General features: G+C 40.7%; 3 protein-coding genes and 1 long non-coding RNA gene across 6 annotated transcripts; 1 reads left to right on the plus strand and 3 right to left on the minus strand.

Moving 5' to 3' along the window:
• The first annotated feature begins 2135 nt into the window (after nt 1-2135).
• Nucleotides 2136-3101, plus strand: LOC124161462. Its single transcript, XM_046537784.1, has one exon. It carries the CDS (start codon nt 2136-2138, stop codon nt 3099-3101), a length of 966 nt encoding a protein of 321 aa, XP_046393740.1.
• Nucleotides 3102-5746: 2645 nt separating this feature from the next.
• LOC124161587 lies at nt 5747-78714 on the minus strand. 3 transcript variants are annotated; one of them, XM_046537968.1, is made up of 7 exons: nt 78499-78714; nt 65895-66412; nt 21020-21229; nt 11317-11546; nt 9006-9228; nt 8140-8346; nt 5747-6245 (listed from the first exon to the last, which is right to left on the minus strand). In XM_046537968.1, the coding sequence occupies exons 2-7, from the start codon at nt 66408-66410 to the stop codon at nt 6048-6050; spliced, it is 1584 nt and encodes a 527-aa protein (XP_046393924.1). In that variant the 5' UTR covers nt 66411-66412; nt 78499-78714; the 3' UTR covers nt 5747-6047. The 3 variants fall into 3 exon arrangements, with proteins under 3 accessions (XP_046393924.1, XP_046393923.1, XP_046393925.1); XM_046537967.1 differs by lacking the exon at nt 21020-21229 and adding an exon at nt 52441-52650; XM_046537969.1 differs by lacking the exons at nt 65895-66412; nt 78499-78714 and adding exons at nt 31511-32027; nt 37631-37824.
• Nucleotides 43445-45675, minus strand: LOC124161589. The gene is made up of 2 exons (XR_006865385.1): nt 45473-45675; nt 43445-43597 (listed from the first exon to the last, which is right to left on the minus strand). It is a non-coding gene; the product is annotated as an uncharacterized LOC124161589 (long non-coding RNA).
• A 6404-nt stretch (nt 78715-85118) lies between the features above and the next one.
• On the minus strand, nt 85119-135552 carry LOC124161586. The gene is made up of 7 exons (XM_046537966.1): nt 135333-135552; nt 108572-109089; nt 98294-98503; nt 91576-91805; nt 88534-88756; nt 87668-87874; nt 85119-85822 (listed from the first exon to the last, which is right to left on the minus strand). Exons 2-7 carry the CDS (start codon nt 109085-109087, stop codon nt 85625-85627), a joined length of 1584 nt encoding a protein of 527 aa, XP_046393922.1. The 5' UTR covers nt 109088-109089; nt 135333-135552; the 3' UTR covers nt 85119-85624.
• Between the last annotated feature and the right edge of the window lie 8627 nt (nt 135553-144179).

Here is a 144179-nt window from a genome sequence, read left to right on the forward strand (position 1 = left end):
GATATATTAACTTCTCGTGTGAAGTTAACACATCCATTTTCCAGCTGATGGAATTCCATAAGCTGTAAAAATGGCCCCTTTTGCCGCGAACGGTTGATAGATAATCGGAAATAGACCAAGACAGACGTCTACTTAAAAGAGGAAAATACTCCACATGAGTGCACTATGGGTCGTCTTTCAATGAAATTTCAGTTTTGACAATTGAACGCGAAATTAAACGGAATGGTGTCATTTCGCGTCCGCAGTGGTTCTAGCTTTCAATACAAATTTTTTACATTATGCTATAAAACGCAGTCTTGGGAGCCAAGTCGAGCAAAGAACTTATCATAACAATTGGGAATTTTTCTCCATTTAATCAAAACAGAAATAGGAGACGTTTTGTCGGTGAACTCATCTCGGGAATCCCACCGGGTTAAATTATCCATATTAGCAGCCCTGAAGATGAGCCCTGAGTAGGAGCGCGCAACGTTGACTAATACGGTTAAATAAACCCGATGGGAATCCCGAGAAATGTTTTCCCAAATCATTTGCCGGGAAAGCATCAAATCGTATTTCATGGGAAACTTTTTTATTGTTTTTTATAATAAAGCGATGGTTAGCTCTAAAAATGGACTTCCCTCTTGTTATTTCTATTTGGATGCCATACGAGCGCGAAAGCGCTTATTCAAATGGTATACATTCCGATGGCAGAGTTAAATGCGCTTATTCCGAGTTGTGAGATTCAACAATGATCTAACGCGTAATACACATATTCGGAAAATAACAGGTCAAGCTAATCGAAAAATGGGTTTTGTTAAAAGAATGTTAGGAAAGTGCGACGACAAAGTGAGAAAAATTAGCTACTTTTCCCTCGTTAGACCACATTAAGAATACGCTGCCAGTGTTTGGGTCCCTCATGAAAAAGGCTTAATGACAGAGTTAGAACGCGTGAAAAGAAGAGCTGCCGGGTATGTGAAAGGTCGTTACGATAGTCTTGTTAGTGTAATTGACCTCTTAGATAAACTCGGATGGTAATCTCTTTCGGGCCGTAGATTGAAAAGTAGACTAAACCTTTTCGACAAATTCAAGAGCAGTGTCTTTTCTAACGAAGTTAGCCATATCTTACGGACGCATACTACGGAAGAGCAGATCATATAAATGAAGTAAGATATATAAATTGTATAACAGACAGATTCAGAATGTATTTTTTCCACGATCAATAAGAGATTATAACGGCAGCGTTAAAACTCACAAATATATTAGATGACTTGTAGTGTAACCTACTAACCTATGTAAAACTTAATACATGTTTCTTAATTTTATTATTATTCCCAACAGCATATGGTAGTAATATTTTGTTAGTAAGCGTGACGTTTTTTGGACCGTGTGGTGTTCATGTTGGAGTCCAATTGCATGCTGGAGATTGATCATCCCCTGCCAAGCACCCTAGTGGTGGCTCGCAGGGTATTATGTAGATGTAGATGAAATGAAGTTAGGCAATAGGAGCGGGAGTGACTGGGTGGAAGTCCTTTCTCGAAGGAGTCAAATGGGAGACAAACAGTGCCCACCTGTGTGCTATTCACCCAGTTTGACCTTGTTGGGCTAACGCAATAGAAATATAAGGTCCCTCGTGGAGAGGAACAATGAGCAACTTGTTGAAGTTTATTAGGGATTGCCACAGGATAAGGTTCTCCATCTCTGCCGACGTTTCGATGGCCGAGTCGTCCATCGTCATCAGGGCTTGACAACAGGATACCCTTCCTTGACATACTCATCTATCGGAAGGGAAATGGAAGATTAGGACATAGCGTCTATCGGAAGCCGACCCACACTTTTTTATAGCCCTGATGACGATGGACGACTCGGCCTACGAAACGTCGGCAGAGATGGAGAACCTTATCCGGTGGCAATCCCGAATAAACTTCAACAACATCATACGCCGGGAAAACCTCAGATCTTTCTTCACAAGCCTCTACGGGGAGGAGATTCACCGAAGTATCCGCCAATTAGAAGAACTAGGAAAGGAGAAGGCTAGTCTCTTAAGTTCTCTTGCCTTCCTCCTCCGTTGTCGGGATGAAAAGGCAATACCAACATTTGCGGTGGTACGTTCGTCAGTCAATTCACCGGCTGTTGAACGGATCCTAAAACGCGCTAGTATGGCCATTGTTCGTGAACGCATCCGTGACAAGAGAAAGCGCCTGGACCAATGCGCTAAAACCCTGAAGGCCCTCCACCTTCGCCTGGCAACTACGCTCTCACCGTTGGATTGGGAGTATATTGACCGAGCTACGACAGCCATGGGGGAGTTACTCCTCCTCAAAGACACGGAGAGACATAAAAAGAAATTTAACAACCTGACGACCTCCAAGACGACGACTCCGCCTCCTGACCCTAAACGGCTGGTGATCAACCTCAGCAACCAGAGTATTGACGAGCCCACCATCTCAGTCATATCCAAGGGACTCAACTTTGCTCCAGCTCCGAGATACATACCATATTGTGATATTATTGCGGGTGTCGAACCTGCCGTAAGAAAACTTCCCGTTGACCTAGCGGAAGAGGTGAGGGCGGAAATTTCCATGGCCCTGAAGAGGGCCAAATTACCGAAAGCAAACATCAGCAGAAGCGAGCAAGCCGCCATTCGTGCGCTGCAGAGGAACAAGGCGATTAAAGTTTTGCCAGCTGACAAGGGAAACGCTACCGTCCTGATGAACTCTGAAGATTACCACCAAAAGATACTGGATATTCTACGGGACCAGGCATACAGGAAAATTAACCGCGATCCCACAGACTCCGTTACCCGGAAAACGATCGCATTGATCAAGAGTTGCGGCCTCCCCACGGACACCGCCAAGAATCTACATCCTCCAGCACCCGATCTACATCCTCCAGCACCCGTACCTCCAAGACTTTACGGCCTACCAAAGATCCACAAGGATGGCGCGCCTCTGAGGCCAATCGTGAGCGCCATTGGATCACCCACCTATAACCTGGCGAAATTTCTCACGAACATCTTATCACCGCATGTAGGCAACTGTGATCACCACATCAAGAATTCATCAGAGTTCGTGAAGACCCTTGCAGATTTTCAACTTGGTGAAGACGACATAATAATGTCTTGACGTAGTGTCTCTGTTTACCCGAGTGCTTCTACGGGATACGCTGAGTCTGCTGGAGTCCAAGTTTGAAAGTGACACGATGAAACTTTTTCATCACGCATTAACGACTACATATTTCAAGTACGACGGAGAATTCTACGAGCAAGCCGATGGAGTCGCCATGGGATCACCACTCTCCCCGCTAATTGCAAACTTCTTCATTGAGGACTTTGAGGAAAAGGCTCTCGCCACCGCCCCCCTGCGGCCGAAATGTTTTTTCCGGTACGTTGATGATACCTTCATCGTTTGGCCACACGGACCGGAGACGCTTGTGCCATAATGGGCCCTTTCTCAATCCCTCTGAGTCTCAATCCCTCTGAGTCTCAATCCCTCTGAGCCTCAATCCCTCTGAGCCTCATTCCCACTGAGCCTCAATCCCTCTGAGCCTCAATCCCTCTGAGCCTCAATCCCTCTGAGCCTCAATCCCTCGGAGCCTTTATCCCTCGGAGACTTTATCCCTCGGAGACTTCATCACGAGGAGACGATTCGCGAGCTCCTGAGTACCAATCTCGCGAAGCGCCAGAGTACGTCGTGCCTGCCTGATCCACGCGTGCCGCTGATCCTCGCGTCTTGTGAAATGCTCACAATTTATAGTGAATTCACCAACGGTGTCGGCCTCTTTATGCCATGTGTGAACTTTCGTTACCTTCCGCCACCACTCACCCAATTGTAAGGTGAAACGTCAGTGTGAAACCTGTTTCCACTCCTCTACCTACACCTCTCCTCTCACGCCTGCTTCGAGCGCGGCCGCTATCCTCTAAGCCGCCTGGCTCGCTCTCTCTGCTACTGACCTCAGACAAGGAAGGAACTCTCTCTCGTGCCCGGCTTCTTCCCAACGGTAAGAGTACATTATCCTCAGGCAATTTAGTATTTTATGTATTGTGCTCCTAAAGCTTACTTTGGTTATTAAATGTATTAATACTGTTCGAAATCTACCATATTGTTTGTTAATTTTTTACTCCTAACCACCTATCTCTCGTCAATTCATTCTCGCGACGAGTGTGCGTTGCAAAATGGTGCCGTGACCAGGATTTTGGTCGAATTGACAGGTGGTTTAACTAATGGAGTGTCATTTCTTGTATTCTTTAAGTTGTCTGGGCACTGATTTCCACTATATTCTCTTAAATGGTTTACTTGTCTTTCACTGCACCTTGATCGAGGTATTTTCTGCTATTGCTATCGTATGTATTACTGATTTGCTTAGTTTATTCACTGTGTTCTCTGGTGTGCATATTCTTAAGTCACTTGTTTTCGAATTTACTGTGTTTTCTGAGAGTGTCGTGACATCGACTCAGGCCTTGTGGTGTGACTTATTTAGGGTCTCTTGCTCTAATAATTATTTCCTCGCATCAGTGTTTGTGTGCTCTGTAGATTACTGCGTTTATGTCTCAAAATCCAGAAAACCCCTACGCAGTATAGTATCTCACCACGTCGTCAGACCGGCGTGATCGTCTTAATGCTCGCCAAACTTCCTTGAATGCTGTAGAGTCAAACGTAGGCTCGACTACATCTCTCGAGCAACACGAATCCATAGTCAACATGGATAACGCGGACGGTCTGCGTGTGGTACGTCAATGGATTGATTAAATTCCTACTTCGTCAAGTTCGTCTTCTAGTGTATGGTTTAGTTTTATTTGTAAAACCTCAGAGTTGCTAGATTTGGCCCTGACCTCTCAAACTCACTTATTTACTCTTTTACTATGTAAGCTGCCACCAAATTGTCGACCCTTGCATGCATGCATGAGGCGCAGAGTTCAGGGAAAATTCTCTTTATAATCACCTATTAATACTGCCTATGGTTGGAAAGTTTTCTTCGTTTAATAAGGTATTAATAATCCTTATTTAAGCCAAGCTTACCAGTCAGCATTTACTCAGATGCCCGCTAGCAGCCTGCGTCGTATCAGCGCTAAGCATCGCCTCAAGGTCACCGCACAGGGCGGCAGCGGTAACGAGAAATACGTCACACGGAGACATTTCCCGGCATTCATGCTTAGACGTCGCGTTTTCGGGCGCTTGAAAATTTTCACTTTTCATTAAATCGCGGTAAATAGATATCGTCATTTAAAAATCTAAATGCGTGAAATATGTACTCCAGGAGTATTATCTTTCGTATTTAATTATCTTTCGATTTAGGCAGTAAAAAAATAATAGGAAACCACCCTATTACAAGATGATTAAAAGTTGAAAATAATTTTTATTATTTCTTATGGTACATTTCAAGGTAGTTGCTGGAGTCAATTTCGAGGAATTCCTGAAATCTGCACATGTATGTAAAAGGCATATTGTGGTGTCCCGACTTCTCGGTGCACACAGCAGAAACGGAGAGATTGACCGAGTGGCTAAGTCGACACTCTGATAAGGGTTCTTTGATACTTAATTACGGATTGAAATCTAAGACATGCTAGTGGGATAGAGTCTTTTATTTGACAAAACCATAGAGTTACCAGTATCCCGAAGATGCGTGGCCTTCAACTGCGAGATAGTCCTCTCCCCCGGCAAGTCCATGGATTAATATTCTGATTCCTCGGAGGGGGGGAGCCAATGTCTCTCACCGAGGGAATGGAAGGGGAGTTCTCCCCCCCAAAACGGACACTTTTTGGGAGCAATAATCAGTAAGGTTGCACATCTCCACTCCAGCGCTCTGCAGCCTTGAGTGCTGAGGAAAGTTTATGAATTGGTGTCCTTCCTGTCAGCCGAAACATGATTCTCTCCACCCTTTCAACGCGTCACACAGTAGGGGCATCTAAAAACAGTGAAAATAGGCAGCTGCCGCCACTAACGCTGCCCTCCCCTCCACCCCCCCGCACTCCCCTTACAAGTGCAATACACTACAATGTGTTCTTTGTATACATATTTGAAATGATTTTGATGGCACATTGAAATGTACCCATCTTATGTGTCTGCTTGGCATTAGCGACATATTTTACGTAAGTAGTTCTCCATTTCCTTTAAAAAAACTTCATCTTCACTTGAATACTTAGATTCTCTTAAAGCATTCCTTATTTCATGCCTCAGGCAGTCGCAAACATTGAAGGTGAACCTTCTGCCAGCAAACCGCATATATGGCTTTTCATACCTTTTTTCCATTAAAAATCTGGTGATGTGATTCTGAAACGATCAGAAAAAATTATAATCAGAAAAAGAGATGAGTGTCACGGTTCCAAAGAAAATTTGGACAAAAACTTACTTGACATTCAGGACGATACATGGAGAAATTAGAAACTTAAGTATCGGTATGGAGCATTTGGCATTAGACTGCAGTGCCGATACTTCAGTAACCACTGCCACAGAAAAAATAGCGTGGATAAAGCAACCTGTTGAAATTAGCTTGAAGGGGTCTGGTCGAAATTGAATCAAAGGGAAATTAAGTGTGAAAGTTGAGTGCGCGATGTGTCGTCGTCATTTATTTTCATGCACTTCGCGTCCACATTTTGTTAGTTCTAACCTTAAATCGTGCAAGAGAACACCTCGAAATGAAAAACAATGTGGATATTATGATATTTAATCAAGAAATAAACTCCGTTAGAGACATCGATGTGACCAAGAAACAATTGGACACCGCATGTACGGATGGGCACGGCTAGACTGCAGAAGAATGATACAGGGCATCCTGTCCATACTTTCTCTTTCAACGAACTGTGAGGCTACTCTCTTCAGAAGCGCTCGTCGTCAGGGCAACACGCCATCGCGGAACAATCGGTAAGTAATGTGGTACCGTGGCGGAATCTTTCCCGTATCGCAGCGGCTGCATTCAGTATGCGTGTGAGCCGATGGGCCGAGCGATACTTCCGCTGAGCAAACTCATCTCGATTTCGTCTCCAGAATGGATGGAAAGGAAAGGGTTTTCTACCTCAAAGCAGCCTCCGGCTATTGACCGAGTGATCATAAGGTCACCGTGGAGCAGCATTGTGCCGGTTACGAACCCGTGACCAAGCAGGTCGCCTACCGTACCTTCCTCTCCCTTCTTCCTGATTTAATGTTGCAGATTTCAATGGATTCCACCCCCAACCCCACCTCTGGTTCCTTCCACCGTGCCAGCCAATAGTAAGAGGCATTCTTACACCAGTACTATAGCGTGAGTGTATAATAACTGCATCAAGGCTGTTTCAATTATTCACTCTTTCTTGACTTACTATGAATCACACCCACAATGTCTTAAACGGCCATCATACGTCTTATGGGACCTAAGACGACCTAAATGCAATCATTCAGTCATTCTCACGTAAGTTAGGAATTACGGAACGCAAAAGAGACAGCCAAATTTTTACGAGCCGGCTACGTCACTATAGATCCGGTTCATTAACTCGTTCATGGTGAACATTTCACTGAAGGAGGAAACTCTCATAAGAGTTAAAACTATAACGCACCACACGCGGACCGTGCACAAGGCCCAGAAGTAGCTGGGAGGCCGTGAACAGAAGCTGTGAGTTCGTGACGTCATCAACTTATCCGAGAAATGACCGTCAATTCTAGACAGCAAATATCTGCAGAAGTGGGCGACGGATAAAAAAACGGCAGAATAGGAGTTTCCATTTTTTCCCAAAATTCAAAAGATAGTAATCGTCAGCAAAAGATATTGGCGACGGGGCCCGTGATGCACTATGGATTGATTCTCTTTTCAAAAAACCTTCTTGATTACAATAATCAGAATCATAGAATAAATAACTGAGTCAGGAAGATTGCAATAATGGAAATAACATAGAACTGAAAGACCTGATTATTATCGGATGACCTGTTTGCCCCCAGAATTCACTCTCGTTTTATTTGCATTAGTAAAGCAATTTCACAAAATGACGCCTCAAACTATTGATAAATGCATGCTTCTCATCATTTAAAAGCTGTAACTTTGACATTTGACAAACGTTTGACATTTGCGTGGAAAAACTTATTTTGTCCGAATGTTAAATGACGGCTCAGCCGAGAATGATTCAGGAATAATTAGATTGTGCAAGGTGCAAGGCTCTGGAATAGGTACATAAAATGAAATTGGCTTGGAACTCACCGTTATGTACTCCGACGTAGGTCCCAAGGACATGGCTTCCTTCCAAAACTTTGCCGCAGAGATAAGGTCATTCCTGTGAAAAAGTGCATACTCTCCTTTGAGAACCAGCAGTTCGCTTCGTAGGGGCATCCCTACTGTACCTAAGTTGCCAATGAACTCGTCAATGTGTGGCAATGGGTCGTAATTCTCCTTTGTCTTCATTTCAGCCTTAAGAGAATACACATAAAGAGTGGAAAATTAGATAAGCAGTTACCTACTGTGGTACATAAACAACATACAGCATATCTAGGAGACCAACGCGTACTAAGGCGACGGGCAAACATAGACTTGTATTATCAATAAATAGCTTTTTTTCAAGCGCATGTTCATAAATTTTGTAATTTTTTTAAATGAATTATTTTATTATAGGCACCTCTTGATTTTTTTTTCTTTCCATTTTACTTTTTTTTCATGGAAAATTATCTTTTTTAAGTCAACGTTTAGCGTACATTCTTTACATAACACTGTAAACAAAAGCTTACTAACGTCAACAAACTTCAGTGAACCTAATGATACCAATAATGGTAAAACGCTGCAGTGTTCTGAAATTAAAACACAAATTGCATAATACTAAATACTTAATTTAATTGAATAATTGAAATCGATTGATCAAATTCGTACCATACTAAGATCAGTGATTTAAACACCGAGTCAAACTAGCGATAACGGTGGTACAGCTGAATGGTTAAAAAGAAGAAATAGCAATATTCGAGTACATTAACGTATATTGCGTAAAACAATTCTCTTAAAAAAGGGCAGAAAACTTCAAAATTAAGATTTCTGCTTTGCGTATACTTGCAAAATGGTAATGAACATAGCTGTCTCACCTCCAGGATAAATAGTGCCGAGATTTGATTTCCATTTTCATAGGATTTCTTATAATATTTTAGGGCTTCTTTTGGATTTTTGTTATATCTATCTTCCAACGTTCCAAGAGCTTGTAAGGCGGAGGCAGAGAGTGGGTATGCTTGGATCGCCTTCTCAAGGCAAGTTTTGGCGAAAGGGATATCTTTATACGCAGAAGGCAATTTCATCAAACCATTCCCGCATCTGAAATAAATAGGCTTCCTTCAAATGGTGGAATAAGATTGTAGAGCTGGTATCAGCTAAAATTCAATGCGAAGAAAACCAATATATAAGTATGCAGCAGAATAGAGTAGGTCAAGACTAACCATTGAATAGGGAAAGGAAAACTGTTGGAGAGGGATGAAGGATGATAGTTTTGAATCTGGGGATCAAAATGACCGGCGACGGAAGAAACAGGAAAGGAGACTGACATGATAATGAGTAAAGTGGAGTCCTCCATGTCTGTGAGTCATTGACGTTGACAGTTTCAGAGAAAATAGCCAAATGTGGATATTCAGAGTTAACTTCCAGATAGCAGCCGGGAATCAGGACGAGGAAAGTTGAAATATTAACAATAAGAGAGTTAAAGTGAAGATTAGTAAGTATGAAAAAAGAGAATCAAAATGTGGAAAAGAAGAAAGAGTTAGATGTTTTTAGAATTAGAATAATAGGATTAGATGGAAGAAGCAAGAAATAAAATAGCAGAAGAGTGGCCTCGGCAGGCAGGACTATCAACGGCAAGATGGATCGAAGTTTAAGCTTTGAACCTTCCATCTGGAATATGTTTCTCTGTTGCAGGGAGCAATGGAAAATGACAGTAATAGAGCAATCAAGGGTTGAGGCATTTTAAATGTGGATGCATAGAGAAATTATGAGGATGACATGGATCGACCGAGTGACAGTGGTGGCTTGCCCATAAGGACTCTCGGACGCCGCCCCAATCAAAGATTTGAAAAAGAAAAAAGGAATAAATGCCCATTCGATTGTAATTATACATATAATTAACCAAAGCGTTTTTTTTCAATCGCATACATCGAAAATGCAGGAAAAGAACACGCAAAGGTAGCGCGAGAAGTTCGCATTTGTAGCCGCGGGGCGCTGGCCAGATCGTCCCAATCCATTAACAAGCAGCTTTACGAAGAGTGGTAGTGGTGAGGGCTGATGTTGCTATGACGCGTCTAAGCTTGTGCCTTATGGAAGTATTGGGACGCCGCCCGAGCATGCGCAGAACGAGTGAGTGAGATGACATCGCCGCTACGGCTCGTGGCATTATAATCTGGCGTCTACTTGGTGCTGAAGTGCCGCAGAATGCCTTGTTATGGTTTCAATTTTATTATTGTAAATATTTGCATTATATTATTTTAAATCAAACAAATTTAATACTTAGTTAGCCTTAAAAAGTTACTAAAATACACAAAACATTCAAACATTTTGACCCTCGTGAACATTTGACTCTCGAACCGTCAATGCCGAGTGACCATTGACGAAGTCAATTGGAGGAATAGGAGATAAGGGAGGCCGCCGGTTGAAAACCCTGATACGAAGAGGATACAACGTAATAGGGTAAATTTTGAGACACGATGGCCTGAGGAAGACAATCGTCAAAGTACAAGTGGATGGCAAGAAGAGAAAATGAAGACCTCGAATTATATATGGCGAAGAGAGGTGTGAAGGAGAAGAAATACGTAAATGAGACAAGGTTAGCTGACAGGGGAATTTAATGGAGAACTGCGTTAAAACAATGAAAGGGCTCTTTATAGCTATTGTTGACCTAGAAAAACGAACGTGTTTGCTATCATTGGATATTTTAAGGCAAAAATTTCTGTATGCAGTTTGAACAGAGAAATAATAATTTTTAAAAATATTATGGCAAAAATAATCAAAATATAAATATACAGGTAAAAAATAAATGGTCAATATGTTACAACAAAGAAGTGTATCGTATTACTAAAAGCCGTTTATTCCATATTTTTCGGCTATGCATTTGTAACCAATGATAGTAATATTTGGATTTGAATTTCCTGCTTACCATACAAACAAAAATTCACCATTAGCGCAAGCGAAATGTACAAAAAATAATTTTCCATCGTTAATCAGGGTGTTCGAGAGCTCACCCTGTACAGCTGAAGAACGCTCCAGCCGCATTGGATGAATCCGCGAATGTTGTCAAGGAAACCCACAGAACAATCGAGTGCCACGAAATATGCTCAAGAAATGGATTTGTTTTTCATGTAATGAGAGCTGTCGTGAGGAAATTTGACCAGAATCATGTTCGGATGTGTCCAAAGTTACCTTCTTAAGACTTGAAGGTCGTCCGAGTCCATTTCGTATGCTTTCTTATAGACGTGCTCGGCTGTGCTAAGCATCTTTGCATATTCTTCCTTAGTTCGTCTCCATGAATTGCTCACTTTCATATGTTCCACATATTCCCTGTATGCATCTGCCAGTGCTGCCAGACTTCTCGGGAGCGGATTCACTTTGGTGGCCCTCTCCAGCATCTCTAGCTCCTCTCTCGATGGCATCTACAAAGACATGCATCATTCATTAGAAACGTTTTAAATCGCTCAAGTGTGGACTTCGCTCATATAAATCATTAATATGAACATCACAAATTTTTCGAGGGATTTTTTTTTCTTTCGTAGAGTTATCTCTCCGTGTACACACTTCCGGCTGCCTCAGCAAAGATTTCCACCGGCTATTCAGCGGCTTTTTTTGAAGATTTATTTTATCAATGCTACTTGAAGTGTTAAACGGAAGATAGACTCTGTTTTTAAAAAATAACATCGTCCACGTATCAATCGAGGCGATGCGAACAGTCCGGCGAGCAATGCATCGTGATAATATCTCCCTTGTCAATTCCTAGAGAGGTTTGACCATTTAAGAATCGGAAACTCTGACGCAGCCTACGAAAGTAAGTCTCCTAGCAGCTGAAATAACTGTCAGAGCCGGCAGCTCCCCCCTTCTCATAAACGCAGTTTAATAGTGGAAAGGTTCCATTGAAGTAGCCTATATTTTCAGTTTTTTTAAGTGAAGAAATGGGGATGACGGTCTGTAGTGCGAGGAAATGCTGGGAGACGATCCATATTGGTGGAAAAGCGAGGGAATGCCACAGAAAAAATTATAAATTAATCAATATTAAATTACTCTACCGGATGAGGTTAGTTTCCTTGGAGTGCTTAAGATGCATTCTGGAAGTCTCCCCTCACACATGGACTTCCTCTTCAACTAGGAATTAGGCCTACTCCCTTCCAATCTACTTGTATAAAAATCCTATTCTTTTCTTTCCCCTCCCTCGTTTACCTAACATTTTACCCTCTAACAACGTTTTCAACACCCCCTCCCCGCTAAGCACTCCTCCCATCCATACCTTCAATCTCCTCCGTATCTCATTTAAAACGGGCCTCTCCTCACCCACCATGTCAAGCACTTCGCCTTCCTTCTCCTCTCCGTCCATTTGACCTTCTCCATTCTTCTCCACACCCACATCTTGAATGCCTCCAATCTTCTCTCTTCCTCCTCCCTAAGTGTCCACATTTCCGCACCGTAAAGAGCTACACTCCAGATCAGACTCTTCACTAACCTTTTCTATAAATTCTTACATAGCGACCCTCTCAGAAGCTCTTTCCTGTTCACGAACAAGCCTTCGCTAATGCAATTCGCTTCCTGATTCCCTAACTAATGTATCCGTTTTCCTCCAACGTAATGCCTAAATATAGTAGATTCCGGTTAATGGGTCCACCGGTTACTTGGGGCAGCCGCTTAATTGGGGCAAATCTTGAAGAACCGAATCCAATTGAAGAATATTCCAGAGTTTTCTCCGCTTAATTGGGACAGCATGCCGCTTTATTGGGCCATGAGTCGGCGATATTGACTCTATGCTCGCGACGAAATTAAAATTTTTTCGTAACAGAATACCGTTTTTTATATTTTCTTTCTTTAATTTAGTTTTATTTTTCTCAAGTGTACCTATTCTTGCCTTAATCTTAAAACTCTTGTTCTTATACCGTCCGTGTAAGGAATAGGATTCCGTTTCCCGACCATGAGACCTCATTCAACGTAGTGATGTGTTCAAGAGGAGAGGACTACTGTGGCAGGCTAAAGGTGATAGAATGAGTCCGGGATAGTTAGAAAGAACTGATGACACCCGTGGTGAGGGTGTTAGAGCGAGTACGGGCTAATTTCTAGCAATTACAGGCTGATTTTGAGCAGAGGAGACAGTTCGAGGCGAACAATTTCGCTTACAAGGAGCTTTTTGTTTGCAGCATCTTGAACAAAATTCAACTTACTCATGAAATCTATCCTTTTAATTCCTTTTCCTCTATGCAACTGAGTAGTCACTATTGAAAAATTACGTTTATTCGTTCCTTTCTCTTTTTCCCATCACTCTCCCAGTAGTCTATGCATGCACAAAAGACATTTTTCTCTTCACTTGCACCTAGTCATCTGTATACTAACAGTCTAAAACCAGTTTCAATGGTGCGCATATTTGGTGGGATTTATCTCGTGCTCTACGATCTAAGTGAACCTAGGATAAGTGGTATTGTTTTAGTTCTGAGAGTTCAGTGACGCTCCATTTCTTGAATTATATGCCACGTTAAGACCTTTTATTCGCTGAAATTTGCTATACTCGACAAAAATAAAGATTATCCTCAATCCAGTCAGCTCCGTTTGGCTGAGATTACCGGGGTGCCGAAATTGATGATAGCTCAGTTATTGAAGCAACTGGATAAACTAAGAGAGGAATGGAGCCACAAAGGAAAGCAAGCATCGTCTATGAAACGCAAGCGTCAACGTAAGGATCCAGATGTTGAGGACGCTTTAAATCAATGGTATTCCATTGTAAGCAATCGAGGGATTTGTGTAAGCGGTCCAATTTTAAATAAGAAGTCAGAGGAACTAGCTTTGAAACTTGGTCATGACCATTTTAAGGTAACAGATGGTTGGCATCTCGATGGAAGACCAGAAACTAAATAAAATTCAAGAGAGCTAACGGAGAAAAAAGTGCTGATGTTGTTAGTGCAGAGGAGTGGAAATTGAACAAACTGCCCAAGTTACTCCTGAATTTTTGCGCTGATGGCATTTACAATGCCAATGAAACGGGACTGTAATACCGAGCAACACCTAATGGCTCTTCTTAATACAGTAATGTAGGACCAACGGGGTTAAAAAAATCGATGGATCGCATCACTGTTTAGTATTGTTTAAATGTTTCGGGAACTGATAAAAAAACTCTTCTGGCAATTCTGGAAAGTGCTAAGCCTCAATGCTTTAAAGGGTTAAGAATAAGCAGTTTACCATTACAGCACCAAGCCGATAGCAAGGAAGCGATGACAGTGAGTCTCTTTACGCAATGATAGACCAGTGGGGATGTAGAATTACCATGGAAATCAAGAAAGGTTCTTCTTGTACTTGACAACTGTACGGCACATGCTAATTGCTAAAATGTGTGTTAAAAAATTATCAGTTGGAATTTCTGCTTGGAAACATAACGTCCTTGGAGCAACCAATGGATATGGGGATCATTAAAAATTTGAGAACACTTTACCGTGGGAAATAAGTATATAATATTCTAGAATCTATAGAAGATAACCTTCGGATATCATCATCCACCGCCAACGCGCTAAGCTCAAAGGTAAACATTCAGCAAGCATTATTGTTTCTGGCTAAAAGCTGGGCCGATGTCAAATAATTCAAAATTATTTTTTCATTGCGATTTCTAAAGTTTCAGTGCAGTGTTCAACATTACAGCAGAATCTGTAAATGTATTCATCTCCAAACTGTGCCACATAACAAGCCATGAAGAGCTAGATAATATTCACTGCAATTTGGACCAATGAAAACTGTGAACTTGATATTGCTGAAACCATATTACACAGGCAACAGTGAAGCTGAAGGTGAGGATGGTGATGGAGAAATCGCACCTGAACGTAGCTAAGTGATAACTCTGGATGCAAGGAGGTTCATTGAGGGTTAACGACTCTTCTTCATGTAAAAGGCAATGAAGATAGCCCAAGGTCGTCATTGAATTTCTGTGCAAACTTGATCCGTACGATTAGGATGACGAGTATGCTGCAGAGAACATTAGACAAATTCCTTGGACGAGGAGATACGATTTGAAATGAAAGTACTTGCATGTTTAGGAATATAAGGAATCACATATTATTAACTAATTAACCGTGAATTTTTCTTCAATAGGCGTTAGTAAATGACATTCATCCAGCATCGCCAGAGACTGAAAAATATTTTCAACTATGATTAATATCATTCTTAAAAATGTTAATAAATTAACTAATCACGCTGATTTATAAGACGAAATAATTGTTTGTTAAAAATGCCCTGTCCTGGATATTTCCCAAGAGGTGTCGTACTTGGGTCTGTATTTATAGAAATACCTTTATGTCAAACTTCCGAAGAATATTGCCGATCTTATCTGTCATTCCTTCCATGTAAGGCTTTCTTTTGTTCGTCTTTCGCTTGGATGTTGGGAAGTGGCGTTTCTCAAAATACGGCGTGTGTCCTGTCGATTTTGAAAAATCTAGTATCATTGCGAAAGTAAAACATTCCAAAACGCGACTCATCCGTGAAGCCATAGAGATAAAGACAAAAACAGTTATAACAGAGATGCCGGATTGAGAATTAGCAATACACCCGTCGGACACGGAATAGCTGTTCCCTGCAGGCAGTGTAATCAAGTGCGGCTAATCTTCTGTGCGCTTCGCGTCAGTATTATTTCTATTGTGCTTCGATTATCACGACAACTGACAACAAGGAGCTCTCCAGTATCTGCGCGCCATTGGGCGGCATGGAGTTCGATTTCCCGCAGTCTCCGGACCGGACGCTGTTTGGGAATTTGGCAAAGCATCCCGCCGGCCACTCCGGTAGCCAACAGTCACCCCCGTTCCTGAGGTATCAACGGCGCCAGCAGCCAACCAGTCCTCGTCGGCCATCCCCGTTCGAGACTCGGTGAGTCATGGCAGTGACCCTTCCCTTAGTGTTAATCATAGTGATGCCAGTGAAACCGATGCTGCATTCGTTAATATTTCTTTGCCTGAAGCCAAGCTTAATCATCCAAATGTTTGCGATTTACTCGGCCTTCCGCCGTTGACGCTTAACGACACTCGATCCAGTGAAAGTGCCTTATCTTTGTAGGGTAAACGACAGCGTATGTCATCTTCGCCTCCGATGTCAACACCTCCAGTCGAAACCAGCAACCGTTTTGCAGCCTTAGTCAGTGTGGGTTCTGAAAACGGCCCTAATAAGGACCATTTTAGCCCTATTAACCCTGCAACCGTACACCTCCATTTCTGTTACACTTACCGTACACTGGGGTACTGAGTGCCCCTAAGAGTTAAAAAACATATAAAATGCAAAAACTTATTTTTATTCACAAAAACATTGAAGACGCGGTATTTTGGCCTTAAATTATTGCAAAAACATAAATTAAATTACTTTACGCTGCATCTTCCGGGTTTCACCGCGTCGTGGTTGTGTTGGTGACAACAGTTTCTCCTGCATTCCAGCAGGCGTCTTCAGGTCGAAGGTCACTTCGACCTGAAGACGCCTGCTGGAATGCAGGAGAAACTGTTGTCACCAACACAACCACGACGCGGTGAAACCCGGAAGATGCAGCCTACAGTACCAGCGCACCGCGGAAGCCTTCGCACCAACTTAATTAAATTACTTGTTTTAATATTTTAACAAATATAATAAGAGAATTAAGAAACCTTACATAAAATTTACGGCAAAGTTAAAATTCCCTGGGGCACTGAGTGCCCCGGTGTACGGTTCCAGGGTTAAGGGCCCTAACCACAGGCACTCTCTTCTTCTTCCTGCTCTGCTTCCAGCAACGGCCCTCTTCAGGACCTTTCTCAAAATACCAGTGCCGCTACGCTTCCTATATCGCAGCCATTGCGCCCCGCGGACGCCGCGTCATCGTGCACGACAGCAGGACCTTCGAACGCTTGAGAAAATCCACCAAGAGTAAAAATTCCACCAATTTTCCTGAAAGATGGTAGCCAATGGTCGACTAAAAACAGAGTCATTACTGCTGCAACTAAAAATCCTCCGGTCTGCAACTCCACTGGATCTACCATCCGCATCCAATGTCACAATTCCGACGATTTTCGCTGTATTGTTCGCCTGTTAAAACGAAGGAATTGGGAATACTTCACGTACCAGCTCCAAGAAGACAAGAATATATTTCTTCTCCTTCACGGTTTGCAGGCGGACACTACCAGTGAGGAAATTCAAGAAAGACTAGAAGCCATTGGACTAAACGTGGACGACATTGTGAAGCTTCGGACAACGCGTCCCTTGAAATCAGAGCGCGAACCCCGAGAGCGCATTCTTGCTGACGATCCAGGTGCACCTCTAGAACCTTTGCCTACGCGTCTGCTACCGCTTTTTCAACTGAAGCTGTCATCAGCCGCGGACAAAGAAAAGTTTGAAAAAGTCACCAATCTCTGCGGACTCGGCGTCACAATAGAACCATTCCGTCCTTCACCAGGGCCACCTCAATGCGTCAAGTGTCAGCGCTTTGGTCACACATACAAATCCTGTGGATTACAAGTAAGATGTGTTCGATGTGGAGGCCAGCATTCTCACACCGATTGCCAAGTATTCCGCCCGGATCCAGCTAAATGCGCTAATTATGATGGACCGCACCCAGCAAACTACAAGCAATGCCCTCATTATAAGTCTTTCGCCGAAAAACTGCGAGCTGGACGAACCGCTACAAGAACCTTCCCTGCAAACAACAACGAGCATTTTCCTCCGCTACAAAACTAACGTACCAATTCCACTGCAGATTCCGCTAGTCAACCATCTCCTGCTTCCGATCTACAATCCTTCCTGTCAACCTTATTCACTTCATCCCTTCGGCAAAAAATCACTTCCTGGATTTCTTGCCTTGTCAGGACTTAATTACTCATTCCACCACTCCCAAATCCAAAATCCTTTTCAATGCAATAATCCAAGGAGCTCTCAGTCTGCTGTCCGATGGCTAATCAGAATATTACCCAGTTACGGATTCTACAGTGGAATATCTGTGGATTGCAACATAAACAAGAAGGACTTCGTCATCTTCTCAATGAACAAATCATTGACATTGCATTAAATCAAGAAACCAAATTAAAGCCAGAAATGAATATCGTCATCCCGGGCTATCAACGCTTCCTCTTAAAAATTTCCTACTTTCCTACTTCCTGGAAGAAAGCCAAAATTATAATGATCCCGAAACCTCACAAACCTCCAACTAAATCCTCTACCTATCGGCCAATCATCCTTCTCAACACTCTTGGCAAACTCTTCGAAATTCTCATTCACCGCCGGCTGAAAGAATTCATCAGAGAAAACGACATTCTGCGACCAGATCAAGCAGGATTCCGACAGAAAATATCTACTACTCATCAAATTGTACGCCTGACTGAAGCTATCACTTCCGGTTTCAACAATAAATGGATCAGTCACTGCGTCTTCTTAGACCTGGAGGCGGCTTTCGACCGAGTCTGGACCCTAGACCTGATCCACAAATTGTCTGCAATTGGAACTCCATTTTACCTACTCGAGATAATCCAATCCTTTGCATCCGATCGAACCTTCTTCGTCCAAGTCAATTCCGCTCAATCCTTTTTCCGCCCAGTAACCTCAGGTGTTCCCAAAGGAGCCATCCTTTCCCCTACCCTATTTAATATCTACGTGAACGACACTCCAATCAATCCCGAAACCCAACTTTTCCTATACGCAGACGACACCACGATTCTTGGTCAGGGTTCACATCCGGACTCCACAGCTGATCGTCTACAAGATCATATCGATGAATATGAAGACTGGTCCCAGGATTGGAAACTGTCAATAAATCCAAGTAAATGCGTACACGTAGTATTATCCAGACGCCCAAGAGCCGGAGAAGGACCACGACTCAATTTCAAAAATTAAACTATTCCGAAGCATGAAGTCACCTAATACCTTAGTGTGGAATTCGACAAACTTCTAACCTGGTCTCACCACATCTCTCCTGCCATCAATAAGGCCGAAGGAGTTGCCGCAGCCCTGAACCCTTTACTTCGGCCATCGGCTCCGCTATCGCTGAAGACTAAAGCCCGTATGACACTTGCCAATTTATTGGCCAATCCATTGGATATTGGATTGTGGACCCACTGACACACACCAATTTCTAGCCCAATCTCCGTTTCACAATATTGGGCACAATTTCTTGGCCAATCTAGATTTTAGAACGGGTTCCATTTTCTCGAGGCCAATCTCCAATCAGAACTCAGTCTTGTCGACTCCTAGTGGCCAAAACTAGAAGCTCTTTGCAAAACATTTCACCTCGGAATTTTAATATCATATATAAAAACTTTAGAAGCATAGCAACCCATGAAATAGCTCAAATAATTAATATGTACTTTGAGAGAATATAAATTCACAAACATCAACTGTCTAAAGTGGGTAATTCGGAAATAACATTTCGGATATTTAATGAATAAAAACGTCGTGTTTCTCCTCGATAGCGTCTATATTTTGTTTATTTTACAATTATTAAACTATTTTTCATGATTTGAGCGCTAAAGTTTCGGGTGAAAGTTCTAATTGATGACACAATCTCTGTTTATTCGATGAACATATTCCAGCCAAAACGAGCCGCTACGTTATCTTGGCTCACCTATGAGATCACAATATTGCCTATCTCTCATCATTCAAGGAACTCACCCGAATGATATTTCAAGCAATTCGAGAATATCTTTGCAGCCCCTCGAAATAGTTATTAAATTTACAATTATTATGCCACCTCCCATTCTGTAGCTCATTGGCAATCAATCTGCGTTTTGAGATGCTCTTTTGTCATTTTGTGTTATGTGGCGTTCTCTAGCGGGACATTAGAACACTACAACGGCCAATAATGGTGTAAATATTGGTACGTGTCGTACGACACGTGAAGCCCAATATTTTAGCCAATATTGCGTGCCGATATATTGGCCAATAAATTGGTAAGTGTCATACGGGCTTAAGCTCCTACTATACAACACTACCGTCAAGCCGCTACTGAGTTATGCATCACCGGCATGGCTTCACGAAGCGCCTAGCAACTTAATAAAGCTACAAACTGCAGAGAACAATATAATCAGACGGATCACCGGAGCCTCGTGGTTTCTAAGCAAAGCCAGTATCCGGAAAAACCTAAAAATCTATCCATTACTAACTGAACTGAAATCGCAAATTATTAAATTTTCATATACGCTTGGCAATACAAATAACGAAATGCTTGTTAACCTCTGGGACTATGATAACACAAGCTTATGCCATAAAAAAACCTAAAACCGCCCTCAATCCCTCCCATATCCCTTCCCCCTGAATTGATACTGTCAGTGCTATGACAATTTAATTACTTCGTAGCAGAAAAAACTTCAGGAAGAAACACCCTGTAGACAGCATGCCAGCTGGGAACCGGGCGTCTTATCCCAAAATGAAACTCGATGCGTGCGTGTGTGAATTAGCAATACATGGAACCCAATCATCCACAACATTTCTTCACCTTCCCCCTCCAGTCCTCACCCCTTCCGCCCACCTGAAATAAAAAATGCAGAAAAAAAACAAATCCCAGGATCATCCCTTTGAAGAAGTGACTAGCAGTCGGCGACTCTCCACTTACACGACACGCGGACTTCACCCGTATGTACCTCTTTGACTTCAATGACCCGCGAAAGCTTCAATCAAGAAAGACTTTGATGACTTTAAACCATTTATTGCAATGGAACTAGTTGTACCGGATAGCTACTAAATGACTACTCCTATTTTTCTTCTGCACGACACAAAATATACGACACTCAACTCCTGTGCTTTCACCTTGTTATCAATGAAAACTTTAACTTATAACTAGGAATGTGCATTATGTTATGAAATATGAGTCGTGTTCTTTAAACATTAGCATTCATGTCTCTTGCGTACTGAAAGCTTGAATGCATGCAATGCAAGGAAGTGGAGTCCATTTTCTCACCCCTGCTCTGTGGTCCATTCTTCTGAGTTCTCCCAGCATTTTCCCCACCTTGTGGTACCAAAGTCCTCTCCGCTTTCCTTGATCGTCTGGGTCCAATTTAATTGCCTTCCGCATCATGTCCAAAGCGACTTCGCGATGAGGACGATTAAAGTCCCCCATCACCGAGGCATGCACGGCAATAAGAGCCGCTATGGAGGGACCATTCATCTCCTGAAAAAAAAAGTGAAATTGTTTGAAGGTTCTCTTTGCCCCAGTTAGTATATCAATCAGAAACATTATCGAACTCACGTGCAAGCGATAAAAAAGTCGCAGTTATTTGTTTTGGCAAATGTCGCTATGGCACCATTAAAGTCATAAGTCCTACGATTGGTTAGACGCAGCCCTCCAATCGGCTTCACTTTCAACGCCTACGTAATTCTTTCTCAATTTACAGCCTTCATAAACGGCTCCATTTATCTAACTCTGCCATTTTTAACTTCCAACCCGTCCTTCATCGAAAATTATCACTTCTCCATCGTGTCTCGCTGTTGTGACACGGGCAGCCAAACAACGGATTATTTTCTCGGCGTGTCACGGCAGAGGGGTCCTTGGTAAGTTGACAGCTGATTAAGCCTAATTACATATCTAATCGTGCTTTCTATGAGCTTTTTTTTGCTATCCTTGGAGTCCTATAAATACACGCAAAGGATTTACGACACTCCTGGCGACTGGACGTCGGAGCGAGAGAGAATAACATGGTTCGCAGAGGGTGCTAAATCTGAGGCTCACCCTTATCACAATGCAAGCAGCATTCGAACCGTGGTTCTGGTGAAGGTGGGTGTTCTACTGGTCGACCTTTTGTAATTGTTCGCAATGACAGATATTAGGAAATTGTTTAGTGGGTTATTAGTCGAAATTAATCGACAAATAGATTTTAGAAATTCGTTTTTGAAGTTTTATTAACCTTCCTGATGGGAAAGTTAAAACTACTTACGAGAGGTGGCTAGTTATTATTAATGTTATTATTTTTTTACCTTTAAATTTTCTTCAGTTGTCAATGAGTAGTTTTAGTGTAAAGAGCACTGGTTCTCACCGAGGTGACTCTTTACTATTAAATTGCGTTGAGAAATTTTCTCGTGATATGACAGGTTTAAATTATTACAGCCTTTTGCAATTTGATGTATGTATTTGGATGAAGGATGACTATTTTGAAACATTTTTGCATATATTTTGGGGTGATAAAGGTAGCTGAGATGAATATTGGAGCTATATCAACCGATTCCATATTCTTTTTATTTCTATTGTCAATTCTTTGTACTTATTTATTTTTCCGGCTATTGTCTTTTCGATGTTATGCGACAATGGCACAGCAATATCAACTATGTAACAAGTTCTATATTTCTTGTCAGTCAACATTATATCTGGTATTTTTTTTAACTAAAGTTTTATCTGTTTTGATAGGAAAATCATAGAGAATTTTAAATGAGCTGTTTCCAAGTACTGTTTCCGGGTGGTTGTCATAGTAATGGCTCTTGATATCTATTAAATTTTGCTGGTAGGCCATTTTTTGGTGGATAATTTTTGCAACTTGATTATGTCTACTTAAATATTTTGCATTAGATAACATCTCACAGCCAGATTTAATGTGTTGGATTGTTTCAGGCACTTGAAAACATATTCTGCATTTGCCATCTGTTTTCTTTTATCACCCAGGATGTACTTTGCATAATTTTCAGTGCGGATAACCTGGTCTTGTATTGCAAGTATGAACCCTTCGGTTTCTCCATAAAGTTCTCCCACTGAAAACCATTTGTTTGATTAGATTTAATCAACATATGGTTGATTGAGGTCATTGATGTGTCGTCCATGTAATTCTTTCTGGGCCCTTAGTTCTACCTTACTATTCAATAGAACGGTTCTTGTGTTGTTTGTTCCATAGGTCGGGCCATTTCTTAAGTTTAATGGTGTTAATTAATAGTCGGCATATGCTATTGATTTGTGCAGCATCGAACAGTTTGATTTATTGTTTTAGTCCATGAATTTGATTTTTGAGGAGCTACTGCATATCAATTAACCCCCTACCTCCCATATAGCGTTATGTAGTAACGTTAGTCTCTCTAATGCAGCCATTGGGTGATGCACATTTAAGTTTGTGAATGATGTACGTATTGATCGTTCTTTGCCTGCTACTTCGGTTTTGGTCCAGTCAATCACTCCAAATGTATACGTCAACACAGGTACCGCAAAAGTATTGATTGCTTTGATCGTAATTCGAACATTTAATTCTGCTTTTACAATGGATCTTAGTCTTTTATTGACGTCAGTCGTTAATTCCTTCTTCATCTGTTTATGTTGTATTGAATGTTCTTGCAACAATCCAAGGCATTTGTAGCTCTCATTTGCTTCCATTGACTGATCTTCTGTAATTTTGAAGTTACTGCTTTAGTTTCCTTTTTCTATGGGAAGCAATCTGCATTTATCCGATCCGAATCGCGTGTTTATATCAGTGGAGAACCTACTTGTGACATCCAAAAGGTACTTGAACTGTATTTCATTTGAGGAATGGATTATATTATTATTAGTATAATGATTTTTATTATTGTTATTATTACATATAGCTGCAAGTAGGGTTTTGTAGGGTAAGTAGTCGAATTAATTCATGCACTGATTTCAAAGGCGTTATTCTCAACCATGGGGTTTCCTGGTGGCAGCATTTGATTTCCACGTATGAATAACAAATGCACCAATATAATTACTAAGTAAGAAACAAAGGACACCTATAATAAAAAATAATACATAACTTTTAATATCATGCAACGACTAACAAATAAATATTCACCCAATTAACCCAATTTCAAACACCCCATAATAAACCACTATGTAATTATAGGATAAATGATGTACACTTAGTTATGCAACTGAAAATGCAAATATTCATTTTATACCCAATACAAAGAGAAGTTCGGCTATAAAATGGGATAAATATGCTAGTGGGTTATGGGCGATTTCACTCTCTCTTTTCCTCTTCTTTTCCTTACCCTTCGACAACATTTTGTCATTTCGGCCCGTCGTATTTCTACCCATAACATACTCATTTATCTGATTATATTATTCCGTCTTCTACTCAAAGTATCCAAAAGACATCATTTTTCTATAACTCTTCTTAGAACTTCCAAATAACGCACACGATCCATTCCGTATATTGTCATAACTATTCTAATAACACCATATTTCGAAAATTTAACAGCTAATCCCTCTGCTGTTATAATCATCCACACCTCACTACCAGACATCCACTCCAAGTGTAAGTCCTACTCATTTGCTTCCCAGCTTAGGCACTTATATTTCCGGCTGAATGAAGTATCTCTTTTAGAGAAATGTCCTGTTTGCTTTGGCTAGTCTGTTCACTATTTCCGTTATCTTCTTCCATTGCTGCTCACTCGACTATATTCTATTCACTTTATGTCTGCGGGTGAGCTTTCGTGAGAGCCCGGACACACTCGGATGGCTTCGCTGATAGGGGAGGGGTAGTATCGAGAGAGAGAGAGAGAGAGAGGAGGAGCGAACATAACGTTGCCAAATGTACATAGTCGCCTTACTTTGTCACTGAAAACGTGTGAGTCATAGGTGCCCAAAGGTATTTTGGCCCCGGCGCCGAGAAAATATACCTACTCATTTTGAAGGCATTGGGGATAATCCTTTCACGGAGGCCCATGCCATTGTCAGCTACCATGCTGAATGAGGCACCATTGGTGGAAGACATACTTAGTCACATACAAGGAGAACGCGTGAGGTTTGGCAACACTACGATGCGAGCAGATTCACGATGTTCACTCGGCGGAGGTCTGAGAGCGACTCATTGAGGCCACGCCTACTGTTTGCTGATTGGCAAAGTCACATGTCGAGACACTTTCCCTCTCCTCATCTTCACTTGCTTTGGCCGCACCAGCTAACCCGCAGAGATAAAATGAACAGAGTATAGATCCAGGTTACCAGAACTCTTTCACATCCTCGAGTTTATAGTTTCGCGGCTTGCAGTTAGTCATCTCAACTATTTTAGACCAGTACTTGTGCCTTCTTTGCAATGATTTTCAAGTAATTTAGCTACATTCGATTCATATTTTTTTCGTGGTGGATATAATCTTTACCGGTTTCTCTGTCTCTTCCATGTAATCGGAAAATTGTAGCATGCTAATTTTGTCACACTGTATTTTCACTCATGGTAAATTCTCTTTTATTTCACTGATGGCTTTCCCAATGAACATATAAAAATTACTATGGGCAGAACATACGCTTGTCTCACAAGGTGGCTTATTCCCTATTTCTTCGCACCTGGATGCAGATTTAATTACAGTTACTTGGTTTGGATATAAATTGTGGACAATTCTCCGGGCATTATAGAACACTCCAATATCTCTCAGGATTACCAGATTTACATTCAAACCAACTATCGAAATCCTTTTCCAAGTCCACAGATGTGATGAATGTGGGTTTTTTTCTTCTCCATTCTCTTCTATATAAGCAACCAAAAGGCCAATATGTCTTCCCTTGCACCATTATTTTTTTTCTAAATCCGAATTGGTCTTCGTCCAGAAACTCGTCTGCATTATTACTCGTCTGCTACTGTAGATGAATCTGTTTAATATGTTCGGAGCAAAAGTTTTTGGGCTAATGGTCACAAAATCTTTTAATTTCTCTGACCTATTCTGTTTGGGATTATAAATGCTGTATTTCTTCCCGAAGGGTCTTGGTATGTTTACTGTTGTGAGTAAGTCTTAGGTGGATGTGTAGAGCTGAGCTAATGTCTTTTTAACAATACGTTTAATAAGTTCTGTATGAGCTTAATCAATTTCGGATGATTTATTCACCTGCAGGCCCTTTATTGCGGCGTCAAATTTGGATCTTTTGATTGAAGATTCCATATTATCCTTTGTCGTCTCTCTCTCCTCTTCTTGTCACTTGTGATGAAGCATTATTTGCGTCGTAAATATTCCTCTTTCAGAGGGTTCTTCCCTTTATTCAATTTGTGTTCACTTTAAGGCAGAAAGATATCCGTTATTGCAGTTTATATCATTGCTACTTACGTTCTACTCCTAGAGTGGCTTCTACTTTCCATTCGCAGCGTATAATTATCTACCAAAACGATGACGTGGAAAATGAAGCCTCCACTATCATCGCACCTAAGAGGCCTTCCCATCAACTTTATTCACCTCCAGGGGGAGGAAATATACAGGAAGACGAGGGAATCGAGGAGCATATGAAGAGTAAAGTAGTACTTATCTCTTTCTTCGCGTTTCTTCAAAGATACCGTGATTCTGACAATTTGACTCCTTGTGCCACGGTAAAACATCATATGACACCGGCAGCGATGAGAAATCTTCGCCGAACCTTCGCGCTGTTTCACTGATAGAAAAGTCCCCAAAGGTTCCTCTCAAATCACTGCAGCACTGAAGAATTATGCCGACAGCATCTGAAATTTAGTTCAGCATCCATTGCATCCGATTGGAACACTTGGGACAAAGTCTGAATCTTCCCGGAAGAGATTTCCTTCAACCTAAGAGGAACAAATTGAGATGACCGACAAACTCAAAAGCAGGCAGCGCCCCTTAGATGAAGACGAAAGCCCTACAAAGTGCTCTTGGACAATCGTCATACTCAGTTAATGTGAGCTGAGCGATGCTGATAAGTCATTCTTATCCAAAGGGTTAAATTTTTCTTACAGTTAAACCTTTCAAAAATATAGACGGCTCTTCAAAGAGCCCGGTTGAAATCTTAGCTGCTGCGGAATCAAAAACTGAAGATCCTATCACTCTGCCACCACACAAGACAGACCAAGGGCAAAGTTTTGCAACTGCTGATGATCATGCAGTCAGTCTTGAAGGCCAAGACTCGGTCAAACCTGTGTTCACGCTTACAGTCAAGAAGAAGAAGATCAACAAGGGAAAGAGGGCATCTGCGATTCTTCCAACCCAAATCGCAGAATCTGCGAAAACAACGCAGAAGCCAATAAAAGACACAGCCAAAGAACAAAAATGGCTAAATAATCCTATTCTGCCCAAAAGAACACTCGAGGTGTCCTGTACAAACGGGAGGAGTGACGGGTGTTCCTGAAGGAGAAGAACGCGTGCGTCGTTGCCATTAACGGGACCGCCTTTACGACTGGATAATGCCGGTATGGACGATCCACAGTGGCTATCGAGAGACGATGCCAGATCCTAGTGCTGGAAGGGCCTCTGCTACGACACAAAAGCATCACCTATCGAGTTGTGCCAGTGAAACGGGTTCCAAAAAAAGGCGCAGTCACGCTGAATATCCATACCAATGCTCTGGGATGCATCAGAGTGTACTATGTCTACGATCGCCCTGCGAAGCCTTTAGTTCAACCTGAAAGTCCTAGGAAATGGCGACGACGCGTCCATCACCATCGGGGAAATAATGCTACGCATAAATCCAGGAACTAATGTTCTCCCAACCAGCAAAGAAAACAACTGAGAGACCTGGTAGACGAAGAAGGCCTTGCGCTTCATGGCCCAGTTACCAGTTCTGTCGTTGTCGCCGAAGACTCCGGATGAAGCCGATTAGATGGCTGAACATCTCGCAATCACGATCATTGCCTCCTTGGAAGCGAACATTCCGGTAAAAACTGTGAAAACGGGATACTTTCGTATGCCTCTTCCACATGCAATAAGAACCCTGATAAGATGCTGGAACATCATCCGGAAGGATGAAGCGCTGGAAGCGACAATGGAAACGCTACCGCACGAAGTTTGAGTTCATTGAGTCCTAAGCAAACTCGTCAAGTGGGAACTCCTTGACGTTGGGCGGAATAACTCCGAGACGTACATGAGCACAGATCTCTGCCACGAAAACGAAAAAAAAGACGCTAAGGCTATTTGGCAGACGTGATGCAGACCCAAAGTAAAGCGAAAGTGGTCCTAGTTATATATAGTGGCAGGGAGTCGGCCACTACTCCGGTGGACTCTCCAAGGACAAAGTGAATCCTGAAGACAAAAGTGGTGTCTATGCCCTGACATGCGACGAGTGCAACGGGGTGTACGTTGGTCAAACGGGCCGCAAGTTTAAAACTCGTGTTGATGAACACAAAAGAAGTGCTCATTTGAAAGACTCCATTTCCCATTTTTCTAAACACCTGTCCGAATCCGGCCACAACAGTGATTTTAATATTTAAATTTTACATTTACATGACAAAAGTGTAAAACTGGACATTTAAGAAATTTTAGAAATCACCAAATGCACTTTTGCACGTAACATAAAAATTTTTAATTATTTTACTGTATTCAAATGTTCTAACTTTTTATCTACTGTTTTAAAATCTGACTTCTTCCTTGACAATCCTTGCTCCTCCCCTTCGCATTAACCTCGTTACCACCTGACTTTCTATCTGCCTGCCCAAAACCCCACCTCCTCAAGCTTTTATACTTTTTGTTTTGAACCTCCAATCCAACCAAAAATGCCCAACAACAAAGCTCAATGCTCCTCTTCATTTAGTTCCCCCCCCTCCTCCTTCCTTCACTCTATTGTTGGATAAATACGGCAGGATGTTGTATGCTATTGCTCAGTTAGTCTTGATAATGACGGCGTAAATGTCAAAACTAGTAGACGGTTAAAATATAAGTTTGTGGAATAGTACTGTGTTTTGTTTCACCATGAACGTATTCGAAGGTTCAACTCGGGTTTCGGGAAGGCCACTTTGTCATACATCAGCTGGTTAAGGTCTCCGAATTCATTACCGACGCCTTCATCAAGATGGGCTCAGTTGTCGCATTGTTTTTCTTCATGCGGAAAGCTTTAGATCGTGTATGGCGCCAACCCCTTTTGATCAACATGCACCGCCTCCAGTTCCAGCCATATTGTCTTCGCTTTCGCCGCATATTGCCCAGAAGGAATATATATTCTGCGTGCTATGGCTCGGCAGGGACTTCTCGACACGTCGGATACTCGTTGGCATGCGCATGGGTCTTTGCGAGGACCATTACTTTATAGCATCCATTCACATGACATCCACTGCCCAGGAAGAGATTCACTGCCCTCTTTTTACGCAGATGACGCTTTGCCTCTCCAGGATGAGCGAGAGGCCAGCCACTAGACCGCAAATCACCATGGAGGATATCTCACCCTCACATCACCCATGGAGGATCACGGTCAACGCCGGGAACGCGAAGTCGATAATCTTCCAGAGAAATACGCAGGCAAATTCACTGCAGGTGACGCGACGCTGTTCTGCAATGGGAATCGGAGGTCCTTTACATAGGAGTCGTACACGAGCGAGGCCTGATCTCAAAGCAGCAAGTGGAGATGGCAAGGGAAGATATAGGAGTCTTAGCTGGTATTACACAGGTTAAGAGAAGTCCTGAGTCCTCCTGTGCTGAGCTGTGACACAAAATTTCACCCCAAAAGAGCCTGCCTCCTGCCGTTAGGAACTTATGCATCTCCAGTTTGGTCAGTATCCGCACCATCTATCTTTTGTTGCATTATTCGTCTTATTTATGCTGGAATCAAAGAGTTATTATCATCGTCAAAATACTACTTCGGGGACAATAATGGTTACTCCTTGTGTTCATTAGTCATTGCTCTTTCATTGAAATAAGTCAGTTTTAAAATATCCTCTCCACTCTCTTCCATGCGGCATGTTTGATAACGCGACCTCCAGCATTGTTTACAGTAGATAAGTGCATTTCGTTTAAGATTCATGCATATAATCGATATTTTGTCATTGAAAATTTTCTAACCTTTCTTGGGCACAATTCTTGAATACATGTGACACAAAAATGTGTCTTAACTAATTACATTTACAACCCGTTTGCATGTGCGACCATTCAATTCAAAAAAGAAACATTCGACACTTTCATCGTAAATTTTGGAATGGCTGGTCACACGAATTTCGGAATTGATACCATCAAATGTAATGGCGAGAACCTGGTACAGAATACAAGGGTATTAGGTGCCAATTAGAAGCTTTTACTTTGCGTATTTTGGAAATTTTTTTTCTATTTCATCCGATAATGGATACAATACACAAAAAATGTGACAGATATACGTACGTTTTTTTATCTGCACGAGTAATTCTAAAACAAATCATTCAATTCAAAAAGATATTTCGCCGATTTTATGCTCACCTTCGAAATGGCTGCTAAGGCGACCTGCAGCTTTATTCAGCATATCCATTACCATTGAACGGCATACGAACACTCTTTTATGCTATTTGAAACGCTTGTGCACACAATAATGGAACTCACGTTACAAAACTATATCTGTTTTCCAATAGGGTATTCTCCTTCATCAAAAAAACGAAATGCATTGATTTCGATTCCTTACCAACCATTAGTGTATTCATGATATACAAATCATTTGGTTTTACAAATCCCAGTTTAGACGAATGGCCACGGTCAATTTTAACCTCATTTGAAAAAGGCGAGATTGGCACCAATGCGGTTCTACTCCACGTGGCGTCTCAGGGACCTAGTTTCTATACGAACGAATAGGAGTTTTACATCGTCTGAGATTACAAATGCATACATGAGGCTCAGTGCTCAGGGAAACATCTCATAAAAATCACACATTAAAAATACCTAAGTTCGCTAAGTTTCCTTTCTATTGATAGGGGAATAAGGCAAGGCCTTATTTAAGCCAAGCGCTACCTACTGGCAGCCTGCGTCGTATCAGCGCTCAAGCCTCGCCCCAAGGTCACCTCACACGCCGACAGCTGGAACCAGAAATACGTCACACGGGCTTTTCCCTTTATTCCTACTTAGCCGTCGCAGTTTCGCGCGCTTGAAATTTTTCGCTTTTCATTTAATGGCGATAAATTCATATCGTCATTCGAAAGTCTAAGAGCGTGAAATGCGCACTCCAGGAGTAACAATATTTCGATCAAGGCAACAAAAATATGGAAACCACCTTAATACATATCCCATAAAGATTTTCGAGCGTTAACCCTCCCGTTATTACCGATTATTACAATAATGGATGTGAAGCATGTTCGAAGCAATTAAGATGATGGGCCAAGTCGGACGTTTCAGTCATATTGATCACCGCTCACCATTCACTTGAGTGAGTCTATCGGGAACGTACTCCATCGTCGGCATCTGTCAATGCCCATAACGACCGTTATCGGTTGCTGCTTATGTGGGTCTCAACCAACGCCCATGTGTATTTCCCCGTTCATATTCCGCGTGGAACTCCATGTTTACTCATTTTCTTCCAAAGTTAGATAAACCACGATTATCCCAGACGTGGCAGTAAATGGAGAATTCTATTCGCCAGTGATAGTTTTCGGTTTAGAATCACTGGACGCCTTTTATCAAGAGCGACACTGTCTTATGTTTTGCGAATGACCGACATTGGTCGATAATGACCGACAAACGGCTTCGTTGCAGAAAGATTCTGTCATTCTTCGGAGTTCTCCCGTTCACTTATTGATCACACAGGTTACGATTTCGCATGTGAGTCACTCACAGCGCATCGGTCGCATCACTTAATTACAAAACTCACCTCGAGGGGAGAAACCTTGGCGATTGCTTCATCCGCCATCTCAACGTCTCCTTTCAGGAAATAAATATGTGCTCGCGATGCTTGGATGCAATGAGTCAATCCGTCCATGATATCGACGAAAAAATCATCGTCGTTCTCGTGCAGCTCCTCCTCCCAAACTTCCAGTTGTTCCAGCGCGACTTGCAGCTTTCCCATTCGGGCGTTGACCCAAGCGAAGTGAACGCTATAGCAAAACATATCCCATTCCAACCCTTCCTTTGACAGGTAAACACATCCCTTAACACTCTCGAGAGAAGCAAACTCATCGATGAAAGGTAAATCCGGCCAGACGAACGGACAGCTGCAGCGTAGAAGGGGTGCCCAAGGGGACCATATACCACAGCCTCTGGTCCATCTGCTTCGTAGAATATATCTCTCAGGCTCTCCAAAATATCTTCAGGTTCTTCATCTTGGGGGGTCTCCTGCTCCTCGCCGTCTGATAGGCCCAGTTCCCTCTCCGCCTCTTCGTCGCACATAGCTGAAGAAAGAGACATTCACAAAATAGCATCAAATGAAGTGAGGAGAGGGTGAATTCGGGTAGGGGAAGCGATCGCTGAAAAAGAAGCTGTTTAAGTTCCCCAGAAAAAATTGAAGACTATTATAGAAAACAAAATGTTGAGTGATGATGTGGCGATCAGACCCCCAACTGTGTTGAGAAGGAAATCTTTGTTTCGAAAGAAGATAGTTCGGCGATAAGCACAGAAACGCAGTCTACATCTATATAATACCATACGAGCCACCTCTAGGGTGTTTGGCAGGGGGTGATCAATCACTAGCATGCAGCATGCAATTGGATTCCAATAAGCACACCACACAGCGCAAAAAACGTCACGCATACTAACAAATTATACTACCATGTGCGGATATAAATAATAATAAAATACAGAAACATGCATTAAGTTTTACATAGGTAAGTAGGCTACTCTACAAGTCATCTAATCTATTAATGAGTTTTATTGCTGTCGTTATAATCTCTTATTGATCGTGGAGAAAAAGACATTCTGAATCTGTCATTACGACAGTCTATCTCTCTTAATTTATTTATATGATCTGCTCTTCCGTAGTATGTTGGCGTCCATAAGATATGGCTTACTTCGTTAGAAAAGACAGTGCTCTTGAATTTATCTGAAAGGTTTAGTCTATTTTTCAATCTACGGTCTGGCAGACATCCCTATCCGAGTTTATCTAAGAGGTCAGTTGCACTGACAAGACTATCGTAACGACCTTTCACAAACCTGGCAGCTCTTCTTTTCACGCGTTCTAACTCTGTTGATAAACCTTTTTCATGAGGTTCTCAAACACTGGCAGCGTATTCTAAATAGGGTCTAACGAGGAAAAATCAGCTAATTTCTCTCACTTAGTCGTCGCAATTCCTAATATTCTTTCAGCAAAACCCATTTTACGATCAGCTTGACCGGTTATTTCCCCATAATGTTTATTCCAGGATAGATCATTATTGAGTCTAACTCATAGATATTTCGCGGATTCAACTGCCTTTAATTGGGTGCCCCAAATTATATAGATATGCGTAGGGTCCGATTCTTCTTCCATAAATTCATTGATGGCTAAAAATTCATCTAAACGTGGCTGCGGACCACCGGATGGCCATTTTACCAAAGTTAACAAAATCGTTATTTTTCATCGCAGAATCACGGTTCAAAGACGTTCTTGATTGCTTGATTGTCATGAGTGCGATATAAACAATCATTAGTTGATGATCGGATCGATTGATAGATTTTCAAAATGCAGTCAGAGCGGTCACTTTTCGGAATAGGGACCCCACGCTCTGAGGGTTCAAGATAAGGGCCAGCGAGGGTGAGCTCGTCGAGTAAAGGGTCCCCGATTTGCAACCCTTCGGAGGGTGTACCACACTCATCCTGTAAGTCCCTGCTCCACGGCCACACGAAACGCATTTTAATCTTTTGGCCGCCTGTGAGGAGATGGTTTTCGGAGATTGAACGGCAGTGAGTTGCTTTGTTGGTTGAGAGGGTTGGTGTTATACATATCATTTCAAAATCATCCCTAACCCTTTCCTGAGTGCTAATTAACTTTTCGTTTGCACAATTATTATACCTCCTCCACGACCATTCCTCTCTCTTCTACATGCCGTAAAAGTTCTTGGAAATATCTCGTTTGACTTGATACAATCGCGAAGCCAAGAATCCGTGTCGACCACAATGTTAGGATTACAAGCGTCGACCAATGTTTCAAATTCCCTAACCTTATTTTGAATGCTTTGACAATTAAGAGACTCTTGGCTAAAACTGGATGCATTAACTGCAAGAATAATTTTTCTGCGAAGTAAACATTTGAGCACAGGAGTCAAATATTAATTATTGAAAAAACTTTTTTCCTGGATATAGACAGTTACTTATACCACTTATTTTATAAGAGCGCGACCCGGGTTTCTATGAGTAATCATCATCATCAGGCGCTATACTTATAATTAGCGCCTGATGATGATGATTACTCATTGAAACCCGGGTCGCGCTCTTATAAAATAAGTGGTATAAGTAACTGTCTATATCCAGGAAATAATGGAATACCACATAGTTAACCAAGAGTTACTGAATTTTGTTATTGAAAGAACATTCTCAGGAATAACTAATGATGTTGAGAGTTTGCCGTGTCCATAAAAGAGGTTTATCAGAATTTGTAAATAAAAATGCTCTGTTAATTTTCAGATATCAATTTTGTGACACACCTCATAAAAGAAATTGAGAGACTCAATGCTTTCAAAAGCAGAGAGGTTCCTTGAGTTGGAGATGGAATATGAGCCCGAGGTATGTAATGAACATTTAACGTTCGCTCTAAATATACTTTTTCAATTTATGAAAAGGAGTTGTAAGTGGTTGTCCCCAGTCGCTTCACAGGTGAAACAAAAAATAAATATTTTACCAAATTTATAGAAAATATATGCAACTGAATCTTATAACGTGAATACGTAACTATGTAAACAAATCAAAGTAAAAAAATCATTTTAATTATTAAACGTTTCTGAATTTCGATATAAACAAGCCCTGACTCCATCATTAACTCAGTAATTAACTGATGATAACAAAAGGAAGAGAATCGAAGCTGCTGGATGAAATAGTGTAGAAGTAAGTAAGAGGAGCTCATTGCAATCAATGAATCAAAGGATGAAATAAGGTGTGTCCTATTTCAGCTGTTCATGGCCTACATTGCTATATTCATACGCTATTGATTGCCGTTACGGTGAAATTTTCTATAAAGTCCAAAGAAAAAATTGCAATTAACATGATGAAAATGTAATATTTCCTCGTGCATTAATTCACAAATGGTATGAATTTTTAAGATTTTCAAGTTTTCTCACCATTTATGAAGAAATACATTAAGGATTAATATCTCTAAATACCTAATTTATGACAACAATTTTTAATGAACAGTTATTTTATTGAAGGCGCCTGGTTTTTCGATTTTGACACCGAAAACTAGCCTTTCGCACTCGTTAGTATTACATCGCATATAATAATTACGAGTGTTATCTTAATCACAGACGCGTATTGCGACGCTTTTGTATACACCTACTAGTACGTGTTATAGCCTAGCAGTAAGTGTTTAACACTCTTGATCGCGGTGCAAAATTCCCTTTTGTCTCGGCCTAGAGGAAATAGGGGGATTTCCCGCCACATATATTTACAAACGCTAATAAATTATATTTTTTCGTAAAAAAACATTACGTGATAATCAACGGAAGGCATGTATGCCCGCATCACCTGTGCGTGTTACCGATAGCTATTACTGATTGGAGTAGGAAGATTTTCAGTATATACATTTGTAAAAGCTAAATGTAAACCTTATAAAAGTATTTTACCCATAAATACATTACGTTATAAACCAAAGGAGATATTTTAACTCCATTCCCTAAAAATTTTCACCGATTACTGCTATTGCCTTTGATTCCACCACCATTTGATTCTGGTGGAGCTAGTATGTAATACAATTTTTTAGTGAGGTAGCATTCTATATGGCAAGGAACAGGAAGAAATGCATCATTAGGGAGGAAATTTAGATAAACTGCTTCTTTGTTGCTTACTATACCTACTTACGAGTTGGATCTTTGAAGTTAACGAGACCCACTGGTAATAAAGTAATTGGTAATATATATTCACGAAATATTCAAGTACACTGAGAGTTATCGTTTCCATGTTCTGGGCTGGAAAATACAAAGGAAAGCTGCTCGATTCGTCTAAAAATTGATAAGAGCGAACAGAAATCGCTGCACAATTTTCACACAAATTAGACTGGGATCCGCAAAAGATTCTGAGGCTACGCGCTATACTTTGATTCTTTGAGATGTTCAGAACTGATGTATTTCAGAACGACGCGGAGAAAATCACGTTAGAATCTCTGTATGTTTATAGGTCCTACGGAATGAAGATAAAGTATTATCTTGGTAATCTGGCACATATCGGACCAGGGAACTGCCGGATCCCTGGAAATCACTTATAATCACGCAATCAAACGGCAGAAGCTATAAAAGTAACAGAAGCAGGCGTTATGTAGTGGAATGACATTCTCAGTTTTTTTTTAAAATAACACGAAAATGGCAATATTCCACAAGTTTATTGTCCGTACAACGCGTTTCGACCGTTAGGTCATTATCAAGTACAATAATGGATGGTTGGTTATGGGGTTGTATTTATATAGAACGGATGGGTGACCGGCGAAGGGGAAGTTACTTACCAATCCCTCACCTCAAACAATCGGAGGTTTATAGAATCAAGTGCAACGACTGTAATAAAGTGTACATCGGTCAGACAGGCAGGACCTTCGATACACGCATGAAGGAGCACAGGAAATGCTGGGAGAAAGGAGATACCACCTCTCTCGTGGCGAAACATCTCCTGGAGGAAAGACAATCTTGCGAGTTTGACCCGGAGATCGTCCACGTGGAGTCGAAAGGCCGAAGATTGAACACTTTGGAGAAATTGGAAATTGTGCAAGAAGGAGGCATTTCACTAATGAATGAGCAACTATTTTTTGGACATTCCCCACTCCTGGCCATACCACTCCCGAAGCGCTCCACCCAATGACACATACCCTTCCCCAACTTCCCCTTCGCCGGTCACCCATCCGTTCTATATAAATACAACCCCATAACCAACCATCCATTATTGTACTTGATAATGACCTAACGGTCGAAAGGCGTTGTACGGACAATAAACTTGTGGAATATTGCCATCTTCGTGTTATTTTTTAAAAAACCAGGCAGAAGCTATGTTTTATTGTATACCTACAAGTATATAATATATCTTACTATACACTAAATTAGTGCATAAGTAGTGCACTAAGTAGTTGGAATGTTTACGCTAGGTAAAACTACAATACATAAAAATTAAACTTACATTAAAGTGTGTACTGAATTGTTTCGTGTCAATAATCCACACTATTCTATTGAAGAAGAAGGCTCCCTTCTCTGCACTACTATCACTGCATACCCTATTTTCTGAGTTGGACTAGATTAACCAGCATAACAGGCTACTTGAAATTACCGAGCTATTTATATTCACCTGTATAAAAACGCCGGATTACTGGCATTACCGGAGAATTGAAGTTCTGCATTATAGAGGGAGAGATATTTTGCCGTCTGTATAGGTATACAACTTTATGTTACTCCGAAAAATAAAGTCATACTCAGTAGTGACATACTGTGCTTGTTCTCTGTGAAAGGCTGTACCCTAACATCCCTCTCAACACGCCTATAATAACGGTTGACGAGGTATTATGTGAATTTGGATGTGATTTAACTTACGTTGTCAAAAAAGGTGATCATGGCTGTCGTGAATAATTGGCGTTTTCCTTCAAAATACTCTAGCCACTTAAAGAAAATGATGGTGGTGTTTTGGATTCAACGATTACAACGGACGAACCTCGAGTCGATCACAAACTCAAGTATCAAATCACTAACATATTTGTAAATCTTTATTCAAGGCTAAAGGTCGCATGAAGAGCCACATTTCGTAACCAAAGAAATTCACAACCAGAAATGGAAGTTGTGGAACCAAAGCAATGGAAGAAACCCATATTGGATTATTTTTTAATAAAATGAGATCTTACCTCTACTTATCAATCTGTCTACTGCACTGGGTGGATTACAGCTTAAGTGGCACTATATGCACTACTTGCTCCTCTTCCTCCTACACTTTCTCTGTGATCGAGGTAAGGGACTTACGAGTCATGAAGCATCCAATATACCTCCAATTTCTTAATTTATTCGGCGTAAACGCATTTAACGTCTAACTTTAGGGATGGACATAATTATTTGCAGCCGGAATAACCTCTTATCAGCTGCATAAAGCTTCCAGAACGATAACGATGGAATTTGAGCGATAGCGACCATTTATCTCTTCCCTAAGCCATCTAATTTTTATCGCCCACCATGATCGTTTCACATCAATGTTTTGCACGTCAGTTCTCCGAGTTTGAGAATATATTTACCGAGATCGTATCTATCACAGGACCAAAATTATTAATCAATTTGATCGCAATAGAAATTTAACTGATTACTTTTTCGAAGAGTAATTTATAATTATTACACAATTGACAATACCTACATTTTTAACTGTGGCAAATTTCTTCTCGTAGTCCTTCTCCCATCACTGAAACATGGCCATTGCCCGTAAAAGTCAGCACTACTCTTTTCATCAGCAGCTAAGCATCTCTTCCCATCCTTTCGTGCGTTTTCCGCTCATCATAGAAGTGACCTACGCTCGTACCTTCTTTTATGGCTAATCTGAATAGGGTGGTTTCCTTTTATTTTTTTATTGCCTATAATGAAAGATTATTACTCATGGAGTACGTATTTCACGCTTTCAGATTTTTTAATGACGATATCTATTTTTCGCGATTAAATGAAGAGTGAAAATTTTCAAGCGCGCGAAAACGCGACGGGTAAGTATGAATGCCGGGAAAAGCCCGTGTGCCGTCGTTCTGGTTCCCGCTGCCGCAAAGTGAGGTGATCTTGGGGCGAGGCTTTGAGCGCCAATACGACGAATGTTGATAGCAGGTAGCAGAGTAGCCTGCTAGCAGGTAGCGCTTCCTACACTAAGGATTATTAATACCTTATCAAACGAAGGAAACTTTCCGACCTTAGCCAGTTTTAGTAGGTGATTATTAAGAGATGTTTTGCTGAGCTCTGTGCCTAATGCACGCATTGGTAACCTCAGACGATGTAAAACTCCTATCCACTCGTATTGAAACTAGGTCCCTGTGACCTCACGTAGAGTGGCATGGCATGGGCGCCAATCTGTCCTTTTTTAATTAGGATAAAATTGACCATTGCCATTCCTCTAAACTGCAATTTTTAAAACCAATTTTTTTGTATATTATGAATACACTACCGGTGGGTGACGAATCGCAATCAATGCCTTTCGTTTTATTTGCTGAAGGAAACTACCCCATTGGAAAGATATATTATCTTTCGTGTGAAGTTAATACATCTATTTTCCAGCTGATGGAATTCCATAAGCTGTAAAAATGGCCCCTTTTGCCGCGAACGGTTGAGAGATAATCGGAAATAGACCACGACAGACGTCTACTTAAAAGAGGAAAATTCTCCACATGAGTGCACTATGGGTCGTCTTTCAATGAACTTTCAGTTTTGACAATTGAACGCGAAATTAAACGGAATGGCGTCACTTCGCGTCCGCAGTGGTTCTAGCTTTCAATACAAATTTTTTACATGATGCTATAAAAAGCAGTCTTAGGAGCCAAGACGAGCAAAGAACTTATCATAACAATTGGTAATTTTTCTCCATTTAATCAAAACAGAAATAGAAGACTTTTTGTGGGTGAACTCATCTCGGGAATCCCACCGGGTTAAATTATCCATATTAGCAGCCCTGAAGATGAGCCCTGAGTAGGAGCGCGCAACGTTGACTAATACGGTTAAATTAACCCGGTGGGAATCCCGAGAAAAGTTTTCCCAAATCATTCGCCGGGAAAGCATCAAATCGTATTTCATGGGAAACTTTTTTATTGTTTTTTATAATAAAGCGATGGTTAGCTCTAAAAATGGGCTTCCCTCTTGTCATTTCTATTTGGATGCCATAGGAGCGCGAAAGCGCTTATTCAAATGGTATACAATCCGATGGCAGAGTTAAATGCGCTTATTCCGAGTTGTGAGACTCAACAATGATCTAACGCGTAATACACATATTCCGAAAATAACAGGTCAAGCTAATCGAAAAATGGATTTTGTTAAAAGAATGTTAGGAATGTGCGACGACATAGTGAGAAAATTTAGCTACTTTTCCCTCGTTAGACCACATTTAGAATACTCTGCCAGTGTTTGGAACCCTCACGAAAAAGGCTTAATAACAGAGTTAGAACGCGTGAAAAGAAGAGCTGCCGGGTACGTGAAAGGTCGTTACGATAGTCTTGTTAGCTTAATCGACCTCTTACATAAACTCGGATGGTGATCTCTGTCGGGCCGTAAATTGAAAAATAGAGTAAACCTCTTAGATAAATTCAAGAGCAGAGCCTGTTCTAACGAAATAAGCCATTTCTTACGGGCGCCAACACACTACGGAAGATCAGATGATATAAATGAAGTAAGAGAGATAGATTGTATAACAGACATATTCAGAATGTCTTTTTTTCCACGATCAATAAGAGATTATAATGGTAGGGATAAAACTCATAAATAGATTAGATGACTTGTAGTGTAACCTACTAACCTAAGTAAAACTTAATGCATGTTTCTTAATTTTATTATTATTTCTAACAGCATATGGTAGTATAATTTGTTAGTATGCGTGACGTTTTTTGGACCGTGTGGTGTGCATGTGGGAGTCCAATTGCATGCTGGAGTTTGATCATCCCCTGCCAAACACCATAGAGCTGGCTCGCAGGGTATTATGTAGATGTAGATGAAATGAAGTTAGGCAATAGGAGCGGTAGTGACTGGGTGGAAGTCCTTTCTCGAAGGAGTCAAATGGGAGACAAACAGTGCCCACCTGTGTGCTATTCACCCAGTTTGACCTTGATGGACTAACGCAATAGAGATAATTAGGTCCCTCGTGGAGAGGAACGAGTGAGCAACTTTTTTAGTGTTCGGTAGGGGGTGATCAGTCACCAGCATGCAACAGGATTCTCAAATGCACACCACTCAGTCCAATAAACTTTACGCATGATAACAAATTATGCTATCACATTTATGTACAGGCCAACTACTCATTGAGGTAATCAGACAATTAACCTAGCAAACCCACAACTTTCTTTTAGAAATAATAAAAAAATTGAGAAACATGCATTAAGCATACATAGGATAGTAGGCTGCACTAAAAGTTATCTCATCTATTTATGAGTTATAATGCGGCCGTTACAGTCCCTTATTGATCGTGGAAACAAGAATACCTCATTCATTCACACAACGCCTTAAATATAATCATTCAAATAAATTCATAGGTAAGGGCAGCATATCGTCGTAAGCAACACCATGACTTTCTTGGACGACCGTGAAGACTTCCACATAAGCAGTGCCATAATTATCTTTTATGGTATATCTAACCAAAATAATAATAATTCTTCCATTTTCTCTGCTAACCCATTACTCACATGCACGCGTCCATTTGCAGTAGGTACAGAGTGTGATGTTTGTCTCGTAGTGGCATCCATCTGGCAGACACATCTTTCCCTGGGAAACACAATGATGTTACTACTCAAGCTTCAACATTCGTGACCTCTGAGAATCATCAGAAATTAAAGTTCCCCTTGCCTTCCATTCCAACAGATACTCCTATCTCCCTCCACTTTATACTTGAGTTTTTGTTTCGGTATCTGCAGTCTCTACAATGTACTTGTTTTTTGTCGGTATTAGCGCCCTCAATCACCTTTGAAGTGGGGCCTGATTGCCTCTCTCTCTCCCTCTCTCTCTATTTGTGTTGTTTTGAAGTTAATCACGTTTTTCCACGCATTGAATTACTGGATGTCTCGGTTCCCACCGATGCCCTTTCTTCCAAGCTATCATGCATCTCTTGTCTAAGGAAGCGATCCCAGTATCTGTCAGTGCGGCATCGAATCTTCGTATATTTTAAAGTCATTCTATGCCTTGGGTTCAGGTAATGCTCTTATTCGGCATCGATAAGTCATTTGGTGGGTATAGACCAGGGACGCAATAGAATTCTGGTGATAGAAACTCAAACCTTACCAACTAAAAATGACTTCAGGTGTGCGCTGCCACTGGCAATCACAGGTAGGATACTGTGGGTAATGTTTGTTTGTTAAGCGGAGGAAACAATCAGATGTGGCATCTAAGAGTTTACTATGCATTTTGGAGATTGTTCGTATCTGGCTGAATCAGAATCAATGTCTTTTGGCGCTCAAAACCTGAAAATTGAGCACTTCCCCCTCACCCTGCTTCAGTTCGAGACCCTAAAAACGATGAATTCTGCTGGTTTTTTCGGGTATTCCTCCGCGTTTATCCATTTGTAGGACGATATTTCGCCAACGTTCCAGTTGGCTTCCTCAGGTCCACTGAAGTGTTGATGCAGAAATTTGTTCATCTTATATACACCCCGTTTGCCGCCTTTTTTCTCGAGGTGTGCCCTGATTGGTCAGGATCTTTGAAGACCCTTTTCCACGCGCTGGCGAGATTGTAGCCGTCTTCACGGTTGAAGTTCTTTGTCGTTTTGGCGATTTCAATTGCCTCCTGAGATTACCAATGCATGCATGAGGAGCAGAGTTCAGGGAAAATTCTCTTAATAATCACCTATTAATACTGCCTATGGTCGGAAAGTTTTCTTCGTTTAATAAGGTATTAATAATCCTTATTTAAGCCAAGCGCTTCCAGTCAGCAGGGTACTCAGCTACCCGCTAGCAGCCTGCGTCGTATCAGCGCTAAGCATCGCCTCAAGGTCACCTCACAGGGCGGCAGCGGGAACGAGAAATACGTCATACGGAGACATTTTTCGGCATTCATACTTACCCGTCGCGTTTTCGCGCGCTTGAAAATTTTCACTTTTCATTTAATCGCGATAAAAAGATATCGTCATTTAAAAATCTAAATGCATGAAATACGTACTCCAGGAGTAATTATCTTACGATTTAGGAAGTAAAAAAATAATAGGAAACCACCCTATTACAAGATGATTAAAATTTGAAAATAATTTTTATTATTTCTTATGGTACATTTCAAGCTAGTTGCTGTAGTCAATTTCGAGGAATTCCTGAAATCTGCACATGTGTGTGAAAGGCATATTGTGGTGTCCCGACTTCTCGGTGCTAGCAGCAGAAACGGGGAGATTGACCGAGACGCTAAGTCGACATAATAAGTCGATAATGGTTCTTTGGTACTTAATTACGGATTGAAATACAAGAGATGCTAGTGGGATACTTTTATTTGACAAAACCATACAGTTTCCAGTACCCCGAAGATGCGTGGCCTTCGACTGGGAGATAGTCCTCTTCTCGGCAAGTCCATGGATTCATATTCTGATTCCTCGGAGGGGGGGAACCAATGTCTCTCACCGAGGGAGTTGAAGGGGAGTTCTAACACCCAAAACGGACAAGTTTTTAGGAGGGATAGTCACCAACGTTGCATACATCATTTCCAGCGCTCTGCAGCCTTGAGTGCTGAGGAAAGTTTATGAATTGGTGTCCTTCCTGTCAGCCGAAGCATGATTCTCTCCACCCTTTCAACGCGTCACACAGTTGGGGCATCTAAAAACAGTGAAGCTAGGCAGCTGCCGCCTCTAACGCTGCCCACCCCCCACCCCCCGCACTCCCCTTACAAGTGCAATACACTACAATGTGTTCTTTGTATACATATTTGAAATGATTTTGATGGCACATTGAAATGTACCCATCTTATGTGTCTGCTTGGCATTAGCGACATATTTTACGTAAGTAGTTCTCCATTTCCTTTAAAAAAACTTCATCTTCACTTGAATACTTAGATTCTCTTAAAGCATTCCTTATTTCATGCCTCAGGCAGTCGCAAACATTGAAGGTGAACCTTCTGCCAGCAAACCGCATATATGGCTTTTCATACCTTTTTTCCATTAAAAATCTGGTGATGTGATTCTGAAACGATCAGAAAAAATTATAATCAGAAAAAGAGATGAGTGTCACGGTTCCAAAGAAAATTTGGACAAAAACTTACTTGACATTCAGGACGATACATGGAGAAATTAGAAACTTAAGTATCGGTATGGAGCATTTGGCATTAGACTGCAGTGCCGATACTTCAGTAACCACTGCCACAGAAAAAATAGCGTGGATAAAGCAACCTGTTGAAATTAGCTTGAAGGGGTCTGGTCGAAATTGAATCAAAGGGAAATTAAGTGTGAAAGTTGAGTGCGTGATGTGTCGTCGTCATTTATTTTCATGCACTTCGCGTCCGCATTTTGTTAGTTCTAACCTTAAATCGTGCAAGAGAACACCTCGGAATCAAAAAGAATGTGGATATTATGATATTTAATCAAGAAGTAAACTCCGTTAGAGACATCGATGTGACCAAGAAACAATTGGACACCGCATGTACGGATGGGTGCGGCTGGACTGCAGAAGAATGATACAGGGCATCCTGTCCATGCTATCTCGTTCAACGAACTGTGAGGCTACTCTCTTCAGAAGCACTCGTCGTCAAGGCAACACGCCATCGCGGAAGAAGCGGTAAGTAATGTGGTACCGTGGCGGAATCTTTCCCGAATCGCAGCGGCTGCATTCAGTATGCGTGTGAGCCGATGGGCCGAGCGATACTTCCGCTGAGCAAACTCATCTCGCGTTCGTCTCCAGAATGGATGGAAAGGAAAGGGTTTTCTACCTCAAAGCAGCCACCAGCTATTGACCGAGTGATCATAAGGTCACCGTGGAGCAGCATTGTGCCGGTTAAGAACCCGTGACCAAGCAGGTCGCCTACCGCACGTTCCTCACCCTTCTTCCTGATTAAATGTTGCAGATTTCCATGGATTCCTCCCCCAACCCCACCTCTGGTTCCTTCCACCGTGCCAGCCAATAGTAAGAGACATTCTTCCACTAGTACTTAAAGCGAGACTGTAAAATGACTGCATCAAGGCTGTTTCAATTATCCACTCCTAGCCTTCTTGCTATGAATCACACTCACAATGTCTTAAACCCCCATCATTATGGAACCTAAGACGACCTAAATGCAATCATTGAGTCATTCTCACGTAAGTTAGGAATTACGGAACGCAAAAGAGACAGCCAACTGTTTACGAGTCGGCTACGTCATTATAGATACGGTTCATCAACTCGTTCATGGTGAACCTTTCACTGAAGGAGGAAACTCTCATAAGAGTTAAAACTACAACGCACCACACGCGGACCGTGCACAAGGCCCAGAAGTAGCTGGGAGGCCGTGAACAGAAGCTGTGAGTTCGTGACGTCATCAACTTATCCGAGAAATGACCGTCAATTCTAGACAGCAAATATCTGCAGAAGTGGGCGACGGATAAAAAAACGGCAGAATACGAGTTTCCTTATTTTCCAAATTCAAAACATAGTAATCGTCAGCAAAAGATATTGGCGAAGGGGCCCGTGATGCACTATGGATTGATTCTCTTTTCAAAAAACCTTCTTGATTACAATAATCAGTATCATAGAATAAATAACTGAGTCAGGAAGATTGCAATAATGGAAATAACATAGAACTGAAAGACCTGATTATTATCGGATGGCCTGTTTTCCCCCAGAATTCACTCTCGTTTTATTTGCATTAGTGTAGCAGTTTCACAAAATGACGCCTCAAACTATTGATAAATGCATGCTTCGCATCATTTAAAAGCCGTGATTTATATTGTTACGTTTGGTATTTGCGTGGAAAACTTATTTTGTCCGAATATGGAACGACGGCTCAGCCGAGCATGATTTAGGAAGAACCAAATTTTGCTAGGTAGGTGCTCTTGACTATAGAGAATGAAATTGGCTTTAAGTCACCTTTATATTCTCTGACGTAGGTCCCAAGGAGATGGCTTCCTTCCAAAACGTTGCTGCAGAGATAAGGTCATTCCTGTGAAAAAGTGCATACTCTCCTTTGAGAACCAGCAGTTCGCTTCGTAGGGGCATCCCTACTTTACTTAAGTTACCAATGAACTCGTCAATGTGTGGCAATGGGTCGTAATTCTCCTTTGTCTTCATTTGAGCCTTAAGATAATACACATAGAGAGGGGAAAATTAGGTAAGCAGTTACCTACTTTGGTACATAAACAATATATAGCATATTTAGGAGACCAACGAGCACTTAGGCGACGGGCAAACATTGACTTGTATTATCAATGTATAGCTTTTTTTCAAGCGCATGTTCATAAATTTTGTGATTATTTTTAATTTATTATTTTATTATAGGCATATCTTGAATTTCATTTCTTTCCATTTTGTAATTTTTTCATGGATAACTATATTTTTTAAGTCAACGTTTAACGTACAGCATTTACATAACACTGTAAACAATAGCTTACTAACGTCAACAAACTTCAGTGAACCTAATGATACCAATAATGGTAAAACGCTGCAGCGTTCTGAAATTAAAGCACAAATTGCATAATACTAAATACATAATTAAATTGAATAATTGAAATCGATTGATCAAATTCGTACCATACTAAGATCAGTGATTAAAACACCGAGTCAAACTTGCGATTACGGTGCTGCAGCTGAATGGTTAAAAAGAAGAAATAGCAATATTCAAGTATATTAACATATATTGCGTAAAAAAATTCTCTTAAAAAGGGCAGAAAACTTCAAAATTAAGATTTCTGCTCTGCGTATACTTGCAAAATGGTAATGAACTTAGCAGTCTCACCTACAGGATAAATAGTGCCGATATTTGATTTCCATTTTCATAAGATTTCTTATAATATTTTAGGGCCTCTTTTGGGTTTTTGTTATATCTATCTTCCAACGTTCCAAGAGCTTGAAAGGCGGTAGCAGAGTGTGGGTATGCTTGGATCGCCTTCTCAAGGCAAGTTTTGGCGAAAGGGATATCTCTATACGGAGGAGGCAATTTCATCAAACCATTCCCGCATCTGAAATAAATAAGCCTCCATCAAATGGTGGAATAAGATTGTAGGGCTGGTATCAGCCGAAATTCAATGCGAAGAAAACCAAGATATAAGTATGCAGCAGAATAGAGTAGGTCAAGACTAACCATTGAATAGGGAAACAAAAACTGTTGGAGATGGATGAATATAGTTATTTGGGGATTAAAATGACCGACGACGGAAGAAACAGGAAAGGAGACTGACATGACAATGAGTACAGTGGGGTCCTCCATGTCTGTGAGTCATTGACGTTGACATTTTCAGAGGAATTAGCAAAATGTGGATATTCAGAGTTAACTTCCAGAAAGCAGCCGGGAATCAGGACGAGGAAAGTTAAAATATTAATAATAATAAGAGAGTTGAAGTGAATATTAGTAAGTATGAAGAAAGAGAATCAAAAAGTGGAAAAGGAGAAAGAGCTAGATGTCTTTAGGATTAGAATAACAATGGATGGAAGAAGCAAGAAGGAGAATAGCATAAGAGTGGCCAAGGCGGGCAGGACAATCAACGGCAAGGTGGATCGAAGTTTAAGCATGGAACCTTCCATCTGGAAAATGTTTCTCTGTCGCAGGGAGTAATGGACGATGACAGTAAAAGAGCAATCAAGGGTTGAGGCATTTTAAATGTGGATCCATAGAAAAATGATGAAGATCAAATGGATCGACCGAGTGACAGTGGTGGCTTGCCCATAAAGACTCTCGGACGACGCCCCTCACAAGGATTTGAAAAAGAAAAAAGGAATAAATGCCCATTCATTTGTAATTATACACATAATTAACCAAAGCGTTTTTTTCAATCGCATACATCGAAAATGCAGGAAAAGAACACGAAAAGGTAGCGCGAGAATTTCGCATTTGTAGCCGCGGGGCGCTGGCCAGAACGTCCCAATCCATTAACAAGCAGCTTTACGAAGAGTGGTAGTGGTGAGGGCTGATGTTGCTATGACGCGTCTAAGCTTGTGCCTTATGGAAGTATTGGGACACCGCCTGAGCATGCGCAGAACGAGTGAGTGAGATGACATCGCCGCTACGGCTCGTGGCATTATAATCTGGCGTCTACTTGGTACTGCAGTGCCGCAGAATGCTTTTTTTTGTTTAAATTTTATCATTATAAATATTTGCATTATATTATTTTAAATCAAACAAATTTAATACTAAGTTAGCCTTAAAAAGTTACTGAAATACACAAAACATTAAAAAATATTGACCCTCCCGAACATTTGACTCACGAACCGTCATTGCCGAGTGACCATTGACGAAGTCAATTGGGAGAGTAGGAGATAATCGAGGCCGCCCGTTGAAAACCGTGAAAAGAAAAGGATAAAACGTAATAGTGTAAATTTTGAGACACGATGGCCTGATAAAGACAATCGTTAAGGTACAATAGGATTACAAGAAGAGGAAAGGAAGGCCTCGAATTAAATATGGCGAAGAGAGATGTGAAGGAGAAGAAATACGTAAATGTGACAAGGTTAGCTGAGAGGGGAATTCAATGGAGAATTGCGTTAAAACAAGGTAAGGGCTGTTTATAGCTTTTGTTGACCTAGAAAAACGAAGATTGTTTGCTATCATTGGATGTTTTAAGGTAAACATTTCTGTGTGCAGTGTGAACAGAGAAATAATAATTTTTAAAAATATAATGGCAAAAATAATTTAAATATAATTATACTATAGGTAAAAAGTAAATTGTCAATATATGGCAACAAAGAAATGCATCGTATTATTAAAAACCGTTTATGCCATATTTTACTGCGATGCATTGGTAACCAATGATAGTAATATTTGGATTTGAGTTTCCTGTTTACCATAAAAACAACAATTCACCATTAACGCAAGCGAAATGTACAAAAAATAATTCTCCATAGTTCAAGAGCTCACCCTAGACAGCTGAAGATGGCACACAACCGCATTGGATGAATCCTTATCAGCTAGGACTCGAGACGCATTCAGTACAAGAAGGCGAATTGGACCATGTTGTCAAAGGAACCCAAAGAACAATCGCGTGCCACGAAATATGTTCAAGAAATGGATTTGTTTTTCATGTAATGAGAGCTGTCTTGAGGAAATTTGACCAGAATCATGTTGCGATGTGTCCGAGGTTACCTTCTTAAGACCGTAAGGTTGTTCGAGTCCATTTCGAATGCTTTCTTATAGAGGTGCTCGGCTGTGCTAAGCATCTTTGCATATACTTCCTCAGTTAGTCTCCATGAACTCCTCAATTTCATATATTGCACATCTTCCCTGTATGCATCTGCCAGTGCTGCCAGACTACTTGGGAACGGATTCACTTTGGTGGCCCTCTCCAGCATCTCCAGCTCCTCTTTCGATGGCATCTACAAAGACATGCATCATTCATTAGGAACGTCTCAAATCGCCTAAGTGTGGACTTCGCTCAAGTAGTGAAACCATTTCCCAAGCGTACAGGGGAGCCCTTTTTAAATTATCCTTCATATGATATGTAGCGCATATATATCATTAATATGAACATCCCAAATTTTTCGAGGGATTATTTTTCTTCCTTTGAGTTATCTATCCATGTACACACTTCCGGCTGCCTCAGCAAAGATTTCCACCGGCTACTCAGCGGCTATTTTTGAAGATTTATTTTATCAATGCTATTTGAAGTGTTAAACGGAAGATAGACACTGTTTTTAAAAAAATAACATCGTCCACGTATCAATCGAGGCGATGCGAACAGTCCGGCGAGCATGCATCGTGATAATATTTCCCTTGTCAATTCCTAGAGAGGTTTGCCCATTTAAGAATCGGAAACCCTGACGCAGCCTACGAAAGTAAGTCTCCTAGCAGCTGAAATAACTGTCAGAACCGGCAGCTCCCCCCTTCTCATTAACGCAGTTTAATAGTGGAAAGGTTCCATTGAAGAAGCCTATATTTGTAGTGCGAGGAAATGGTGGGAGACGATCCATATTGGTGGAAAAGCGAGGGAACGCCACAGAAAATCTTAGAAATTAATCAATATTAAATTACTCTACCGAATGAGGATAGTTTCATTGGAGTGCTTAAGATGCATTCTGGAAGTCTCCCCTCACACATGGACTTCCTCTTCAACTAGGAATTAGGCCTACTCCCTTTCAATCTACTTGTATAAAAATCCTATTCTTTTCTTTCCCCTCCCTCGTTTACCTAACACTTTACCCTCTAAAAACGTTTTCAACACCCCCTCCCCGCTAAGTACTCCTCCCATCCATACCTTCAATCTCCTTCGTATCTCATCTAAAAGCTACCTCTCCTCACCCACCATGTCAAGCACTTCGCCGTTCCTTCTCCTATCCGTCCATTTGACCTTCTCCATTCTTCTCCACACCCACATCTCGAATGCCTCCAATCTTCTCTCTTCCTCCTCCCTAACTGTCCACGTTTCCGCACCGTAAAGAGCTACACTCAAGATCAGACTCTTCAATAACCTTTTCTTTAAATTCTTACATAGCGAACCTCTCAGAAGCTCCTTCCTGTTCACGAACACCTCCTTTGCTAATGTAATTCGCTTCCTGATGTCCTAACTAATGTACCCGTTTTCCTCCAACGTAACGCCTAAATAGTTGAATTGCTCTACCGGATCAAGCTTCTCCCCCATCTACTTTTTCTTGAGTATCCCATTCCTTGCTCGCAATGCTTTACAAAACCGCAATAACTTGGTCTTCTTGTGATTAATCCTCCTCCCATACTCCTCGCACCGCTCGTCTAACGCATCCACTAGAGCCTGTAGTCCCCTCGCTGACTAGCTAATCAGATCCTGATCATCCGCGAACCTTACCGATCTAAATATAATTCCTCCCACTTTCACTCCAGCTTCCAACTCATCCCAAGCTTCCCTTACAATTCCCCCATCGTATACGTTAAAAATCAACGGTGATAGAGTACAGCCTTGCTTCACTCCTCGGCCCCCGCTTGCCCACCCTGAATATCAGCCCGCTACCCTCACTTGCGCAGTCTGGGCCATATACAGACTACGAATGAGTTGCGTATACCTCCAGTCAACACCAATTTTCTTGAGTATATCCATCAACTTTACCCCGTTCACCACATCTAATGCTTTTTCAAAATCCACGAAGCATGCATACACATCCAGGTAATATTCTAGATTCCTCTCCACCATGGAAACATTACAACTATTATAGATCCTAATTAAAAGATAGAGTGACATACGGGTGTATACCGCGTGACGTAGTGGAGATTGCCCCGACGTTCCCTGACCGACTGATAGTCACTTATTCAAAAGAAATGATGCTGGGATTTGGTTTTTTCTGCCTTAATTATTTCAGGTGGGAGGAGGGGGTGAGGACTGGAGGGGGAAGATGAAAAAATGTTGTGGATGATTGGGTTCCATGTATTGCTAATTCTCAATTCGGTATGTCTGTTAAAATTATTTTTGTTTTACTTTATCCCTATGGCTTCGCGGATGAGTCGTGTTCTGAAATGCTTCGCCTTAGCGATAATTCTTGATTTTTTTAAATGGCGTTACCGGCGGCTTCATGCTACGCTACGGCTGACTTTGGAGAGTAACCGAGTCGAATGGCCCGCTTATGCTCATCTATACGAGTTTTGACTGTTCGTCCTGTTTTCTCGATGCATTTCTTCTCGCAAGTTCCGCAGGGGATTTCGTATACTCCTTCAAATTGAAGTATTGAATCGTACACTCCTTCAAATTGAAGTATCCTTGATATTTCCCAAGAGGTGTCGTACTTGGGTCTGTATTTATAAAAATACCTTTATGTCAAACTTCCGTAGGATATTGCCGATATTATCTATCGTTCCTTCTCCCTCATTCGTTACGATTGTTCCAGCGATTATCGGAACTATCGTGCATTCACACGACGATGGTTAAAACCTGTGCTGACATCTTAAGTGAAAGGGAAATTGACGGTTGGGAAATTAACGTGTATTTACCGAATAATTTTTCTTCCGCCCACATTCTTCCTTCCTAGGACAAATCTAAAACAAAAATGAAAAAATTGAGCTTTACGAGCTTTTCGTCTTTCTCTTGTACCTTCCTCTTCCGGTCTCCCAGCGCCTAACCATCGTAAAGTGGCAACGTTCGAAACTACGTCAACTATTGTCAGGACATGCATTCACACGGCTAGTACGGCCAACTATCGTATGGACGATCGCTCGGACAATCGTAATGTGAACGAGGCATTCCATGTAGGGGAAGAAGGCTTTCTTTTGTTTGTCTTTCGCTTGGATGTTGGGAAGTGGCGTTTCTCAAAATACGGCGTGTGTCCTGTCGATTTCGAAAAATCTAGAATCATCGCGAAAGTAAAACATTTCAAAACGCGACTCATCCGCGAAGCCATAGAGATAAAGAAAAACAAAAATAATTATGACAGGGATACCGGATTGAGGATTAGCAATACATGGAACCCAGACATCCACAACATTTATTCACCTTCCCCCTCCAGTCCTCACCCCCTCCGCCGACCTGAAATAAAAAAGGCAGAAAAAAACAACTCCCAGCATCATCCCTTTGAAGAAGTGACTAGCAGTCGGGGCAATCTTCACCACGATACGCGGAATTCACCCGTATGTATCTCATTGGTCACCATGACCCGCGAAAGCTTCAATCAAGAAAGACTTTGATGACTTTAAACCATTTATTGCAATGAAACTAGTTGCACCGGATAGCTACTAATTGACTACTTCTATTTTTCTTGCTCACGAAACAAAAAACACGACACTCAACTCTCGTGCATTCACCTTGTTATCAATGAAAAGTTTAAATTTTAACTTGAATTGTGCATTATGTTATGAAATATGAGTCGTGTTCATTAAACATTAGCATTCATGTCTCTTGCGTAGTGTAAGCTTGAAGGAATGCAATGCAAGGAAGTGAAGTCCATTTTCTCACCCCTGCTCTGTGGTCCATTCTTCTGAGTTCTCCCAGTATTTTCCCCACCTTGTGGTACCAAAGTCCTCTCCGCTTTCCTTGATCGTCTGGGTCCAATTTAATTGCCTTCCGCATCATGTCCAAAGCGACTTCGCGATGAGAACGATTAAAGTCCCCCATCACCGAGGCATGCACGGCAATAAGAGCCGCTTTGGAGGGACCATTCATCTCCTGAAAGAAAAAGTGAAATTTTTTGAAGGGTCTCTTTGCTCCAGTTAGTGTACCAATCAGAAACATTATCAAAATCACGTGAAAGCGATAAAAAAGTCGCAGTTATTTATTTTGGCAAATGTCGCTATGGCACCATTAAAGTCATAAGTCCTACGATTGGTTAGACGCAGCCCTCCAATCGGCTTCACTTTCAACGCCTACGTAATTCTTTTTTAATTTACAGCCTTCCCCAGACGGCACAGGAATTTTACGTATCTGAATACGAAGGTGGACCATCAAGATATAAGTGGATACAAGAAATCGCGATTAGGAAGTTACTAAAAAAGTTTTGTTTCTTATTTCCTTCAATGAAGAAAAAAGATACAAGAGGACTGGCAAATTCATATGCATCTATAAAAGTGTATCTCATCAATAAAACTGTATTCGGTCTGGGACTATTTTCTTTCGCGGGTGGTGACATTTCCTCCTAAAGAAGGCCAGCAGATCACTAGCCAGCACAAGGCTTTGGAGATCGCATGGTTTACGTTACGTCTCACCACATTTCAGGGATTTTTGCGGTTAAGTTGGTGAATAATAGTGTGTCTGGTAATGGTGAAGTTTCCCTTATTTTTTAATTTCATTCACTGGGCTTCAGAAACGTGTTTGTGAGGTATTTTTATTTTTGTTTAAAATGCCTTTCGTGCGTGACAGTTTCTCTAGGTGGCTGTGGTATTGTCGGGGTGTAAAGGATCAACTCCGGGACATGGTTCAAGTTTTAGCTTTCCAAAAGATTCTGAGTTGAAGAAGTGTATTTGGGCGATAAGAAGAAAACTTTTCACCCCTACGAAAAACAGTAAGGTATGTACTATTTCTCGCTGTAATTCTTTGGATGTAACTTTAAGTACGTGGCTTCGGGATGTTGATGCATAACTTCAGTACTGAAAATGGTGATTCAAAATTTTATAGCAGCAATTCCTTTGAAAATTCTTGCATTTTAGTTGTCTTTTTTGCATTAATTCATTCGGTGAACGTGTGGCTAAGGAGAAATAAGGAATAAGCAGCCGAGTTTATAGAATCGAAAATTGTTTCTTAGACCAATGGTTTGTTATACGTCGGCTTTCATCATTACTAATTATCTTATGCTATAGTTCGAAAAAATATTCAGGTATACAACTATTTACTATATTTACGAGCCTAGTAATTTGATTTCTCATGCAGAAATACCAAAAATTGGAAATGATGTTGTTGGAATGTATTTTAGGTTGGCAATAACCTCAGTGGATAATTTTGTATAAGTAGGGTTGGTAGTACTATTCTAGTGTGTGTTTTGTTTTACAATGTTTATCAGTGCGTTTTCTAATAAGGAAGTACAGTAGTGAGTTGTTCTCTATGAGTGTGTTGTGACTATTGCCCTACCTTTATACAATAACTGTGACAATTATCAATAATACGACAGATGTGAGCTAGTAAGTTACATTGTATTTTATTATTTATTAGTTTCAGGTGTGCGAGCTTCACATCACGCCTTGTGATATTAGAAAATAATCTGTGGTCTCGGACGAGAAGACGGGGAGAAAATTCTTGTTGGATTGAAGGCGCCCAGATTGAAGGAAGGTGCCATTGCTTCGTAGTAACCTGTCGTCAAGAAGAAAGACATCGTGGCAGAAGTGACATATAGATCTAAATCTTTGTTTTGTGCAAGTGGATGCTGTGATAGTGAACGTTCATCGGAGAAGGTATTGAAGATAGTTATTGTGTATCGGCCGGTTCTCTTGTAAATAATTTTCTTTTCGAAAGAGAATATGAGTAATTGTTTCGCCAAATTAGATGTGGGTTAGAAGAGAAAATTGGAAATATTATTGTGATTGACTAATGAAAATAAATAATATTAGTAATGTATTTCTGTTGTTTTTTCTTTCCTGCCTCATAAAAGGGCCAAGGCTGTAAAAGGGCGATGGTAGGTAGTTATCTATTGTGCTGCGTTCGATATATTTTTCGATTGTGTAAGTTACGATATATCCAATTTTCGACCTAATCAATGGAGATTAGCCTAAGTGCTGTGTTCCTGCGCGCTTCGTATCCTTTCGAACGCGCTTCGTAGCGGACATTCACATGCTACGTACGCGCTTCGTCAACAGGCCGGGAATGAATATTATCCATTACCGAAAAGTGACGAAGCGGCCTAGTATCCCCGTAGTCAATGGGTACTACCTACATACGAATTAGATACGGAAGGTTCTGTGCCGTCTGGGTCATAATCAGCTCCATTTATCTAATTCTGCCGTTTTTAACTTCCGACCCGTCCTTCATCGAAAATTATCACTTCTCCCTCGTGTCCCGCTGTTGTGTCACGGGCTGCCAAACAACGGATTATTTTCTCGGCGTGTCACGGCAGAGGGTTCCTTGCTAAGTTGTCAGCTGATCAAGCCCAATTACATATCTAGTCGTGCTTTCTATGAGCTTTTCTTTTACTGTCCTTGGAGTCCTATAAATACACGCAAAGGATTTACGACACTCCTGGCGACTGGACGTCGGAGCGAGAGAGAATAACATGGTTCGCAGAGGGTGCTCAATCTGAGGCTCACCCTTATCTGCAATCAGCATTCGAACCGTGGTTCTGGTGAAGGTGGGTGTTCTACTGGTCGACCTTTTGGAATTGTTCGCAATGACAGATATTAGGAAATCGCCCAGACGGCACAGAACCCTCCGTATCTAATTCGTATGTACATAGTACCCATTGACTAAGGGGATACTGTGCCGCTCCGTCGCTTTTCGTCAATGGATAATTTCCATTCGCGGCCTGTCGACGAAGCGCGTACGCAGCATGTGAATGTCCGCTACTAAGCACGTACGATTGGATACGGAGCGCGCAGGAACACGGCACTCAGGCTAATTTCAATCGATTAGGTCGAAATTAGATATATCGTAACTCGCACGATCGAAAAATGTATCGAACGCAACACAATCGATAACTACCGACCGTAGCGAGAACCTTGATACGAATCATTATGAATTGTAAGTTCTCAATAGGTAAATAACACCATATCATGAATTCTAATTACCATGAAAGACTCACGACCGACAAAGTTTTTGTCGGTTGTGAGTTTTTCATGGTAATTAGAATTCATGATATAGTATTATTTACCCATTGAGAACTTACAAAACTTATTCGGCCACTTAAATAACTGCGAAAAATGAGATTCTCAAGGCTGATTCACGCATCCCCAGCATCCAGCATTCTTAAGTGGCTCGTACTTACTTGGAAACCTTGAGATGTTAATAAGAGTAAATTCTTATTAATTTTGACACTAAATAAGACATCACATAGCCCACGAGCATTAAAAAGCTTGCCCTAATGCCTGACGAAATAAAATTTTTAAATAAAAATTGCCGATGAAACAGGATTGCTGACACATCTGCTATTAGTATGATCGAATTCATCAAAATGCAAGCAAAAATTAACGTATAGTTCAGTCTAAGCTACTAAAACTTACCCATATCAGGCGCTAAAGTATTTGAAAAATTATTTGGGATGAGTAAAAGTCTCTAGGTCACTGCAGTAAATGTATCAACCTATTAAAAATATGAAAGTCCTGCCAAATCACCAGCATAAACACTTGTAAAATAAAACATGGTATCTCTTAGTTCACACCTCCGATTTTATACTTACTTTGCATGAAGTCACCACCACAAGAAATTTTAAAGAGGCAGGAAAGAAAAAACCCACAGAAATACAATACATATATTATGTATTTTCTATTGTCAACCACAATAATATTTCCAATTTTCTCTTCTATCCCACATCTAATTTAGCGAAACAATTACTCTTATTCTCTTTCGAATAGAAATAATTATTTAAAAGAGGACTGGTCGATACATAAAAACTATCTTCAATACTTTCTCCGCTGAACGTCCACTATCACAGCATCAACTTGCACAAATCAAATCCACATCCACAAATATGTCACTTCTGCCACAATGTCTGTATTATGTATTTTCTATTGTCAACCACAATAATATTTCCAATTTTCTCTTCTATCCCACATCTAATTTAGCGAAACAATTACTCTTATTCTCTTTCGAATAAAAAATTATTTAAAAGAGGACTGGTCGATACAAAAAAACTATCTTCAATACTTTCTCCGATGAACGTCCACTATCACAGCATCAACTTACACAAATCAAATGCACATCCACAAATATGTCACTTCTGCCACAATGTCTGTCTTCTTGGCGACAGGTAACAGTGAAGCAATGGTACCTTCCTCCAATCTGAGCACCTTCAATTCAGCAAGAATTTTCTCCTCGTCTTCTCGTCCAAGGCCACAGATTATTTTCTGATATCACAATGGTGCGATGTGAAACTCACACACCTAAAATTAATAAATAATAAAATACCATGTAACTTATTAGGTCAAATCATTTCCAATTTTTGGTATTTCTGCATGAGAAATCAAATTACTAGGCTCGTAAATATAGTAAATATTTGTATGCCTGATATTTTTATTGTTTTACACTATAGCATAAGATAATTTGAAATGATGAAAGCCGACGTGTAATACACCATAGGGCAAGCTAAGAAGCAATATTCGATCCTATAAACTTGGCAGCTTATTCCTAGTTTCTTCTTTTAACCACACGTTCACCGAATGAATTAAGACAAAAAAGACAACTAAAATGCAAGAATTTTCAAAATAATTGCTGCTACAATATTTTCAATCACCATTTTTAGTACTGAATAGTACTATAGTACTGAATAGTTCGGGATGTTGATGCATCAACATCCCGAAGCCACTTCTAACTTAAAATTACATCCAAATAATTACAGCGAGAAACAGTACATACCTCACAGCTTTTCGTAGGGGTGAAATGTTTTCTTCTTATCACCCAAATGCACTTCTTCTTCAACTCAGGATCTTTTGGAAAGCTAAAACCTTGAACCATGTCCCGGAGTTTCCATTACGTCATCCCGACAATAAACACACGAAAGGCATTTTTAACAAAAATATCTCACAAACACGTTTCTGTAGCCCAGTGAATGAAATTAAAGAATAAGGGAAACTTCACTATTACCAGACACTCTATTTTTCACAAACTTAACCACAAAAATCCCTGAAATGTGGTAAGACGTTACGTGAACGACGCGATCTCCAACGGCTTGTGAAGACATGTGATCTTTCTAGGAGGATATGGCACGATGGCACCAGATGGCACCACCCGCGAAAGAAAATAGTCCCAGACCGAATACAGTTTTATCGATGAGATACAATTTTATCGATGCATATGAATTTGCCAGTCCTCTTGCATCTTTTTTCGTCATTATAGGAAATAAAGAAACAAAACCTTTTTAGTAACTTCCTAAGCGCGATTTTTGTATCTTGATGGTCCACCCTCGTATTCAGGTACGAAAACTTCCTGTGCCGTCTGGGCGTTTAGTGGGTTATCAGTCGAAATTAATCGACAAATAGATTTTAGAAATTCGTTTTTTAAGTGTTATTGACCTTCCTGATGGGAAAGTTAAAACTACTTACGGGAGGTGGCTGGTTGTTATTATTACTATTATTATTTTTTTACCTTTAAATTTTCTTCAATTTTCACTGAGTTGTTTTAGTGTAAAGAGCGCGGGTTCTCACCTACGAAACTCTTTACTATTAAATTGCGTTGAGAAATTTTCTCGTGATATGACAGGTTTAAATTATTACAGCCTTTTGCAATTTGATGTATGTATTTAGATGAAGGATGAGTATTTTGAAACTGTTTTGTATATGTTTTGGGGTGATAAAGGTTGCTGAGATGAATATTGGAGCTATATAAACCTATTCCATATTCTTTTTATTTCTATTGTCAATTCTTGGTACTTATTTATTTTTCCGGCTATTGTCTTTTCGATGCTATGCGACAGTGGCACAGCAATATCAACTATGTAACAAGTTCTATATTTCTTGTCAGTCAACATTATATCTGGTATTTTTTTTAACTAAAGTTTTATCTGTTTTGATAGGAAAATCATAGAGAATTTTAAATGAGCTGTTTCCAAGCACTGTTTCGGGGTGGTATTCATAGTATGGGGTCTTGGTATCTATTAACTTTGGTTGGTAGGCCATTTTTGGTGGATAATTTTTGCAACTTGATTATGTCTACTTAAATATTTTGCATTAGATAACATCTCACAGCCAGATTTAATGTGTTGGATTGTTTCAGGCACTTGAAAACATATTCTGCATTTGCCATCTGTTTTCTTTTATCACCCAGGATGTACTTTGCATAATTTTCAGTGCGGATAACTTGGTCTTGTATTGCAAGTATGAACCCTTCGGTTTCTCCATAAAGTTCTCCCACTGAAAACCATTTGTTTGTATAGATTTAATCAACATATGGTTGATTGAGGCCATTGATGTGTCGTCCATGTAATTCCTTCTGGGCCCTTAGTTCTACCTTTCTATTCAATAGAACGGTTCTTGTGTTGGTTGTTCCATAGGTCGGGCCATTTTTTAAGTTTAATGGTGTTAATTTATTGTCGGCATATGCTATTGATTTGTGCAGCATCGAACCGTTTGATTTATTGTTTTAGTCCATGAATTTGATTTCTGAGGAGCTGCTGCATATCAAGTAACCCCGTACCTACAATATAGCGGAGTAACGTTAGTCTCTCTAATGCAGCCATTGGGTGATGTACATTGAAGTTTGTGAATGATGTACGTAGTGATAATTATTTGCCTGCTATTTCGGTTTCGGTCCAGTTAATCACTCCAAATGTATACGTCAACACAGGTACCGCAAAAGTATTGATTGCTTTGATCGTAATTCGTACATTTAATTCTGCTTTTACAATGAATCTTAGTCTTTTATTGAATTCAGTCGTTAATTCCTTCTTGATCTCTTTATGTTGTATTGATTTTGCTTGCAGGAATCCGAGGTGCCTGTAGTTCTCCTTTTCTACCATAGAAATTATTGACTCATCATCCGTAATATTAAAGTTACCGTGTTTGATTTTCCCTTTTTCTATGGCTTATTCCCTATTTCTTTGCACCTGGATGCAGATTTAATTCCAGTTACTTGGTTTGTATGTAAATAGTGGACATTTCTCCGGGCATTAGAAAACACTCCAATATCTCTCAGGATTACCAGATATACATTCAAACCAACCTTATCTAAATCGATTTCTAAATCCACAGATGTAATGAATGTGGGTTTTTTCTCCATTGTCTTCTATTCAACAAGCCGAAAGGCCAATATGCCTTCCCTTGTACCTTTTTTTTCTAAATCCGAATTGGTCTTCGTCCAGAAACTCGTCTGCTTTATGTACTTTTCTACTGTAGATGAATCTGTTTAATATGTTCGGAGTAAAAGTTTTTGGCCTAATGGTCACAAAATCTCTGGCCTCTTCTGTTTGGGATTATAAATGCTGTATTTCTTCCCGAAGGGTCTTGGTATGTTTACTGTTGTGAGTACGTCGTAGGTGGATGTGTAGAACTCAGCTAATGTCTTTTTACCAGTACATTTAATAACGTCTGTATGAGTTCCATCAATTTCGGATGATTTATTCACCTGTAGGCCCTTTATTGCGGCGTCAAATTTGGATCTTATGATTGAAGATTCCATATTATCCTTTGTCGTCTCTCTCTCCTTTTCTTGTCACTTGCAATGAAGCATTATTTACGTCGTAAATATTGCTCTTATAGAGGATCCTTCCATTTTTTTAATTTGTGTTCACTTTCAGTCAGAACAGTTATTGCACTCTTTGTCATTGCTACTTGCGCTCTGAACCTTAAAGTGGCTTGTACTTTCTAATCGCAGCGTATAATTATCTACCTCGACGATGACGCGGAAAATGAAGCCTCCACTATCATCGCTCCTCAGAAGTCTTCCCGTCAACTTTATTCGTCTCTGGGGGAGGAAATGTATAGGAAGACGAGGAGAATGAGGCGTTTTGGAAGAGAAAAGTAAAACTTTTATCTTCCTTGGCGTTTCTTCAAAGATACCGAGATTCTCACACTTTGTCCCCTAGTGCCACGGTAGAGCATCATATAATGACACCGACAGCGATGGGAATTCTTCACCGAACCTTCGCGTAGTTCTACTGAGAGAAAGAATCCAAAACAATTGCCTCTCAAATCACCGCTACGCAGAAGAATTATGCCGACTGCATCTGAAATTCAGCTCAACATCGATTGGATCCGATTGGAACACTTGGGACAGAAGTCTGAGTCTTCCCCGAAGAGATTTCCTGCAACCTAAGAGGAACAAATTAAGATGACCGACAAACTCAAGAGCAGGCAGCGCCCCTTAGATGAAGACGAAAGACCTACAAAGTGCTCATGGACAATCGTCATACTCAGTGAATGTGAGCTGAGCGATGCTGATAAGTCATTTTTACCCAAAGGCTTAAATTTTTCTAACATTTATACCTTTAAAATATTGACGGCTCTTCAAAGAGCCAGGTTGAAATCTTAGCTGCTGCGGAATCAAAAACTGAAGATCCTATCACTCTGCCACCACACAAGACAGACCGAGGGCAAAGTTTTTGCAAGTGCTGATGATCATGCTGTCAGTCTTGAAGGCCAAGACACAGTCAAACCTGTGTTCACGCTTAAAGTCAAGAAGAAGAAGATCAACAAGGGGAAGAAGGCATCTGCGGTTCTTCCAACCCAAATCGCAGAATCTACGAAAACAACGCAGAAGCCAATAAAAGCCACAGCCAAAGAACAAAAATGGCTAAATAATCCATTCTGCCCGAAAGAACACTCGAGGCGTCCTGTACAAACGGGAGGAGTGACGGGTGTTCCTGAAGGAGAAGAACGCGTGCGTCGTTGCCATTAACGAGACCACCTTTACGACTGGATAATGCCGGTATGGACGATCCACAGCGGCTATCGAGAGACGATGCCAGATCCTAGCGCTGGAAAGGCCTCTGCTGCGTTACAAAACGATCACCCATCGAGTTGTTCCAGTAAAGCGGGTTCCTAAAATGGACGTGAATATCCATACCAATGCTCTGGGATAGATCAGAGTGTACTATGTCTACGATCGCCCTGCGAAGCCTATAGTTCAACTTGAAAGTCATAGGAAATGGTGACGACGCGTCCATCACCATCGGGGAAATAATGCTACGCATAAATCCAGGAACTAATATTCTCCCAACCAGCGAACAAACCAACTAAGGGACCTGGTAGACGAAGAAGACCTTGCGTGTCATGGCCCAGTTACCAGTACTCTTATGTACACGAGCGAGATTTCCTAATTCCCACCAACAATTTCACTAGATCTCGGGATGGCTGATTGGCTGATGGCTGTTGGCGTCATGTTGCTCGATCGCTTCCAAGAATCTGGATGTCGCCGAAGACTCCGGATGAAGCCGATTAGTTGGCTGAACATCTCGCAATCACGATCATTGCCTCCTTGGTGGCAAACATTCCGGCAAAAACCGCGAAACCGGGAACCTTTCGCGTACATCTTCCACATGCAATAAGGACCCTGATAAGATGCTGGAACATCATCCGGAAGGATAAAGCGCTGGAAGCGACAATGGAAACGCTACCGCACGATGTTTGAATTCATAGAGTCCTCAGCAAACTCGTCAAGTGGGAACTCCTTGACGTTGGGCGGAATAACTGCGAGACGTACATGAGCACAGATCTCTGCCACGAAAACGAAAAAGAAGACGCTAAGGCTATTTGGCAGACGTGATGCAGACTCAAAGTAACAGCGAAAGTGGACCTAGTTATATATAGTGGCAGGGAGTCGGCCACTACTCCGGTGGAAAAAACCTAATTGCTTGCACATCACCGGAAGATTGTCTTCACCCCCAACACAGGGACGGTGAATCTCAGGAAGGAGCTACCACCATTGCTACAACGTAGCGGATACTACAGGAGCCAGAGGAGATGACCCGCCATCGAAAAAAACGATAGGAGGTCGAAGCAATCTTGAGAATACTGCCCTCCAGGAAAGCTCCCAGACCGAGCAAATACCGTCATCCGCGAGCTACCTGTAGTGGTGATATTGTACCTGGCCAGCATCATAACCACATGCACGACGATTGGCCGCTTCCAGCCAAATAGAAACCTTCCCGAATTATCAGCCTTACGAAGTCAAATGGCTTTAACAGACTTTTACCCCATTCCTCTCCTCGACGGCATCGGAAATGCAAATGAGTAGATCCTACTACATTGCATACTGCACTACGTACGCAGCAAAAACAAGTATCCGAAGGTTCAATTCGGGTTTTGGGAAGGCCACGTTGTCATACATCAGCTGGTTAAGGTCTCCGAATTCATTAGCGACGCCTTCATCAAGATGGGCTCAGTTGTCGCATTTTTTCTCTTCATGCGGAAAGCTTAAGATCGTGTATGGCGCCAACACCTTCTGATCAACATGCACCGCCTCCAGTTCCAGCCATAGTGTCTTCGCTTTCGCCGCATATTGCGCAGAAGGAATAGATATTCTGCGTGGTATGGCTCGGCAGGGACTTCTCGACACGTCGGATACTCGTTGGCGTGCCACATGGGTCTTTGCGAGGACCATTACTTTTTAGCATCCATTCTCATGACATCCACCGCCCAGGAAGAGATTCACTGCCCTCTTTTTACGCAGATGACGCTTTTCCTCTCCAGGATGAGCGAGAGGCCAGCCACTAGACCTCAAATCACCATGGAGGATATCTCACCCTGAAATCACACATGAAGGATTACGGTCAACGCCGGGAACGCGAAGTCGATAATCTTCCAGAGAAATGTGCAGCCAAATTCACTGCAGGTGACGCGACGCTGTTCTGCAATGGGAATCGGAGGTCCTGTATCTAGGAGTCGTACACGAGCGAGGCCTGTTTCCAAAGCAGCAAGTGGAGATGGCTAGGGAATAAAAAGTCTTCGCTGTATTACACAGGTTAAGAGAAGTCCTGAGACCTCCTGTGCTGAGCTGTGACACAAAATTACACCCCAAAAAGCCTGCATACTGCCTTTAGGAACTTATGCATCTCCAGTTTGGTCAATATCAGCACCATCTATCTATCGTTGCATTATTCGTCTCATTTAAGCTGGAATATGGGAGTTATTATCATCGTCAAAATACTACTTCGGGGACAATAATGGTTACTCCTCGTGTTCATTAGTCATTGCTATTTCATTGAAATAAGTAAATTTCAAAATATCCTCAGAAGCTTTCATCCTCTTTTGCGGCATGTTTGATAACGCGACCTCCAGCATTATTTACTGTAGATAAGTGCATTTCATTTAAGATTCTTGCATATAATCGATATTTTTTCATTGAAAATTTTCTAACCTTTCTTAGGCACGATTCTTGAATACATGTGACACAAAAACGTGTCTTAACTAATTACATTTACAAACCGCTTGCATGTGCAATCATTCAATTAAAAAAGGAACGTTCGACACTTCCATTGTTAATTTTGTAATGGCTGGTCACACGACTTTCGGAATTGTTAACATTGAATGTAATGCGAGTAACTCGCACAGAATACAACGGTATTAGGTGCCAATTAGAAGATTTTACTTTGGGTATTTTGGAATTTTTTTCTATTTCATCCGATAATGGATAAAATACACAAAAAATGTGACAGAAATACGTATGATTTTTATCCGCACGAGTAATTCTAAAACAAATCACTGAATTTAAAAAGATATCGACGATTTTATACTCACCTTTGAAATGGCTGCTAAGGCGACCTGCAGCTTTATTCAGCATTACCTTTGAACGGCATACCAACACTCTTTTTTGCTTTTTGAAACGCTTGTGCACACAATAATGGAACTCGCGTTACAAAACTATATCTGTTCTCCAATAGGGTAGTTTCCTTCATCAAAAAAACGAAGTGCATAGATTTCGATTTCTTACCCACAATTAGTGTATTCATAATATACAAATCATTTGGTTTTACAAATCCCAGTTTAGACGAATGGCCGAGGTCAATTTTAACCTCATTTGAAAAAGGCCAGATTGGCGCCCATGCGATTCTACTCCACGTGGCGTCACAGGGACCTAGTTTCTACACGGGAGAATATGATTTTTACGCCGTCTGAGATTAACAATGCATATATCAGGCACAGAGCTCAGGGAAACATCTCATAATAATCACACATTAAAAATACCTACGTTCGGATAGTTTCCTTCGTTTGATAGGGGAATAAGCCAAGGCCTTATTTAAGCTAAGTGCTACTTTCTAGCAGCCTGCGTCGTATCAGCGCTCAAGCCTCGCCCCAAGGTCACCTCACACGCCGACAGCTGGAACCAGAAATACGTCACACGGACTTCTCCAATCATTCCTACTTAGCCGTCGCGTTTTCGCGCGCTTGAAATTTTTCACTTTTCATTTAATCGCGATAAATGCATATCGTCATTCAAAAATCTAGGGGCGTGAAAGGCGCACTCCAGGAGTAACAATATTTCGATCTAGGCAACAAAAAAATAGGAAACCACCTTAATACATATCCCATAAAGATTTCGAGCGTTAACCATCTCGTTATTACCTATTATTAGAATAATGGATGTGAAGCGTGTTTGAAGCAATTAAGATGATGGGCCAAGTCGGACGTTTCAGTCGTATTAATCACCGCTCACCATTCACTTGAGTGAGTCTATTGGGAATGGACTCCATCGTCGGCCTCTATCAATGCCCATAACGACCGTTATCGGTTGCTGATAATGTGGGTCTCAACCTTCGCCCATGTGTATTTCCCTGTTCATATTCCGCGTGGAACTCCATGATTACTCACTTAGGAACTTATGCATCTCCAGTTTGGTCAATATCAGCACCATCTCTCTTTCGTTGCATTATTCGTCTCATTTACCGCTCACCATTCACCCGAGTGACTCTATCGGGAATGGACTCCATCGTTGGTCTCTGTCAATGCCCAGCACGTCCATTTTCGGTTGCTGCTTATGTGGGTCTCAACCAACGCCCATGTGTATTTCCCCATGCATATTCCGCGTGGAACTCCATGATTACTTATTTTACCCCAAAGTTAGAAAAACCACGATTATCCGAGACGTGACAGTAAATGGAGAATTCTATTCGCCAGTGATAGTTTTCGGTTGAGAATCACTGGATATCTATCATCAAGAGCGACACTGTCTTACGTTTTGCGAATGACCGAATTTGATCGATAATGACCGACAAACGGCTTCGTTCCAGAATGATTCTGTCATTCTTTGGAGTTCTCCCGGTCACTTATTGATCACACAGATTGCGTTTTCACATGTAAGTCGATCACAGCGCATCGGTCGCATCACTTAATTACAAGACTCACCTCAAGGGGAAAAACCTTGGCGATTGCTTCATCCGCCATCTCAACGTCTCCTTTCAGGAAATAAATATGTGCTCGCGATGCTTGGATGCAATGAGTCAATCCGTCCATGATATCGACGTAAAAATCATCGTCACTCTCGTGCAGCTCCTCTTCGCAAACTTCCAGTTGTTCCAGCGCGACTTGCAGCATTCCCATTCGGGCGTTGACCCAAGCGAAGTGAACGTTAAAGCAGAACATATCCCATTTCAACCCCTCCTTCGACAGGTAAACACATCCCTTAACGCTCTCGAGAGAAGCAAACTCATCGATGAAAGGTAAATTTGGCCAGGCGAACGGACAGCTGACAGTGTAGAAGGGGTGCCCAAGGGGACCATATACCACAGCCTCTGGTTCATCTTGTTCGTAGAATAAATCTCTCAGGCTCTCCAAAATATCTTCAGGATCTTCATCTTGTGGGGTCTCCTGCTCCTTGCCGTCTGATAGGCCCAGTTCCCTCTCCGCCTCCTCGTCACACATACCTGAAGAAAGAGACATTCACAAAATATCATCAAATGAAGTGAGGAGAGGGTGAATTCGGGTAGGGGAAGCGATCGCTGAAACAGAAGCTGTTAAAGTTCCCCTTAATGCGACCGCTGTTCAGAGCGGCCCTCAGTGATCGCTCAGTCATTCCTCTGAGTTGTCTTTTCGGCGGCTACTTGCCTGAGCACTCGTCACAGATTGGTGGGAGCTCAAGTCTTACAAGGAGACGTCGCCAAAGTGATGTTCAGGATCTGGATACGGATGTTATTTTCTGATACAATATAGATAAGGTAGAAAAATTATCACTGCTTTCTTCCACAGAGGCCCGGGTTCAAGAGATATATTCGCTTATAAAGACTTCGCGCAACATGACATCACTTGACTTATCGCCGTGGTAAGGCACAATTCGGAGTTTCGTTTAAAAGCCATAAATTGATATTAAATTTAAAAAACCGCGAAGTAACTAAATAAAACGAATGGGGATAAAATGTAACAGTGATTTCAAAAAGTAGAAGAGAAAAAACACGGCCGTAGTTAAGAGGTAGAGATTACTCAAGGGATGTCATCCTGCACGAAATCTTTACATGCGATTATCTCTCGAACCCGGACCTATGTGGAAGAAAGCCGTGACGCTATTTCTACCTCACTTATATTGTTTCAGTTAATAATATCCGCATGCAGATCCCGAACATCACTTTGGCCATGTCTCCTTGTTAGTTTTAGGTGGCCAATGGTGTGTTGCTATATGATTCTTAACACTCTTCTTTAGTAGTTCCCGCTGATCATTTCCACCCTGGGAAGCGGCATAGAATTCGCTCGTATGTAGCGGTCCACTCCCAATGTGGACACCAAGAGCTCTCCCTCAAGATATAGACATTTTACAGCACTAAAGACAATGAAAATTTAAGTCCAAACATCATCCCGAAGTTTAATGAATGTAACTGGCCAAACTTTTCCCAGTTCATAATTGTCTAGATAACGCAAAAAATCACTGTTAATTTTTTTCATTTATTTGACTCACTTCATGCTTCGTCACTTGCCACGCCAATTTCAGAATAAAACCATATTACTCGTAATGTCACTTGAGTGAAAAGTTAAGTCGTTTTAACGTATTTATGGTGAATTAAGGTAGTTATCAGTGCAGGCAGACATTATTCCTTCCTATCATTTTCGGGTATTTTATGGCCTTTATTTCCTCATGATAAGCATTTTTGGGACAGAATCTACTGCCTCAGCCTTTTTTCAGCGTCTACCGCCGGACCAGTGTTTAAAGAAAATCCTAATTTATTCTTTAGTAAGAGTCCATTTAGGTAAAGGATAATAAAATATTTTTTTCTCAACGTTGGAACAAACTACCTTCTCAAAAGATGACCAGTGTTTAAAAAAGTGAACCGAACTTATAGCACTAATAACAATTTTCATGGTCACCTGCAGAAAGGGCGTAAAGACCTTTGTCCGGGCCATACGATATGGCCCCTCGTGAATGGAATCGGCGTCGGTCGTAAGTTCTGGTCAGGCCATAGAAAGCATACGGCCGGCCATAAGTATGGCCCCGTTTAGCAGAATATCCCTGATGGTTTTAAGTCAGCACCCATGCATTTTCTCGATTGCTAGAATCATCAGGTGCATTTATCTTTGTTAAGGTAACAACGGCAAAAATAAACCACTAATGCCAACAAACATAAATGCACCTGATGGTTTTCAGCGTGGGTGAAATATGAAGGTGCTAAATTTACACAAAAAATTGAAGACTATTATAGAAAACAAAATGTTGAGTAATGATGTGGCGATCAGACCCACAACTGTGTTGTGAAGGAAATCTTTGATTCGGAAGAACTCCACTTTTCTAGTCCAGATTTACTTTTCCATCGCCAGTGCCGGAGCAATTTCTCCCAAAGTATAGCCCAATGACTGAGTTTGGTATGTGTTAGTGTTAATCTAAAGTGAAGCGACCGTAGCGAGGCCCCTTGGAACCCTCGCAAAGTTTGCGTTGAGTGAGTGTGTGTGTGTATCAACTTAAGAAACTTAAGCGCGGTACTTTCAACCCTCGCAAAGGTTTCCTCCGAGTCTATTGAGTGCTTGTAAAGGGTTTCCGGTTTAGAGGCTGGGGTTGGTCACTACTGATAATTCTCACGTTCCAGCAAACCAGCACAGTATTTGTTTGGTGCAGCTCACAGGTACCTGTGGCGTAATCCCTACATTATGGCCATTGGAGACTATTTTCTTTTAAAGGAATCAGTTTCAAACAATTTTCATGGTCTGCTGTCTTGCTGATGATGTAAATTTATATGGCCAATTGAATAATTAGAGTGCCTTCAAGTTTGGGAATACATGACAGAAATTGAATAGAATACCTTGTAATTCCAACCTCCCCCTGCAGAAGATAGCTCGGCGATAAGCACAGAAACGCAGTCTACATCTGCATAATACCCTGCGAGCCACCTCTAGGGTGTTTGGCAGGGGGTGATCAATCACTAGCATGCAGCATGCAATTGCACATGCAATGCAACCTGTACACCACACATCACCAAAACACCACGCATACTAACAAATTATACTACCATGTGAGGTTAGATATAATAATAAAATTTAGGCAAACGCATTAAGTTTTACATAGGTTAGTAGGCTACACTACTAGTCATCTAATCTATTAATGAGTTTTATTGCTGTCGTTATAATCTCTTATTGATCGTGGAGAAAAAGACATTCTGAATCTGTCATTACTATAGTCTATCTCTCTTATTTTATTTATATGATCTGCTCTTCCGTAGTATGTTGGCGTCCATAAGATATGGTTAACTTCGTCAGAAAAGACACTGCCCTTGAATTTATCTAAAAGGTTTAGTCTATTTTTCAATCTACGGTCCGTCAGAGATTCCCATCCGAGTTTATCTAAGAGGTCAGTTACACTAACAAGACTATCGTAAAGACCTTTCACAAACCTGACAGCTCTTCTTTGCACGCGTTCTAAGTCTGTTATTAAGCCTTTTTCTTGAGGGTCCCAAACACTGGCAGCGTATTCCAAATGTGGTCTAACGAGGGAAAAGTAGCTAATTTCTCTCACTTTGTCGTCGCACTTTCCTAATATTCTTTTAACAAAACCCATTTTACGATCAATGTGACCGGTTGTTTCCCGAATACGTTTATTCCACGATAGATCATTATTGAGTCTAACTCCTAGATATTTCACGGATTCAACTGCCTTTAATTGGGTGCCCCAAATTATATAGCTATATTTTAGGGAGTGATTCTTCTTCCAGAAATTCATTAATGCCTGAACATTCATCAAAAACGTGGCTGTGGACCACCGGATGGCCATTTTAGCAAAGTTAACTAAATCGTTATTTTTCATCGCATAATCACGGGTGAAAGACGTTCTTGATTGCTTGATTGGCAGGAGTGCGATATAAACAATCATTTGTTGATGATCGGATCGATTGATAGATTTTCAAAATGCAGTCAGAGCGGTCACTTTTCGGGAGGGAGACACCTTGCTCGGAGGGTCCGATATAAGGGCCAGCGAGGATGAGCTCCTCGAGCGAAGGGCCCCCGATTTGCGACCCTTTGGAGGGTGTACTACACTCATCCTGGAAGTACCTGCTCCATGGCCACACGAAACGCATTTTAACCTTTTGGCCGCATGCGAGAAGATGGTTTTCAGAGATTGAACGGCAGTGAGTTGGTTGCCCAGGCGAAACGGAAGCGTTGAGGAAGTGTTGGGGAAGCGTTGGGCGGAGTGTTAGGGAAGTGGCGGGCGAGTGTTGAGGTAGCGTTGAGGAGGTGTCGCGGAAGTGTGCGGGAAGCAGATAGAACGCTTCCGGAAACGTTTCGGAAGCGTTAAGGAATTTTCCATCCGACACCTGACGCTGCCACATTGCAGGAAAATGTTTTTATATAGAAAAATAAATTTTTAATTGTAAATCATGGAAATAATAATGAAAAGCAGGTTTTTTTTAAATGAAATGTAGAAACAATTTATGAAAAAAATGCCGCCAAGACTCCAACCTTAGACCTCCGGGTACGAGTCGGGTTTGGTAACCACCTGTCCACCGCTCTTAGATAGTGATGTGGTAATTCTAGGGCATTATACCAGCTGCGACCCTCGCGTCTTCAGGTCGAAGTTGTCGACTGTTGGTTTCTGCCTCGTTCATATACTGTAGGCTGAATGGGAGCTGCACTGTGATTGGCTGTCTGACTGGGTACTTCTCTCTGATTAGCTCTCTCTTTGATGTGGAGGGAGTGAGGATAAAGTGGAAAAGAGCCATCAAAGAGAGAGCCAATCAGAGAGAATTTGGTCAATATCTGCATCCTCGTGGCCTTCGTCGTCCTCAGAAACCCTGTTTTCCTCTCTTTCCTTTCCCTTTGCTCGCTGTCTTCGTTAGCGTTTGTATTCGTGTCCAGCCGTTTCTCCATTCCCGCTAGTGGTGTGATTTCAACCATACCAACCACAAGTATCTTCACGACATAGGCGGAAATCGTATCGACAGTTTTAATTCTCAATGAGCTGACAGATGGCCCTGGAGTGGCGAGCAAGAGGCGAGAGAGTCAGCTTTCAAGGTCGTTTCCTGTTCCTCGATTCTCCCCTTTCCTTCCCGCCGTCCCCTCTTCCTAACTCTCCGTCAGTCTACCAAGCATCGAAGGAAGGGAAGACGATGTTTGCCACGGGCTAATTGTGAGAGAAAAAAGGCAGGAATTTCTGTCTCGCCTGGTCCACGCATGCAATTTCTTCCACGCATCCTTCCCTCTTCTCTTTGCTTGGCTTTCCCCATTACTGCTGAAAACATTTTTACAACATAAAGCTGTAGATAAGTGTTGAAACTGTCTCATGCACTTCAAACATTGCAGTCCGAAAGCCAAAAGGAGAGAGAGGGAATTTTCAGGGGGCCCCGGCACCTTTAAATATATATTCGCAAACTAAACGAATAGTCTATCAGTTAGATACTGTCATGGAAGTATTCACGACCACCACAGATTTTGATGATATTGTGAGAGGAGATATGCTCGAATATCAAATGGACGTTGGAGGGGTTTTACATGTAGCAGTGTAATACTATGCGAGACAAGATGATCCTTTTGACGAAGTACTACAGCCTTCTGCAATGCGGTATTGGAACATTGGTAAATTTGAGACAAAATATCACTGTTAGTATTTTGTTGGGAGATATGATACTAAGCCACTTTGTGAAATTTTCTGTATTCCATTTAATAAGGCAAGGAAATATTATCCGCGAATGAGTTCCACGCTGAAAATTTAATGCGAAAGCGGAGACACATTTATGATAATTGGAGTATTTGATTTGGAGTTTCTTATTTCAGGAATGAAGGGCATATAAAACGTAATGGCTTGTGAACAAATTCATGCGAAAAAATACACAAAAGAATTAAAATTTATTTAAATAAAAGCTGGTACCAATTTTCCTCAACATTTTAATACGTTCGACGCGTTTCGGCTCACAAAGCCATCATCTGGTACGAGACTCAGTCTTTCATATAATCATCACCTTTATATCTTGTATGATGTGAGGCACGATATGGTGGAAGTTCTTAATATTAGTAAAATTAGACATTGCAATATTTGTACTGAGTTTTGTTATGATGCTACGCGTTTCATCGTTACAAACAGCATTATCAAGTGTAACATAGTCTTAAGCGTTCCTCCTTATATATGTCTTGGTGCTTGAAGGGAGGGTGTAAGGTGGAGGATGGGGTTTGGGTGACGAGAAGTGGGGATATTGAAGTTTGTGAGATATAAAAAACGGCCCTTCTTAAGTCCTAAAATGTTATTTTTTAAAGCAATAAGTATTTCAGATTTATTTTAGACCGTCATGAGGAACCCGACACCCGTGGTGTATAAATTAGGGATGAGTCGATTCCAAATGTCTATTCTTGATTCCACCGATTCTCGGGCACGGAATCGGAATCGAGAATCGATCGCCTAAAGTCGATTCCGATTCCATCGATTCCAGGAAGATAAATGTTTTGGTAATAGACTATATGTTTGGGGCGTAAATGCTGCCACACACCTAAGCGGCCGCGGTGTCAGCCTTGCCCGCGCGGAGGATACGCCCCGCACGCGGGCGCTGCGACGAACATACCTAAGCGGCCTCGGAAACATGAAAATGTCGGCAAGAGCGACAAAGCGACGAACCCTGAAATGGCGCGTGTTCATGAGCAACTCTCAGAAAAAAAAAATTGGAAACCACGGGATCGGGAAGAAACGCATGCGTTTTCCGTTCTTTTATTAACCGCTGGTCACGGCAAATGAAATTGTTACGATTATGAATCACATTCGGAGAATTCATCTGGACCACCAATTTTAAGGTATAATAGATCGAAATATATTTTTTTACTTTCCAATGATATTTGAAGTCTGATGATAATAAAAACGTGCAGAGAGCAAGTTTTCCTGTGAAAAAAGTTTCTTATAAATACGCGCTGAGAGCGTTTTTTTTATATGAAACGTTTTTAGACTAACACGCGCCTGCGTCAACAATAAAAAAATTAGACACATTCGCGTTTGTATAGCCCTGTTTCATCAATGCAACCCTTGAGGAAGTTGATACTTGCTTGGCATAAGCCGCCGCGGCCTCCGGGCGGACTCGACAGGTTGCGTTCGGCCGCCACCGCGCACCCGCCAGGCTGCTCTGGTATGTATCGACGCCATGAACGCTACATTATTGTCTAGCCACCGCGGCCAAACGAGAATGTAGCCACCGCGGCTATTGTTATTTTTAGGGATGGTCGGATCGGATACCTCGGATCCAAATACCCGCGGACATTGCCCTTCATCGGATCCAAAGCCGCGGAAGACATCGGATCTGGATCCGAAATTTTAAATAATAGCTTCAGTTAATGCAACACGCAATAAGGGTGGAAAGAGTTCCGATTCTCTCTTCGAATGCGTCGTCGCATGCGATTCTTGTCCAACTCATGAACTGTTTTATTTGAAAGCTCTCGCAGAGGTTGCAAGTAGAATTTCAGCCGTGGCCAGGATTTTCAGCCAGAAAATAAAAAAGGCAAAATACGACTGGCACATAGTGTGGCTCTTCCCAAGAGATTGAACAATCATCGGAGGAATCTCAGCGCCGTAGGATAATAACTACGTCAAAAGTAACTACGCCGCAGATTTCAGAAAACCACCCTCGGCCGTCCATCAGCCCGTGCCTCTGTTGTTTTTTTTTTTGCATCCGAAATCACTCGGACAAAAAATCATTGTCTTTTAAGGAAAATATCAAATCACACGAAAACGACTGAAGCGTGTTTCATCTCTACCTCGTCTCACTAACTGACCTTTTTTGGCCTACCTGCTTCAATTCTCCGTTTCTAGACGACAAATGCTAGGAGAGTGACTTTCTGGGCCCGAAGATATCTTGATAGCTTCGACAATTAGGTGAAATGCACGAGATTTTAAAAAGAATTAGACCAAACGAGACGCATTTCTGACGATATTTCTGTTTATTTTTCAGCTCTAATCGAATGCCACTCAGTTTTCTATCTACAATTCTACAACTAGACTCTACTGATATGCAACATTGTCCAAACAGCACAATTTTCAAAGAAACAAGCGCAGCATTACCCCTCAAACAATTAGAGACGGATTGGAAACGCCAACTACATATATCACGCCCGGCTTCGCTTTGAAGGCAACAACGTCACTGAAGCAAGATCTGACTTCTTCGTCCTTGACTATATAAAATACAAATATAAAAACACAATTATTGTCCTTCACGAAAGAAAACAAAATATTGAAAAATCCGGTTTTTTCTAAAATTTTCCCCCCTGGTTTTGGACCCCCCTCCCCCCCGAACGAAATTCCTGGCTACACCACTGCTCATTCCCCTCCACCTCTCCTTTAAGCGCTTCTGCTACCCACCCCTTCCTCATGCTGAGCAGTTGAGCACCTCGCGCACGTGACGTTAATGCCGTTTTAAATACTGTTAATTGTGTTGCTGATTGCGCAGTTGCAATTTAAATTAATGATACACCGATAAAAATGTCTTTCATTGTGTATCAACATTTCCATTGAGATAAGGAGAACCAATGAATGCCGTGTGCGAGCACTGTGACTTAAATTATCGCGAGGATGTGCTAAATCCACCTCACCATACTGAAGTATTTTCGGGTGAAACACAAGTCGGTATGCAATGAGAAAGTAAAATTCGGGGGAAACGTGCGTGAGGAAAATTTGAATTCAGTCGATGGCAGGGGGGTAGCCAGGAATTTTGTTAAGGGGGGGTCCAAAACCAGGGGGGAAAAGTTTTAAACAACAGGGTACAAAGGAGAGGGTTTCAAACTAATTTTAACACCCTTCATAATAGAAAAAACTTCATTTTTCAAAGATTCATTTTTTTCCATTTTTCATTTTTGTAAATTCATGATTTTTAAATATTTTGTTTCCATTTATGAAGGAAAGTAATTGTATTTTTATATTTTGGGGGGGGGGTCCTCTCGCTATGCCACTGGTCAGTGGTTCATCTTAAGATTTTTCCTATTTTCATTTCCAAACCCAAGCGTAACAGTTTAGGCCCTGAGTATGTAAAGATGTTTTTAAAAAACAACTTGAAAGCTCAAAAAATAATTTTTAATTTACAAAAATATTAAAGTGTGTATGAAAATCTAAAAAGCATTCCATTGATTTTATGTACCCACAATAAACTTGAATAATGACTTTGTGAAATCGCAGGAATTTGAAAATGTAATTTGGATTCGAAAATATCCGATTCGAAAGATCTGGCTCCAAAAATCCTGGATCCGTCCATCCCTAGTTATTTTATTCCATTCAATTCTTAAATTTTTATTACAGCAATTCCACAGATAAATCAAAATGCCACCTGCTACAAGGAGTAAGAATCGATGGAATCGGAATCGAGAATCGGGAATCGATTTGAAGGAATCGAAATTGGAATCGGAATCGAAAAAAAGTGGAATCGACTCATCCCTAGTATAAATTACGCCGCGCGACCGGCGGTGTACCGCCTGTGTACCTTTATATCTGTGTCACCTTTGAATGTACAAGCTTGAACTAAGTTCAACAAATGAAGATTCATGTTAGCAAAAATCGAGTGTTATCATATAAATACTGAATGCATTTACATTATGCACATGCATATATCGTGAGCAAAGTACGCCACGCGCCCAGTCGTATAAAAATATCAGGCGCGCCCGCTCGAGGTTTAACGAAGATGTTTTAACTTTGGAGCATTGCTCAATCGTTTACTTCGCTGGATATCTCCTTAATAGGCTCTTGGCTAAAAGTGGATGCATTAACTGCAAGAAAACTTTTTCTGGGAAGAAAACAATTGAGGACAGGAGTCAAATATTCATTATGGAAAGAACATTTCCAGGAATAACTAATGATGTTGAGAGTTTGCCGTGTCCATAAAAGAGGTTTATCAGAATTTGTAAATAAAAAAGCTCTGTTAATTTTCAGAAATCAATTTTGTGACACACCTCATAAAAGAAATTGTGAGACTCAATGCTTTCAAAAGCAGAGAGGTTCCTTGAGTTGGAGATGGAATATGAGCCCGAGGTATGTAATGAACATTTAACGTTCGCTCTAAATTTACTTTTTCAATTTATGAAAAGGAGTTGTAAGTGGTTGTCCCCAGTCGCTTCACAGGTGAAACAAAAAATAAATATTGTTTCAAATTTATAGAAAATACATGCAACTGAATCTTATAACGTAAAAACGTGACTATGCAAATAAATCAAAGTAAAAAAATAATTTTAATTATTAAAAGTTTCTTAATTTCGATATAAATAAGCCCTGACTCCATCATTTACTCAGTAATTAACTGATGATAACAAAAGGAAGAGAATCGAAGCTACTGGATGAAAAAGCGTAGAAGTAAGTATGAGGAGCTCATGGCAATCAATGAATCAAAGGATGAAACGTGTCGATCTAAGGTGTGTCCTATTTCAGCTGTTCATGGCCTACATTGCTATATCCATGCGCGGTAGATTGCCGTTAAGGTGAAATTTTCTATAAAGTCCAATGAAATAATTGCAATGAACATGATGTAAATGTAATATTTCCTCGTGCATTCATTCACAATTGGTTTGAATTTTTAAGATCTTAAAGTCTGCTCACCATTTATGAAGAAATACATTAAGGATTAATATCTCTAAATACCTAATTTATGACAACAATTTTTAATGAACAGTTATTTTATTGAAGGCGCCTGGTTTTTTTTATTTTGACACCGAAAACTAACGTTTCGCACTCGTTATTATTACATCGCATGTAATGCTAACGAGGGTTATCTTAATCACAGACGCGTATTGCGACGCTTTTGTATACACCTACTAGTACGTGTTATAGCCTAGCAGTAAGTGATTAACACTCTTGATCGCGGTGCGAAATTCCCTTTCGTCCCGGCCTATAGGAATAGGGGGATTTCATGCCACATTTATTTACAAACGCTAATAAATTATATTTTTTCGTAAAAAAACATTACGTGATAATCTACGAAAGGCATGTATGCCCGCATCACCTGTGCGTTTTACTGATACCTATTACTGATTGGAGTAGGAAGATTTTCAGCAAATACATTTGTAAAAGCTAAATGTAAACCTTATAAAAGTAGTTTACCCATAAAAAACATTACGTTATTAACCAAAGGAGATATTTTAACTCCAATTCCTATAAATGTTCACCGATTACTGTAATTGACTTTGATTTCACCACCATTTGATTATGGTGAAGCTATTATTAAATTCTATTTTTTAGTGAGGTAGCATTATATATGGCAAGGAAACAGGAAGAGGTGAATCATTAGGGAGGAAATTTAGATAAACTGCTTCTTTGTTGCTTACTATACCTACTTACGAGTTGTATCTTTGAAGTTAACGAGAGCCACTGGTAATAAAATAAATGGTAATACATATTCACGAAATATTCAAGTAAACTGAGAGTTACCGTTTCCATGTTCTGGCTGGGAAAACACAAAGGAAAGCAGCTCGATTCGTCTAAAAATTGATACGAGCGAACAGAAATCGCTGCACAGTGGCATCTGGGATCCGCAAAAGATTCTGAGGCTACGCGCTATGCTTTGATTCTTTGAGATGCTCAGAACAGATGTATTTCAGAGCGACGCGGAGAAAATCACCTTAGAATCTCTGTATGTTTCTAGGTCCTACGGAATGAAGATAAAGTAGTATCTTGGCAATCTGACATATATCGGACCAGGGAACTGCCGGATCCCTGGAAATCACTTATAATTACGCAATTAAACGGCAGAAGCTATGTTTTATTGTATGCCTACAAGTATATAATATATCTTATTATGCACGAAATTAGTGCATAAGTAGTGCACTAAGTAGTTGGAGTGTTTACGCTAGGTAAAACTACAATACATAAAAATTAAACTTACATTAAAATGTTTCGTGTCAATAATCCACACTATTCGATTGAAGAAGAAGGCTCCCTTCTCAGTACTACTATCACTGCATGCCCTATTTTCAGAGTTGGACTAGATTAACCAGCATAGCAGGCTACTTGAAATTACCGAGCTATTTATATGCACCTGTATAAAAACGCCGGATTACTGGCAGTACCGGAGAATTGAAGTTCCGCATTATAGAGGGAGCACTATATTAAGAGAGATATTTTGCCGTCTGTATAGGTATACGACTTTATGTTACTCCGAAAAATAAAGTCATACTCAGTAGTGACATACTGTGCTTGTTCTCTGTGAAAGGCATACCCTAAAATCCATCTCAACACGCCTATAATAACGGTTAACGAGGTAATATGTGAATTTGGATGTAAATTAACTTACGTTATCGAAAAAGGTGATCATGGCTGTCGTGAATAATTGGCGTTCTCCTTCAAAATATTCTTGCCACTTTAAGAAAATGATGGTGGTGTTTTGGATTCAACGATTGCAACGGACGAACCTCGAGTCGATCACCAAGTCAAGTATCAAATCACTATCATATTTGTAAATCTTTATTCAAGGCTAACGGTCACATGAAGAGCCACATTGCCTAACCAAAGAAATGAACCACCAGAAATATAAGCTGTGGAACCAAAGCAATGGAAGAAACCCATATTCGATTATTTTTTAATAAAATGAGATCTTACCTCTACTTGTCAATCTGTCTACTGCACTGGGTGGATTACAGCTTAAGTGGCACTATATGCACTACTTGCTCCTCTTCCTCCCACACTTTCTCTGTGATCGAGGTAAGGGACTTACGAGTCAAGAAGCATCCAATATACCTACAATGTCTTAATTTATTCGGCGTAAGCGAATTTAACTTCTAACTTTAGGTATGGACATAACTCTTTGCAGCCGGAATAACCTCTTATCAGCTGCACAAAGCTTCCAGAACGATAAGGATGGAGGTTGAGCAATAGCGACCATTTATCTCTTCCCCAAGCCGTCTAATTTTTATCGCCCTATATGATCATTTCACATCAATGTTTTGCACGTCAGTTCTCCGAGTTTGAGAATATATATTGCCGCGATTGTATCTTTCACAGGACCAAAATTAAAAATAAATTTGATAGCAATGGAAATTTTACTGATTACTTTTTCGAAGAGTAATTTGTAATAATTACACAATTGACAATACCTACATTTTTAATTGAGGCAGATTTCTTCTCGTAGTCCCTCCCCCATCACTGAAACATGGCCATTGCCCGTAATGTCAGCAACACTCTTTTCATCAGCAGCTAAGCATCTCTTCCCATCCTTTCGTGCGTTTTCCGCTCATCATAGAAGTGACCTACGCTCGTACCTTCTTTGATGGCTAATCTGAATAGGGTGGTTTCCTTTTATTTTTTTATTGCCTATAATGAAAGATTATTATTCATGGAGTACTTAATTCACGCTTTCAGATTTTTTAATGACGATATCTATTTTTCGCGATTAAATGAAGAGTGAAAATTTTCAAGAGCGCAAAAATGCGATGGGTAAGTATGAATGCCGGGAAAAGCCCATGTGACATCGTTCTGGTTCCCGCTGCCGCAAAGTAAGGTGATCTTGGGGCGAGGCTTTGAGCGCTGATACGACGAAGGTTGCTAGCAGGTTGCAGAGTACCCTGCTAGCAGGTAGCGCTTGGCTTAAATAAGGATTATTAATACCTTATCAAACGAAGGAAACTTTCCGACCTTAGTCAGTTTTAGTAGGTGATTTGATAGAAGAGATGTTTCCCTGAGCTCTGTGCCTCATGCATGCATTGGTAATCTCAGACGATGCAAAACTCCTATCCACTCGTATAGAAACTAGGTCCCTGTGACGTCACGTGGAATGAAATCGCATAGGCGCCAATCTGGCCTTTTTCAAAGTAGGATAAAATTGCCCGAAGCCATTCGTCTAAACTGCGATTTTTAAAACCAATTTTTTTGTATATTATGAATACACTACCGGTGGGTGACGAATCGCAATCAATGCCTTTCGTTTTCTTTGCTGAAGGAAACTACCCTATTGGAAAGATATATTAACTTCTCGTGTGAAGTTAATGCATCCATTTTCCAGCTGATGGAATTCCATAAGCTGTAAAAATGGCCCCTTTTGCCGCGAATGGTTGATAGATTATCGGAAATAGACCATGACAGCGTCTACTTAAAAGAGGAAAATACTCCACATGAGTCGTCTTTCAATGAACTTTCAGTTTTGACAATTGAACGCGAAATTAAACGGAATGGCGTCATTTCGCCTCCGCCGTGGTTCTAGCTTTCAATACAAATTTTTTACATGATGCTATAAAAAGCAGTCTTAGGAGCCAAGACGAGCAAAGAACTTATCATAACAATTGGGAATTTTCCTCCATTTAATCAAAACAGAAATAGGAGACTTTTTGTGGTCGAACTCATCTTGGGAATCCCACCGGGTTAAATTATCCATATTAGCAGCCCTGAAGATGAGCCCTGAGTAGGAGCGCGAAACGTTGACTAATACGGATGAATTAACCCGGTGGGAATCTCGAGAAGAGTTTTCCCAAATCATTCGCCGGGAAAGCATCAAATCGTATTTCATGGGAAACTTTTTTATTGTTTTTTTATGATATAGCGATGGTGAGCTCTAAAAATGCGCTCCCCTCTTGTCATTTCTCTTTGGATGGCATAGGTGCGAGAAAGCGCTTATTCCAATGGTATACATTCTAATGGCAGAGTTAAATGCGCTTATTCCGAGTTGTGAACCTCAACAATGATCTAACGCGTAATAAACATATTCGGGAAATAACCGGTCAAGCTAATCGTAAAATGGGTATTGTTAAAAGAATGTTAGGAAAGTGCGACGACAAAGTGAGAGAAATTAGCTACTTTTCCCTCGTTAGACCACATTTAGAATACGCTGCCAGTGTTTGGAACCCTCACGAAAAAAGCTTAATAACAGAGTTAGAACGCGTGCAAAGAAGAGCTGCCAGGTACGTGAAAGGTCGTTACGATAGTCTTGTTAGTGTAATTGACCTCTTAGATAAACTCGAATGGTAATCTCTGTCGGGCCGTAAATTGAAAAATAGACTAAACCTTTTAGATAAATTCAAGAGCTGAGCCTTTTCTAACGAAGTAAGCTATATCTTACGGGCGCCAACATACTACGGAAGATCAGATCATATAAATGAAGTAAGAGAGATATTTTGTATAACAGACAGATTCAGAATTTTTTTTTCCACGATCTATAAGAGATTATAATGGCAGGGATAAAACTCATAAATAGATTAAAAGACTTGTAGTGTAACCTACTAACCTATGTAAAACTTAATGCATGTTTCTAAATTTTATTATTATTTCTAACAGCATATGGTAGTATAATTTGTTAGTATGCGTGACGTTTTTTGTACTGTGTGGTGTGCATGCCCAGTGAGAAATGGGTGGTGGAATCCACGTGGAACCCACGTGGAATCCACGTTGAGTGGTGGATATTTGGTGGTGGTGGATATTGAGTGGTTGGACCCACGTGGAATCCACGTTGATTTCAAGTGGATTTGTGGTGATTATCATAAAATGTTAAACAGAATTTCTAATTTGTGGAACTTAACTCTCTGGTGACATTGCGTCATTTATCATCCTGAAACCACGCTAGTTATGTGAAAATGTATCGCACATTCTATTTTTATATAATTCGTGGAAAGGCAGCCATGAGAGCACATGAAAAATCGTAGACACATATATAGAAGGTTTAGATATAGAGTGGTTGAGGTTTTAATGGTTTTAGGACAGCACCAACTGCTGTTTTAATTTTTCCACCAAATTTTCACGTGGGTTCCACGTTGATTCCACGACCAAAAACACGTGGTATCCACGTTAATTCTCCACGTGGGTTCCACGTGGATTCCACCACCCATTTCTCACAGGGTGTGGGAGTCCAATCGCATGCTGGAGAGTGATCATCTTTGCCAAACACTCTAGAGGTGGCTCGCACGGTATCATGTAGATGTAGATGAAATGAAGTTAGGCAATAGGAGCGGTAGTGACTGGGTGGAAGTCCTTCCTCGAAGGAGTCAAATGGGAGACAAACAGTGCCCACCTGTGTGCTATTCACCCTGTTTGACCTTGATGGACTTACGCAATAGAGATATAAGGTCCCTCGTGGAGAGGAACGGGTGAGCAACTTTTTCAGTGTTCGGTAGGGGGTGATCAGTCACCAGCATGCAACAGGATTCTCAAATGAACACCACTCAGTCCAATAAACTTTACGCATGATAAGAAATTATGCTAAGTATCACATTTATGTACAGGCAAACTACTCATTGAGGTTATCAGACAATAAACCTAGCAAACTCACAACTTTCTTTTAGAAATAATAAAAAAATTCAGAAACATGCATTAAGCATACATAGGTTAGTAGGTTGCACTAGAAGTTATCTCATCTATTTATGAGTTATAATGCTGCCGTTATTGTCCCTTATTGATCGTGGAAACTAGAATACCTCATTCATTCACAAGACGCCTTGAATGTAAACATTCAAATAAATTCAGAGGGAAGGATAGCATATCGTCGTTTATCATACTTTCTTGGACAACCGTGAACACTTCCACATTACCTGTGCCATAATTATCTTTAATGGTATATCTAACCAAAATAATAATAATTCTTCCATTTTCTCTGCGAACCCATTACTCTCATGCACACGTCCATTTTCAGTAGGTACAGAGTATGATAGGTATTTGTCTCGTAGTGGCATCCATCTGGCAGACACATCTTTCCCTGGGAAACACAATGATGTTACTACTCAAGCTTCAACATTCGTGACCTCTGAGAATCATCAGAAATTGAAGTTCCCCTTGCCTTTCATTCCAACAGATACTCCTATCTCCTACTTATCTTTATACTTGAGTCTTTGTTTCGGTATCGGCAGTCTCTACAATGTACTTGTTTTTTGTCGGTATTAACTCCCTCAATTACCTTTGAAGTGGGGCCTGATTGCCTCTCTATCTCTCTCTCCCTCTCTCTCTCTATTTGTGTTGTTTTGAAGTTAATCACGCTTTTCCACGCATTGATTTACTGGATGTCTCTGTCCCCACCGATGCCCTTTCTTCCAAGCTATCATGCATCTCTTGTCTAACGAAGCTATCCCAGTATCTGTCAGTGCGGCATCGAATCTTCGTATTTTTTAAAGTCATTCTATGCCTTGGGTTCAGGTAATGCTCTTATTCGGCATCGATAAGTCATTGGTGGGTATAGACCAGGGACGCAATAGAATTCTGGTGATAGAAACTCAAACCTTACCAACGAAAAATGACTTCAGGTGTGCGCTGCCACTGGCAATCACAGGTAGGATACTGTGGGTAATGTTTGTTTGTTAAGCGGAGGAAACAATCACAGACGGCATCCAAGGGGTGACTATGCATTTTAAAGATTATTCGTATCTGGCTGAATCAAAAGCAATGCCTTTTGGCGCTCACAGCCTGAAAATTGAGTACTTCTCCCTCACCCTGCTTCAGTTCGAGACCCTAAAAACGACCCTTCACCCCCCCCCCCTCCACAGCCTTCAATATCCTCACTTCTCGTCACACAAACCCCATCCTCCACCTTGCTCCCCCCCTTCAATCTGCAAGATATATATGTAAGATCTTTAAGACTTTTTTCATACTTGAAAATGTCGTTGTAACGTCGAGAGGCGTAGTGTAATATAAATCTATAAGTGGAAATATTGCAATGTGTCATTTCAACAATAGTACGAACTTACACCACATCGTGCCTAACATCATACAAGATATACATTTCCAAAATTCACCATGCATTCATTGAAAAATTACAGCAAACTATGACTCTTATTGTTTATCTTTTGTATTAACAACAAGAATTACAGACCTTTTGGTCTGTGTATTGCAATTCAGAAGTGAATGCAGCTAGTAATGGATTTATAGTTTACATTTTATGAAAAAAAAAGACGTTCCGAAAATCTCGCGTCAGTCATGAATGGTCATCGGTTGCTCCGACAGAAAGAAATCGCTCCGAAAACTTCCAACCCACCAATCAAATCGATCCACTCCATTTTAGAATACTTCTGTTTCGGTGCACGCAGAGGTGTAGCAATAGTTCGAAAAACTCACGCATACTCATGTTTGTATTACTCACCTGTACTCCTCTATGTAGATATTTGTTGAAGAAGTCGTTGGATATACACGTGGACGGGTAATTAGGTCGATGCATGCATCTTGGAGAGGCTTAGGCATCGGAGAAGAGCTACTGCGGTTCCCCACAGGCGATGCAATGCAAGGGGGCTGACCAGTAGGTTCGTTCACGTCGAAACTTCTAATGGAGCTCACAGCCACATCAGTGTAAGCGTGATGACTTACTTGTTTACCGCCAAAAATATTGTCCGCTTTTGTGATGCCACACAATAGGGTAGTTTCCTTCATCAAAGAAAACGAAAGGCATTGATTGCGATTCGTTACCCACCATTAGTGAATTCATAATATACAAATTATTTCGTTTCAGAAATACCGGTTTAGACGAATGGCAATGGTCCATTTTTATCCTCACTTGAAAACGGCCAGATTGGCGCCCATGCGATGCCACTCCATGTGACGTCACAGGTACCTAGTTTCTATACGAGTAGATAGGAGTTTTACATTGTCTGAGATTACCAATGCATGCATGAGGCACAGAGCTCAGGGAAAATTCTCTTAATAATCACCTATTAAAACTGCCTATGGTCGGAAAGTTTTCTTCCTTTGATAAGATATAAATAATCCTTATTCAAGCCAAGCACTACCAGCTAGCAGGGTACTCTGCTATCAGCTAGCATCTTGCGTTGTATCAGCGCTCAAGCCTCTCTCAAGGTAACCTCACAGGGCGGCAGCGGGAACGAGAAATACGTCACACGGAGAGATTTCCCGGCATTCATACTTAGCCGTCGCGTTTTCGCTTGAAAATTTTCACTTTTCATTAAATCGCGATAAATAGATATCGTCATTTAAAAATCTAAATGCGTGAAATACGTACTCCAGGAGTAATTATCTTTCGATTTAGGCAGTAAAAAAATAATAGGAAACCACCCTAATACAAGATGATTAAAGTTGAAAATAATTTTTATCATTTCTTATTGTACATTTCAAGCTAGTTGCTGGAGTCAATTTCGAGGAATTCCTGAAATCTGCACATGTATATGAAGTGAATATTGTGGTGTCCCGACTTCACGAAGCACATAGCAGAAACGGAGAGATCGACCCGAGTGGCTAAGTCGACATAATAAGTCGATAAAGGTTATTTGGTACTTAATTACGGATTGAATTCTAAGACATGCTAGTGGGATAGAATCTTTTATTTGACAAAACCATACAGTTTCCAGTACCCCGAAGATGCGTGGCCTTCGACTGTGAGATAGGCCTCTTCCCGGCAAGTCCATGGATTCATATTCTGATTCCTCGGAGGGGGGAGCCAATGTCTCTCACCGAGGGAGTGGAAAGGGAGTCCCCCCCCCCAAAACGGACACTTTTTGGGAGCAATAATCAGTAAGGTTGCACACATCCTTTCCAGCGCTCTGCAGCCTTGAGTGCTGAGGAAAGTTTATGAATTGGAGTCCTTCCTGTCACCCGGAACATGATTCTCTCCGCCCTTTCAACGCGTCACACAGTAGGGGCATCTAAAAACAGTGAAGCTAGGCAGCTGCCGCCACAAACGCTACCCTCCCCTCCACCCCCCCGCACTCCACTTACAAGTGAAATACACTACAATGTGTTCTTTGTATACATATTTGAAATGATTTTGATGGCACAGTGAAATGTACCCATCTTATGTGTCTGCTTGGCATTAGCGACATATTTTACGTAAGTAGTTCTCCATTTCCTTCAAAAAAACTTCATCTTCACTTGAATACTTAGATTCTCTTAAAGCATTCCTTATTTCATACCTCAGGCAGTCGCAAACATTGAACTTGAACCTTCTGCCAGCAGACTGCATATATGGCTTTTCATATCCTTTTTCCATTAAAAATCTGGTGATGTGATTCTGAAACGATCAGAAAAAATAGTAATCAGAAAATGAGATGAGTTTCACGGTACCAAAGAAAATTTAGATAAAAAACTTATTTGACATTCAGGACGATACATAGAGAAATTAGAAACTTAAGTATCGGTACGGAGCACTTGGCAATAGACTGCAATGCCGATACTTCAGTAGCCACTGCCACAGAAAAAATAGCGTGGATAAAGCAACCTGTTGAAATTAGCTTGAAGGGGTTTGGTAGCCATTGAATCAAAGGGAAATTAAGTGTGAAAGTTGAGTGCGCGATGTGTCGTCGTCATTTATTTTCATGCACTTCGCGTCCGCATTTTGTTAGTTCTAACCTTGAATCGTGCAAGAGAACACCTCGGAATCAAAAAGAATGTGGATATTATGATATTTAATCAAGAAGTAAACTCCGATAGAGACATCGATGTGACCAAGAAACAATTGGACACCGCATGTACGGATGGGCACGGCTAGACTGCAGAAGAATGGTACAGGGCATACTGTCCATGCTATCTCTTTCAACGAGCTGTGATGCTTCTCTTTTCAGAAGCGCTCGTCGTCAGGGCAACACGCCATCGCGGAACAAGCGGTAAGTAAAGTGGTGCCATGGCGGAATCTTTCCCGAATCGCAGCGGCTGCCTTCAATATGCGTGTTAGCCAATGGGCCGAACAAAGTCATCTCGCGTTCATCTCCAGAATGGATAGAAAGGCAAGGTATTTCTACCTCAAAGCAGCCGCCGGCTGTTTACCGGGGAGCAGCATTGTGCCGGTTACGAACCCGTGACCATGCAGATCGCCTGCCACACCTTCCTTCCCCTTCTTCCTGATTTAATGTTGCAGATTTCCATGGATTCCTCCCCCAACCCCACCTCTGGTTCCTTCCACCGTGCCAGCCAATAGTAAGAGACATTCTTCCACTAGCACTTAAAGCGAGACTGTAAAATGACTGCATCAAGGCTGTTTCAATTATCCACTCCTAGCCTTCTTGCTATGAATCACACTCACAATGTCTTAAACCCCCATCATTATGGAACCTAAGACGACCTAAATGCAATCATTGAGTCATTCTCACGTAAGTTAGGAATTACAGAACGCAAAAGAGACAGCCAACTGTTTACAAGTCGGCTACGTCATTATAGATACGGTTCATCAACTCGTTCATGGTGAACCTTTCACTGAAGGAGGAAACTCTCATAAGAGTTAAAACTACAACGCACCACACGCGGACCGTGCACAAGGCCCAGAAGTAGCGGGGAGGCCGTGAACAGAAGCTGTGAGTTCGTGACGTCATCAACTTATCCGAGAAATGACCGTCAATTCTAGACAGCAAATATATGGAGAAGTGGGCGACGGATATAAAAACGGTAAAATACGAGATTCTTTATTTTCCAAAATTCAAAACAGAGCAATCCTCAGCAAGATATATTGGTGAAGGGGCCCGTGATGCACTATGGATTGATTCTCTATTCAAAAATCCTTGTTGATTATAATAATCAGAATCATAGAATAAATAACTGAATCAGGAAGATTGCAATAATGGAAAGAACATCGAACTGAAAGACCTGATTATCGGATGACCTGATTGCCCCCAGAATTCACTCTCGTTTAATTTGCATTAGTGAAGCAATTTCACAAAATGACGCCTCAAACTATTGATAAATGCATGCTTCGCATCATTTAAAAGCTGTGATTTATAATGTGACGTTTGATATTTGCGTGGAAAAACTTATTTTGTCCGAATGTGGAACGATGGCTCAGCCGAGCATGATTCAGGAAGAACCAGATTTTGCAAGGTACGTGCTCTGGACTAGGTACATAGCATGAAATTGGCTTGAAACTCACCGCTATGCACTCCGACTTAGGTCCTAAGGAGATGGCTTCCTTCCAAAACTTTGCAGCTGAGATAAGGTCATTCCTGTGAAAAAGTGCATACTCTCCTTTGAGAACCAGAAGTTCGCATCGTAGGGGCATCCCTTTCTTACCTAAGTTACCAATGAACTCCTCAATGTGTGGCATTGGGTCGTAATTCTCCTCTGTCTTCATTTGAGCCTGAAGAGAATACATATAGAGAGGGGAAAATTAGATAAGCAGTTACCTACTTTGGTACATAAACAACATATAGCATATTTAGGAGACCAACGAGCACTTAGGCGACGGGCAAACATTGACTTGTATTATCAATGTATAGCCTTTTTTCAAGCGCATGTTCATAAATTTTGTGATTATTTTTAATTTATTATTTTATTATAGGCATCTCTTGAATTTCATTTCTTTCCATTTTGTAATTTTTTCATGGATAACTATCTTTTTTAAGTCAACGTTTAACGTACAGCATTTACATAACACTGTAAACAATAGCTTACTAACGTCAACAAACTTCAGTGAACCTAATGATACCAATAATGGTAAAACGCTGCAGCGTTCTGAAATTAAAACACAAATTGCATAATACTAAATTCATAATTAAATTGAATAATTGAAATCGATTGATCAAATTCGTACCATGCTAAGATCAGTAACTAAAACACCGAGTCAAACTTGCGATAACGGTGGAACAGCTGAATGGTTAAAAAGAAGAAAGAGCGATATTCAAGTATATTAACATATATTGCGTTAAAAAAATCTCTTAAAAAAGGCCAGAAAACTTCAAAATTAAGGTTTCTGCCTTGCGTATACTTGCAAAATGGTAATGAACTTAGCAGTCTCACCTCCAGGATAAATAGTGCCGAGATTTGATTTCCCTTTTCATAAGATTTCTTATAATATTTTAGGGCCTCTTTTGGATTTTTGTTGTATCTATCTTCCAACGTTCCAAGAGCTTGGAAGGCCGTAGCAGAGTGTGGGTATGCTTGGATTGCCTTCTCAAGGCAAGTTTTGGCGAAAAGGATATCTCTATACGGAGGAGGCAATTTCATCAAACCATTCCCGCATCTGAAATAAATAAGCTTCCATCAACTGGTGGAATAAGATTGTAGGACTGGTATCAGCTGAAATTCAATGCGAAGATAACCAAGATATAAGTATGCAGCAGAATAGAGCAGGTTAAGACTAGCCATTGAATAGGGAAACAAAAACTGTTGGAGAGGGATTAATATAGTTTTGAATTTGGGGATCAAAATGAACGTTGACGGAAGAAACAGGAAAGGAGACTGACATGACAATGAGTACAGTGGGGTCTGTGAGTCATTGACGTTGACTGTTTCAGAGAAAATAGCTAAATGTGGATATTCAGAGTTAACACCCATATAGCAGCCAGGAATCAGGACGAGGAAAGTTAAAATACTAATAATAAGAGAGTTAAAGTGAAGATTAGTAAGTATGAAGAAAGAGAATCAAAATGTGGAAAAGGAGAAAGAGTTAGATGTCTTTAGAATTAGAATAACAATGGATGGAAGAAGCAAGAAGGAAAATAGCAGAGGAGTGGCCAAGGCAGGCAGGACAATCAACGGCAAGATGGATCGAAGTTTAAGCATTGAACCTTCCATCTGGAATATGTTTCTCTGTCGCAGGGAGTAATGGACGATGACAGTAAAAGAGCAATCAAGGGTTGAGGCATTTTAAATGTGGATCCATAGAGAAATGATGAGGATCAAATGGATCGACCGAGTGACAGTGGTGGCTTGGCCATAAGGACTCTCGGACGCCGCCCCTCTCTAAGATTTGAAAAAGAAAAAAATGACCATTCAATTGTTATTATACATCTAATTAACCAGTGTTTTTTTTTTTCAATCCCATACATCGAAAATGCAGGAAAAAACACGCAAAAATAGCGCGAGAATTTCGCATTTGTAGCCGCGCGACGCTGGCCAGAACGTCCCATATGAAGAATAGTAGTAGTGGGGGCTGCTGATGGCATGACGCGTCTAAGCTTTTGCCATATTTTGGGACGCCGCCCAAGCATGCGCAGAACGACGAGTGAGATGACATCGCCGCTACGGCTCGCGGCATTATAATCTGGCGTCTACATGATGCTGCAGCGTTGGAGAATACCTTGTTTTGGTTTAAATTTTATTATTCTAAATATTTACATTATATTATTTTAAATTAAACAAATTTAATGCTTATATATCCTTAAAAACTCACTAACATACACAAAACATTCAAAAACTTGAATCCCCCCCCCCCCCCCGACCCCCGGTGAAGTGTGCCCCCCAATAAACAAATTTAATGCTTATATATCCTTAAAAACTCACTAACATACACAAAACATTCAAAAAATTTAATGACCCCCCCCCCGGTGAAGTGTGCCCCCCGAACATATGACTCATCACTGCCGAGTGACCAATGACGAAGTCAATTAGAAGAGGAGGAGATAAGGGAGGCCACTTGAAAACCCTGATAAGAAGAGGATACCACGGAATAGGGTAAATTTTGAGACAGAATGGCCTGATGAAGACAATCGTCAAGGTGTAAATGGATGACAAGAAGAGAAAAGGAAGACCTCGAATTAAATATGGCGAAGAGAGATGTGAAGGAGAAGAAATACGTAAATGTGATAATATTAGCTGATGGGAGAATTCAATGGAGAACTGCGTTAAACCAATCTAAGTGTTGAATACACCAATGGATGAAGTTCGCCATGAAAAAGTATTTGACTTAGCCGGGGTTCGAACCCGGATCTGCCGATTGCCGGTCAGGCGTGCTACCAGTTACACCGTCAAGCCATCTTCTAGTAGCGATGAGTTTAATCGAACAAGATGTTGACGTCCAACACTGAAGTCCACACTGTGGCACATGTGGCGAGGGTCGTGCTTACTAAGCCACTGTCGGGGTGAAGAACCCTTATTTTTCCGCTGGTCTACGGCGACGAATTTCAAAGCACTGAAGGAACAAGTGACTTGGTTATTTTTCCATCGCGAACTTCATCCTTTGGTGTATTTAACTTTGTACCCGTGCGCGTTGCGCGTGCGCATGACTCGCCACTTGTGACGTCAACATCTTGTTCGGTAAAACCCATCCCGAAGTCCACTCTGAGATGATGGCTTGGCGGAGTAACTGGTAGAACGCCTGACCGGCAATCGAGAGATCCGGGTTCGAATCCCGGATAAGTCAAATATTTTTTCATGGCGAACTTCATCCATTGGTGTATTTAACTTTGCACCCATGCGCGTTACTGCGTACAAAGTCACTTGTTCCTTCAGTGCTTTCCAATGTAAGTGCTCTTTAAAGCTATTTTTGAGCAATAAAAACGAACATGTTCGCCATCATTGGATATTTGAAGTTAAAATTTCTCTAAGCAGTTAGAACAGAGAAATAATAAATTTTAAAAATATATTGGCAAAAATAATTAAGATATAATTTAATAGGTAAAAAATAAATAGTCAATATAAGACAACAAATAAATGTATCGTATTACTAAAAACCGTCTATGCCATATTTTTTTGCGATGTATTTGCAACCAATGATAGTAATATTTGGATTTAAGTTTCCTGTTTACCATAAAAACACAACAATCCACCATTTACGCAAGCAAAATGTGCAAAAAAATAATTTTCCATTGTTAATCGGGGTGATCGAGAGCTCACCCTGGACAGCTGAAGATGGCACACAACCGCATTGGAATGAATCCGCATCAGCTAGGACTCGAGACGCATCCAGTACAGGAGGAGAATAGGACCATGTTGTCAAGGAAACCCAAAGAAAAATCGAGTGCCACGAAATATGCTCAATAAATGGATTTGTTTTTCATGTAGTGAGAGCTGTCGTAAGGAAATTTGACCAGAATCATGTTCGGATGTGTCCGAAGTCACCTTCTTAAGACCTGAAGGTCGTCCGAGTCCATTTCGAATGCTTTCTTATAGAGGTGCTCGGCTGTGCTAAGCATCTTTGCATATACTTCCTTAGTTAGTCTCCATGAACTGCTCACTTTCATATATTGCACATCATCCCTGTATGCATCTGCCAGTGCTGCCAGACTGCTCGGGAGCGGATTCACTTTGGTGGATCTCTCAAGCATATCCAGCTCCTCTCTCGATGGCATCTACAAAGACATTCATCATTCATTAGAAACACCTCAAATCGCTTAAGTGTAGACTTGGCTAAAGTAGTGAAACCATTTCTCAAGCGAACAAGGGAGCCCTTTTTAAATTACCCTTCATAAGATATGTGGCACATAAAAATCATTATTATAAACCCCCCAAATATTTAGAAGGCTTTTTTTTCTTCCGTAGAGTTATCTCTGTGTGTACACACTTCCTGCTGCCTCAGCAAAGATTTACACTAGCTATTCAGCGGCTATGTTTTCAGAGTTTTTTTAAGTGAAGAAATGAGGATGATGGTCTGTAGTGCGAGGAAATGGTGGGAGACGATCCATATTGGTGGACAAGCGATGGACCGTCACAGAAAAACTTAGAAATTAATCAATATTAAATTACTCTACCGAATGAGGATAGTTTCCTTGGAGTGCTTAAGATGCATTCTGGAAGTCTCCCCTCACACATGGACTTCCTCTTCAACTAGGAATTTGGCCTACTCCCAATCTACTTGTATAAAAATCCTATTCTTTTCTTTCCCCTCACTCGTTTACCTAACACTTTACCCTCTAAAAACGTTTTCAACACCCCCTCCCCGCTAAGTACTCCTCCCATCCGTACCTTCAATCTCCTCCGTATCTCATCTAAAAGCTACCTCTCCTCACCCACCATGTCAAGCACTTCGCCGTTCCTTCTCCTATCCGTCCATTTGACCTTCTCCATTCTTCTCCATACCCACATCTCGAATGCCTCCAATCTTCTCTCGTCTTCCTTCCTCAGCTTCCACGTTTCCGCACCGTAAAGAGCTACACTCAAGATCAGACTCTTCAATAACCTTTTCTTTAAATTCTTGCAAAGCAAACCACTCAAAAGCTCCTTCCTGTTCACGAACACCGCCTTTGCTAATGCAATGCGCTTCCTGATGTCCTAACTAATATATCCGTTTTCCTCCAACGTACCGCCTAAATAGTTGAATTGCTCTTCCGGATCAAGTTTTTCCCCACCTACTTTTATCTAGAGTCTCACATTCCCTGCTTGCGATGCTTTACAAAACCGCATTACCTTGGTCATCTTGTGATCAATCTCATCCCATACTCCTCGCACCGCTCGTGTAACGCATCCACCAGAGCCTGCAGTCCCCTCGCTGACTGGCTAATCAGCGCCTGATCATCCACGAACCTTACCGATTTAAACATCATTCCTCCCACTGTCACTCCAGCGTCCAACTCATCCCAAGCTTCCCTTACAATCTCCGCAGTGTATACGTTAAAAAGCAACGGTGATAGAGTACAGCCTTGCCTCACCCTTCGGCCAATGCTTGCCCACCCTGATTCTCATCCGGCTTCCCTCACTTGCGCAGTCTGGGCCATATACAGATTACGAATGAGTCGCCTATACCTCCAATTTACACTTATTCTTCTGAGTATACCCATTAAATTTACCCAGTTGACCATATCTAATCATCATCACCAGTCAACAATCCTAAGATTGGTTTGACGCAGCTCTTCATTTCTCTCTCCTATCCGCTATCTCTTCATAGCTACATATTTATTATCTTTTACATCCTTTATAACCTGTCCTTTATAACTCATTCGGGGCCGTCCCTTGCCCTTTTTCCCTTCCACTTGTCCTTCAACGATTGTCTTCATCAGACAATCGTGCCTCAAAATGTGGCCAACTAAGTTGTCCCTTCTTCTGCTTAATGTTCTTAGGAGGCTTCTCTTTTCTCCCACTCTCCTTAGCACTTCCTGGTTACTCACACGGTCAATCCATTTTATCTTCATCATTCTTCGGTAGCACCGCATTTCGAATGCTTCCACTCTTGACTTCTCTGCTGCTGTCAACGTCCAAGCCTCGCTTCCATAGAGAAACATACTCCATATGTAGCATCTGATGAATTGTTTCCTTACTTCTATGCTGGTATTTTCAGCTGTAAGAAGATTCTTCTTTTTGTAGAAAGCCCTCTTCGCCTACGCTATTCAACTATTTCTTTCTTGCTTCGTCCATCGTTGGTAATTCGGCTTCCCAGTAAGAAAACTCTTTTACTTCTTCAAGCTTATGCTTTCCTAGGTTAATCTCTGTCTTATACTCCTCTCTTTTGCTGCATACTAATATCTTAGTCTTCTTTTTGTTGATTTTCAGCTGATATCTGGCCATTGTCATTTCCATGTTTGTCAACGTCTTCTTCAAATCCTTCTCTGTCTTGGCTATGAGTGCTATGTCGTCAGCAAATTGCAGCATACTAATTTTTTCTCCGTGGATATTGACACCCGAAGCTTTCTGCTTGATTTCGTTGATGGCTTTCTCCATGTAAACTTTAAAAATTAAGGGGGAAAGCGCACAACTTTGTCTCACTCCTTTTCTTATTCTCGCTTCTGCACCGTTTGGTCCACATTTGATCACAGCTACTTGGTTTTTATACAAACTATGAATAATTCTACGATCATTGTAGAGTACGCCAATTTCTTTCAAAATTCTAAGCATTGAAATCCATTCCACGTTATCAAAGGCCTTCTCTAAATCGACAAATGCTACGAAGGTTGGTTTTTTTTTCTCCATTCTCTTCTCTATGATCATCCTAAGAGCCAAAATTGCTCCCCTTGTGCCCCTGCTTTTCCTAAATCCGAATTGGTCCTCATCCAGGAATTCTTCTGCTCTTCGTTCAATTCTCCTGTAAATGATTCTTGTCAGAATCTTCGACGCATGTGTCGTCAGGCATATGGTCCTAAATTCTTCGCACTTCTCAGCTCTCTTCTTTTTGGGTATGGGAATGATGATGTTCTCCTCGAAGTCACTAGGTAAATCTCCTGTTGAGTATATATCGCAGATAGTTTTATACAGTTGAGTTAAGACCTTTTCTCCTGCATTTTGTATTAACTCTGCTGGAATGTCGTCTATTCCTGGGGCGTTATTCTTTCGCAGGTCTCTTACTGCAGCGTCAAATTCCGATCTTAAGATGCTTGCTCCAATGTCATCCTTTTCAACTTCACTTTACTTTTCGATAACTTTTGAGCTAAGCTTGCTTCCGTTGTATAATCCCTCCAAGGTATTCCTTCCATCTCTCGGCTTCGTCTTCGTTTCCAATTAGAATGTTTCCATTCCTGTCCCTTATGCTATTACATTTTGTGTTTCGTTCCTTGAAATGGTTCCTCACTATTCTATAGGCCGCTTCTACTTTCCCTTTTACGAGGTTATTTTGTACGTCCTCACATATGTTCCTCATCCACGCTTCTCTGGCTTTCCTCGCTTGGCGGCAAATCTCGTTCCTTATTCTCTTGTAGCAAGCCTGTCCTTCCTCAGTATTCGTATTCTTATACTTTCTCCGTTCTTCAATGAGGTCTAGGATTTCATCCGTGATCCATGGCTTTTTCTTAACACATTTTCTTAACCCTAAAACTTCTCTAGCGGCCTCCTGAAATCTTCTTTTTATGGAAGTCCAGTTATTCTCAACTGAGTTTTCAGACTGATCTAGTCCTATCTTGCGCTCCACTACTTCTTGAAAGGCCTGTTGATTTTTTGGCTCCTTAAGTTTCTCTAATTGCCAGGTGTTCTTTACTGATTTCTTAAATTTCTTGAATTTCAGATGGCATTTCATCATCACTAGATTATGATCACTGTCGATATCTGCCCCCGGGTAGCTTTTACAGTCCTGTATCTGGTTTCTAAACCTCTGCTTCACTAAAATGTAGTCTAGTTGAAATCTTCTTTTGTCTCCTGGCATTTTCCATGTGTATCTTCTTCGCATGTGATTCTTAAATAGAGTGTTGGCAACCACTAATTTGTGTTCTGTGCGGAACTCTAACAGCCTTTCTCCTCTTTCATTTCTATTTCCTTATCCATATTATCCGGTTATTTTTTCATCCTGGCCTTCGCTGACGACAGCGTTCCAATCACCTAAAACAATTGCCGGCCTCGTTGGCGGTGGGGTAAAGTCCTCGCCTGCCAAACCGTAGGTCGTGGGTTCGAATCCCGCCTGGGTAGGAGATCCCTATCCAGGGCATGGATGTTTGTGTTGTACTTTGTTCATATTGGAAACCCTCCTTGTAAAAGGCCGTTATGTGCTGTTTAGGGGGATGTGATAAATATATAAATAAGGTTTTCTTCACCCCTTACCGTTTTGATTACTTCCTTTATATCATCGTAGACGTCTTCAACTTCTTCATCCTCGTAGTCTATCGTGGGCATGTAGACCTGTACCACTACGGTATCTACCGGCTTAGTCTCTATCTTCACCATAACTATCCTTTCATTGTATTGTAGGAAGCTTTTTACACACATTCCGGCGCTCTTTCTGAGCATTATCCAAACCCCAGCTTTACCGTTCAGGGATCCTGTGTGTATAATCCTATAGCTTCCACTCCAAAATTCTCCCTCCTCAGGCCATTTCATTTCGCTGATTCCTAGAACGTCGATATTCAGTCTTTCCATTTCCACTTTAAGGTTTTCTAGATTACCGCAAGTCCTGAGTGATCTCACGTTCCATGTACCTATCCTCATAACTCTATCACAATTGACCGATATACCCTCTCGGGTAGTCCCCGCCCGGAGATCCGAATGGGGGACTAGTTTACCTCCGGTATTTTTTACTTGAGAGAATTCCATCATGTCAGACAATTTAAAGTTGGAGTAGCTGCGCCTCCTCGGGATAATAATGTGGTGGTTTCCCCTTGCCTTCCACATCGCAGTACTACAGCCGTTAAAGTAAATGTTATCACGCCTGAAGTGCAATGAGTGTCGCTGTACTGACCATCGTGATCTCCACCTTCACTCATATGAAGAAGAGCTGCTGCCCTCACCTCCGGGTGATGTGAGGCATAATTGTTGGCGGCCTCTCATCGCCATGTCACGGTATCTTCACAGGTTTAGCGTATCATTTAGATGGCCTATCTCACCCAGGGATAGACCCATACCATCTCGGATTACCGCCACTTTTTGTCCACGACTGCTTATTCGACAAGTTAACTTGCTTATATCGCAGCTAACCTCTATATCTAGAGGTTGACCCACCATCCGCAACCCGGTGGACGCACTCGGTGGCTTAAAGCTCAGCCGCGAGACCATATCTAATGCTTTCTCAAAATCCACGAAGCAGGTATACACATCCAGGTCATATTCTAGATTCCTCTCCACCATGGAAACATTACAACTATTATGGATCCTAATTAAAAGATAGAGTGGCATACGGGTGTATGCCGCGTGACGTAGTGGAGATTGCCCCGACGTTTCCTGACCGACTGCTAGTCACTACTTCAAAAGAAATGATGCTGGGATTTGGTTTTTTTCTGCCTTTTTTATTTCAGGTGGGCGGAGGGTGTGAGGAGTGAAGGCTGGAGGGGGAAGATGACGAAATATTGTGGATGACTGGGTTCCATGTATTGCTTACCCTCAATCCGGTATCTCTGTTATAATTGTTTTTGTTTTTCTTTATCTCTATCGCTTCGCGGATGAGTCGTGTTTTGAAATGCTTCACCTTCGCGATTATTCTTGATTTTTTTTAAATGGCGTTACCGGTGGTTTCATGCTCCGCTGCGGCTGACTTTGAAGAGTAACCGAGTCGAATGGCCCGCTTATGCTCATCTATTCGAGTTTTGACCGTTCGTTCTGTTTTCTCGATGCATTTCTTCTCGTAAGTTCCTCAGGGGATTTCGTACACTCCTTCAAATAGAAGTGGCGTCCTATCCTTGATATTTCCCAAGAGGTGTCGTACTTGGGTCTGTAGTTTAAAAAATATCTTAATGTCAAAGTTCCGAAGGATATTGCCGATCTTGTCTGTCGTTCCTTCCATGTAGGGGAGGAAGGCTTTCTTTTGTTAGTCTTTCGCTTGGATGTTGGGAAGTGACCTTTCTCAAAATACGGCGTGTGTCCTGTCGATTTCGAAAAATCTAGAATCATCGCGAAAGTAAAACATTCCAAAACACGACTCATCCGCGAAGCCAATGAGATAATGAAAAACAAAAACAATTGTAACAGAGATGCCGGATTGAGGATTAGCAATACATGGAACCCAGACACCCACAATATTCCTTCACCTTCCCCTTCCAGTCCTCACTCCTCACCCCCTCCGCCCACCTGAAATAAAAAAGGCAGAAAAAACCAAATCCCAGCATCACCCCTTTGAAGAAATGACTAGCAGTCGGTCAATCTCCACTTACACGACACGCGGCATGCACCCCTATGTATCCCTTTAATCACCATGAGCCGCGAAAGCTTCAATCAAGAAAGACTTTGACGACTTTAAACTATTTATTGCAATGAAACTAGGTGGACCAGATAGCTACTAATTGACTACTTCTATTTTTTTTGTACACGGAACAAAAAACACGACACTCAACTCTCGTGCATTCACCTTGTTATCAATGAAAACTTAACTTTTCACTTGAAAGGTGCATTATGCTATGAAATATGAGTCGTGTTCATTAAACATTAGCAATCATTTCTTTTACGTAGTGTAAGCTTGAAGGAATGCAATGCAAGGAAGTGAAGTACATTTTCTCACCCCTGCTCTGTGGTCCATTCTTCTGAGTTCTCCCAGTATTTTCCCCGCCCTGTAGTACCAAGCTCCTCTCCGCTTTCCTTGATCGTCTGGGTCCAATTTAATTGCCTCCCGCATCAGGTTCAAAGCCACTTCGCGATGAGAACGATTAAAGTCCCCCATCACCGAGGCATGCACGGCAATAAGAGCCGCTTTGGAGGGACCATTCAACTCCTGAAAGAAAAAGTGAAATTTTTTGAATGGTCTCTTTGCTCCAGTTAATGTATCAATCAGTAACATTACCGAAATCATGTGAAAGCGATAAAAAAGTCGTAGTTATTTATTTTGGCAAATGGCGCTATGGCACCATTAAAGTCATGAGTCCTACGATTGGTTAGACACAGCCCTCCAATCGGATTCACTTTCAACGCCTACGTAATTCTTCTTCAATTTACAGCCTTCATAATCAGCTCCATTCATCTAATTCTGCCATTTTTAACTTCCAACCCGTCCTTCATTGAAAATTATCACTTCTCCCTTGTGTCTCGCTGTTGTGACACGGGCAGCCAAACAACGGATTATTTTCTCGGCGTGTCACGGCAGAAGGTTCCTTGGTAAGTTGTCAGCTGATCAAGCCCAATTACATATCTAATCGTGCTTTCTATGAGCTTTTTTTCCCTGTCCTTGGAGTCCTATTAATACACGCAAAGGATTTACGACACTCATGGCGACTGGACGTCAGAGCGAGAGAGAATAACATGGTTCGCAGAGGGTGCTCAATCTGAGGCTCACCCTTATCTGCAAGCAGCATCGAACCGTGGTTCTGGTGAGGCTGGGTGCTCGACTGGTCGACCTTTTGGTGTTGTTCGCAATGACAGATATTAGGAAATTGTTTAGTGGGTTATCAGTCGAAATTATTCGACAAATAGATTTTAGAAATTCGTTTTCGAAGTGTTATTGACCTTCCTGATGAGAAACTTAAAACTACTTAAGGAAGGTGGCTGGTTGTTATTAACATTATTATTATTTTTTTACCTTTAAATTTTCTTCAGTTTTCACTGAGTTGTTTCAGTGCAAAGACGTTCTCACCAAGGTAACTCTTTACTGTTGAATGCGTTAAGTAATTTTCTCGTGATATGACAGGTTGAAATTATTACAGCCTTTTGTAATTTGGTGTACCTATGTATTTGGTTGATGGTTGAGTATTTTGAAACTGTTTTGTATATGTTTTGGGATGATAACGATAGCTGAGATGACGATTGCATGTATTACATTGCATAAACCTATTCCAAGTTCTTTTTATTTCTATTGCCTATTCTTGGTACTTATTTATTTTTCCGGCTATTGTATTTTCGATGTTATGCGACAGTGGCTCAGCAATATCAACTATGTAGCAGGTTCTATATTTCTTTTCAGTTAACATTATATCTGGTCTATTATTAACTATAGTTTTATCTGTTTTGATAGGCAAATCATAGTAAATTTTAAATGAGCTGTTTTCAAGCTCTGTTACGGGGTGGTGTTCATAGTATGGGGTCTTGGTATCTATTAACTTTGGTTGGTAGGCCATTTTTTGGTGGTTAATTTTTGCAGCTTGATCATGTCTACTTAAATATTCTGTGTAAGCTAACATCTTACAGCTAGATATAATGTGTTGGATTGTTTCAGGCACTTGAAAACATATTCTACAATTGTCATATGTTATGCTTTTATCACCCAGGATATACTCAGCATAATTTTAGTGTGGATAACCTGGTCTTGTATTGCATGCATGAACCATAAAGTTCACCCAATGTCACCATTTGTTTGATTAGATTTTATCAACATTTGTTTGATTGAGGTCATTGATGTGTCGTCCATGTAAATCCTTCTGGGCCCTTAGTTCTACATTTCTATTCAATAGAACGGTTCATGTGTTGGTTGTTCCATAGGTCGTGCCATTTTTAGGTTTAATGGTGTTAATTTATTGTCGGCATATGCTATTGATTTGTACAGCATTGAACTGTTTGATTTATTGTAAAATAAATGTTTTAGTCCATGAATTTGATTTTTGAGGAGCTGTTGCATATCAATTAACCTCCTACCTCCCAAATAGCGGAATAACGTTAGTCTCTCTGTTGCAGCCATTGGGCATTATAGAACACTCTAATATCTCTCAGGATTACCAGAATTACTTTTAAGTCCACAGATGTGATAAATGTGGGTTTTTTCTTCTCCATTCTCTTCTATCTAAGCAGTCGAAGGACCAATATGTCTTCCCTTGTACCTTTATTTTTTTCTGAATCCGAATTGGTCTTCGTCCAGGAACTCGTCTGCTTTATGTTCTATTCTACTGTAGATCTTCTTCTTGTTCATTCTAGCGTTTGTCCCGCGCTATTTCAGGGTCCGCTGTTCTACAAAGTCTTTTCCACTTGGCTCGATCCAGGGCGTCTACTGGCGTGTCGTTGATGGTCTTCATGTCTGCCTTAATTTTGTCGAGCCAGCGCATCTTAGGTCGTCCTCGTGGTCGGCGTCCTTCAGTACTCAGCCGCATTGCTGTTCTTGCCACGGAGTTCTCGTCGCTACGCACCACATGCCCATACCACCGCAGTCGAGCCTCCCGCATCTTGTCTGTGATTGGTGCAACTCCCATTCTTTTCCGGAAGTCTTCATTCATGACGTGATCCAGGCGGGAGATCCCTAGGATCCATCGCAGCATCCTTATTTCCATGACATGCATGGCCTGTTCTTGTTTTGCTGAGGCTGGCCAACATTCTGTTCCATATAGGGCCACTGGGCGGACTACGGTCTCGTATACTTTGGCCTTGAATCGTGTGGGCATTCTACGGTCGCACAATACGCCAGTCATTTGGCGCCATTTCAGCCATGTTGCATTAATTCGAGCTCGTGTGTTGGCGGTTGTGCTTCCATCGTTGCTAATGACAGAGCCCAAATATTTAAACTTCTCGACCTTTTCAAGGTCTTCGCCGTCGATGCTGATCGTGCCATAGGTTTGAGGTCCACACTCCATGTCTTCAGTCTTCTTGGTGCTTAATCGCAACCCATAGTTGCCGAGTCGTACCTTCCATCGTTGAGTTCGCTGCTGTAATTCGGGTCTGGTGGTACTGGCAAGGAAGACATCATCGGCGAACAGTAGCGACCAAGGATGGGATTCTTGGAGACAGGCCGTGAGTGTGTCCATGCACAGGGTGAAGAGGAGCGGAGAGAGGGCCGATCCTTGGTGGACGCCAACAGTGATTGGGAAAGGCGATGATATTCCTGATGAACAACGGACGGAGCTGGTGACGTTAGTGTAGAGAAGCTTCACCCATGACACGTAGACTTCAAGGACGTCGTGAAATCTGAGGGCATGCCAAATAAGGTCGTGTGGCACGCGATCGAAGGCCTTCTCCAGATCAATGAAAGACATATGCATTGGCTTGTTCTTCTCTCGGTGCCTCTCCAAGAGCAGCCTAGCTGCGTGTATTGCCTCTGTTGCTCCACTTCCCTTTACAAATCCACACTGGTTGGGTGTGATGTGAACAATGTGTCTGAGCCTAGCATCAATCACTCTTTCGAATATTTTCATGGTGTGGCATAAAAGCCGGATCGGGCGGTAGTTGGAGCATTCTGCGACGTCGCCTTTACCCTTCCAGCTATTCTATTCCCATCATCATAGCGGGCTCCAAGCCCGCATCCACCACGTTGATGTTCATAACCGTCGCGTGAGAATCCAACGTGGCCATTCAGATCGCCGCCAATTTACATTTTAATTTATTTTAGTTAGGAAAGGAATGCTAAGAAAATTTTCAGCTAAAATTGATAATATAAATTAAAATAACTATTTTGAAAAAGATGTTCGGGGATTTCTTCAAAAACGTACTTACAGGCAAGTGGAAGTTTGAAATTTCTACGCTCCACAAGCAAATTAAAATCACTTTCACAAATTCTGCGCACTCAAGAGAACTTAACTTTCCTTCACCACAGTCAAAGTAGAACTGAGGGTATGATACACGTTTTAAAAAATCTAGAAGTTCCCGTGGAATTGTTTACCTAAACTACCCTGTCTTCATCGTATCTGCTTCAACAACTTTCTAGTGCTTACTGTAGGTGCAGAACATGAGATTGTCACGCGATCCATAATTTTCGTCCATAAAATTTTGATTATTTAGTTGCCATCAGTAATCTGTGTTCATGATTAGTAATGTTAAGTCACTGAAAACTGCATTATTAGCCATCTTCTTGAACATTATTCTCTTCATCTCAAGAGTAAAACATTAGATTTAATGACGCTTTTTGCAGTTCGTTATTTGTTCAATTTGCCGACTTGGGTGGCGGCGGGGTAAAATGCTCGCCTGCTAAAGAAGTGTCGGGTTCGAGTCCCGCATGGGTAAGTTTCCTTTATCAAGTGCAACGTTGTCGCAGAATTATTTATTCCCGCCATTTATGTCAATATTGATCCGTCGGTACGTATGAATAAAGTATGAATTTTGTAACGTAAAGCTAAATGTGGAATAGTATTTATTCAATAAATTTGAAAAAAATAGATTTTTACAAAAATTCCAACTCCCGTAGAAGTATTGAGAAAGTAATGCAAAGCATATTCCGGAAATGTTATGGATTCAGCGAGCCAATTTTTGAAGCGACACAAAAATCGTTCATTTTTTCGTTCCCATGGAAATGCCTCCGTTAAGACGGCCAAGGGCTCCGCTCCAGGCGACCGTTTTCGAAATTAGAATCCTGAGGGTCAGGGATCGGTGATTGAAGAAGGTACAAGGGTCTCAGCTGGTATCTTTCTGGTAGGTCTTTTTGTATGAGTCCCAGGAAAACAACTCACTTTGTCGAGGTTTGAACGCTTTTAATAGAAGCATGGTCTTCGATCGTATCCAAAGATAACGAAATGAACTTCGATGAAGCGTGCAAGTACATCGCATGAAAAACCTCCACTGTCTTCACCATAGACCATTTGAGAATCGATGTCTTGAAGCAAAACATAAAAACGGTGAATGTTGAGCGTTAAAACCCATACAGCTTCAATAACCTTACCGCGGCGCGGCTAATCCAACTCCCGACGCGCGGAAAAGAACCCTGCCGCGCGATCGAAAAATCAATGTAATTTCCGGCGACGCAAACTTATTTCAAAGAAAACTGCATAAAGACCTCAATAAATCTTCAAACAACGCTCTCATATAAGTTACTCTGCGCGACCTTGCCGAAAACCTATTTGAAACTCTACCTAAATGTAAAACTTCGTCGAAAAACAGTATCCGCCATTTTGTTACTGCACGGTAACAATTTATGGGCTGTATTCTTTAATATTACGGAAAATTAAAGAAAAAACACCATGCTAACAGATTATGTGGTTTTTTATTCGGCAAGAATCCACCCATAACTTCACCATTCACTTACTTTGGAAGATTTTCAGAGAAAATTGAATACGGGCGTTTTTATGGAAATTTGCTCACGTTTGAGCCTCTGTATCTCAGTAACGGGTAGTATCTATGTCAAATGAAGTACATATCAATAAATTTCAATCCTTTTTTAGTATACCTGCAAAGTTTCAAGTTTATAACTCAAAAAAAGCCGTTTTGTAATTTTGTCCGGCTTTTTCCGATTTCCGCCCACTGTGCGTCGCTCCGTTCTATTCTAATGTAGATGATTCTGTTTATTATGTTCGGAGTATAAGTTTTTGGGATAAAGGTCATAAAATCTTTTAATTTCTCTGGCCTCTTCTATTTGGGATTATAAATGCTGTATTTCTTCCCGAAGGGTCTTGGTATGTTTACTGTTGTACGTCGAAGGTGGATGTGTAGAGCAGAGCTAATGTCTTTTTAACAGTACGTTTAATAAGCTCTGAATGAGCTTCATCAATTTCGGATGATTTATTCACCCGTAGGCCCTTTATTGCGGCGTCAAATTTGGATCTTATGATTGAAGATTCCATATTATCCTTTTTCGTCCGTCTCTCCTCTTCTTGTCAATTGCGATGAAGCATTATTTCCGTCGTAAATATTCCTCTTTCAGAGGATTCTTACATTTTTTCAATTTTTGTTCACTTTCAGACAGAAAGATCTCCGTTAAATGCAGTTTATGTCATTGCTACTTGCGTTCTACTCCTTGAAGTGGCTTCTACTTTCTATTAGCAGCGTATAATTATCTACCACAACGATGACGCGGAAAATGAAGCCTCCACTATCATCGCACCTCGCAAGCCTTTCCGTCAACTTTATTTACCTCGAGGGGGAGGAAATATACAGGTAGACGAAGGGATTGAGGCGCTTATGAAGAGTAAAGTAAAATTTCTCTCTTTCTTGGCGTTCCTTCAAAGATACCGTGATTCTGACACTTTGACTCCTTGTGCCACGGTAAAACATCTTCGCCAAACCTTCGCGTAGTTCCACTGAGAGAAAAAGTCAACAAAAATCCCTCTAAATTCACCGCTGCACTGAAGAACTATGCCGACAGCATCTGAAATTTAGTTCAACATCCATTGCATCCGATTGGAACACTTGAGACGAAGTCTGTATCTTCCCGGAAGAGATTTCCTTCAACCTAAGAGGAACAAATTAAGATGACCGACAAAGTCAAGAGCAGGCAGCGCCCCTTAGATGAAGACGAAACCCTTACAAAGTACTCTTGGACAACCGTAATACTCAGTGAATATGAGCTGAACGATGCTGATAAGCCATTTCTATTCAAAGGGTTAAATATTTCTTACACTTAAGCCTTTCAAAAATATAGACGGCTCCTCTAAGAGCCAGGAGGAAAGCATAGCTGCTGCGGAATCAATTACTGAAGATCCTACCACTCTGCCACCACACAAGATAGACCGAGGGCAAAGTTTTTGCCAGTGCTGATGATCATACAGCCAGTCTTGAATGCCAAGACGGGCTGTAAAGCGGGTTCCTAAAATAGGCGCAGTCACGCTGAATATCCAATGCTCTGGGATGGATCAGAGTGTCCTATGTCTACGATCGCCCGGCGAAGCCCATAGTTCAACTTGAAAGTCATAGGAAATGGTGACGACGGACGCGTTCATCACCATCGGGGAAATAATGCTACGCATAAATCCAGGAACTAATGTTCTCGTAACCAGCAATGAAACCAACTGAGGGACCGGGTAGACGAAGACCTTGCGCTTCATGGCCCAGTTACCAGTCCTCTTGTGTACACCAATGAGATTTCCAAACTCCTACCAACAATTTCACTGGATCTCGAGATGGCTGATTGGATCAGCTGTTGGCGTCATGTTGCTCGATCGCTTCCAAGAAACTCGTAGTCGACGAAGACTCCGGATAAAGCCGATTAGTTGGCTGAACATCTCGCAATCACGATCATTGCCTTCTTGGAGGCGAATATTCTGGTAAAACCGCAAAACCGGAATGCTTTCGCAAACCTCTTCCACATGCAATAAGGACCCTGATAAGATGCTGGAACATCATCTGGAAGGATGTAGCACTGGAAGCGACGATGGGAACGCTACTGCACGATGGAGAACCTTTGAGTCCTCAGCAAACTCGTCAAGTGGGAACTCCTTGACGTTGGGCGGAACAACTGCGAGACGTACATGAGCACTGATATCTGCCACGAAAACGAAAAAGAAGACGCTAAGGCTATTTGAAAGACGTGATGCAGACTCAAAATAAAGCCAAAGTGGACCTAGTTATATCCAGTGGCAGAGATTTGGACACTACTCCGGTGGACAAAACCTAGTTGCTTGCACATGACCGGAAGATTTTCTTCACCCCCAATCCAGGGACGGCGAATCCCGGGAAGGAGCTAACACTATTGCTACAACGGAGCGGATACTCCAGGAGCCGAAGGAGATGACCCACCATCGAAAAAAACGGTAGGAGGTCGAAGCAATCTTGAGAATACTGCCCGCCAGGAAAGCAACCAGACCGAGCAATTACCGTCATCCGTGAGCTACCAATAGTGGTGATATTGTACCTGGACAGCACCATGAGAACATGCACGACAATCGGCTGCTTCCAGTCAAATAGAAACTGGCTCGAATTATGTGCCTTACGAAGTCACATGGCTTTAACAGACTTTTACCCCATTCCTCTCCTCGACGGCATCTGAAATGCAAATGAGTAGATCCTACTACATTGCATACTGCACTACGTACGCAGGAAAACATGTATCCGAGGGTTCAACTCGGGTTTTGGGAAGGCCACTCGGTCATACACCCGCTGGCCAAATCTCCGAATTCATTACCGACGTCTTCAACACGATGGGCTAGTTGTCGCATTATTTCTCTTCATGCGGAAAGCTTTAGATCGTGTATGGCGCCAACCCCTTCTGATCAGCATGCAGCACCTCCAGTTCCAGCCATAGTGTCTTCGCTTTCGCCGCATATTGCCCAGAAGGAATAGATATTCTGCTTGGTATGGCTCGGCAGGGACTTTTTTACACGGTGGATACTCGTTGGCGTCCCGCAAAGGTCTTTGCGAGGACCATTACTTTTTAGCATCCATTCACATGACATCCACTGCCCAGGAAGAGATTCACTGCCCTCTCTTTACGCAGATGACGCTTTGCCTCTCCAGGATGAGCGAGAGGGAAGCCGCTAAACTGCAAATCACCATGGACGATATCTAACCCTGGCATCACCCATGGAGGATCACGGTCAACTCCGGGAAAACGAAGTCCATAATCTTCCAGAGAAACATGCAGCCAAATTCACAGCAGGTGGCGGTGGGCGACGCTGTCCTGCAATCGGAATCGGAGGTCATGTATCTAGGAGTCGTACACGATCGGGGCCTGTTCTCAAAGCCGCAAGTGGAGATGGCAAGGGAAGAAAAAGGAGTCTTCACGGCATTGAACAGGTTAAGAGAAGTCCTGAGTCTTCCTGTGCCTAACTGTGACACAAAATTACACCCCATAAGAGCCTGCATCCTGCCGTTATGCATCTTCAGTTTGGTCAATAGCAGCACCATCTATCTTTCGTAGCATTATTCGTCTCATTTATACTGGAATAAAACATCTACTATCATCGTCAAAATACTACTTCGGGGACAATAATGGTTGTTCCTCATGTTCAATAGTCATTGCTGTTTCATGGAAATAAGTCAGTTTCAAAATATCCTCAGACGCTTTCATCCTCTTTTGCGGCATGTTTGATAAAGCAACCTCCAGCATTGTTTACAGTAAGTGCATTTCGTTTCAGATTCTTGCATATAATCGATATTTTTTACATTGACTATTGTCAAACCTTTCTTGGGCACAATTCTTGAATACATGTGACACAAAAATGTCTCTTAACTAATTACATTTACAACCCGCTTGCATGTGTAATCATTCATTCAAAAAGGAAACTTTCGACACTTTCATCGTTAATTTTGGAATGGCTGGTCACACGACTTTCGGAATTGATTACATCGAATGTAATGGCGAGTAACTGGCACAGAATGCATGGGTATTAGGTGCCAATTACAAGCTTTTACTTTACGTATTTTGGAACTTTTCTGACTATTTCATCCGATAATGGATGCAATACACAAACAATGTGCCAGAAACATATATGATTTTCATCCGCACGAGTAATTCTAAAGCAAATCATTCAATTCAAAAAGCTTTTATGCTCACCTTCGAAATGATTGCTAAGGTGACCTGCAGCATTATTCAGCATATCCATTACTTTTGAACGACTTACCAACACTCTTTTTTGCTATTTGGAAAGCTTATGTACACAATAATGGAACTCACGTTACAAAACTATATCTTTTCCAATTACATACCCCCTTAAAGATTTCGAGCGTTAACCCACTCGTTATTACCGATTATTACAATAATGGATGTGAAGCATGTTCGAATCAATTAAGATGATGGGCCAAGTCGGACGTTTCAGTCATATTGATCACCGCTCACCATCAACTTGAGTGACTATCGGGAACGGACTCCATCGTCGGTCTCTATCAATGCCCATAACGGCCGTTATCGGTTGCTGCTTATGTGGGTCTCAACCAACGCCCGTGTGTATTTCCCCATGCATATTCCGCGTAGAACTCTTTAATTACTCACTTTATTCCAAAGTTAGAAAAACCACGATTATCCGAGACGTGGCAGTAAACCGAGAATTCTATTCGCCAGTAATAGTTTTCGGTTGGGAATCACAGGACGCCTTTTATCAAGAGGGGCACTGTCTTACGTTTTGTGAATGACGGATTTTGGTCGATAATGACCGACAAACGGCTTCGTTGCAGAAATATTCTATCATTCTTCGGAGTTCTCCCGTTCACTTATCGATCACACAGACTTCGTTTTCGCATGTGAGTCGTTCACAGCGCATCGGTCGCATCTCTTAATTACAAGACTCACCTCGAGGGGAAAAACCTTGGCGATTGCTTCATCCGCCATCTCAACGTCTCCTTTCAGGAAATAAACATGTGCTCGCGATGCTTGGATGCAATGAGTCAATCCGTCCATGATATCGACGAAAAAATCATCGTCGCTCTCGTGCAGCTCTTTCTCGCAAACTTCCAGTTGTTCCAGCGCGACTTGCAGCATTCCCATTCGGGCGTTGACCCAAGCGAGGTGAACGCTATAGCAGAACATATCCCATTCCAACCCCTCCTTCGACAGGTAAACACATCCCAAAACACTCTCGAGAGAAGCAAACTCATCGATGAAAGGTAAATCCGACCAGACGAACGGACAGCTGACAGCGTAGAAGGGGTGCCCAAGGGGACCATATACCACAGCCTCTGGTCCATCTTCTTCGTAGAATAAATCTCTCAGGCTCTCCAAAATATCTTCAGGATCTTCATCTTGGGGGGTCTCCTGCTCCTTGCCGTCTGATAGGCCCAGTTCCCTCTCCGCCTCTTCGTCACACATACCTGAAGAAAAAGACATTCACAAAATAGCATGAAATGAAGTGAAGAGAGGGTGAATTCGGGTAGGGGAAGCGATCGCTGAAACAGAAGCTGTTAAAGTTCCCCTGAATGCAACCGCTATTCAGGGCGGCCCTCAGTGATCGCTCAGTCATTCCTCTGAGCTGTCTTTTCGGCGGCTACTTGCCTAAGCACTTGACACTGATTGGTGGGAGCTCAAGTCTTAGTTTTAGGTGGCCAATGGTGCGTTGCTATATGATTGTAAACGCTCTACTTTAGTAGCTCCCACTAAACATTTCCACCCTGGGAGGCGGCAGAGAATTCGCTCGTATGTAGCGGTCCACTCCCACAGTGGACATCAAGAGCTCTCCCTCAAGGTGTAGACATTTTACAGCACTAAAAATAATAAAAAATGTAAGTACAAACATCATCCCGAAGTTTAATGATAGAAACTGGCAAAACTTTGCTCATTTTATAATTGTCTAGATAACGCAAAAATCACACTTGATTTTTTCATTTAATTGGTTCAGTTCATACTTCGTCACTTGCCACACCGATTTTGGAATAAAACCGTAGTACTCGTAATGTCACTTGGGCGGAAAAATTAAGTCGTTTTGACATATTTATGGTGAATTAAGGTAGTTATCAGTGCATGCAGACATTTTCCAGCCAATCATTTTCGAGTATCGTATGGCCTTTATTTCCTCACGATAAGTATTTTTTGGGGGACACAATCTACTGTCTCAGGCTTTCCTCAGCGTCTGCCGCCGGACCAGTGTTTAAAGAAAGTCCAAATCTATCCTTTAATAAGAGTTCTTTTCAGTTAAAGAACATAGAATTAATATTTTATCCACGTTGGGAAAAACTACCTTCTCAAAAGATGACCAGTGTTTTAAAAAGGGAACCGAACTTATCGTACTAATTACAATTTTCATAGTCGCCTGCAGAAAGGGCGTAAAGACCTTATTCCGGGCCACACGATATGACCCCTCGAGAATGAATCGGCGTGGGTCGTTAGTTCTGGTCAGGCCGTAGAAAACTTACGGCCGGCCATAAGTATGGCCCCGTTTAGCAGAATAGCCCTGACGGTTTTAAGACAGCACCCATACATTCTCTCGATTGCTGGAATCATCAGGTGCATCTTCCTCCATTAAGGTAACAACGGCAAAAATAAACCACTAATGCCAACAAACTTAAATGCACCTGATGGTTTTTAGCGTGGGTGAAATGTGAAGGTGCTAAATTTACACGAAAAATTGAAGACTATAATAGAAAACAAAATGTCGAGTGATAATGTGGCGATCAGACTGTGTTGAGAAGGAAATATTTGGTTCGAAAGAAGTCCACTTTTCTAGTCCAGATTTACCTTTCCATCGCCAGTTCCGGAGCATTTTCTCTCAGAGTATAGCCCAATGACTGAGTTTGGTATGTATAAGTGTGTGTGTTAATCTAAAGTGAAGCGACCTCAGCGAGGCCCCTTGCAACCCTCGCAAAGTTTGCGTTGAGTGAGTGTGTGTGTATCAACTTAAGAAACGTCGGCGTGTTACCTTCAACCCTCGAAAAGGTTTCCTCCGAATCTAGTGAGTGCATGTAAAGGGTTTCCAGTATAGAGGCTGGGGTTGGTTACTACTGATAACTCTCACGTACCCGCAAACCAACACTGTATTGGTTTTGTACAGCTCACAGGTACCTGTGGCGTAATCCCTACATCACGGCCATTGAAGATTGAAGTTCTTTTAAAGGAATCAGTTTCACACAATTTTCATAGTCTGCTGTCTGGTTGATGATGTAAATTTATATGGCCAATTTGATAATTAGAGTACCTTCAAGTTTGGAAATACATGACAGAAATGGAATAGAATACCTTGTAAATCCAACCTCCCCTGCAGAAGATAGTTCGGCGATAAGTACAGAAATGCAATCTACATCTACATAATACCCTGCGAGCCACATCTAGGGTGTTTGGCAGGGGGTGATCAATCACTAGCATGCAGCATGCAATTGGACTCCCACATGCACACCACACAGCACAAAAAACGTCACGCATACTAACAAATTATAATACCATGTGCGGATAGAAATAATAATAAAATTTTGAAACATTCATTAAGTTTTTCATAGATTAGTAGGCCACACTACAAGTCATACAATCTATTAATGAGTTTTATCGCTGCCGTTATATTCTCTAATTGATCGTGGAGAAAAAGACATTCTGAATCTGTCTGTTCTACAGTCTATCTCTCTTATTTTATTTATATGATCTGATCTTCCGTGGTATGTAGGCGTCCGTAAGATATGGCTTACTTCGTTAGAAAAGGCTCTGCTCTTGAATTTATCTAAAAGGTTTGGTCTATTTTTCAATCTACGGTCTGACAGAGATTCCAATCCGAGTTTATCTAAGAGGTCACTTACATTGACAAGACTATCATAACGACCTTTCACAAACCTGGCTGCTCTTCTTCGCACTTCTTCGTCTTTCTTCTTTGCCTTTCTTTGTTCTAACTCTGTTATTAAACCTTTTTCATGAGGGTACCAAACACTGGCAGCGTACTCTAAATAGGGTCTAACGAGGGAAAAGTAGCTAATTTCTCTCACTTAGTCGTCGCACTTCCCAAATATTCTTTTAACAAAACCCATTTTACGATCAGCTTGACCAGGTTTTTCCCGAATATGTTTATTCCAGGATAGATAATTATTGATTTTAACTCCTAGATAGTTCACGGATTCAACTGCCTTTAATTGGGTGCCCCAAATTATATAGCTATGTTGTAGGGAGTGATTCTTCTTCCAGAAATTCATTGATGGCTGAAAATTCATCAAAAACGTGGCTGCGAACCACCGGATGGCCATTTTAGCAAAGTTAACAAAATCGTTATTTTTCATCGCAGAATCACGGTTAATTGATTGCTTGATTGGCAGGACTGCGATATAAACAATAATTTGTTGATGATCAGATCGATTGATAGATTTTCAAAATGCAGTCAGAGCGGTCACTTTTCGGGAGGGAGACACCTTGCTCGGAGGGTCCAAGATAAGGGCCAGCGAGGGTAAGCTCGTCGAGTAAAGAGTCCCCGATTTGCGACCCTTTGGAGGGTGTACCACACTCATCCTGGAAGTACCTGCTCCATGGCCACACGAAACGCATTTTAACCTTTTCGCCGCATGTGAGGAGAAGGTTTTCAGAGATTGAACGGCAGTGGGTTGGTTGGTTGGTTGACAGGGTTGGTGTTATACATATCATTTCAAAATCATCCCTAACCCTTTCATGAGTGCTAATTAACTTTTCATTTGCACAATTATTATACCTCCTCGTTGACCATTCCTGTCTCTTCTATATATGCCGTAAAATCTCTTGGAAATATCTCGTTTGACATGATATAATCGCGAAGCCAAGAATCCGTGTTGACCACAATGTTGGGATTACAAGCGTCGACCAACGTTTCAAATTCCCTAACCGTATTTTGAATGCTTCGACAATTAACCTGCAAAAGTCTTGTTGAGCCCTTACCTGCATCTTCATAATAGTGTCCACCGCTCGTTTCCATCACTGGTTTCCCGTCTCGCCAAGTAGTCTTGTAGTGTTTTTAAAAAGATTATCCCGAACTTTGGATCCCTTTCTGTCAAGGTGCACTCCATTTCTACCCAAATGTCTATCCACCACCCAACAATTAGGGTCAGCAAAAGTCAAACCTAGTTGGGAACACATCCAATCAATTCCATCATTCATCCCGTCGGTTCTCTTGTAATATATGTCCCTTCTACGGAGAACACCACTTATTACAATTTTTGCCCGTTTAACCCACCGTCCATCGCGTCTAATTTAGGATCGCTATTTGTCGCGCGGCGTCTCACAGAATGGAATGGTCAAACCATTCATGCATGAAAGTAGAAATAACTGATTTAACTACAATAAATCATTCATTAAATACTTAACTCCATGAATGGAGAACAAATTTAACATATTGCTGATGGAGATATTTTTATTAATAAAAGACTGAATACTAATTATTTTCACGTTTCTTACAGTTTTTCTTTCATGGAAATTATATCAATATGTTTCATTTTGGTGATAAATGCAAACATATTCTCCGCAGTTTCACAGCACGAATTTTGCTAATAAACTAATAAACCATTTTCACTACCGGGGGAATTTTTAATATGAACTTGAGCCAAAATATCTCCTATCACCTTGGAAAGTTATTGTTCAATGCAACCACAAAAATGTTATGTGTATGTTCACGGTTACTGTGATGCATCCATATTAATGTAATAAGCCACCATAAATGTATGTATCAGAGGGAAAAACGATGTATTATGCGCCAAAGTTCATTGAAATTATTTGAGAACCGTATTCTTCGCAACAATAGTTTTATATCGGTGTTAAAATGACTACAATATTAAAATCGTAGCAATAAAAAAATCGTAGAAATAAGACGCATGTCCAAAATTTAATGCTTATAATAGTTTTTAGTTTAAATTATAAACGTATTTAAAAGCTGCGCGATGAATATTACAAAGCTATTGGCATGTAACTCAAGTTGTCGCGTGACGCCTACCAGACTCCAGAAGCAAAAAAATATCAAAATCAATTCCATAAATGTGGCAAAACACACTACCATATTGGTGACCTTTTCAGAAAAGTAAAATAATGAGATACAAGGAGTATGAGTTTCCTAACAATGAAAATACGATTTGGGCAAACAAAAGAAAATGGCCTCGCGTCTGGTAGACGCCACACGACCAGTGGGTAAAACTTATTTTTTGCTGTGGTGGCCAAGTGCCGTAGGAAACCTATAATATTGTCATCGAATTTCGATTTTTTAAGTCATTTTTTTTCAACGTGTATTATCAAAATAACTTTCCTCTCCAGAGCTATCCATGTCCAGAATTTTTCTGACCAACCGCTCTGTTCTAATTCCAGGAAATCACTGCATACATACTCTTTCAGCCAAGGACGCAGCTAGGAATGAACGCGGAGGGGGGGGGGTGTTTATTTGCAACTAATGCCGGGGTGTTTGGGGGTGTGGGATACCCACCAGGATAAGCGGTTGGTGCGTGATTCATAAATTGCAGAATTTTAAGATAAATGGTTCAAAATTGTGAGTTTTACGGCTTTCCGAGGGATATTCATTGATCGTTACCCTATTCTATTATTAATATCAATCTAATTAAGTAAAATGGATTAAACTTAAAATTTGTATGAGCTCTGTGGGGGTTTATCCCCAAAAAAAACCCTCGCTGCGCCACTGCTTTTATCATCACCTCTGCCGCCCATATACCGTATCACGGATTCGCCAGCCTGGGGCGACTTCTTCCCTCCTTCCATGGAACTTTTTTCATCCACTTCCGAATCTTCTTCATTCTCCCGTTCCACGTCCATCCTCCCCGGATCCTTTTGCTTCCTCCTGTGGTTGCGCTGCCATATTTTTCCGCGGGGTTGGTCAATACCTGCATCCTCGTGGCCTTCGTCGTCCTCAGAAACTCTGGTTTCCTTTCCCTTTGCTCGCTGTCTTTGTTAGCGTTTGTATTCGTGTCCAGCCGTTTCTCCATTTTAGCTAGTGGTGTGACAACCATAGAGTAAGTATATTCTAGAGGGCTCACGACATAGGCGGAAATCGTATCGACAGTTTTAATTCTCAAATAGCTGATAGATGGCCCTGGAGTGGCGAGCAAGAGGCGAGAGAGTCAGCTTTCAAGGTCGTTACCTGTCCCTCGCCTCTCCCCTTTCCTTCCCGCCGTCCCCTCTTCCTAGCTCTCCGTCAGTCTCCCAAGCATCGAAGGAAGAGAAGACGATGTTTGCCTCGGGCTGATTGTGAGAGAAGAAAGGCAGGGTCCTATAGGGATTTCTTTCTCGTCGGGCGAGCTGCGTCTTCCTCGAATCCTTGCCTCTTTTCTCTGCTTGGATTTCCCCATTACTGCTGAAAACATTTTTACAACATACAGCTGTGAATAAGTGTTGAAACTGTCTCATGCACTTCAAACATTGCAGTCCGAAAGCCAAGAGGAAAGAGAGGGAATTTTCAGGGGAACCCGGCCTCTTTAAATATATATTCGCAAACTAAACGAATAGGCTATCAGTTAGATACGGTCACGGAAGTATTCACGACCACCACAGATTTTGATGAAATTGTGAGAGGAGATATGCTCGAATATCGAATGGATGTTGGAGGGGTTTTACATGTAGCAGTGTAATACTATGCGGGACAAAATGATTCTTTTGACGAAGTACTACAGCCTCAATGCGGTACTGGAACATTGGTAAGTTTGAGACACAATATCACTGATAGTATTTCGTCGGAAGACATGATACTGAGCCACTTTGTGAAATTTTCTGCACTCAATTTAATAAGGCAAGGAAATATTACCCGGAAATTAGTTCCACGCTGAAAATTTGATGCGAAAGCAGAGACACATTTATGATAATTGGAGTATTTGATTTGGAGTTTCTTATTTCAGGAATAAAGGACATATAAAACCTAATGGTTTGGTAAATGGTTTGCGAACAACAACATGCGAAAAAATATACAAAAGAATTCACATTTATTTAAATAAAAGGTGGTACCAATTTTACACAACATTTTAATACGTTCGACGCGTTTCGGCTCACAGAGCCATCATTTGGAACGAGACTCTGTCTTTCATATAATCATCACCTTTATATCTTGTATGATGTGAGGCACGATATGGTGGAAGTTCTTAATATTAGTAAAATTAGACATTGCAATATTTCCACTGAGTTTTATTATGACGCTACGCGTTTCATCGTTACAAACAGCATTATCAATTGTAACATAGACTTAAAATTTCCTCCTTATATATGTCTTGGTGCTTGAAGGGAGGGGGCAAGGTGGAGGATGGGGTTTGGGTGACGAGAAGTGGGCATATTGAAGGTTGTGAGATATAAAAAACGGCCCTTCTTAAGTCCTAAAATGTTAGTTTTTAAAGCAATATGTATTTTAGAAAGCTTTTTAGACCGGCAAGAGGAACCCGACACCCGTAGCGTATAAATTACGCCGCACGACCGGCCGTGTACCGCCTGTGTACCTTTATATCTGTGTTACCTTTGAATGTACAAGCTTGAACTAAGTTCTACAAATGAAGATTCATGTTAGCAAAAATCGAGTGTTATCATATAAATACTGAATGCATTTACATTATGCACATGCATATGTCGTGAGCAAAGTACGCCACGCGCCCAGTCGTATAAAAATATCAGGCGCGCCCGCTCGAGGTTTAACGAAGATGTTTTAACTTTGGAGCATTGCTCAATCGCTTACTTCGCTGGATATCGCCTTAATAGGCTCTTGGCTAAAAGTGGATGCATTAACTGCAAGAAAAATTTTTCTGGGAAGAAAACAATTGAGGACAGGAGTCAAATATTAATTATGGAAAGAACATTTCCAGGAATAACTAAGGATGTTGAGGGTTTGCTGTGTCCATAAAAGAGGTTTATCAGAATTTGTAAAAAAAGCTCTGTTAATTTTCAGAACTCAATTTTGTGACACACCTCATGAAAGGAAAATGAGAGAGTCAATGCTTTCAAAAGCAGAGAAGTTCCTTAAGTTAGAGATGGAATATGAGCTTAAGGTATGTAATGAAAATTTAATGTTCACTCTAAATTTACTTTTTCAATTTATGATGAGGAGTTGTAAGTGGTTGTCCCCAGTCGCTTCACAGGTGAAACAAAAGGTTAATATTTTGTCAAATGTATAGTAAATATATTCAACTGAATCTTATAACGTGAATACGTGACTATGTAAATAAATCAAAGTAAAAAATCATTTTAATTATTAAACGTTTCTGAATTTCGATATAAACAAGCCCTGACCCCAGCATTGACTCAGCAATTAACTGATGATAACAAAAGGAAGAGAATCTCAGCTGCTGGATGAAATGGTGTAGAAGTAAGTATGAGGAGCTCATGGCAATCAATGAATCAAAGGATGAAATGTGTCGATCTAAGGTGTGTCCTATTTCGGCTGTTCATGGCCTACATTGCTATATACATAAGTGGATCTAGGGGGGCACGGGGTCACGTGCCCCCCCAGAAAGAAATCCTGGATCCGCCCCTGGCTATATCCATACGCGATACATTGCCGTTATGGTGAAATTTTCTATAAAGTCCAAAGAATTAATTGCAATGAACATGATGTAAATGTAATATTTCCTCGTGCATTCATTCACAAATGGTTTGAATTTTCAAGATCTCCAAGTCTGCTTAACATTTATGGAGAAATACATGAAGGATTAATATCTCTTTAGACCTAATTTATAACAACAAGTTTTAACCAACGGTTATTTTATTGAAGGCGCCTGGTTTTCTGATTTTGACACCTAAAACTAACATTTACCACTCGTTAGTATTACATCGCATGTAATGCTAACGAGGGTTATCTTAATCACAGACGCGTATTGCGACGCTTCACGTGTAGTACGTGTTATAGCCTAGCAGTAAGTGATTAACACTCTTGATAGCGGTGCATAAATTCCCTTTCGTCCTGGCCAAGAGGAATAGGGAGATTTTACGCCATATTTATTTCCAAACGCTAATAAATTTTATTTTTTCATAAAAAAAACGTTACGTGATAACCTACGAAAGACATCTACGCCCGAATACTTAAACCCCAATTCCTAAAAACTTTCACCGATTTCTGCTATTGACTTCATCTGATAACCAACTTGAACGACGTTAAGAAACTTGGTTTGTCATGCAAAAGTTAGGATGTCATGGGCGAAGATTAAGGTTATTAATTTGACGGCAAAAAGTGATAGAGAGTACAATATTCAATGATTTTAAAGCGACTGGTCACGACTTAAATAGGTTGACTTTCTTCAAAAATCTACCAAAAAGGCTGATTTATTCGTTTCATTGTCAATACTTGAGGAGGAAAGATTTAAATTCTCCAGAAGACGTGGTGAAAATGATTCATTTCACAGGGTTAGCTATAAAAATTTTAAGATTTCATAGAGATATTAGTTTTTAATGCAGGCATCTGCCAAAAAAGAAGAAGATTTAGAAAATCTGGCGAGAATATTGCTGGCACATTTATTACCTGAGTTTTCCCGAGTTACATCCAGATAAGCTCATAAATCTAATTATAAAAGAAATTAAACAAAACAAATATCATTCAAACAAGTCATATTGAATTTCCTTCCATTATAAAGGATGAATAACAATCGAAAATGCTGATAAAATCGATCTTTTTTTCAAACAATACATTAACAATTGACGACTCTTGGCTACCGTCACTAAGGTAACATTACTTTGAAAAATTAACTGAAGGAGACTACAAGCAAAAAGATTCCAGCGATAGAAAAATAGCCTAGGAGCACGAAGGTTCCAGCGCGATACTAAAAACGTTGAACGTAAACTATAGGAGACCAGCAGGGTGTCTCAGAGTCTCCCTTTCCGAGCGGATCGGGAGACTTGACGCGGATTCTACGTCACTTACTATCGGCCAGGCAATCCGTGCGTTTCAGACTGGCCTCCTATCGACTCAAGGACGGCTTTCCTATCGGATAGAAGTCGAGTGGGCTAGAGGTGACGGAAACTCATTCCGGTTGCGAGTGGAGATATGTTATAATGCTGTTATTTATTAAGTATTTGGCTATAATAAAATCATACGACATTATTTCATGAGTGCTGATATACGTGGATATTCTGATAGAGCAATATAAGTGTAAGTGACTTTAATTCTCGTGTAAATTAGGCAATAAATAGGCAGACTGTATCATTGACGGTACAAGTTCGTTTGCGTTGTTATTTGGACGAGTAATTTGGCAAAAAGAACGTGAAACAAGTTGGAATGCATGGCGTAATGACTTACAAATATGCAGGTAGCATAACGCATTGAATACGTGTCCGTGGGTTTGGAAGTATAACAATTTGTCTAGTTTGAAATGATTGTGTGTGTGACTTGGCATCGTAGTTACATCGAAATTAGACGTGGGTATGTACAATTCAGTCGATTCCATGGTATACATTCTAAATATTCATTTTAATGTGAAATATTAGTTCAAGCATAACGGGAATAGCCACGGTATCAACTATACCGAAGCTCCCTCATACCATCCTTTAATTTATATGTTACAAATTTCGACCTAAATTAAACAAGTGACGGTGGCGCAGCGGGTTAAGGCAGTATTCATGCCCCGTTTACACCACGATCGTACCGACGTTGATCGCGACTACTGCACGTTTACACGTCTAAAAGTTACCATCGTAACTCAGTGCTGCCCGTGCTGCCCTCGTTGTGGAATTGTGTCATTTAACAACTGACGACGACACTGCGTGAGAAAATTGAAATCCTGGAAATTAAGAAGCAAAAGAATATTATTGTTTTTATGTGCTAAAACTGAAGCTAGACCGAACTGTCGGTAAAACGTTAAAGAATGTGGGTTTCTTTATGGGAATCTGTCCAAAGTTTAGCAATATTCATGCGGTAAAGACAGTAGATATGTCTCCTTGCTACGTTCCAAATTGGAATATTTTGCTAACTGGTCACTATTATAATATCGACTCAATCCGGATTGAACGTGTCCTAAATAAATTTTTCAAATTAAATGATTACGATTTATTAATCTCTTTGTCTGATTACAACACTTCATATATTCTTTTCCTAGTTAATTTGAAAACTCTTGCACGACCAAGGATCCTCCAACAAAGGCATATTCCTCTACAAAATTATCAATTAATATTTAGATTGTTCCTACCTCCTTTATTAGTAACTTTTAATGGATCCCGTCATAGCTTTAGAACTCCCAGCTATGATGAGATAAAACTATAAGTCATAACAGTCCGTGAAGTCTTTAAGAAACTAGATTCTTCGAGAGAATATGTCACAACATTCAAGAATATTCACGCATTAAAGACAGTACATATTGCCGTTATAATTAAACTAGAAAAGGCTTAGATTTCGGCTTGATTCGGCACAAGTATTGATATCTCCATGTCCTCATCTAAATGTTATGGTTATTTCTGGCGAATTTTATTGTGAAATCCTGTATACAATGATTTGATTGGTTAACATTTTGTGCATGTTTGTTATTTTCCATCATCTGTGAAGTATAATGTAAGGATACATGGTTATGGGTAAACCTGTAAATAAAGAAATACATAAAACTGGTATAGTACAGAATATCCGATATCATTTGGTAAATAGAACATCAGATAAAAAACTTTCCCCTAACGTCCTTCCATTACCTGCTGAATAATATCTTCAATCGTTGCCATATATCTTTGATATATTAGAGTTATTTATGAAATATCAGTTATTGCAACGGCGCGAAAGAATCGTATATGCATCGATCTTCATTTCCTAACTCTTTTTACTTGGCACACTAGCGCTAACCATCGTAAGTTCGGCAGTGTTAGGTACTAAGGCCTACGATGGTAACTCTGCGCGTTTACACGACGTTTTGAGGTTACGATCGTAAGGATCAACGTCGCGACGATCGTTGTGTAAACGGGGATGTAATTGGATGGATTGTGTAAATGGATCAGCGAGGTAAAGGTTATGAGTTCCATTCCCTTTTGCAGCGACTATTTTTTTCTTTGCAGAATTATCGCTCACTGAAATATAATTTATAAGATGTATTTAAAGGTGCATCGATAGCAACAATTTGTCATTTTCGTACCAAATAAAATGGTGTTATAGAAATAACCTAGAACGTGCAAAACAGATAACAAACTAACGAAATTATTTTGCGTTATTTTAACGTACATAACTCAAGCCATTACTAATAATGGACACTATTCAACTTATTTTAATCGCTGTATTTCCTTCCAGCGTACCTTCACTTTCACGGAAAAATTGTAAGACGTTTACGGCATATCATGAAGGCCATAACATCATTTATGATGGTCAATATTCATATTTAATTGAAATACTGAATGAAAATATAACAATTTGGTTAAACAATAGAGTAAGTAAACCATATGTTGTTGGAAAAAATGATGGATATCGCGACTACCAGTAGTTTAGTTCTTAAGAACAATCAACTATGCTCTCACGAGAATGAAAAGAACAAACTCGTTCAAAATTTTCCTTCACTCCCGTTATTTGTTCAAAACGACACGGTATTACGTTAAAAAAACTACAGACGAACAATTCTAAAATAATTTTACCCGGCAACAACGTCAATTATGTGACACTGTATCAGTTAGCACTTATTTATGCCCGTACATAACTTTCGCCTCCCTTGTCAAGTATCAAATCTTGCGGGAGGTTATTTTCGCTGCTCACTTGTCACTTGAAAATTGTGACGTTTTCTCGTTTCCCGGAGGAGGATGACTGTTGACGTCATACCAAAAGCGGAACGCTTTCCGATAGTATGTGTGAAACGCACGGAAGACGAGCGTAGGATAGGATCCCGATCGACTCGGAATGAATCCGTTTCCGACGCCGCCAATCCTACGAGACTCTGAAACACCCCCCAGAAGAACAAAGGTTCCCGCCTTAAACATGGGCTTCTGTTGTAAGTACTAATCTATTTTCAATAAAGCCCCTTAACGACCACTCACTCATACAAATGTTTGGGGTGAGCGAGACGAGATACGACAAAAAGTCTTATGAAGACCACCTCTAAAATTGTATGAAACCCCAGGAAACATTATGAAAACACTAAATTTCCAATTACTTAACTGTCTATTCATTTAAAATTGAGTATGGGGATTCGTTCAAAAAATGGCCACCAAAATCTAATGGCGGCTTGGCGATCATAGAAACAAATAATCATAATAACTTCTTTGTTTATTCAAGCAAGAGAATCTAAATTGGAAAAGAAGATAAAGGAATTAAAATGAAAAACTGATAAAGATAAGGTAGGAAATTTAGAAAGTAGTTTTTGAAATGTCTTCCTTCCACATGAACAAACATTGGTTTACATCAAAGCGTATTCAAATGGAAAGCGGAGAAATATAAGGTAGGAAATTACTTATTGTTTTTAGTATATCACAACGAAAGTGTGGTTGTTAGAAATTTCATAGTTAACAAGTGTACATAATGCCATTTTTAAAAGATGATTCGTGCTGTTGACTGTAGTTCGTGTCTTGTTGGCGATGCACGATTGTAGTAGAAAGACTTTTAAACAAGACTTCCATAAAATATAACTAGGTAAAAATGATTTTGTTTTCATTTTTTATGATAAATTCTTATTTTTCCTTACGTTCTATTTTCCATTAATGTCCTTTTTATGTGCATTGTTATCCGTGAGCTGGTGCATCAAAGGCAGTGAATAATACAATATGGAGGATAAGTGCAAATAAAGGTATTTCTTATTCAATAATTTGTCTTGCGAAGATCACGTTTCCTTCAGTGACTAAGTTATTCAACAGTGAAAATTATCGAAGTCTTGACATTCACAATGTCTTGTACACCTAAGGCTGTGATCTGTCACTCACCAGATTTATAGCGCATTGCGTTTGGTATTAAAGCTGAGATATTTGTGTATCCCGATTCATTAAAACTTTTAATAGAGGTATTTCTGAAGTGAAATCATTCGCGATCATGATAACTAATATTTCGATAAAATTCGTCATACTAGCCCCAATTCATGCTAAGGCGCATTTGCTCTAGATATTAATATTCAGTTCCTACGTAATTCTATTGTGTGTACCATCTCTCTCTAACGCTTACGAAGGGGAACAGCTGTTACATCTTGTTCGTACATCAAGAATTTGGTTGAGTTTTGTGAAAAATAATTAATAAACGTGTTTTTCATTGTAATACGTAAAGTCGTTATGTTATGATATTACGTATGTATTGGGTGCTACAGTGGAACGTGGTCTCAACGTTTTTTGTATTTGAATTGAATGAGTTAGAGAGACTCTGTCACACTCGTAGAAATTTATTTTACTTTTTTAGCTCCTCAGAAAAACGTTTCTCTTTATAAATATTTACATTCATATTGTAGCCTACGTACCATGCGCTCGTTTTACGTGAAACTGGAAATATTGTTTAAATTTATGCTAGTCAGCTTTAAAGTAAACGATCCTTAAGTAACCATAATGAAAGAAGCAAAGATAAATTACAAAGATAGAAGAATTATCTGGGGTCTCTATAGAGAAGAAATTGCAGTGCTGAGATTTGGACAATACGAACAGCAGGCCAAAATTAGAAAAGGAGTGAGACAGGGATGTTCATTGTCACCTGCGCTATTTAACTTATACCTACAAAGAGCACTGGACGAGGCAGAGAGCAACTTACCGGAAGCAGGAATTAAAGTCCATGGGCAGAGGATATGTAAGCTATGTTTTGCGGACGACTTAGCAGTCTTGGCAGAAAGTGAAGACCAACTACAAGAAGTGCTTAGGGAGATGGAAGTCACGCTGGCTAGATACAATCTAAAGTTAAGCAGGACCAAAACCAAGACACTCGTTGTAAGCAAAACAGGAATACCAGCACATATAACTTTGGGTAATACACAGCTGAACAATGTAGAAGAATTCACGTATTTAGGAAGCAAGATCACCACGGATGCCAGAAGCAAAAGGGAAATAAGCAGTAGAATACAACAGGAAAAAATAGCTTTCAACAAGAAGAGAAAGATATACGTTTCAAAAAACATGAGTATCAAGATTAGGATGAATCTACTCAAAACTTTTGTATGGAGCATAATGCTTTATGGTAGTGAAACTTGGACGATAGGAGCAGCAGAGAAAAAAATAATTGATGCTTTTGAACTATGGTGCTACCGTAGAATGTTAAAAGTTTCATGGGTAGACCGGGTAACGAATGAGGAGATACTGGAAAGACTGGGAGTGAAAGCAGACCTGTGGAGAATTCTAACTGCAAGGAGAAGTAAATGGGTTGGACATTTACTGAGACAAAATAATGGATTGGTAAAAACAGTTTTAGAGGGCACTGTGGAGGGGAAGAGGGGCAGAGGAAGGCCGAGGTTGAGCTATATCACCCAAGTAATGAAGGACATGGGCTGCAACAGCTACCTAGAGCTGAAGAGGCTGGCGGAGGACAGACAGAGATGGAGAGACTGCTGCAAACCAACCCAAGGGTTGATTACTTAGAAGAAGAAAGTAACAAGTAGCAAACAAAAAGTGTAAGACCTCCCACAGTGAGCATAACAGGCCGCAGGCCTTTTTCGGGGGGTGGGGTCTGGGGGGGGGGGGAGAGCCCTCCCAGCGAGCAAAGTGAGTTAAATAATATGGATGACTACGATAGACTTTACGATTGAAAGTAGGAATATTTCACGAACCATTAGGAGACTACTCATACATTTTCGGTGGTTGCTAAAGTATTCTCCTTTAATTAGGTTAAAACCGAATCGACACAGGGCGCGAGTATTTTTTATCTCGCTTAGGGCTACTCACCTAACTGAATATAAACTTAAGGAAGAAAGGGTGAGTTAATGAGTTTTGGTTTACAAAGTTGACTGTGATCATATAAAGAAAACCTTTAGGGAAATGGTGGGAAAAATAAATCGTCATCTTCGCATGATGTATCCCGAAAAATACAAATTCATACCACTTCATGGATTTGACTTTAGCAGAAATTTGTTCATCTTATATACACCCCGTTTGCCGCCTTTTTTCTCGAGGCGGGCCCTGATTGGTCAGGATCTTTGAAGACCCTTTTCCACGCGCTGGCGAGATTGTAGCCGTCTTTACGGTTGAAGTTCTTTGTCGTTTTGGCGATTTCAATTGCCTCCCTGATTATTCTCGGGTAGTAGCGGCCTTCTTTGTTCAGAGGAGAGGCGTTGTCAAAATCAATATTGTGTGTCGGTCCACTCCATTGGTGTTCCGCCACCGCTGACTGGGTGAAATGTCTATTTTTTTACTGCCCTTCTGTGCTCTTGGACTCGGCATTTCAGTGCTCGTGATGTTTGGCCGATGTAGGACTCACCGCAGCTGCATTTAATTTGATATACTCCTCCACAGATGTCATTAGGGTGGTGGTCTTTCGTGTTGACGAGGATATTCGACATCTTGGTGACGCATTTGAATCTGGTCATGATGTTGTGTTTCTGGAGAGCTCTCGCGATCTTTTCCGTGGTACCGGCGACGTAAGGTAGGATAGCGTGTGCCCTCGCCTTTTCTGTAGTAGGGCTCTCTTCATTGGTCCTTTTTGGGGCCATCCGCGACTGCTTACGTTCCATTTTGTGGAAATCTTCAAGATGTTTTCTCGCCGGAAGCCGTTCATCTGGAAAGTTTCCATTAAATGCCGTTTTTCTTTTTCGATGGAGGCAGCGTCTGAGATGGAGCATGCTCGGTGGAATAATGTTTTAATTACTCCGAATTTCTGTTGTGGGTGGTGATGGGAGTCTGCATGGAGATATCGGTCCGTGTGGGTATTTTTACGAAAAACGGAGTGTCCCAAAGTCCCATCTCCTTTCTTCTCGACCAGTACGTCTAGAAAAGGTAGGCGATTGTCCGTTTCCATCTCCATGGTAAATGTTATGGCAGCATTTTGTACGTTCAGGTGGTGAAGAACTTCTGGAGTTCATCTTTTCCGTGGGGCTATATCACAAATGTGTCATCCACATACCTCACAAAGAGTTTTGGCTTTTTGTTGAAGGACTGCAGGGCTTTCCGTTCAAAATCTTCCATGAAAAGATTGGCGATTACCGGGGAGAGTGGGGACCCCATTGCAGCACCATTTGTTTGCCTGTAGAATTTTCCGTTCCACGTGAAGTAGGAGTTTCTCAGGCAAAATTCCACCATTTTTGGGATGTCTTCTGGGAGGCCGTCACTTGTGAATGTCTTGATAATCTCTACGGCTTCACCAATTGGGATGTTTGTGAAGAGAGACACTACATCGAAACTCACTAAAATATCATCCTTGCTTATTTTGGCCTTTTTTATAATCTCAATAAAGTGAGCGGAGTTCTTTACATGCGTACACGTCTGACCGGAGAACGGTACGAGTTGCTGGGCCAAGTATTTTGCAAGTTTATGAGAGGGAGAGTCTATTGCACTCACTATTGGTCGTAGAGGGACACCTTGCTTATGGATCTTGGGTAGACCATATAATCTAGGTGGTTTGGGCGCCGGCTCGATGATCCACTTTCTTTCTTCTGGAGGGATCGAAGACTGGTTGATAATGTGTTTGATTCCTTTTTGAGTCCTGGAGGTGGGATCCAGTTTTCTTCGGAGTAAGTATCATCGTTCAGGAGACCGTTGATTTTACTAATGTAGTCTTTACTAAACTAAATAAAACTTTACTAATGTAGTCTTTACTAAACTAAAAGGACGAACGACGACATTGTTATCACACCGGCGGATAAAGGGAACGCAACTGTAGTGATGAATAAAGAAGACGCAAGGATGATATTTTAGTGAGTTTCGATGTAGTGTCTCTCTTCACAAACATCCCAATTGGTGAAGCCGTAGAGATTATCAAGACATTCACAAGTGACGGCCTCCCAGAAGACATCCCAAAAATGGTGGAATTTTGCCTGAGAAACTTCTACTTCAGGTGGAACGGAAAATTCTACAGGCAAACAAATGGTGCTGCAATGGGGTCCCCACTCTCCCCGGTAATCGCCAATCTTTTCATGGAAGATTTTGAACGGAAAGCCCTGCAGTCCTTCAACAAAAAGCCAAAACTCTTTGTGAGGTATGTGGATGACACATTTGTGATATAGCCCCACGGAAAAGATGAACTCCAGAAGTTCTTGCACCACCTGAACGTACAAAATGCTGCCATTACATTTACCATGGAGATGGAAACGGACAATCGCCTACCTTTTCTAGACGTACTGGTCGAGAAGAAAGGAGATGGGACTTTGGGACACTCCGTTTTTCGTAAAAATACCCACACGGACCGATATCTCCATGCAGACTCCCATCACCACCCACAACAGAAATTCGGAGTAATTAAAACATTATTCCACCGAGCATGCTCCATCTCAGACGCTGCCTCCATCGAAAAAGAAAAACGGCATTTAATGGAAACTTTCCAGATGAACGGCTTCCGGCGAGAAAACATCTTGAAGATTTCCACAAAATGGAACGTAAGCAGTCGCGGATGGCCCCAAAAAGGACCAATGAAGAGAGCCCTACTACAGAAAAGGCGAGGGCACACGCTATCCTACCTTACGTCGCCGGTACCACGGAAAAGATCGCGAGAGCTCTCCAGAAACACAACATCATGACCAGATTCAAATGCGTCACCAAGATGTCGAATATCCTCGTCAACACGAAAGACCACCACCCTAATGACATCTGTGGAGGAGTATATCAAATTAAATGCAGCTGCGGTGAGTCCTACATCGGCCAAACATCACGAGCACTGAAATGCCGAGTCCAAGAGCACAGAAGGGCAGTAAAAAAATAGACATTTCACCCAGTCAGCGGTGGCGGAACACCAATGGAGTGGACCGACACACAATATTGATTTTGACAACGCCTCTCCTCTGAACAAAGAAGGCCGCTACTACCCGAGAATAATCAGGGAGGCAATTGAAATCGCCAAAACGACAAAGAACTTCAATCGTGAAGACGGCTACAATCTCGCCAGCGCAGCGCGTGGAAAAGGGTCTTCAAAGATCCTGACCAATCAGGGCACACCTCGAGAAAAAAGGCGGCAAACGGGGTGTATATAAGATGAACAAATTTCTGCATCAACACTTCAGTGGACCTGAGGAAGCCAACTGGAACGTTGGCGAAATATCGTCCTACAAATGGATAAACGCGGAAGAATACCCGGAAAAACCAGCAGAATTCATCATAATCTCCGCGGAAGCCTACTTAAAATACTACTCATGTTGTGGGATATGCGTCTCCTTAAAATTCATGGGGGCTCGTCTGCCCGTAAGTCTATATTCCTACGCTAATTATCTTTTTTTGTCTTTCCCAGGGTCCTGCCAGGCCCTGTTTAGGTGCCCGAGAAGGAAGGACAAAAATAAAAGAATTAACATCAGAAAACCAATTAAACCGATCGAAATTTTCGAAGACTCGGACTGCGAAATCGTTTCGTATGACAGTTCGTCCTCTTCGCCCTGGAATTTATTGATTGTTCATCCTCCATCTCTACCGCGCATGCAGTTAATTCTTTCTGAAAAGTTACCGCCAAGCCCTCCGCCAGAGCCTGATAAAACCGCCCCTCTGCCAGAGCCTGATTACACAGCCAACACCACCTTCTTCCACCTAGGGGATCGCGGGTTCTTCCAATATTGGATATGTTTCTATGATTAAAATCAAAAAAGGTAATTATAATTTTTTTTTAATTTTTGCGCATCGTTCCCAGCTGTACCAAGTTTTTTTAAGACTGTCATTTAGTTTTTTTAACGGGGAATGAGAGAATTAATTGCAAGAAAAAGAAAACTTAATTTTACTACCTAACAAAGGAGTACCTGTGCAATACCTGAGTGTATTACTAAAAATATCCCAGTGATATCTTTTGTCAGCACTTATATTCTACAGTAATATAAATTTACATTTCCCAAACAAGAAAAAAAAATTAAATCCACTTAAATGTTTCCTAACATATTGACAATCTAATGTGCCTACACTCAAGCAGCAGTTCCATTTCTTTAAAAGAAATTATAATGTTCACGCCATCGGTAACAGTTGCTTAAAAATTACGCCGAATTGATTTTTCCATCGATTCCCCAAGTGATGGGGAAAATACCTGTGAGACATAGAATATAATAGTTCATGACATCATTTTCACGGTCCCAGAAAATCACACCAGTCACTTTCTATACCAGAGGCAGAGAGAAGAGGTAATGGCAGAAGGGTTTGAGGTAATTTCTGTAACTCGGTACACCACAAGAGAATAGGTTGATTACGGAGGTGGAAGACACCCCAAGCTCATTAAGTCGAACAATGAATAATGAATTAGGAGAGAGCGGGTAATAAGGTACACTTAGGCATTTTTATTTCATATCTTTCAATTGAAAACTTCAGCGAAAGAGACAATCATACTATTTTGAAGGAAATTCAATTTCTCACAAATTCTTTGATTCATATTTGGAATATTTAACTTAATTTGAAAGGTAAACCTATTTTACACAACCCTTACACTGCCATTGCTATTTTCCTCGCTTTCTCCCAGGGAGAAAATTAGTCGGCGGGTCCCGGGCGGGTGACTCCCTGGCACCCGTCCAGGGTGCGACAAGTTTCTCCAATCGCGTTACAGATTTGAGTCGGGAGAAATATTTTCTCCAGGAGAAACACTTTCTCCGTTACTGAGAGAATATTTTCTCCGTTACCGGGAGAAACGAGTTACGGACTTCAGTTGGATGAAACGGGTGCTTCACGAGTCTATTTTCTCCCAACTCGGGAGAAAACGAAGTTACAGACAGAGGCCCCTGCTGAGACGGTGATATCATTAGCTAATTGCTACACGTTGATTTCTTCATCTTCATTTCCATGCGCTGCAGTTCTTAATGTGCATGGTGAAGAGTGCCTATGGCAGCATATCCTTGTCCGACACTGCTGCGATTTTTCAATTTCATTATTCTGTATTTGTCAGTGTTAAATGCCACCATTTGATTCTGGTGGAGCTAGTATTAAATTCTATTTTTTAGTGAGGTAACATTATATATGGCAAGGAAACAGGAAGAGGTGCATCATTAGGGAGGAAATTTAGATAAACTGCTTCTTTGTTGCTTATTATACCTACTTACGAGTTGGATCTTTGAAATTAAACGAGAGCCACTGGTAATAAAATAAATGGTAATATATATTTACGAAATATTCAAGTAAATTGAGAGTTACCGTTTCCATGTTCTGGCCGGGAAAATACAAAGGAAAGCAGCTCGATTCGTCTAAAAATTGATACGAGCGAACAGAAATCGCTGCACAGTTTTCACACAAATTAGACTGGGATCCGCAAAAGATTCTGAGGCTACGCGCTATGCTTTGATTCTTTGAGATGCTCAGAAATGATGTATTTCAGAGCGACGCGGAGAAAATCACCTTAGAACCTCTGTATGTTTCTAGGTCCTACAGAATGGAGATAAAGTGGTCTCTTGGTAATCTGGCAGATATCGGACCAGGGAACTGCCGGATCCCTGGAAATCACTTATAATTACGCAATTAAACGGCAGAAGCTATGTTTTATTCTGTACCTACAAGTATAAAATGTATCTTATTGTACACTGAATTAGTGCTTACACGTAGATGGAGTGCCTACGCAAGGTAAAACTACAATATTTAAAAATTAAACTTACATTATATTATGTACTGAATTGTTTCGTATCAATAATCCACACTATTCGATTGAAGCAGAAGGCTCCCTTCTCAGTACTACTATCACTGCATGCCCTATTTTCTGAGTTGGACTAGATTAACCAGCATAGCAGGCTACTTGAAATTACCGAGCTATTTATATGCACCTGTATAAAAACGCCGGATTACTGGCAGTACCGGAGAATTGAAGTTCCGCATTATAGAGGGAGCACTGTATCAAGAGAGATATTTTGCCGTCTGTATAGGTATAGGACTTCATGTTCCTCCGAAAAATAAAGTAATACTCAGCAGTGACATACTGTGCTTGTTCTCTGTGAAAGGCTGTACCCTAACACCCCCCTCAACACGCCTATAATAACGGTTGACGAGGTAATATGTGAATTTGGATGTAGATTAACTTACGTTATCGGAAAAGGTGATGATGGCTGTCGTGAATAATTGGCGTTTTCCTTCAAAATATCCTAGCCACTTTAAGAAAATGATGGTGAAGTTTTGGATTCAACGATTGCAACGGACGAACCTCGAGTCGATCACCAAGGCTGCTATTATGGATGGAATAGCATTATGCTATTCTTCATTATTGCAACCGATGTTGCTATAATATAGCGTATTGCAACGCCTATGCTATTTGGTATTACGAACGGTTGCAATTCGTGTTTTTACTACACCGGAAGACGTAATTCTCAGAATAGCATAGGCCCGTTGCTATTTACTATTATGAACGGCGAATTGCAACCGGTAGGCTTGCTATAATATTACGCGGTCTTCGATGCCGAGCAATTCGGTATTGCAACCAGAAAACGTGCGCATTGCGATGTCGAATTGTTTTTCTGAGGTTAAAGTAACCTAATCAAGCATTGAAAAATGGAATAATAGCCAAAAATAAAATGATATCAGCTTTATTTTAATTAAATAATAGTAGCATAAGTGATGAATATTTAACTAGTTAAGTGATTTGGTTAGGAATTAACATTCGAGCTTAATATATGAAGCACAAGCTTGCTTCATCGACAGTACGAAAACAATAACAATTAATGCAAAGAATCACTACCATTAGCCCAAATTTTACGCGTTTTATTCATATTTACAATTCATAATTTTATTTCATCACTTGACTTGCTACTAAAAATATCCTCAATGTAGGCTATCAGGTCGATTCTTGAAAAATTTCAAGCTTGTGTTAACACACTAACTCGCCAAATATATTAATAGTTATAGCTTTCAATGAAAACCATATATTACCATAATAATACCATATACTTTGATCAGCCGTTCATTTCCTCAATTGGACAGTATATACAAATACATGCAACGAGTCGAAATTGTTTCCCCCACTATTCGCTGCCTTCTACAATTAAAACTAAAAATTTACTAAATTATAAACACGGGCAGTCGACTTGAATTACTTGCTTGAAAACAAAGGATTTCTCCGAACACCAATAAAGTTTCCGAACAAATATGATTCACCACAAACGTTAAATGGAATATCCATGCACTACATCATTAATGCAATATATATCACGTGGAATTGAATACAAATTGTTTCCTCTATAGACAAGTAAGTTATTCACACAATTAAGTTTCAGTTTATCGGCACAGTTCAGGGTCTATCAAAAATTTCCGTGAGCACATAATAAAATCAGCTGATACGAAAACAATGATAACTGACACAACAGCACTTTCCACACGATTCACTATTGCTAGATTCACTTTTTCACAGCTGTTCCATCCATCCTCAAATTCACCATCACCTCCCTCTGCTTTTTCCAAATATGCAGCTGAAATATCGATACTATTCTATCATAATACATGAAAGCACAGCTGTGACGTTGCCACCTACTTCATTTCCTAAACAGAGAATGAACACTGAAATTAGGGAGTCATATAATATATAGATAACATTAGAAACGAAAGCTTCTAGTTCATACAGTAAAACGATATCGTCACGAGCAATACAATAAAAGTTGATACATATTAATTCTGATATGCAACAAACAACTTCGAAGCCTCACACATTTACGAAGAAAATCAAACATATTTAGCTTTCAATGATTATTTCGCATAGCATATACCTCACGGTAAAGGACCGATCGGATATAGGTAAATCATTGAATATTTATGTCCGATAAATCATCATTATAACAACGAAATTATGACCTAACCCACCTGTCTGAAGCCATTGGGAAATTATCACAACCACAACAAACAGCTGATTTCTTAAATGAGATTTTCAAAGCGTATTATATATTTCCAAGGTTTAATATAATTTTTAAATGTAAATAAAGCAATTATTTATAATTTCAAGTCAATATTCCGTAAAATACAGAAAAATATATAAAATATCTTCTCCCTCATTGGTTACGCAAACTGTTCAGAAAGTTTTTCATACGGGAAGAGGCGGAGCTTCCAAATAGCTCGCGCAAGAAATAGCATGCTGCTATTCCGAACGAAAGTATTACTACGCTTCATTCCAGTGGCGGTTTGCCCATAAGGACTCTCGGACGCCGCCCCTCCCAAATATTTGAAAAAGTAAAAAAATCCATTAATTTATAATTATACATTGATTAATGAAAGTGTTTTTCAGTCCCATACATCGAAAGTGTTGGAAAAAACGAAAAGAAATAGCGCGAGAAGTTCGTATTTGTAGCCGTGGGGCGCTGGCCAGAACGTCCCAATCCATCCCCATGCAGTCATATGGAGAGTGGTAGTGGTGGGGGCTGCTGGTGCTATGACGCGTCTAACATAGTGCCTTAGGGAAGCCTTGGGACGTCGTCCGAGATTGCGCAGAGCGACGAGTGAGTTGACATCGCTGCGCAGGCCGGCGGGCGTATAATCTGGCGTCTACTTGGTGCTGCCCGTGCTGCCACAGAAAAGGGACCTACGGAATCAGAATGGTCACTGTACTGGGTGTAGTTATACGATTTTAATTTTTAATTGCTGGTAGGTATTGCTACAGTAAATAAATTATCCCATTATGCTTGCGTTTTTTGGTGTTTGAATTCCGGAACACATAAAATCCAACCAGTTAAAGGCCGTATTGACGAAGGAAAACTATTCTCGAGTATTTGCCACAGTTCTGTTATGATTACGAATTTCAAGAACCGTTGGGAAACTAATATTATAATATTTAGGCCTTAACAATGTATTCATATCTTGCCGATGATTAGAAATGCGGTACCTATTTTTCAGATTAATTTATCATAAGACCTGCAGTATTAGGAAAAATCAGTTAACATTCCCCACTGATTTATAATTTAAGAAATAGGTGCGTGCGTGATAGGGTGAATGATTAAACATGATTTAAACCGTAAAACGTGACTTTAAATAGAGTCATCCAATGAATGTCAAGAAGTGCCGCGTACAATGCACCTTTTGTGTGTAGGTTCATCATTTTTCTAGCCGTCCTTGTTGTATTAGTTCATGTTCACCTAATTCATCAGCGGCAGAGCGGTAGCTGTCTGACGGAAAATGTCCACTTGGGTCTGATTTAAGTGGCTTCGAAGAGTTCATGTGGCTTCAAGAGTTCATTGCGGAGATCCTTACAGCTCCCATCTGTGGCTCAGAGTCGTCTTCTTTTACGATCTAGAATTTATATATTATTATATCATGGCAATGATTTCGAAGTCATGGTTATTCAAAATGCGACCCGTTGGCGTCTCGTGTGTTTACCACATATGAATCTTAGACTCAAGGAGATGGTCCGTGACGTCCTTTGTTTGCTTGAATGCCTTTGCTGACCTTAAATTCGTCCCTCAGCTGAATCAGCATTAGTGGACCACGACTTCTATCTCCCTTGAGTCGTCCTTATAGTAACGGCAAGACTCTCGGAAAGAACGGAGTGAAATAGTTCAGACATCATTTTCGAGGAGTTAACTGTGCGTAATTGCCGATTAAGAAGTTTCTTAGTGCTGTGTGTACATTCAAGAAGACAATTTTGAATTAATCAACAGTGCTCGTTTTTTTTTAGGGAAATTTAGGGAAAAATTGTCCCAATTCTGTGTCCAGCCACCTTGTTCTATTTGGTGGTATTTTTCGTCGGCCTATTTTGTGTCGTCCCTTGTTTATTTATAGACTAGTGCCCTTGCCATGTGTTCAATCGGAAAGAAATTGTTGTCCGGCGCTGATTTCAACGAACGCGTAATTGATCACTTTGCTGGACAAAAGGAAAGAAGGATGACTTCTGCAATGTAACTAAAGGCATGTGAGTATTTCAGATTTTGTTAAAAATGTGTGAGAAATGTTTAATTATTGATTTTAAATCATACTGTATTCAAGAATCATCGCGAACACCGCCATCAAAGTTTACATCTGCAATAGCAAAGCGCGCGCATTCTAGTAGTGTTTGTTGCCTAGTGGAATTCAGTGAACTCCCCTCCCTCCTCAGGTGTTACAAGTGTCATTGCTACCCAAATCATTGCAAATGTTGTATAGATTTGACAAATAACGTATTATGATTGCAAAACGAACAACAAAAGTGTATTGCGGGCATATCCGCACGAAGAATGTATGCGATAAAACCTAAAGTTACGTATTTTCGTTTGTACTTGCAAAATATCGCAGCAAATAAATTTTTATTCTTCAAGATCATTGATCAGTATAATCGAGAGTCCGGAATAAGCCGATCCGTATGACCGAGAGTCTATGGCATTTAGTATTTATTAATCAAGCTTTATTAGGAAAACTAGGTATTTTTGTTGAAAAAAACGGAACATATGGCATCACAAAATTTAATTCCTAGATTGCCGTAAAACTTAATAAAATACACGAAATATTAAAAAATTATGACCCCCCGGTGGAGTGCGCCCCCCCTAGCATTTGACTCACGAGCCGCCACTGCTTCATTCATAATACGGGGTCGTTGCTATAATGACCCGCAGAATAGCGTATGCTATTTTTTGCAACGCTTATCCATAATAGCAGCCCAAGTCAAGTATCAAATCACTATCATATTTGTAAATCTTTATTCAAGGCTAAAGGTCACATTAAGACCCACATTCCCTGACCAAAGAAATGAACAACCAGAAATGGAAGCTGTGGAACCAAAGCAATGGAAGAAACCCATATTCGATTATTTTTTAATAAAATGAGATCTTACCTCTACTTGTCAATCTGTCTACTGCACTGGGTGGACTACAGCTTAAGTGGCACTACTTGCTCCTCTTCCTCCCACACTTTCTCTGTGATCGAGGTAAGGGACTTACGAGTCATGAAGCATCCAATATACCTTCAATTTCTTAATTTATTCGGCGTAAACGCATTTAACTTCTAACTTTAGGGATGGACATAACTCTTTGCAGCCGGAAAAACCTCTTATCAGCTGCACAAAGCTTCCAGAACGATAAGGATGGAGGTTGAGCAATAGCGACCATTTATCTCTTCCCCAAGCTATCTAATTTTTATCGCCCGCCATGATCGTTTCACATCAATGTTTTGCTCGTCAGTTCTTCGTGTTTGAGAATATATTGGCCGCGATTGTATCTTTCACAGGACCAAAATTATAAATAAATTTGATCGTAATAGTAATTTTACTGATTACTTTTTCGAAGAGTAATTTGTAATAATTACACAATTGACAATACTTGCTATTTTAATTGAGGCAGATTTCTCCTCATAGTCCTCCCATCACTGAAACATGGCCATTGCCCGTAATGTCAGCACCACTCTTTTCATCAGCAGCTAAGCATCCCTTCCCATCCTTTCGTGCGTTTTCCGCTCATCATAGAAGTGACCTACGCTCGTACCTTCTTTGATGGCTAATCTGAATAGGGTGGTTTCCTTTTATTTTTTTATTGCCTATAATGAAATATTATTATTCCTGGAGTACTTAATTCACGCTTTCAGATTTTTAATGACAATCTCTATTTTTCGCGATTAAATGAAAAGTGAAAATTTTCAAGCGCGCGAAAACGCGACGGCTAGGTATGAATGCTGGGAAAACCCCATGTGACGTCATTCCAAGGCCAAGACAGCGTCTAAATGAGGAAAATACTCCACATGAGTGCACTATGAGTCGTCTTTCAATGAACTCTTAGTTTTGACAATTGAGCGCGAAATTAAACGGAAAGGCGTCATTTTACGTCCGCCGTGGATCTAGCTGTCGAAACAATTTTTTTGCATGATGCTACAAATCGCAGTCTTGGGAGCCAAGACGAGCAAAGAACTTATAATATCAATTGATAAATTTTCCTCCATTTGTTCAAAACAGGAATAGGAAACGTTTTGTGGGCGTACTCATCTCGGGAATCCCACCGGGTTAAATTATCCATATTAGCAGCCCTGAAGATGAGCCCCGAGTAGGAGCGCGCAACGTTGACTGATACGGATGAATTAACCCGGTGGGAATCCCGAGAAGAGTTTACCCAAATCATTCGCCGGGAAAGCATCAAATCGTATTTCATGGCAAACTTTTTGATTGTTTTTTTATTATAAAGCGATGGTTACCTCTAAAAATGCGCTCCCCTCTTGTCATTTCTCTTTGGATGGCATAGGTGCGAGAAAGCGCTTATTCCAATGGTATATATTCTAATGGCAGAGTTAAATGCGCTTATTCCGAGTTGTGAACCTCAATAATGATCTAACGCGTAATAAACATATTCGGGAAATAACCGGTCAAGCTAATCGTAAAATGGGTTTTGTTAAAAGAATGTTAGGAAAGTGCGACGACAAAGTGAGAGAAATTAGCTACTTTTCCCTCGTTAGACCACATTTAGAATACGCTGCCAGTGTTTGGAACCCTCACGAAAAAGGCTTAATAACAGAGTTAGAACGCGTGCAAAGAAGAGCTGCCAGGTACGTGAAAGGTCGTTACGATAGTCTTGTTAGTGTAATTGACCTCTTAGATAAACTCGGATGGTAATCTCTGTCGGGCCGTAAATTGAAAAATAGACTAAACCTTTTAGATAAATTCAAGAGCAGAGCCTTTTCTAACGTAGTAAGTCATATCTTACGGGCGCAAACATACTACGGAAGATCAGATCATATAAATGAAGTAAGAGAGATAGATTGTATAACAGACAGATTCAGAATTTTTTTCCACGATCTATAAGAGATTATAATGGCAGGGATAAAACTCATAAATAGATTAGAAGACTTGTAGTGTAACCTACTAACCTATGTAAAACTTAATGCATGTTTCTAAATTTTATTATTATTTCTAACAGCATATGGTAGTATAATTTGTTAGTATGCGTGACGTTTTTTGGACCGTGTGGTGTGCATGTGGGAGTCCAATCGCATGCTGGAGATTGATCATCTTTGCCAAACACTCTAGAGGTGGCTCGCACGGTATTATGTAGATGTAGATGAAATGAAGTTAGGCAATAGGAGCGGTAATGACTGGGTGGAAGTCCTTTCTCAAAGGAGTCAAATGGGAGACAAGCCGTGCCCACCTGTGTGTTTTTCACCCAGTTTGACCTTCATGGGCTAACGCAATAGAGATTATAAGGTCCCTCGTGGAGAGGAACGAGTGAGCAACTTTTTTAGTGTTCGGTAGGGGGTGATCAGTCACAAGCATGCATCAGGATTCTCAAATACACACCACTCAGTCCAATAAACGTTACGCATGATAACAAATTATGCTATCACATTTATGTAGGTTAGTAGGCAGCACTAAAAGTTATCTCATCTATTTGTGAGTTATAATGCTGCCGTTATAGTCCCTCATTGATCGTGAAACAAGAATACCTCATTCATTCACACAACGCCTTAAATGTAATCATTCAAATAAACTCAGAGGTAAGGATAGCATATCGTCTTAAGCAATACCATGACTTTCTTGGACGACCGTGAAGACTTCCACATTAGCAGTGCTATAATTATCTTTTATGGTATATCTAACCAAAATAATAATAATTCTTCCATTTTCTCTGCGAACCCATTACTCTCATGCACACGTCCATTTGCAGTAGGTACAGAGTGTGATATTTGTCTCGTAGTGGCATCCATCTGGCAGACACATCTTTCCCTGGGAAACAAAATGATGTTACTACTCAAGCTTCAACATTCGTGACCTCTGAGAATCATCAGAAATTAAAGTTCCCCTTGCCTTTCATTCCAACAGATACTCCTATCCAGGGGCGGATCCAGGATTTCTTTCTGGGAGGGGCACAAGGTTACCTTGTTATACAAAATGAACGAAATGATAATGGGACCGTATTAAAAATCTAGCATATTTTTAAGGGTCTGGGGGGGGCACGTGCCCCCGTGCCCCCCCCCCTGGATCCGCCTATGCTCCTATCTCCCTCCACTTTATACTTGAGTCTTTGTTTCGGTATCTGCAGTCTCTACAATGTACTTGTTTTTGGTGGTATTAACGCCCTCAATTACCTTTGAAGTGGGGCCTGATTGCCTCTCTTTCTCTCTATCTCTCTCTCCCTCTCTCTCTATTTGTGTTGTTTTGAAGTTAATCACGCTTTTCCACGCATTTATTTACTGGATGTCTCGGTTCCCACCGATGCCCTTTCTTCCAAGCCATCATGCATCTCTTGTCTAACGAAGCGATCCCAGTATCTGTCAGTGCGGCATCGAATATTCGTATTTTTGAAAGTCATTCTATGCCTTTGGTTCAGGTAATGCTCTTATTCGGCATCGATAAGTCATTGGTGGGTATAGACCAGGGACGCAATAGAATTCTGGTGATAGAAACTCAAACCTTACCAACTAAAAATGACTTCAGGGCGGTGATTCTCGTTCTCCTTTCGCTCGGGTCCTCGCTTCGCTACGGCAACTCGAAGCGTAGCGAAAATTGTCTCCGCGATTATTCTCGTTCTTTTCGCTCCTCCTATCGCTACAGTTCGGGTAACTTCGTTCTCTTAGCGAAATACTGTGATGTAGGTAATAAAGAATACCCGTAAGTGGATAATTCTCATACCAACAATTGAACGCGAAAAGTGAAACAAACGAAAGTCGGAATTGGAAAATCGAGTGTGGAGTATGATGAAAGGTTTGTTTACGTTTGTTTTGAAGTGATGGTTAGCCTTAAGAACGAAGATGAAGCCAATATTTTCGGTTTTAATCGTTGACGATTAATATGGACAATCATCTGTGTGTCGTTAAATAAAAGTACTCGCGTCGATTTGTGAATATTTAGTAAGTAAAATTGTTAATTTTATGAGTGCTGCGATACGAGTGAACCATAAATTACACGGAGATAATGAATGACTATTTGTGGATCGAATGAAATTGGAGTTCCTTTGCAAGAAATAGTGGTAAATTAACCCTGTTTGTGCTTATTACACGGGAACGAAGATTCTCATTTGTATTGTGAAACCAATTGAAATGGCTTTCTATTGAGTAGACCACCAGAGCGATTTTAGGAACATTTTGTGGCTACAATGTAATCATAATGACGATAAATTTTAATCATACTTTTGCAGTAAGATATATCTTCTTAGCGTAAGTTTGGCCCCTACGCTATCATATCATCATCTCTGCGTTCCTTACGGAATTAAGAATACCTTGCAAGTTGTGAATAATCAAAGCCTTTCCTGTTTTCAAAGTACTCACCATGGCCATAATTTCAATAACAGAATTTATAACCAACCACCGTCTAATAGACAAATTAATCTGTGTTCATTATAAATGATAACGTGCAGAATGACTTCTGTCACACTGAAGATGTCATTGTTATGAACAATTAATTCATAAGTAATTCCTTTGATTATTTTGTGTTTTTATAGAAACATTTTCAGTTTTATTAAAATGTTCACAATAAGGAGGTATCTTTAGGCATATGCCACTCATGTAAGACACGAAGAGAATTGAGCCATATAATAGTCAGCTAGCAGCAGATATTTCATAACTTTAAATTATCTCATCTTATTTATGACTATATATATACTGTTGAGAAGCAATACATTTCATGAAATCCATAATATCTGGCAAATAAAATTTAAATAAGGGACAGAACTAAGTTTAAATTTCTTCATTAGAGAGACAAAAACCTGTTGAAACTGTTGCACATACTGTGAACGTTAGAAAATATCAATGATTCTGATAAATATTCTGAAATATTGTTACTGGGTGATTTTAACTTACCGCAGATTGTGTCCTGGGATTTTTTGGAATCTAATGATTTAATGACTAGAACATTAATAACTCCACCTGATAGAACTCTACCATATGTGTTGCGGATATCATTCACCTGCATAAGCTGTAGATAGTATTAGAAGGTATTTGATAAACTACTTGATTTAATTTTTACCAACACATGTTCAGTGACAACTTCCCAGGAATGCTGCTCTCTTCTTAGTTGTGACGTCTATCATCCTGCACTTAATATTTCCTGCACTCTTAAGAGTCACATGAAGTATACGGACTTTGTAGTGTCTAATATAACTTCAAGAAATGTGATTTTGTCTCATTGAACAATTATTTACTGAAAGTTAATTGGTGCAATAAACTTGAAAAGCTCTCTACTAATGAGGCCTTTGATCATTTTTACTCAATAATATATCAAGGTCTACAACAGTTTACTCCAATTATAACTATTAAGTCCAGCAACTATCCCCATTGGTTTAGCTATGAACTAAGAAAAATGATTAGTGTAAAAAAGTCACTTAATAAACAAACTGGTTTACATCGTGATTACGTTAGATTTTCAGAAATTAGGTCTGAATGTGCCAAATTGATAAAAATCTGTCACAATAGTTATATGTCTCAATTGGAGGCATCAATTACTGGTAATATTAAGCGCTTTTGGAGTCATGTAAATGCAATAAGACGTACGGGTAGATTACCAAATTTAATGTGTTTTCAAGATCAAATTGTTGACTCGAGTGAAGGGATAGCCAATTTATTTGCTAAATATTTTTCACAGTGTATAGGAAACATGATAATGCTCCTATTCCAGGCTACTCATTACATTCTTCTTTTACTATAGCATCGTTAATGATTTCAGTTAACGAAATTGAACATTAACTTGGTAATCTTGATCTAAACAAAGGCTCTGGTTCTGATGAGCTTCCTCCCCTATTTTTGAAGATGTGTCTAACCCCATTACTGTATCCACTAATCATACTTTTTAATAAATCCCTCAGTAGTGGCATCTTCCCTGACTCCCTAAAATCCACTTACATAATACCTGTGCATAAAGAGGGTAAAAGAAATATTATCTCTAATTATCGCCCTATTTGCCAAACTATCAGCATTGGCCAAAGTTTATGAATCACTGGTTGTAGATAAACTTAGTTCTACTATTAACAGCATAATCATTCCAGGAGAACATGGTTTCATTAAAGGTCGCTCAACTTTGACTAATCTTCTTACTTTTCAAAACCATTTGCTGAAAGCTATGGAAAATGGTACTCAAACAGATGTCATCTATACCGATTTTCTAAAGCATTTGACTCGGTCAATCAAAAAGTTCTCCTGGTGAAACTGAAGTCACTTGGCTTTACAGGCACAATAATTACCTGACTCGAAAGCTATTTATCTAATAGATCACTTGTGGTTAATATTAATTCCTCAAAATAAAAAATTTTTTATGGTACTTCTGGAGTTCCACAAGGCTATCATTTGGTTCCGATGCTCTTCAATGTGTTTATAAATGATATCACGGATGTCCTTGACCCTGTTTCTTCTCTACTCTATGCAGATGACCTAAAGATTTTCCAAACCATTCATTCTGAAATGGACTCTGTGTATTTACAAAACAGTCTACAAAGGCTTGAAAAATGGTGTAGTCTCAACTATCTGAATTTGAATATTAAAAAGTGCTATACTGTTTCCTTCCATAGAAAAAAAAGCCATTTCAATTTCAATACAAATTAAATGGAATTGCTCTTTCACAACAATCCCATATAAAAGACTTACGGGTAATATTTGATTTCAAGCTTAACTTTCTGCAACACCTGAATTATATTCAAGCAAAATCGTTTAGAGCTCTATGCCTTATTTCAAGATTTGTTAAAAACTTTAATAGTATTGAAATTTACAAAGTGCTGTATACTTCTTTAGTCAGATCAAACTGTGAGTACAGCTCTGTTGTATGGTCTCCTTTCTATGTCTCTCACATTAATACCTTAGAGTCCATCTAAAGGAAGTTTGTTTGAATGGTTTCGATAAAGTTTCGACTATTTGATAAGGACTATAGCTATTCTGCCATATTGCCTTTGTTTAATGTTCCATCCATGTTTAAGCGGAGACAGTGCTCTAATATTATTTTCCTTTATAAGCTGTTAAATAACCTAGTTGATTCCCCCGTCCTATTAAGAGAAATATTCATGAAAGTCCCTTCTTACTCCACTAGATGTGACACTCTTTTTGCCATTAGCCATCAATCACACAACTACACCTACTTTTCCCCATTGCAGCAAATAATACGTGACGGCAATTTAGGTCTCAAGATGGACCTATTTTTTGATTCTTTACCTTCTATATTGAGGTACCTGAAAGGAATACCAGATAAGATGTTACCTATTACATAATGAACTATTACAATATGTATATTTTTGTCACTGTTATGATATTTTATGAAGAATTTTATGCTTTGTAATTGGGCCTTGGCCCCTTAATTAATAAAATGTGAAATATGACACCAAGTAGCCCTTACCATTGAAATATAAGGTGAAATATATTTTGATACTGGCAGTCAATAGTGTAGTTGATAGGAAACAATGAAGATACACTTTTGTATGTTCCACAAGAGTTTTAATACCGACCCAGGTTTCGACAGTACACTATGTCATTATCAAGGTGAATATACACAAGACTTGCGAGCTTATATGTACCTTAGGGAAGGGTGGGGGTTAAGACAGGGAGGAGGTGGTGATGGTGGGAGGGGGAAGAGCTAACGAGGAAATAGGTTCCTCAAGGTCAGTGGGTTTACTTGCTGAGTCCAGGAGAACGTGTAGTTGATATTGTATTAGGGAGGACAGTGAGTCTTAATGGTAATGCCATTGAGAATGTATTCATTGCCATCATAAAATTGAATTGATGTTCAGAAATCACTGATTATGAACATAACTTCACAGTCTAAAATTAAAATTAGAGAAGAATGAATAAAGTTTGAATAACTTATGCATAAGCCTACCACAGTTACTTCAAGGGCTCATGGCCGAGTAAACTTGCCATCCAATTATTAAATAAATGTACAATTTGCAGCAAACCTTTCATACTTTACAAGTAGGCTGCATGTTGTTGTAACAATATGCATCTGTAACAAAATATTGTTGCTCTCTTTGGCTCATAGCTTGGGATGGGGGGTATATTCTTTATGTAAAGACCATTTTTGCAAACCTTGTGTTAGAATAAGTTTTAAGTGCTATCGTAACTAGACTTCATATCTAATCAACTATCAAAATATACTTCAATTTATAAAAAAATATGTTGAAAAACGTATCTAATCAGAATGAAAGCATTAAATTTTAACTCTCAGTGGTGTTTATGGATACCATACTATACATGTGATACATATTTCCTTTTATTCTCAGCCCACAACATATGAAGCTTTCATTGACCATGTTTGAAATATTTACCTGAGTACTAAATTATACAAAGACAGTAGTGGATCCAGGATAGGGACAGGTGAGGTTAAAATTCCAGCTGTAGTGGGGGTCGGAAAAAAATCACCATTCTATCTAGTGTAAATTGGATACCCAAGGGGAGTAAATTGGATAGCCCCCTCAGCTTCCCCCCCCCCCCCCCAATAGATCCGCCTCTGTACAAAGATAGATATTTATATAGCATTTAAAGAATTTTTTTGTATCAAATGTAAAGCATAAGGATTCCATGATGATGACTCCTTCACTGCACCTGTCTTTTTGGGATATGGGTTTTCAAAGGAATTATGTTGTTACCTGTAATTTTTTTACTACCTACTTCTGGGGTCATTCTTTCAAATGCTGTACCAAGTAATCTCTGAATGCACCACATTGACATCACTCACTTATAATTAATGTATGTGCTTCCATTATCATAAATGTGATAATATGAATTCCTCACA

This window comes from Ischnura elegans, chromosome 6 (assembly GCF_921293095.1).
Source record: "Ischnura elegans chromosome 6, ioIscEleg1.1, whole genome shotgun sequence".
NCBI lineage: Eukaryota > Metazoa > Arthropoda > Insecta > Odonata > Coenagrionidae > Ischnura > Ischnura elegans.

Coding starts and splice junctions, on each gene's coding strand:
- LOC124161462 (XM_046537784.1), top strand. CDS start 2,136: ATGGCCATTGTTCGTGAACGCATCCGTGACAAGAGAAAGCGCCTGGAC.
- LOC124161587 (XM_046537968.1), bottom strand. CDS start 66,410: ATGTGTGACGAGGAGGCGGAGAGGGAACTGGGCCTATCAGACGGCAAG. Junction 21,230..65,894: donor CCAAGGTTTTTCCCCTTGAG/GTGAGTCTTGTA, acceptor TTTTTTTTTCAG/GAGATGAATGGTCCCTCCAT. Junction 8,347..9,005: donor CGGCACTATTTATCCTGGAG/GTGAGACAGCTA, acceptor TATTCTCTTAAG/GCTGAAATGAAGACAAAGGA.
- LOC124161586 (XM_046537966.1), bottom strand. CDS start 109,087: ATGTGTGACGAAGAGGCGGAGAGGGAACTGGGCCTATCAGACGGCAAG. Junction 98,504..108,571: donor CCAAGGTTTTTCCCCTCGAG/GTGAGTCTTGTA, acceptor TTTTTCTTTCAG/GAGTTGAATGGTCCCTCCAA. Junction 91,806..98,293: donor GAATGGACCACAGAGCAGGG/GTGAGAAAATGT, acceptor ATGTCTTTGTAG/ATGCCATCGAGAGAGGAGCT.